We start from the raw sequence: 101,900 nt of genomic DNA on the forward strand, positions 1-101,900 counted from the left end.
ACTTGGTAACCCTGGGTTAATGCACGTGCACAGCAGGTACATAAAGACATTCTCAATGGATCGCTGATTTCCAGAGTCACCATGGAAACGCGTGGTGAAAAAAAGAGAGCGCTATACTTCAGCGAGACGGAGTCTGAGATTTTAATGACGGCGTATGAAGATTATACGCCCATCAAAAAAGTAATACAGCTGTATCAGCTAAAGAAAGAGTTTCTGCTTGGAGAAAAAGAACGGACAAAGTTTCTGATCTTATTTCTATTGGAAGTTAGTAGTTGAGTTATATTTATTCAACCTAGTTTCTTACGTCTATTTAACTTAATCATTGTTTTTACAACTCAAATTTACATATTTATCAAACTAAATGTCATATTTCTCTGATTCAATTAAACGTTTTTCCATCTTAATTTGTTGTACTTCTTGAAGTTTGAGGAGGCTGCAGATATTCTCATTTTTGTAAAATTAAAAGGAATCATGGAGTGTGGATTATTACAGTTTTTCTCAAATGCTAAAACACAAAAGCCAATCCCCTAAACCAAATGACCAGTAGTCTAAACACATTTACTAAATCTAGTGACTTTTTTTAATATCATAAACATTTCACATGAAGATATACTTTGTAAAAACACAATCCTCCGTTCTCATAAATCTTAACACATTTGCCACAGTCAGCAATATTTGAACACAATGAACACACCTGGCGTCATTCATTACACACGACTCAAAATTGAAGACACTTGGTGCTAATGCTGTAACTACATGTATAAAAGCAAGTTCAGAGTGCACAGTTAGATCAAGAATTCAAACAAAAACAATGGTTGAAGGAAGAGTCAGGGGAAGAGGAATGGCCATGGAGGAAGAGGAGCAGGCCAACGAGAAAGTGGAATTCAAATCGAAGGAGGAGGCACACAAGGGAGAGGAGGAGGTCCAGGAGGGAGAGCAAGACAACCTCGCACCATCATTGTGATTGAGATGCGAGGAACGGTCTTTGATCATGTCATTGTCCATGGCATGACAATGGCTGAAGCGAACAAAGAGTCCGTCCAAACCTGAGTAGGTTCATCGTGGCCACCACTATCAGGGCATTCGACCTGAAGAAATGGAGGCAAAGAGGCCGTAACATCGTTGGCCAAAGAATCATCCCTGACCAATGGGGGAGGGGACAATATTCCTCTTTGTGCGGCCATGGGTTTGGAGGAGCTTGTCCACAACACCATCCTGGGCCATCACATCACATTTATGTGATCATTTGGGACAATGTGAGCTTCCATAGAACAAACCAAATCAGAATGGCTCACCACCGACAGTAACCACTTTGTAACCCTTGTGCTATCTTAGGCACTTTACCATTGGGAGTTGGGTCATCTAGACCCACTAGACAGTTCTCTGAACCTTTTTTCTTCAATGATATGTGATCTTCACTGGTGTCCATGGATTACATGAAATCTTTCCACCTTTATCCACCTTTGTCATGGTAGGGAGAACACGTCAATGTAAGGGTGGGGTCATCTAAGACAGCACAAGGGTTAAACGTCTGTCTGCCACCCTACTCCCCTTTCCTGAACCCTATAGAGGATTTCTTCTCATCTTGGAGATGGAGGGTTTATTTTTTTATTTTTGTACATTTTTTTTACTTGTCCTGTCCAACAGCTGAGCAAGCAGATCAGAGCTGAGTGCCTGTTGTATTGGACAGATTTTATTGTTAAAATTGGGGTTTATGAATCTTCAGACAGACTGAGTGTAAATTTGTGTAAACCCCTTTTGTATTTGAGGCTAAGGTTTATTTATAAAACTTATATTTGTATGCATTCCTTGTTGGACCGGATGGAAAAAAAGAAACAAAAGAGGAGAGAAAGAAACAGGGTGGGATGTCAGAGATAGGGGATAAGGGGTTAGAGTGGGGGGTAATCGATATTACATAGTTGAAGCATAAAAGTGGCGTGAGTATATTAAATTACATAACTTAGTTCACACAGCAACTTTAAGTTGACTGAACTCCAAAATATGATTTATCTTAACTGAAGCAAATAATTAAGTTAGATCAAAGTAAAAAGGTTTATTTTTCCAACATCCATACGTGGTCTTATCACCCTCTCACGGTGGAAAAAGTATTATCTGAGCTTCTTCATCCACTAAATCATCTTCAAATGGACACGTCATGCTGCTTCACCTCTCTGAAAACAACCTAACCTTCAACTAAACCTGCTCCAGACCAGGTTATGTGCAGAGCATGAGTTGCCGTGGCAACTTGACCTACCCTGAAACATACCTCCATTTCTGGAACCGAAACCTGAGGTTATCAACTTCCTTAGCCTGAAACTTACCGTAGTAACTAGCATAACCTGCTTTTTGGAATACCCCCCTAGTTATTTCCCATGATCCCTTTGTTTACACTCTCTTCCACTGGCTTACAGCCCCACACAACCCCAGGTTAACATTAGCGGTGCTACAAAAATGATGAGTAATGTTGGATCAGAAATGCAGTTTTAAGCTTCAAACCTTTATTTATGTCCTTCATCATGAAAAAAATGCTACAAGAACATGTTAAAAACACCAAAAACATCATTTTCATTGGAGTGGATCTTTAAAGTGTTTTTTAATTTACAAACTTTTAAATAGATATAACAAACAGTGAAAGACAAAAGAAAACAACAATATACAAACTAAGGTGCTCAAAAAATAGTTTGCTTTCCTCTGTTTATCACCTTTTGTGAACAGTCACGAACAACATAAAGCTTAAAATATAACACATTCGCATTAAGGCATTAAAATCTAAGGCATTAGCCTCTACATCTTGTGCTCTGTGTATTCATAGAAATGAATCATTCGGACTCTGATAATTAAATACTGATTTTTTCTGGTCTTTGTTGATCAGGTAGAAGCATGTAGTTTTCATAATGACAATTATTGCACTTTAATGCGTCATTCTTTTGAACACGTTTTTTTTCTTCTACATATTAAGGAAGAACCTCTGAGAAAAACAATTCCTTTTTTTTTCAGCTTGCCATACCCTCTCCACCAACAACCTTCATCCATCATATTTCCTCAACCAACTGTTCCAAAAACAACAAAAACATGTTCCTGCATTACAAATGCAGTCTTAAGAGAAGCTGAGACAAAAATCTGCTGCCTGCAGGGAGAAAGAGATCATTGCAGCATTTAGCAGAGTTCTTTCAGGGCTATGATGTGCTCTAAATTCTGACAGAAACCCCTTAAATATCAATTTTATTCAAGCGGTCCCAGAATCTTTTACCTTACAATTATTTTTGATTTGGATTCTACAGCAACGTAGTTTCTCCCAAGTGTTCTGAAGATGCACTTTGGACAGGAGGACATGGGGTATGAGTAAACTTGATAAGATGACTCAGTATGTTAATTTTTCTTTCTTAAATGAGCTTTATCTGACTCATTTCATCTTAAAATGCAGATGTGTTGAATCAAGACGTTCTACTCTTTCTGTTGATGCTTTCTATTTGGAGAGGTCTTCTCCTATCTAGAGATAAGCAAGGGGAGGAAGAGCCCTGCCCCTCATCCATCTGTTGACACTCTGCTATCTTACAGCCCCTTACACCGTGAATCTAACATTAGCGGTGCAACAAAAATAGCGATTTATATTACAATCCAGCTGTACAGTTTTGATCCAGCTCAGATGAGAAAAAACAAAGACATACATGGATCTTTTTGTCTACAAATGGATGCATCAGAATGGACCAGAGCAAGGACGTTGTGGCCCACCCAGCATATTTTCTATGTCACAAATATGATTTTTTCCAACACCAATTTTACCACTGCTCCTGACTGGAATCCTAATTTTAATTTTTTTCATATATGTCCACCAACATCAGAAAAAGGCCATAAATACATGTTAAAAATTCCAAAAACGCAATTTTCAACGGAGTAGGTCTTTAAATCAATATAACAAATATTTCATTGACCAAAAGTTGATATTTTAAAATAATATTTTTGGGCCTTTAAATATTTTGTAATGGGACTGTATCAAAGACGCCCAGGTGTTTTTATCTGATTAGTCTGGTTTAATGTTGTGTAAAGAACTGAACTAACTCTTTTTATGGCTTCGTTACCCAGGTTATTACTGCAACTGTTTAAATCAAACTCAAACTGTCTTTGCTAAAAAAAAAAAAAGATTATGTCCAATCCATGACTTTGTGTGGCTCAGATGTTATGAACATAACTGGATAGATGGTCAATAACTGCAGTGAGTGTTTGAAGTCTATTAAAATGGAATGCATCTCAGTTTTGGCAGCTGAATAATTTTCTGATACAACACGTGTTTTCAACTCAGAGGGGAGAAAATTATTTTAAAATCCCAACACGTGGACCTGTGTGAAGGTCATGGTGTTTACATTTGTCATTGTACATCTTAAATAATCGACACCCACTTGCCTGTCACCTTCATGCTCCAGTTTAGTGACGGACTGAGATTACGTCATTCACAGTAGCAAAGGTGGATGCCAAAGCCAACAGTTTCATACTGAGTGGCTTGGCTTACCTCGAAGTCTTTCCAGCACAGGCCTATTTGGGAAAAACACGCTCCAGCTGCCACTGAAGTCCATCAGCCTAGGCTATAGACAGGAGAAGGCGAGGCTTGAGCTGAGAGACTCAACCGACCCTTTCGTAAGATACACCAAGGCACCTGTCTGAACTGGACGCAAATGGAAGTCAGAAGAGGCTGTTAGCCAGGCCATCAGCTAGCTTAAGCGCAACGAAGTTGTGGGAAGGACGCAGTCAGGAAGAGTCGGCTTAGGCTGGGGAACAGGCCCCAAGTTCTGGTCCAAAGCCACAATAAGGGAGAGGAAAGAGCTGGTGATTGAAGAGGTGAGCAGGAGCGAGGAAAAGCAATACAAGATCAAAGCACTCAGCCAGCCACAACAAGGCCGATGGACAACATTGTAAGGCGTAGTCAATAGGACCATCAGGTTGTCCGAACATAAGGGAAGATGCCTCAAGCAAGGCTGAGCTTCCTCATGCGGGCCATCTATGACACCCTACCCAGCCCCAGCAATCTGACCCAGGGGTTTGGCTCGGAGGAAAACTGCATCTCTGTAACACTGCAAACCCTATGTGACATCCTGTCCAGCTGCAAGGTAGCTCTGGCCCAGGGTAGGTACAGATGGCAGCATGACCAGGTCTTGAGGAAACTGGCTAAGGATCTTGAAGTACGGAGGATGGAGGCAGACAAAGATCATCCCACAAAGACACCTACCGACATTGATTCACTTTGTTGGAGAAGGGCTGGAGCACAGAACATCATGCAGAGAGGGACACCGTCAGTACTAACACCAGGATGGGACTGGAATTCAAGCTCCCACCAGAGATAACTACCACCTCTCTGTGACCAGATATCATCCTGTGGTCCTTTGCAGCCAAAGCAATAATCCTGGCAGAGCTAACAATCCCTTGGGAGGGAGGAATGGAGGCTGCGTACGAAAGGAAGAAGGACAAATACACTAAGCTGGTAGCTGAGTGTTGAGATGCTGGGTGGTAAACCATCATCTGAGCGGTTGAGGTTGGCTGCAGGGGCTTTGTTGGAACATCCACCCAGCTCCTACTTAGAAAGATGGGAGTGACCGGGTCAAAGTTGGAGAAGGCAGCCAAGGCGGAAGAGGCTGAAAAAGCTAGTTTCTGGTTATGGTTACGGAGGAAGGACAGTTCGTGGGGAAAACATGGGTCCTAGGGGCAGCTGCAGGGGGCGGCAGGGAGACGCCTCTGCTGCTGCTCCACCACCGTGAGATGATCCGGGATTAATGGAGCGAACTGTCCTTTCTCCTCAACGGTGGCTCCCAGCTGATGACCCTGCAGCTGCCGTACTGGCACCGCCGGAGGTGCGTCAGACAGAAACGGCATGCAGGTATCTTTTACCTGTGCTTTTACCTACCAAATAAAACAACAGTGATACAATGTATAGTTAACAATTTCCTAGACATGGTCACAAATGGCAGGTCTTCAGCCTTTGCCCAAAAATGCATTTTCCCTACAAATTTTTCATTCTGCAGATTTGTTCCACATTCTAGAGCTGATCGGAAAGGAGAATTCTGATCTGCAGGCTGGACCCTAGGTGGCACAAATGAACAGCGCACCATAAAAGATAGAAGTACTCTTGATCCACTCACAGCATCTGATGTAAATCTAAGCGAATGTATGAAGATGCTGCTGCTTGGAGCCCTTTCAACTCACTCTTATTTTGAAAAATGTGTTTCAGACAGACACATGGTATGCGTTGAAACTTAATTGTGTGTGGATTCTTCTATATGAGTCTTATATTTACATTCATCTGTACAATAACAATGATGTCTGATGTCTTTCAGTCATATTAATCTAAGAGCTGCAGTGTTTAGAACAAAGACATTTTAACACTGGACAGGTAATTCCTGATGTCATCTATTGGATTCTGCACAGCAAATGTCAAGCGGAAGTGGAATGGATGCCAAAGGTTCTTCCAACAAAACCAAAGATTATGCAAAATAAAGCTAAGTTGGAAGCCCTGTTGGGTTTACTCATCTAGCAACCACTAATAATAATAATAATAATAATAATAATAATAACAATACAAAAATCCTAGTAATCCACAAATTTGAGCTCTGATAACATCAACATGGTATATTTAAGAATGTTTTTGCCTATCCCTTCAAGGGTTGCTACAGTGAATTAGTTTTAACTGATTCACACAGGCGGTTTGGCAGAAGATTTTTACTTGCCTTTCCTGACACGACCATGTATTTTCAAGGCACAGTGAGACCCAGATAAACTGGAGTGTGATGGGTCTTGACTCACTGGATTTTTTTGTTTTTGCTCATTACCTGGCAGTCCTACACCCAGCCGCTGGGATCTTAAAAATAATATAAAAGGTTATTGAAACAGGATTGTACAGACATTTATTTTTGGTGCAAAATCCTAATTTTGACATTGAAAGTAGGAATTTGCCTTTCTACCTCCTGTTGTCTTAAGGCACTGTAACATTTAGTTTGCATCAAACTGAAGGTCCAGGCTTGGTTGGAATTAGAAAGCATATATTTCAAAAGTATTTGATTATAAAACTCAAGATTTGCAATTATATGACCTTAAAAAAGCTTCCACATTAAGTTGCAATAGCAATTGGTAGCATATGGATGAAGTGATCACTTTTTTCCAAGTTTGCCTTTTGCTGTTTGTGAGTAGCAGCATCTGTAAAGTCTGGAAAAACAGGGAAACAATTGAATAATCAAACCAATCAGCTTCAAACATTTTTGTCTTATCAAAATTAGGAGTCAGGTCATAATATTTCACTTCACTTTTGGATTGTTACATTTTAACATTATGAATGAGAACTTTTTGAACATCTGTCACATACCTTTACAGAAAAGAGTATGGCAATGTTAAATCCCAGGTCCTCTGTCGGAACGTCTACGGATCAGCCCCACCCAACTGCTTTCCTACGCTTTCTTCACGTTAAACATAGTTTCTGTCTCGGTTCCCCTTATTTTGTTTTATTTTATTATTTTTTCAAGGTTAATTTGACAGGTATATCGGACCTCACATGTAGGCGCGGTTCTTCCGCGTTAACAGGTGAGGCTGCAGTGCAACGGCTCTTATTGTGAAGGAGCACCGGATGCAGTGCGCTCGCGGCCGCGAATTTGTCGCGTGTCTGGCAGAGACTGCGGGTGCAGCGGTTCGGTCCACATGCTGGACGGTTCCAGACAGATCCGGAGCGGACTATAGAAGCCGCGCGGAACATGGCTGAGAGGTAAGTCCAACCGGAACCGGCCGAGTCCACCAGCGGAGAGGCGCGTGCCCTGCACAAGCCCCATCGCTGCGCTCGCGCTTCAGCTAGCTCCTCTGTCCACTAATTGTCGCGCGGCGAAAAAATTTTGCCCTCAGGATGCGAGCCATCGTTGTCCTCGGGGCTGCTGCACGTGAAGGTTTTTCGGTTCTCTGCGGCCGCGCGTGCGAGGTGGTGATGATGATGATGATGATGATGATGATGATGATGATGATGATGGTGGTAGTGATGATGATGCTGCTGCTGCCTCTGCTGATGCACCTGTCGACTCGGTCTGCGGGGATGACGGCCTCTGCTCTCACGTCACGCCGTCAGCAGATCGACGCCCTCGTCTTGGTTCGGTCCAGTAGCACCTCCAGCAAAACCGCAGAACCGCTCGAGCTGACATTGCACACGAAGCTAGCCGCGCGTGCCCGTTAAGAGGAACAGAAGCCTGATACATCCACACAACGAGACGCGGTTCGGCGCAGAAATGTGCGGGTCCTGATGATGATGATGATGATGATGATGATGATGATCGGGATCTTGGGCTGCATCACTCGGATGCTGAGTTCAGGGACGATCTCTGGATCAGAAAAATACATCTATTCCGGAAGATTCCGGATCGTTGGTCCAACTGTCCTTAAGTTCTGCCGGTTCTGTCCGCTCCTGACCTGTCTGTGTGCCGAACAGTCGTGATGTGTTCATGTGTAGCAGGGAAGTTTGGTTGTGCTAAAATGGTTTAAAAACTAGGTAATTGATCAATCTTAGCAGGACACCCTGCAGGTAAGACCTGTGCAGGTGAGTCCTGAGCTGGTGAGGTGGACTCTTGTCATTTGGGACCGAACCAAAGTTGAAGCTGGGGGGTTTTACCTGAAGAAGGTGTGCCCCTGTCATACTCCCCCAGAAACTGTCAGATAGATGTGGTTGAAGAGGTGCTGCAGGAAAGCAATGAGGATAAAGCAGGAGGTGTGTTCTGGATTCCATCTTTCTGCAGTTCCAGCAGGAAGTGTCATGTGGATCTGAGGGACGTTTCTGAAGCAAATGCTGAACGTCCTGAAGATGTCAGACTCCGGACACATGCATAACGGGCTGGAAGTGCTTTTAATGTGCGGGGAGCTCATGTTTCGTCCTCTTCATCTTCTGCAATATTTATTGTGATGAGGATTTTAATGAGTTCGCTCTTCATCCTCTTCATCGCTCAAGTTTGCTGCTCAGCTTCTCTGAGACTCATAGGAAACAAGGAACAGAGGTTCTTGTTTTGCTTTCCGTCCCCATGAAGATCCAGCATGTTTGATCTTTGAAGAGGCTCAAAGCTGGTTCCTCAGCGTGTGTGTGTGTGTGTGTGTGTGTGGGGGGGGGTCTGGGTCACGTGACCAGATGGAAATCAGGGCTGCGTCTTTATTCAAATGTGTGGCTCACACGATTGCAGAAACTAAAGTATGGAGTGCACCCTGATCTTTGGATCATCTTGGAACATGGTTCTGCTCTGAGCTCCCTCTGCAGCGGATGGGAGGACAGTACTCTGACTACAGGGAAGCTCACTCTTCAGGTTCGGAACCTGAAGAGTAGCAGTTGTAATGCTCCTTCTTTATCCATGCGACAGCGGATCCTCCTCGTCCTGCATCCTCACCCAGGTTTGTGCTAATGCGGTGACCTAACCTGGGCAGAATACACCTGTGACAGGGGGGTTTCCATGGCAACAAGCCTGAAGGAGAACACAAAGACGAGTTGGCAGAGCGGAGACGCAAAATGGGTCTGATCAGGATGAAATAGAAAATCTAACAAAATGAATGAAAGCAGTCCATGATCCTCGCCCACCCCCGAGCAAACAGAGGAGAGGCCTGCAATGATGAAGAGGAGGAGTCGCGGCTCAAACCATCAGCTTCATCGAAAAGGAAAGTTTGAGGTCAAACACTGAAGAAAAAATTATCTTCCACGTTCATCAGAAATCTGGGTTCAAGATTTTGGATTATGTGAAGGATTTTTAGAGAAGATCCGGAGAAGTCGGATCATCAGGACTTACAGCAGAGCAAACATGGAGTAACAAATGCATGTTGGGTAGTTTGTGTTCCTGATTTGCTTCATCTGTGAGGTCTTCATCAAAAAACAAAATTTTTGAAACAAAATACCTGTTTTTATGGCCAACATCAGTTTTTCCACCTCCACCAGCATTTTCACACGTGCAGGAAATAGTAACCATGGTAACCATAGAAACACGTAGGGGTTTCATCCTAAGAGGGACTGATGCTGAACTGTGCATCCGTTAAGAGAACAAATCCAGAGGATCCGAGTTATCAGAAGAGTTCTGCCGCCCCCCACCCCCTACCCTCACTTGTAACCAGGCTGAGTGCACGTGATCGCTATTGAGCCGCCTGCAGCCGACAGCAGTCGATCAGAAACATTCGATTTGATGTTGAAAAAGTCACGGATCTGCGGGGATGGAGATGACCTGATCTGCTCACAGCAGACCTCCAGGCCTCCTGGGGGTCGGAGTTTGAAACTCCATGCCCCGCCCAGCACCACAAACTTCCCCCAGCAGCTTCTTTCTCAGCTGAGAAAGTCCTGAGCTTCAGACTAATATCTGGGTCGATTCAAGAGCAGCAGGCTGTTGTCTAACCCCCCCCCCACCACCACCACCATGGAGGAAGAGTTCATCCAAACCCAGAGTTCAGGTTAGTGAGCAGGAAGAGGCTAAGTTAACGAGTTTAACGACTTCCTGTTCATCTCTTTCACCTCACACACATATTCATTCATTTAGAAAGACACGCACACAGACACTGACAGTGCACTGACACACACAAAAGACGAGCACACACGTGCACACACGCACAGATGACGCAGTGTTATCTTGAATACAGCGGATAGGAGGGAAGGAGGACAAGGGCAGAGGAGATAAAACTCTGTGAGAGAGGAGAAGTCTCTTCCATCACAAAACTGTTGTGCACACCTTTAAGAAATGCTTACACCTTTCGTCTGAGAATCAGAGTGTGCACGTATCCCGTGCACGAGTGTGATGCTCCATCAGGGCCATGATTCGCGTCAACTCTCTGGTTCTGGAGCTAACGGCCCTGAAAAAAGTATTTGGAGCTGAAGTGCAGCAGCTGTCTGTGCAGCACTGAGCGGAGTGGGGGCAGTGATCCACAGGAAAACTCCCACGCCTCTGTCTGGGTGTAGGAGTTTTGAGGAGGCAAAGATCCGGATCGCTCCTGCTTACCTGGATGCAAATTTGCAGGTTAGGTGAGGTTTCTCCTCCTGTAGGCGGTGACCTTGAAGTGACTGTGATTTGGGGGGAGGGGTGGTGGACTGGTTTTGGTTGGGGGGGACTCAAACTGGGTCATCTGGAACAGAAACACATGAACCAATTATGGCCAATTAATCCTGCTATCCTCCCTTGGCTTGGCCCTCCTGTTCTGCTTCTTGTGACGAGCATTCACCCTGACAGCCGCGGCGCCACGTCTTTCTCTGCCCACACACATGGCGGTGCCGCTACCAGGCTTCGGGTCAGCACCCCGCTCACTCATAGAGCTGAAGGAGTTGTGGGACCTGAAGGCAGTGTGCTGAGCTGACCTCATGATCTAACAAACATACAAACTCGCAGAGGTCCACAGCCATCAACTGAAGTGATGGGACTGTTTTATGGTTGGTGCTGGCTCTGCCGCTCTTCATCTGTCAGGACTTCAGAGGAAGAGAAGAACTTAATCTGTCTGACATCACCTCCATCCTCTGTGAGAAATATTTGTCAGAATTCCCATGGATTCTGACAGATGGAACATTAACACGTTCCTCCTTTTTAAAGGTCATTTTTCTTTATTCCAAGTTTTTCTAGTAATAAACTGATCAATCAGATGCCTCAATAATGGTAGGTGGTCTAGCGCTTGAAACGTTTCCATCGACAGATGTTGGCTATGTCCGAATTCCCACCTTAACCCTTAACTACAAAAAACTAGATAGTGTGGGACTATGTAGTGCCCTGAATTTTAAAAGCAATTCGGACTCCATGCTCACTACTTTTTTTTTTCAAATGGTGGAGATGACTTCATCAATTTCACAAAGTTAAAATCTAGCTGATATGAGCGTTTTGCGATGATTATTTAGGAGTCCTCTGTCTACTAAAGATAAAAACGTTAATGATTTGTAAAAAAAACCCATCTAAATAAATTTGTTTGGCATAATTGTTCCGACGCAATGCATTGTGGTCTATATTCGCCAATTTAGTGAGCATTGATGCACACTGGTTTTTTGCAGAGACTTCTGGGAAATTTCTAGGGCACTCAATTTTTGAATTGTAGATTCGGACGGCACTAAACAATGGCGAACACACTATATAGTGGACTATGTAGCGAGTAGTAAAGGAATTCGGATACAACCGTTGTGTGGCATACTCTGAAGTGGTAGGGGTGTGGCCATCCAACAAGCTCACTCCTGATTGGAGAGAGTTGTTGTCATAAAAAAAATGATGACTCAAACCAATTCAGACCAATCGCTGCTTACTGAAATCGTCTGACGGCATCGGTAAGCAAAAATAATTGGCAACTGAATGGACTTCATTTGGTTAGAGCTGGAGGATATTTTCTATGGATGACGTCACCCTCACTCAGTCCAGGTCTCTTATACAGTCAGTGAATGACATTTACAAAGATTACACCACAAAATGTTGCCATACTTTGAATTGTTGACAGCGATTTAAGTTTTTAATTTGAATTTCTACCATTATTCTGCACCTTTTCAGCTGTTCTTCTCCTGTTTGGTAAATAAACTAATTTAGCTTTAAATTGAGCATCGTTTGCAGTATTTTATCATCAATAAACCATTTTCCGCTGTTTTAGAAATTATTCTGTAAAAGTCAAAAGATTGTATTTCAATTTTATTTCAGTTTTGTTCGTGCATCATTTCTCTTATTTTGAAGCATCCTTTGTGGTGTTTCTACATCTCTTCTCACCCCCACCTCTCTGATGCTATTTGTTTCTGCAGGCTGGAGTGGGTGGAGATCATCGAGCCGCGCACACGGGAGCGCATGTACGCCAACCTGCTGACGGGGGAGTGCGTGTGGGACCCCCCTCAGGGAGTGTGCATCAAGCGGACCGGTGAAAACCAGTGGTGGGAACTGTTTGACCCCAACACCTCCCGCTTCTACTACTACAACGCCTCGAGCCAGCGGACGGTGTGGCACCGCCCCCAGGGCTGCGACATCATCCCGCTGGCTAAGCTGCAGACTCTAAAGCAGCACACGGATGGTGGCAACCCCCGCCCCCCAGGAGGGGGCAAGGCGTCTGCGGACAACAGCCCAGGACGGAACAGCCGGGAGGGAAGCACCTCCTCTTCTGTAGACCAAGATGCCTCTGAGAAGCAGGCCAGCAGGGAGGAGGCAGACAGGTGAGTTTACCTGCTAAACACCTGAGATAAAGCTCCAGTCACATCAGCTGTTGCACTCCTGGGTTTTTCTCCTGCAACCTCCCCTTAAAGACTCACTCCGAGGTTTTCAACATGTTCTTGTGGCATTTTTTTCATGATGGAGGACATATATTTAAAGAAAGTTATGCTTAAAATAGCATTTTCTGATTCACAAATCCTTGTGCATCAGGAGCAGATGAAAAAATGCTGTTTGAAAAAGCTTGTAGGTATTACGTGCAAATTACAATTGGTAGACCACAAATTTCCTGCTCTGCTCTACTCTGATGCATCCACTGTCAGATAAAAAGATCTGTGTACGTCTTTGTTTTCCTCATCTGAGCTGAGATCTGGATCAGAACTGTACGGCTGGATAACTCCAATACTGCTCCGCTAATCTTAGGTAGGGGTTGCGAGGGGCTGTAAGCTAGTGGGAGAGCGTGTAAACAGATAGATCACGGGAAGTAGGGGCGGGCTTACTCCACGGCAACAGTACCGCCCACAAACTCAGGTGAATTTTTAATGAGCTACTGCTGCTTTGTTCTAGAAATCAACAATTTTTTATTTTTATTTTGGTATCAAAACAGCATAATCATAATCAAACGACCTTTGGGAACGCTTTTACACCGGATAAAAAGATGATCTGAGTGGGAATTTAAGCGAACAACGGAGGTTGAAGCAAATAGTCTTTTTCTTCTGGCTCCTTATGCTGAAAACTGTCTTCTTCCTGATGTCCTAAAAGTGTTCCCAGACTGATGAAATGTTTCCCAGTTTTTGCTGCAACAGTGCTCAGTTTGGAGAAGCAGTTATGGAACCATCAGAGCGGTGAGGGGGCAGAGCTGCAGACACCAGAGGACACATTAGAGTTCATCTTACTGAATGAGGAAGTGGAGGAGCATCAGGGAGAGCCGAGAAGTTCCAACAGCGAGGATCAAGAACGGATAGAAAAATACTCTTTATTTTCTCATATCTTAACCATAACTGTAACCACTAAACTATGATCTGACCCTCACAAACTGCCTTATGCAGAGTAAACCAGAATGCTGTTCTCACATACAAACATTCACGACGTTGTCAGTAAGAAATATTCTAGCATCCATTTGAAAAACAGGAGGACTAATTGATTTAATACTAACTCCACAGCCAGCTCCTCTCTTGTTCTCCGTCCCTCTTGACCCCCCTCCTGTCTGCACAGCATAAAAGAGGTGCTGAAGGTTTCTTATTGGTGGACTATGGCCTACACCCCTCCCCTTAAAACATCTATTCAACAGGACTGAGAACCAGAACAAACATCGTCTTTCAATGAGCTCAGAGGAGAAGTGATGAACCCACATCCAGATAGGAGAGTCCAGCCAAGTTCTGAGGGGTCCTTGGGTTTGTGGCCCCACTCTCACTCAGAACGGGTGGAGAGGGTGGGGATGTGTATATATTTTTATAGCACCTGTGAGGGGGTTCGCTCTCACCTGCAGTTAGCAGGACGTCTCAGTCCTGCTGGACACTTGACAGAAACACATGATAAGACCAGGTGCCATTGTGACTCTAAGGGGCGGAGTCACAGAACTTACAATAAGCTGCGCAGATCGACTGGTTAGTTTTTTGCTCCGATGTCACCTCAGTCATCATAAAATTATCGCGAGAAAGGGGCGGTTGCAAGGCTCTTACCTAGGCGAGAGCAGCTTGAAATGTAATACTGCGCTGACTGAGCTGCCTGGATGAGGATAAAACAATGCATTGTGGGAAACGGTGTCCTTTTGTCCAGTTCCTGTAGTTCAAGTGATGCTGAACAGAAACGGCTGGAGCTATATGAAGGAAATGTGTGTAACTCTTTCTGCAAACAGTGAATCACTGATGAAAGAATGAAAATGGTTCCTTTCCATATAAATGGTTGTGGTAATTGAAATCAACATCAGGCAGATTACTTTATTATTAGAAATTATTTTAATTAAAACATTTCATTGTTTTTTTTCTACTGATAATCATTTTGCTTTTTAATGCTAAACATCAGACAGACATTTGTGCAACTAAAGGAACTTATAAGTACAGCATCACAAATCCTCTGTGGTTCTGTGTTTTACTGTTGCCTTTAGAAGTTACCTGTTTATTTCTCAGAGACAGTTAACATTAAAAGCAATGAGCCAGAATCTCCTGCAACCTCCCCTTAAAGACTCACTCCGAGGTTTTCAACATGTTCTTGTGGCATTTTTTTCATGATGGAGGACATATATTTAAAGAAAGTTATGCTTAAAATAGCATTTTCTGATTCACAAATCCTTGTGCATCAGGAGCAGATGAAAAAATGCTGTTTGAAAAAGCTTGTAGGTATTACGTGCAAATTACAATTGGTAGACCACAAATTTCCTGCTCTGCTCTACTCTGATGCATCCACTGTCAGATAAAAAGATCTGTGTACGTCTTTGTTTTCCTCATCTGAGCTGGGATCTGGATCAGAACTGTACGGCTGGATAACTCCAATACTGCTCCGCTAATCTTAGGTAGGGGTTGCGAGGGGCTGTAAGCTAGTGGGAGAGCGTGTATTTGAATTGATCCAAGCTTATTGGATTAGTGATAGATCCATAAAAGTAGGCATCAATCTTTTATACCTTTCCTTTTCCTGTGACCTAAAGTTGCTCTTGTGAGGTTTGGCGAGATAACTATGGCGTTTCATCTCTGCCATAGAGTGGAAGAGCGTAAAGACAACTGAGCGGGCGTATTCAGGAACCGAGTGAGGAACCTTACAACCGCGCAGGCGCAATTCTAACCGAGCAACCCCGCATTTTTTTTTTTTGAACAGTATTTTATTATATTTTTACATAACAAAACAATGAACAAGTCAGCACAGGGTAAACTCAGTCAGTTACACAAGTTGTAGTAATGAGAAAGATAGGGAGTACACATGGACATTACTTAATACTATATGTTTTATCTGATCAAAACTGCTTCACCTCTCCTCACCAGTTTCTTCAGAAGACAAAGGAGGAGCATCCCTTTTGTAGTAGACCAATAAGGTCATCAGGAAGATAGTTAAGAAGTGGTTGCCAGATCCGATAAAAATCATCATCATTCCCCCTTAAGATGCTCCATTGGAAAAATCTGAAACATTTCTTTGTACCATTGGGTAACTGTGGGAGGCTTCTCCCTGATCCACTGCAAAAGAACACATCGTCTCGCCAGGAGCAGGAGTTTTTTCAACAATATCAACTCTGCAGCAGTTACAGGAAGTTTCTTTGAAGATATATTCAAAAGGAAAAGGGCTGGATCTAGTTTTATTGTTTTGAGTAGTATTGAGGTGAGTTCTTTTGCAACGTTTCTCCAGAATTTGGATATTAATGGACATAGCCAAAAACAATGATAGTAGGTTCCTGTCTGTTTTTTACATTTGATGCATATTTTGGGGACCGGGGGGTTGATTTTATGTTAAAAGTAAGGGGTGCATTGTAATCTGTGTAATATTCTGTACTGGTTTTCTCTCAGCCTGTTGCACAACGATAATTTATTTACAGATTCAAAGGCCTTGTACCACCTTCCGTCATCTAAGTCAATCCCAAGATCGTTTTCCCACAGCCCTTTAGATCTAGAGTCTTCAAAGTTATCGCATAAAATAACTTTTCTATAAAAGAGGGAGATGAACTTCTTGTTAATAGCTGAGGAAGTAAGGTTCAACAAGAAGCTTTCTATTGGATTTTTGATAGGTTGATTTAGTGGGAGAGAGCATAACGATTCCGCAAAATGCCTGGCTTGAAGAAAACCAAAAAATTGGTAGCGTGGGATCCCGTATTTGATTTGAATTTGTGAGAACGAGGCGATGTTTCCTCCATCAAATAAATCACCCACAAATTTTAACCCTTTTGAGTGCCAATCATTGAAGATGCTTACCCCCCAGCCAGGGGGGAATGCTTTTTTATGTTTCAAAGGCCGTAATGCCAGTGAGGAGCCTTGTTGGCTGGCCTGCTTGGTGATGTCTCGCCAGATTTTGAGTGTGTTTTTAAGGATGAGATTGTTTGCAACCTCTCCTGGGAGCTCATTTAGATTTATTGAAAGCAAACTTAATAGAGAGTGGGGGGCACAGCTCCAAGCATCCACATGAGGTTCTTCCGGGTTGAGGAAATGTTTGAGCCAGCCATACACTATTCTGGCATGACAGGCCCAGTTGTAGTATAAGAAGTTGGGGAGTACTTGGCCTCCCTTGTTTACCGGCAACTGTAGAGTCCTCATTTTTAATCGTGGTCTTTTACCATGCCATACAAACCGGGATATAGATCTTTGGATATTTAATATAGCCAATCTGTTAATCCTAAGTGGTAGCATTTGCATCGGGTATAGGAGTCTGGGAAGAGCGTTCATTTTAATTAAGCTGATCCTACCCATGCATGACAAAGGAAGATTGAACCATCTATTTAAGTCATTTTTGACTGATTTTACAGTAGTTGTAAAATTTAGTTTATACAGATCCTTAATTGAAGTCGATACTCTAATCCCCAGGTAAATAAAACCGGAGAGTGACCATTTGAATGGGAAGTCAACTAGTGTGGTGTGGTCTCCAAAGTTGCCTAGAGGCAGCGCTTCCGACTTCTCAAAATTTATTTTATAGCCAGATATCTCACCAAATTGATTAATAATTGAGATTAGGTTAGGTATGTAATCCTCCGGGTTCGTAATAAACAAAAGGACGTCATCAGCATAGAGTGAGATTTTATGCTCAGTGTTTCTAAGGTGACACCAGACAGATTTTTGTGATGTCTGATGGTTTCTGCCAGTGGCTCCAATGCAAGGGCGAATAGTAACGGAGATAGGGGACATCCCTGGCGAGTACCTCTAGATAGGGGAATGATATCAGATGTTGACCCGTTAACGCGAATGCTGGCAGTTGGAGATCTATATAAAAGATGAATCCAATGTATAAAATCTGGACCCAGTCCAAACTTGTCTAGCGTATCAAATAGATACTCCACTCAACACGGTCGAATGCTTTTTCAGCGTCTAACGATAGTATCAGGGCTCTAGTTCTGGAATATTGGGAAAAGTGGATAATATTAAGTAACCTGCGAACATTAGAGTGAGAATATCTATTCTTAATAAAGCCAGTCTGATGCGGATTTATTAGAGTAGGCAGTACTAACTCCAGCCTTCTGGCGAGTAGTTTTGCAAGTATTTTAATGTCAGTACCAAGTAAACTGATTGGTCTGTAAGAAGCACAATTATCTGCAGGTTTGTCTTTTTTCATAATTAAAGAGATGTGGGCCAGATTCAAGATAGGTGGAAGACATCCCCTCATACCCGATTCGGCAAACATCTTCGTTAGAGGTCCTACAACCAATTTAGCCATTTTTTTATAATATTCAGGACCGAATCCATCGGGGCCTGGAGCTTTTCCATTGGGCAGGGAATTGATGGTCTCCATGACCTCATTCTCTGTAATTGGTCTACCCAGATTACGACACTTTTCCTCTGACAGAGAGGGAGGGACAACTCCATTCAGGAAATGCTTCCTTTTAGTTGATGTCACATGAACGTCACAGTGAGCTGTGGAGGGAGCATGTTTTTTCTACAAGAGAAGCTTTTTTGTGCTGTAAGTTTTTTCTCATGTGAAAGTCACTGCATTTGTTACCGTTTTAATCCACGTTACAGCCGCCGTTTCTATTCAAGCCTCTACAAGAAAGAACCGCCTCGCTGCCTCGCCGGATTTGACATGCGAATTTCGGCTAATCAGTTAAAACAGAAAGGTTACCACCCCCAAGTGACAAAAACGCCCCCTTAACACTGCAGGCACACCCAGCCTGAGCACGCAAAGGGGAAGTGAGCGTGCAGGATCACCGCTCAGTTAGGATAGAACCAGTTCATCGATGGATCACAGGAGACACAGATGGTTGGGATACAACCTGAACTGAGCCTCTCAGCTTAAACATGTCTTCAGTTTGTTAAAAAGCATTCTTCTCATCATGCATGAGGTCATTTGTCTGGTTTTGGTCTCTTAGGACATCTCCCTTTAGGTGGAACACTGGGACGAAGGAGCGCATGCTGATCAAAGTGACGGACAGAGAGCCCAGCTTCCTGGCTCATCAGGGAAATGGTTACTCTCCTTGTGAATCCCCAACCCCAGGGGTCCCATTCGGAGGGGGCACCGCCTCACGGACACGTCGTTCCTCAGGAGGGGTCCAGTCCTCAGACCCTGAGGGCTCGCCTGTTCTTTATGCCGACCGCCGTCAGTCGCCATTTTTGAAGCGAGCGGAGATGGCCTGCACCTCCTCTCACCGACATCCCTCAACTGACTCCCAGCCGCCTTCGCCCCGCTACGCCTTTGAGCCTCCACTGTACGAAGAGCCCCCCTCTGAGTACCAGCCCCCTCCCATCTATGAAGAGCCTCCCACGGACATGCACCTTCCCGACTCTGGCTCCTTTTACTGCTCTGGAAAGTCACCCGCACGCAAGTCCTCTGCCCCCCTATACCATTCCCCTAAACAGAACCAGTCCCCTTACGGGCAGCTGGTTCTGACCCGGCAGAAGTGTCCAGAGAAGACTCAGAGTCTGGAGTACAGTCCTGTAGGGAAGGAGTATGTGAAGCAGCTGGTATACGTGGAGCAGTCGTCCTCCAGCCCCCGCTTCAAGACCACAGACCGCTTGATGCGATATGGCACTACAGGGGGCTTTGGCGCCTCTTACGGGGGGTCCTATACACTGCAGCACAGCCAGTCTCTGATCCGAGACCCTCGTCTTCTTTTAGACTACACTGGGGAGGGAGGAGAAGGGGGCCAGAGGTTGCTGTACGAGGACTCTCTCTCCTGGACGTCAAACCAGACGCACTCTCTGTCATCAGCCGGCACCTTCTCCCCCAGCAGCAACCGCAAACGCAAAAGTCGCAAGCCGTCCCTTCCCCAAGAGCTGGGCCGCTGCGGGGAGGGGGAGCTCGCGGGCACGGCCTCAGAGGCCATGCTCACTCAGGCCAGGCTCGCCTGGGAGGCCCAGCAAGTGATGAAGCAGAGGTGCAGCTGGGACTCCGGTCACGGAGACAGCGGGAACCAAGGTGGGGGCTCCAAGGACGGCTATGAGAGCGACGGGGCGGTGCCACTGCCATTACCCGGCCCCGTGGTCAGGGCTTTCAGTGAGGATGAGGCACTGGCGCAGAGCGACGTCCATCACTGGAAACGCAGCACCTTTGACCGGCTGGGCTTTCCTCAGGCCCTGCTGGAGAAGAGCCTGTCTGTCCAGACCAGCCTGGCTTCACCTGAGCCATATCTCCATCCCTCACAGGTACCTGCACTCTCACTCATGCTGCTGCCTCACTTGTCATAGAACTGTTCACGTCAGTCCTGGTCCAGGTATATATATGACTGTGATGAGCTGTTGTTCTAAATCACTGACTTGCACCAGAACCCACACGAATCTGTAAACAGACATGAAACAGAACAGTTCTGTTTGGCAATGACTCGGTCTGTAGTAGAACCAGTATTAAGAGTCACTGACCCAAGAGTCCTGCTGAGTCTGGAGTTAAATCAGACCTGGTTTCTACTGTAGTTCTAGTGTAATGTTCATTTGCTCCACTGCAGCAACTGTCTCCTGTCTTTGTCCCCCCGCCAGTCTGAGGACCTTGGGGCCTGTGCTCAGTTTGAAGCCAGTCGCAACGCCAGGAACATGATGCCGAGCGCCAGCTGTGGCATTTTCCCAGAGTTCAGCCTGAGGAAGCCCTCCTCCGAGACGGACATCGAGAACTGGGCGTCTAAACACTTCAACAAACACACGCAGGTACGTTTCTGGATCAGAGGGATGGGTCAAAATATTGTCTACCTAACTCCTGCCCTGCACTGGTGTAACACCCCCCACCCCGCTTGCTGTCACAGGGTCTGTTCAGAAGGAAGGTTTCCATCGCCAACATGCTGGCGTGGAGCAGTGAACCTATCAAGAAGCCCATGATCGTGACGTCGGATCGCACCGTGAAGAAAGAGGCGGTGGAGATCTTCAAGCTCGTCCAGACTTTCATGGGGGACCGCCGCTCCAAGGCTGACCCCCTTGCTGTGGCGCTGGAGGTGTGTGATGGGGCCACAGTCATGGAGAAACACCCCCCTGCCCCCAGAACACTCAAACAAGCACAGCCCCCACAGAGGAGTACGGTGGTGGGAGCATCATGCTGCAGCTCTGTGCTGCTGCTTCTGCTTCATAAACTCTGTTTCAGTCCATCTATTCATATTTCAGAAACTACACAGTGACCAAGTCTGTCTTTGGCTCACCTCTGGGTCTTCAAGCATTACACTGAGCCGAAACACATCTGGAGCGGTTCAGGATGATGGTCCTGGACCGCTCCAGATCTCCACTGCTAGTGTTCATGCTGTTAAACCCCAATGTGGAAGATCTAACATGATTCATCACATAGGACATCAAAGGAACCAAGTTGCTTTGAAGATTCTGGGGATCCAAAACCTTTAGGAAACTTTGGTTTTGAAGTGTATTATAATGTTAATTCCTCACATAAAACAACCCCAGAGGGGTATTTTGATCCATTAACGCATCTTTGAGCATTCCTCTCCAACCATGTGCTCTAAGCGTCCCGACCCATGAAAATGAGCAGGTTCTCACACCGGGACGATGATAAGTAAGAAACAGCCGCTTCCAGGAAGAGTCTGCACTGCCAGCTCCGCCCCCAGAATAACACACCCACTTTCTCTGTGGAGCTAGAGGTGATCGGCAATAACGCTTCCTTTTCTATGCACAACATTCACATCCATCTTTGCAAAAAATGTGGATGTTTGTTTTCATGAGCAAACGCAGAGGGTGATGTCATTAAATGGGCGACACCAACAAGGAGTGAAAGCCGGTGCTTCAGAGATTGATTCACTTTAAAAATCGTTCTTCAGTGTGTAATATATAATATATAGTTTTCTCTGAAAGGCTTAAGAAAATCATGATATGGGCCCTTTAATGTTCTAAGGGGAGATGGTTCTGACCTTCATTGTCAGAGTTGGATCTGTAGAGCCTTCAGCCGTCCCTGCTCCTGATAATCGCGGTTCTCTTAGAGCTGCTGCTCCTTCATCAAGTCCATGTTTTCCAGGTGGTTGTCCGGGGGTGGAGCAACCAGGGTCTGCGTGATGAGCTCTACATCCAACTGTGCCGTCAGACCACGGAGAACTTCAGGTACGACAGCCTCGAGCGCGGCTGGGAGCTGATGGCCATCTGCTTGGCCTTCTTTCCACCAACACCCCGCTTCCACGCCTACCTGGAGGGCTACATCTGCAGACACATGGACCCCCTGAACGACACAAAAGGTGAGGCAGGAGCACATGGATAAAAAACCCCAACCTCAGTGGGAATCCCCCAAGTCCCCCTCTATTAACCCTTCAGGTGAAGTTTTTAGTTTGTAAATAAAAACCTCCAGAGGTGTTTTACCTCCATTGAGGTTTAACGGAAACATTTTTTTAATGAATATGTTTTACATATAACCTAACAACATGGTGGTGCAGTGGTTAGCGCTCTTGCGTCAAGAAGGCCCCTGGTTCAAGTCCCGGATGGGGGACCTGAACCAGAACACCAATGGGGGACCTTTCTGTGTGGAGTTTGCATGTTCTCCCCGTGCATCCGTGGGTTTTCTCCAGGGACTCTGGCTTCCTCCCACTGTCCAAAAACATGCTTCATAGGTCAATTGGTTAATCTAAATTGTCCCTAGGAGTGAATGTGAGTGTATCGGTGGGTGGGTGATTGTGGACACTCTACCCTGCGACAGACTGGTGACCTGTGGCCAAGGCTCCGGCAGCCCCGTGACCCCGAAAGAGAACAAATGGAAGAGGATGAATGAATTTTTTTTTCATTGTCCAAATGAGAAACTGTCATGAAGACCCAGATCCCCACAATTAGGTTTTAAGTTTTTTTGTCAGCTCATTAACATAAAAACACAATAATCTCTGCGTCCCTGCTTGACACTCAGTGTAAAGGCGGTTTAGAAAAAAAGCACTTCTCATGCACTGTGCAGCTCAAAGCGCCTTACATTTAAAAAACAAAACATACACAAATCATACAATAGAAACCCAACCCACCCTTTGATGGCAGAACAAAGCCTCATCATAGGTTTTGGTCCTCAATTTAAGGACAACTAGTAGTCCAGTACCAGTGGACATCAAGGTCTGCGAAGGCTTATACTTTAAAAGAAGATGGCCCAAGACCATTGAAGCATTTTTAAACCATTAAAAGACCTTTTAAATCAATCCTGAAATGAGTGACAGCTAATGGGACTTTAATTTTAACTCTCATGAAACCTGGTGAGGATTAGCTGATTTAGTCAGAGCAGTCCCTGAAGGCACCATCCACCATCCACTCCCAAAAATCATCAGGTTTTTCATTTCATCCATGCTCATAAGTGACATGAGGGGCGAGGGCCCCCCGCCACCACCTCCCAGAGGACTGGGGGTGGGAACAGTTATGAGGAAGCATTTACTTGACCCTTGTGCTATCTTAGATGACCCCACCCTTACATTGACCTGTTCTCCCTACCATGACAAAGGTGGATAAAGGTGGAAAGATTTCATGTAATCCATGGACACCAGTGAAGATCACAAATCATTGAAGGAAAAAGGTTCAGAGCACTGTCTAGTGGGTCTAGATGACCCAACTCCCAATGTCAAAGTGCCTAGGATAGCACAAGGGTTACAAGCTTCACTGATTCTAGTATCTATTTGACGACTTCAACCAGGTACTCTAACTGTCCAACTGGTGATTCTGATCTAATGGGCCTGACGGTCCTTCAGGTTGTCAGTGTGGTTCTGATGACCTGATCTACTTTGTTGTTTTAGGAGTGGCCATTAGCAGCTATGCCAAACACTGCTACAGGAAGCTGATGAAGGCGGCTCTGACTGGAGCCAAGAAGGTAAGCAGAACTGGTGTCAGAAAACCATTAAACCGATTATTCTTCCCTTCCAAGATTATCTGAATCCATGGATCTGTTTTTCAAAGTGGATTCAGAGTTTCTTTTATTTCTGAGTGGAAAATGTAATCCTTTCCCAAGGAAAGTTTCTTTTATAAGATAATGAGCTTAAGCTACATTTTTATGGAAGCTCAAAAATAAAATAATAAACACAGTTGTGAGCAAGTTTCTTCCAGCACATCAATCCCACTGCACCCATGAACTGGGTGCAGTGGGGGGAAAACCTCTGTGTGTAACATCTGTGGGGGTCTGCTCCATCATGCGATGGAAGGTCAAAGTGGGTCACAGATCTGAGTCACTCAGGATGGGTTTGGGTCAGAGAACTTCAGTAGGGCGGTTAGGGCTCTGCTACAGGAGAACACCTTTGAAGTTCTGACTCGTTTAAGGTTGAGGTGATTCTGCTCGGCTCATGGCTTGTGTCTCTGCTCAGGGTCTGCAGAAACCCAGTCTGGAGGAGATCAGGCATGCCAGGAACGCCATTTTCCACCCCTCCATGTTTGGCTCTTCTCTGGAAGAGGTGATGGCGTTGCAGAAAGATCGGTACCCAGACCACCAGCTGCCATGGGTGCAAACCCGGCTCTCTGAGGAGGTTCTAGGTCTCAATGGGGATCAAACAGAGGGCATCTTCAGGTGGGTGAAAGAGATTTGGAGCCGCTGGAGCAGGGGTCACCAACCCTGTGCCCGCGGGCGCCAGTGCGCCCGCGAGCACCCCTTGTGGCGCCCGCAGGGAATGCACCCAAAAAAAAAAATCTTTTTTTTTTTTTCTATTGAAGCAAATATTCAACAACCACGGCATGTCTGTCAATGACAACAATATCAATTCTGAGATAAAGGTAGACAAAGAAAACCCAAATATGTAAACAAATATAACTTAAAAAATAATCACTAAAAGTAAGGGTCTATTACAAAAGTTTAAATAGATCAAATAAATTACACAATTTCTGGACATTCTTATGATTCATGTAATGTAAAGATTTTGAGAATAGGTTGAGGTGGTTGAGTAATCCATTAATGTGAGGATTAATATTCCTGTCTGTTTTTATTTACATTTATGTTTAAAAAGTTAAAATTAAGTTAAAGTTCTAAAGGTTTAAAAGTTTAGCTTTAGTGTGTTCAATAAATATTTATCTTGTTCGGCTGCAACCTAAAGTCTGTTTTGAAATTAGGCTCCCTCTGCAACTGAGTTTGACCCCCCCCTGTAATACGAGTCTAGAAAATTCATGCATGTTTTTGTGTGTAAAATGAGCAAATAAAAATAGGGCACACAAAAGGAAGTCCTCAAATTGTGTTGTTTTTTGGGGGGGGGGGGGGGGGGGGGGGGGGGCTAGGAGGTTTTTAGTGGCGCCCTTCATACCACTTGGTGCCCATGAAATAGCCCTCGGTCTCAAAAAGGTTGGTGAACCCTGCGCTGGAGGGTGCCCAGAGTGTCTCTAACTTTTGTCCTTTGATCTACAGGGTTCCAGGAGACATAGATGAGGTCAATGCCCTTAAGCTGCAGGTGGACCAGTGGAAGATCCCCACTGGGCTGGAGGACCCCCACATTCCAGGTAAACAAATGAGGTGTGGTAAGGAGCTGCAGGCATCCCCTTCATATACAAGGCACGAGTCAGAGGGTTAGCAGGACTAGCTGCTTTTCTCTTTCCTGCTTCTTTTCGTCCTGGTTAGAACTCTTCCCCTAAAAAAGGCAGTTTGGCAGTTTTTCTTCCTGAGAGACTCAATTATGAAATAAAAGAAGGCTCTCATCGTCCGAGTCCATGGGACTGTCATAAAAGGAGGGGCCATTCATATTCTCTTGCTCATCTGGAGCTGGGTTGGAGGAGCAGTTGTCAAAGCAGAGACGCCCCAAGCCCCTCTGTTTTTACAGTTTCTTACTTTTTATTGTTTTCGGTTGCTGGTGTGCCGTGGGGTTTCTGTCAGGTGTAATGCCCTGTCTGTCCTCTGCATGTCCTCAGCATCTTTGCTCAAGCTGTGGTACCGTGAACTGGAGGAGCCGCTGATCCCACACGAGTTCTACAATGAGTGTATCCGCCACTACGACAACCCAGAGGCGGCCGTCAACGTGGTGCTGGGTTTGCCTCACATCAACAAGCTGGTGCTCTGCTACCTCATCCGCTTCCTGCAGGTAACTCGCCTGTCCTGCGACCCTTTGCTAATGGATGCCGCCTTCTACTCACCTGCGTTCTTCTTTGTCCAGGTGTTTGCACAGCCTGCCAATGTGGCCATCACCAAGATGGACGTGAATAACCTGGCCATGGTCATGGCCCCCAACTGCTTGCGCTGCCAGTCCGACGACCCCCGGGTCATCTTTGAGAACACCCGCAAGGAGATGTCCTTCATCCGGGTGCTGATCCAGCGGCTGGACACCAGTTTCATGGACGGGATCCTATAGCCCGGATCCAACTGACCCCCTGCTGGAGGGATCGAAAACTGCCTCCACCTGTTTCCTGCCAGTTTAACTTAACTGTGTTTGTCTTGTGTGGGTGTGGTCACCGTTAGTGTGGGCGTGGTCATCAGCCGTGTGCCTTTAGGAACTGACGCAGCGCACGCGCTCAGTTGATCAGCAGACCTCCTTTATCTCCACGATACGTTTTTTAAGACATTCTGCCATGTGCACTCCCGCCGTGCACGGCGCCTCATGTACAGCATCACGATTGAATGAACACAGCGCATGTTTAGTCTGAGTCACGTGTGCACCCTGTGGCCCCTAGGAGCCCCGTTGGGCTCCCACGAAGGAGTATTCATTGATGTGCACATCTGGGGGGGGGGGGGGGGGGGGGGGGGGGGGGGGGGCAGATGAAGATGTGTGTGTTGTTGTTCGAGTAAACATGTACAGACACGGGGGTGGGGGGTGAAAACTGCCTTGGTCTCCCTAAGACCTGTTTTAGTCCAAACCCACCGACTCCTCTGCTGCTGTTCCTCTTCACGAGTCAGCATGTCAGCTCTGAGCTGCTCTCTCTGAGTGAATCCAGCATGACCTTTGACCTGGAGGTGAAGATGGAGGCGGGGCTTAAGTGGTCAGCGATGTCACAGACACATTATGCATTTGAGGACCTGTGTGGAAGTTATGTGCCCAAACCTCCCTTGCATCTTCCACGGTGTCTGTGCCACTATCAGCTGAAGCCTAAACATCACGGTTGGACTCATTCCAACGCGCCTGATGAAACTCACCACTTCAAGATCAGGCCTGCCTTGATTCTGCTCGTCTTCGGTTCCTGCTCAGATGAAGAGTTCGTCTGATTCAGGCTCAGTTCATGTGAGGTTCTTAAGCTTTGTCCTTTCACCGCCTGTTCTGCCGCAGTTGAAAACCAACCACTCATGACTTTGTGTTTCAAATCTTCCCTGCCTTTTCAGATCAATGAAACATGACTGCCTCTCACCTGATGATAGCTGGGATAGGCTCTGCCCCTACAGGTGATCGAGGAAACTGCAGAAAATTATTCCAAGGTGCTTTTTCTTAGGAAGCTGTTCACCACCCAGAACCAACCTTGCCGTTGACCCATCTCGAATCAGGACTGGAACCGTCCTGCTGCAGCGTCACTCTGGACCCAGAAAAAACATGATGCTACCTCTGCCATGCTTCAGAGTAAATGACCTTCATGGGGAACCAGAACTTCACCTGTTTCCGGAATATCTTTAGATCTGTAAAGTAATGGCTCTGTTAGAAACCTAATTATTAGTGAGTGTTCTCTTTGTGCACAACTCCCACCTGAATATTCTACACAAATGCCACAAGAAAATGTTTTTATTGGCATTTTTTAAGACATTAAAAAATCTCAAACGTCCAACACAGTTGGGAAAATAGAGGTCCAGGAAGAACACTTTTATGAGTGACCAGGCGTGGAAATTTTCATTTCCTCTCAGGTGTGCTGAGCTCCTTACAGAACTCTGTTTAATGTTAATCATTACTGTCGTTTTTGAATATTTCACAATAACAGAGGCAGATGGTCTGAATCAGATTGAGGTAAAAGGCTTCCAGTAGGGGAAAGAGTTCATGTTCGACAGTAAGAACTGTAACGGTCTAATGAACCCGTTTCTTCTCATCTTCAGACTTGTACTTTCACACTGCAGCCAGTGGGGGGAGCAGCACGTGCGTGTGAACTCGCTCCATGTTCAGTTTCTGCTGGACAGCCTTCACTGAAGGGGGTCACACTTGTTCACATCCCTTTCATGTTCTCGTGTCTTCATGCAGCTGCAGAAGGAGGAGTCTCAGCGGCCGGACCGTTGTGAGTCTGAGCGCGCTCATGTCTGCGCACGCTCTGGTGTGTGCGCTAACGTCTGTGTTCACGTGTGTCACGTGAAGGTTATGGAGCAGACCGTGAAGCTGGCAGCTCCTTCACAGCTTCAAGCTAAACTAACAAAACTGTAAATGAATGCAAGTCCTGCCTGTGATGGAAGCACGTTTTCAGCTTTAGGTCAGTTTCAGCTCGTTTCTGGTTGTTTTTGCACAGGACTGTGCTGAGAGAAACGGAGAACATCCTCAGGTGAGGGGAGTCTGCTTTAATAAAAGATTCAAACATCTGACTGGTGTTGGCTCTTTGATTTTTGATCGGCTGATCTTCTGTGATCAGCTGAAGATTCTAACTGTGAATCCACAAACTTTATAAGTCTCCCTTTGATTACATGTTGCCCACATGGTCCGCCATCATAAGCCAGGAGCTCCAGGCTATATCCTGCAGGAGTGTGAGTGGGCGGAGCTTCAGTATAGCTGCCTTCCAGGTGTCTGGGTCACGGTCTGCTGGGTTTTTCCTGAGATCCAGGATGAGTCCAGGCAGAGAATGACAGGCCTTCAGTCGGTCTGCAAACTGCAGCAGCTCAGCAGGCTGAATAAAGTTAAAGCTAAAGACAGAAGCAATGTTTCAGGAAGCATATTAATTCCAGAAGCTGGGATAATGGAGGGAAAAGTTCACTCACCTGATGTCAAGTAGCTTCAGAGAGCTCAGCGTGGGTCCAGAGAACAGTTCTGCCAGGACGCGCACCGATCCAGCTGTGAACAGAAAGTGATGTGAGCACTTCCTGCGCTGAAATCTAAGTTTGCTAGAAGCTGAAACTTTGAGTTAAGATAAGAGGCTAAAACAGATCTGAGAAGCCAAAAAACAAACTCAACTGCTGAGACACAAAAGAGAAAACTGAAAATAATCCTACAGGCCAAATTGAGTGAAAAGCCTAGAACTTATATGAGATCCTGAAACCAAACCGATGATCTGAAATCAAACCCTGTGACTGAAACCAAACTGAAAGAGCTAAAACCTGTTTTGCTTTTAAGTAGTTCCCTTTAGATGTCACCATCTAAATTCTATCTAACCCTCTCCTCTGAATCTCCCTCCCTTAAACCAACCATCCTCAAGTCCTCCTCTACATCCATGAACCTCCTCTTTGGTCTTCCTCTAGACCAGTGTTTTTCAACCTTTTTTGAGCCACGGCACACTTTAACCTTGCCAAAAATCCCGCGGCACACCGTGCCCCCCCCCCCCCAAAAAAAGCAGAAACTCATAGTCTGTTTTGATCTACAGCCCCCCCCCCACACACACACACAATCTGACGTGCATTTTTGTGATAATTGTGGCAGAAAAAGCAGGAAGTTGCAGATGTTTTTTCTAAAAGATGTAATAAAAGTTAAGTTACATACAAACTGTATGTTCGTTGTGGTTTCAATCCGTGTAACAAGGACGACTCATTGTACGCTAAGGCGCTGTCCCTTTAAGCCAATGCATCATGGGAGATGTAGTGTGAATACGGCGAGAAAACGGCAGAAACACTTGCGTCTCTGAGTTTCATGGTTTTGTTCACTTGTTCCACGGTCTGATACCGGATTCTGTGGAAAGCTACACCGCTAAAGACGAGCTTTAGCTGGTGTTTTTGTTGGAAATGAGTGAGTTATGAGCTAAATTGGAACAAGGAAGTTTAGACTTTAAACACTTCTGATTGGTCAGGCTGATGACATGTGATTAAGCCTTCAAGAATGATTGGTGGAGTCGTGGAGACAGTAAAAGCTGCGGGACTTTTCAGAAAACAGTTATAGCTGCAGGTAAATCACGGTGCCGTCATTCTTATCAAAATGTCTTTAATAGAATCAAATAAACACAAAGAAATAAGTATTTTATGATCTTTCATATTCCTAACTACTCAGTGTTTTATCAGGACCTGTTTGGATGAACAAAGAGCTGATTTCCTGGAGATGGTTAATGTTTTTAGATCAGTTAATGAGGGCAATTTTCCACGGCACACTTGACCATCTCAAGATTCAAGATTCAAGATTCAAGAGGTTTTTATTGCCATATTCTGTGTAGCTACACAGAGTAGGAATTTGTTTCGGTGCAAATGTGCAACATAAAACAGAAGAACAGTAAGCAACAAAATTTTTACACAATGGACATAACAAAAAATATAAATAGAGTCAGTAGTGCAAGGAGTGTCAAAACAGTGCAACTGAGAATGTTCAAGGTGCAGGTAGTGGGCTGGTGACTGGTTGGACATTGACGTGAAATTTAGGGGGGGGGGTTACAGGGCGTTTAAGAGTCTGACTGCAGAGGGAAAGAAACTGTTCTTGTGTCTGGAGGTTCTGGTCCTGATGGACCTTAGCCTCCTGCCTGAAGGGAGTAGTTTCAGTAGGGAATGTCCAGGGTGGGAAGGGTCGGCAGCTATCCGGCCTGCACGTCCCCGGGTTCTGGAGACATATAGTTCCTGGACAGATGGGAGGCTGCAGCCGATCACCTTCTCTGCTGAGCGCACAATACGCTGTAGCCTGTTAATGTCTCTGGTTGTGGCACTAGTGTACCACACGGTGATGGAGGAGGTGAGGATGGACTCAATGATGGCCGTGTAGAACTGCACCATCATCTGGGCCGGCAGCCGGGCTTTCTTCAATTGCCGCAGGAAATACATCCTCTGCTGGGCCTTTTTGAGGAGAGAGCAAATGGACGGCTCCCACTTGAGGTCCTGCGTGATGGTGGTGCCGAGGAAACAGACAGAGTCCACAATGGTGATGGGAGAGTCTGTCAGGATGAGAGGGGGTGAGGGGGCTGTGACTCTCCTGAAGTCCACCATCATCTCCACTGTCTTCTGAGTGTTCAGCTCCAGGTTGTTGATGCTGCACCACGACACCAGCCGGTCCACCTCCCTCCTATAGGCAGACTCATCATCATTAGAGATGAGTCCGATGAGGGTGGTGTCATCTGCAAACTTGATCAGTTTGACAGAGTCATGGCTGGAGGTGCAGCAGTTAGTGTACAGGGAGAAGAGTAGAGGGGAAAGTACACAGCCCTGTGGAGTTCCTGTGCTGATAGATTGGGTGGTGGAGACATTCTTCCCCAGCCGCACACACTGCCTCCGGTCCATGAGGAAGTCAGTAATCCACCTACAGGTTGAGTCAGGCACGTTGAGCTGGAGGAGCTTTTCCTGGAGCAGAGAGGGGAGGATGGTATTGAACGCAGAGCTGAAGTCCACAAACAGGATCCTAGCATAGGTTCCCGGGGAGTCCAGATGCTGCAGGATGAAGTGGAGGGCCAGGTTGATAGCGTCGTCTACAGACCTGTTGGCTCTGTAGGCGAACTGCAGAGGGTCCAGGAGGGGGGAGGTGAAGGATTTGAGGTGGGGGAGGACCAGACGCTCGAATGACTTCATGACTACAGACGTAAGTGCCACAGGCCTGTAGTCATTGAGGCCAGTTATGCGGGGCTTCTTGGGGACAGGGATGATGGTGGACAGTTTGAAGCAGGCTGGGACGTGGCAGGCCTCCAGGGAGGTGTTGAAAATGTCTGTGAAGACCGCTGCCAGTTCGCCTGCGCAGTGTTTCAGGGTGGCAGGCGAGATGCCGTCCGGACACGGAGCCTTCCGTGGGTTTTGCTTCCGGAAAAGCTTAAGCACCTCCTCTTCTGTCACTGAGAGGACAGTGGTGGGGGAGAGGTGGTCTGGGGGGGTCATACTGTCCTCAGTGATAGTGGTGGGGGAGGAAAGTGGCACCAGAGTTGTTGAGGAAACCTGTTCAGTGAGGGGGGAGGAGGAGGGTTGTGGGACCTCAAACCTGGCATAAAAGGTGTTAAGCCTCTCAGCCAGTTGTAGGTCGTCAGCAGCATGTTGGGCTCTGGGCTTGTAGTTCGTGATTTGCCTAAGCCCTCTCCAAACAGAGGTGACGTCGTTGACAGAGAATTGGTCTTCCAGGCGTTTATTGTACCGAGCTCTCGCCTGTTCCACCTCCTTTGAGAACTGGTACTTAGCAGCCTTATAGCTCTCTTTATCTTTTGCTATGTAGGCTGCTTCTTTCTCCTTCCTCAGCTGTCTCAGTCTGGGTGTGAACCAGGGTTTATCATTGTTATAAGTAACCCTGGTTTTTGTTGGGATGATGCTGTCCTCACAAAACTGGATGTATGACGTCACAGTGTCTGTGTAATCATCCAAACTGTCTGTGGCAGCTCTAAACACATCCCAGTCCGTTGTGTCCAGACACGTGCGAAGCTCCTCCACAGCCTCGCTGGTCCACATCTTGGAAGTCCTCACTGTTGGTTTGGAGAGCTTCAGCTTTTGTCTGTATGCGGGGATGAGGTGAATCAGGCCGTGGTCCGAGAAGCCCAGAGCCGCGCGGGCCACGGCTCTGTAAGCCCCGCTGACTGTTGTGTAGCAGTGATCCAGCGTGTTCTGCTCTCTTGTTGGGCATTTGACAAACTGTTTGTATCTAGGGAGCTCCTTGCTCAGATTCCCTTTATTAAAATCCCCGAGGATAATGATTAAAGAGTCCGGAAAAGTTCGTTCCACACAGAGAATCTGCTCCGCGAGCGCGCGCTGGGCCTCATGCACGTCCGCGCTCGGCGGGATGTAAACAGCGGCCAGAATGAATGAAGCAAACTCGCGTGGGGAGTAGAATGGTTTGCAGTTAGTGAAGATGTATTCCACCGAAGGAGAACAGTGCGTGGAGATTACAGTCACATCCGAACACCAGGCGTTGTTGATGTAAAAGCAGACACCTCCACCTCTGGACTTTCCTCCCGAGAAGCCCCGATGTCTGTCCGCGCGGAGAAGCTGGAATCCCTCCAAATGAAGCGCGCAGTCCGGGATCTGCTCATTGAGCCACGTCTCCGTGAAGCACAGGGCACAAGAGGAAGAAAAGTCCCTGTTCCGACGCATCAGCAGTGCCAGTTCATCCATTTTGTTGCTGAGTGAGCGAACGTTGGAGAGGAAGATTCCAGGTAAGGGCGAACGTGCGCCCCTTCTCCGGAGACGCACGAGCACTCCCGCGCGCTTCCCTCTCCTCCGGCGTCTCACTTTTGCTCTTAAAAAGTGGACTAAATCTGCCGCAGCTGCCAAAAAAACCGGTAGTAAATCTGACGGAGTTGAAGTTCTGATGGTAAGAAGCTCTTCACGGGTGTAAGAGCACGCTGACACACGATTTACGAACAATAACAATAACGCAGAGCACACTAGCACCAGGGCGACCATCCTCGGCGCCATCTTGGTGAGGATAACCATATCTCCCACGGCACACTAGTGTGCCGCGGCACACTGGTTGAAAAACACTGCTCTAGACCTCTTTTCTGGTAGCTCCAACCTCAGCATCCGTTTATCAACATCACCACTGTTCCTCCTCTGAATGTGTCCAAACCATCTCCACCCGCTTTCCTGCATTTATCTCCAGAACATCTACCATGATCTGTTCCTCTGATGGATTCATTCCTGATCCATCCTGGTCTCTCCCAAAGATAATCTCATCATCTTCATCTCTGCTACCTCCAGCTCTGCCTCCTGTCTCTGAATCAGTCTCCAAACCAACAACATGGCTTCTCTCACTGCAGTCTTCTACACCTTTCATTTCATTCTTGATGACACTCTTTAGTCACACATCACACCTGAAACCTTCCTCCACCTGTTCCATCCTGCTTGCACATGGCTCTTCACCTCTTTCCCTCACTCTGTTGTTCTGGACTATTGACCAGAACAACAGCCCCCCCCCTCTTCCCCTCTGCTCCTGTAACTTCACTGTTCCACTTGAGTTCCTCTCATTTACACACAGATAACACAGAGTCTTGCTGCAGCTGATGTTTATTCTTCCAGAGCAAACCTCCACCTAGATGTTCCTCCACCTGCTCCCTGCTTCTCACTATACATCCCAATGTCATCTGCAAACATCATGATCCACAGAGATTCCTGATAAACTCACCTGTCACTCTGTCCATCACCACAGAAACAAGAAGCTGATCCTTGGTGTAGTCAAACCTCCATCTTGAACTCCTCTGTCACACCAACAGTACATCTCACCACTGTCTTCCAGCTCTCATTAATGTCCAACATATCCAACGTTTTTCTCTGTCTCTAGACTTTCTTATCCAAACCACAGCTCCTCTCTCTGGATCATGTCAAAGACTTTCTGTAGATCTACAAAGACATGGTGCAGCTCCTTCTGACCTTCTACAGGAACATTAAAACATTTTTTGCATGCACATTGACTTATTAGCTTAATTCCTCTGAAGTTTCCACAACTCTGCACGTCTCCCTTCTTCTAAAAAAGGGACATCAGAACATTTCTCCTCCATTCCTCAGACATCCTCTAACTATGTACAAGGTCTTGTTAAACCGTTCAGTCAGAAATTCTTCTGTCGGCCCTCCTAAACTCTTCCATTTAGAGTCAAGGTTAGAGAGGTTAAAACTGAACAGAGAAGCTGAAACTCAGCTGGAGGCTTACCCAGCCGGTTCCGAGCCAGTCTGAGCGTGTGCAGTGACGGCAGCGTTTTCAGAGTGTCCACTAGCATCTGCAGAGTCTGATCCTTGTTGGCGCTTCTCTCCAAAAGTCTGCAGTCGATTAGGCCGAGTTCTGACAGAAAGGATACCAGGTGAGAGTTTAAAAAAGATCCATCAAAATGCTGCTGGGAGGATCAGTACAATTAAAAGCTGTCATGGCAATAAAAGATTCAAGAAATCTGACTAAATTTGTGTTTTTAATCAATAAACCTCCTCTAAAGTCTGTGGGGGTCACACAGACTGAATGGGGCCCTCTTTGCTCAGAACCACTCCTACCTTCCAGCCTGCAGCCTCTCAGCAGCTCCAGGACTTCAGGCAGACAGTCGAACAGCTTCAGGTCTTTCAGGTGGAGCTTCCTCAGGCGGCTGTTGCACTCTGAAAGATCAGCAGGATCACGGCCAGAACGACCCGTCTGTGTTCTCCTCACCAGTTGATCTTACCTGTCAAGGTGGAGAGCAGCTGGTCCATACGGAGGGGCAGGGGCAGCCTGATCCCAGCCACACACAATGAGGTGAGATGTGGCAAGCGCCTCAGCACCGACATCAAAACGCTTATGTCTGAGCTCAGCTCGCTCACCTGGACCGTCAGCTCTTCCAGAGGAAGCTCCGCTAGAGACATGTGAGACAGAGGTCACCCCAAACTTCATTGTCAGCTGGAGACCCCCCCATCTGACTCGAAGCTTTCCTGCAGGTGAACATCTATCAGAAGAACCTTGATAATGTTCTTCACCATCAAACTAAAGGCCTTGATGCTTCTGCAAATCTGAAAATAAAAGTCCAGAAGGACCGGTGGAGTTGTGTACCTGGCAGCTGTGGCTCAGGAGTCTTGGGAGGAACCAGAGAGCCGGGAGGTCCCCGGACCGCAGCTTGGATGTCCACGTGCAGTGACCTCAGAGACGGGCTGGAGTCCAGCAGGACGGCTATGAGTTTAGCATCAGGGAGGGCACCCACGTTCAGCTGAGTAATGGGCGCGGCAGAAGAACGCTGGCGCAGTGCTGAGGCCAAGTCCAACATGTCCTCCTTCCTGAACGATGCTGCACAGCACATAGAATGGTTAGAACACTGCCTGTCCCCCCACCCCCCACCCCATCGCATTAGCAGCAGACGCACAGACGCTGTGGAGGGTCAGGGAACGAAGGCTGGAGAAGGTGGGGATGACCGACGTCAGGATCCTGAGAGATTCAGGTTTACATTGTTGGACCTCCAGATGATGGATCCTACCACGAGGACAGGCCTCCAACTGAGAACTACACAGAAACTTAGGCTCCAAAGGAAGGGTTGGGTCTCCGCAGCACCCCCCTTCCATGCTCACAGTCTCCATTTTTGACTGTTTGCAAGGTGGAGCATCTCCACACCGACTCTCTGAACGTCTGCCTTGAAGACATGGACCCGGCAGCCCCCCCCCTTGCTCAGGGTCCACTAGTTGGGACCCCCTCCCTTGGAGGAGCCTGGCCAGTATCGTGGGACAGTGGGAATAAACGACCAGCTCTGTTGCGACGCCGTGGTCCAGCAGGCGGTGAATGACGAACCACGTGGCCCAGGTCTTTGTCTCTGAGCGCCATGTGGGTTCAGAGACGCCCACCCTTTTGACACGCTCCTCAAGCATCTTCAGGAGGGGGCGCCACTCAGAAACCAGCCGCTCAATGTCTTTGCAGCCTTTTCCAACGATCAAATGGTCTGCAGACTTTGCTGAGGTATGAAGGAGCAGCGAGGGGTCCACGTTTGAGGCTGCGCGGGGGATGCTGCGGCCCGCAGAATAAAAAACAATCTGGAAAAGTAACCTCATGACCTCACGCTTGGCTGTCTCCTCTGAGGGGAAGTCCACGGCCTGAAACATCACAGCAGACACACGTCACATCGGTACACGCCCAACAAGACCCTACCGTGGAGGAAGCTGCAACACCTACATGGTTGAAGCCGCTCATTTCTCTCAGAATTGCAAGCCACGCAGAGTAAGTGGAGAGACCTGATGGAGGACAGAAGGAGACGTCAGCGTGTGCACGTCCAACAAACTTTAGCATTTACACTGAAGGCAAGCACAAACCTTTGTGGTTGAGGGAGGCCTGGATATCATCCAGCTGGCAGATGTTCAGGTGAGGAAGAAGATCTTGAAGAAGACCTGTGGGAAGATCTGTTAAAGAGACACGTTAGGAGGCTTGAGCATAGGAGTGGAAGTTGGAGTGGAACTTTTAGCAGTTGCATTATTGACACCAGCCTAAGACAATTAAATAATAATAATAATAATAATATCAATATTAATCTAGTTTTAACGATGGATTCAAATTCAGCAGCTTTTAACTCAGTTCTTTAGTAACTACAAACATCCTTTTTTTAGAACTGTCAATTAAAGAACAAAATTGATTGGTGTCAATAGTTGCAACATGATTATTTGGAAATTCACTCATACTGTGACATGAGTTTAAGAGAAAAGTATCAAGAGATTGATTCTGTGGTCCACTTGGTTTGTGGTGAAATACACATTTTTTGAAGAAGAAATTGTAAACGGTAAATAGTATGTACTTGTAGAGCGCTTTTCTACCTACAAGGCCCAAACTGCTTCGCAGTCACACACACACATTCACACACTGGTGGCGGCTACGCTGCCGAACACTGGCGCCAACCTTCCACCAGAGTCAAGGTGGGGTTCAGTGTCTTGCCCAAGGACACTTCGACACATTGGTGTGCAAGGCGGGAATCGAACCTGCAATCTAACGATCATGGCTCGACTGCCCTACCGCTGCATCACACCTGCCCAAAAATGGGTTGTTACTGTTCTTACTAATATTGTAAAAGCCCACTTGTAAGCTTAAATTTTATATTAAAACAAATTTGTAATCTTGAATTAAAATTAATTGTTAAATTAACAATGAGACGATTGAGGGTAAAAACAACAACAAATGTTTCGTTTTGTGGTTAAAGTGGTTTTATTTCATTTTATTTAAAGTTTTATTTACTCAGTACTGCCGTTAACCTGAATGTAAAAAATGACTTAGATGGTGTAAGATTCAATAGCAACTCCCCTTAATCACAACAACTAAACAGAGTTTAGCAGTATAAGATAATATGTGATTCAAACTTTTTACAGTTGTAAACAAAGCTTAAAAGGTCCAACATTTTACTAAAGTTATGCTCAGAATTTAAAATCTACTCCTGATGTTGAGGAGCACCATCTCTACTCTAAACTTTCCCTGGGTGACCTTAATGAGTCATTCGATTGCAATACTGTGGGTATCCCACCTGAAGGACCAAAACCAGATTACAGATCTTCTTTGTGTAATCCCCTAGCCCCATTGGGAGCTGACCCTCCTCTGAGCTGCTTCACATTCTGCCGCAAACCGCCCCAATGCATGCTGGAGGTCCTGGCTTGATGAAGCCAACAAGACATCATCATCTGCAAAGAGCAGAGGAAACCCTGTGGTCCGTAAACCAGACCCCCTCTGGCTCCTTGCTGTGCCTAGAAAATCTGTTTTTTCACTTTATTTTCTCCATCTTTTTCTTTCTTCATGCTTTTCTTAATTTTAGGATGAAAGCTTTTTCAACCCCATTTAGACTTCAGATTATGAACAGAACCGGTGATAAAGGACATCCCAGCTGCAGTCCAACATGCACTGGGAACAGGTCTGACTTACAGCTGGCTATGCAAAACCAAGCTCCCGCTAGAGTTCTACAGAGACCGGACAGCCTTCAGTAAGGCTCCCCGGACCCCATACTCACAGAGCATCCTCCACAGGACGTCACGGGGGACGCGGTCGACTGCCTTCTCCAAATTCATGAAACACATATGGACTGGATGAGCAGCTCCCACAAAACCTCCTCAATGCATTTCTTCCACCTCCCAACAATGTCCCCAGGGGAAGTCAACGCTCCCCACCTGCAGAAAACTGCTCCCCTCCTTGCAGCCAGAGGTTCCCAGCAGACCCTCACAATGTTTGGGCCTGCCAAGTCTGTCTGGCCTCCTGCCCCACCAGTGAATGCAATTCATCACCAGGTAGTGATCAGATGGCTGAAATGTAAATATACATCTTTTTTTAATCAATAATTGTATTTCTATTCATCCAGATAGTTACAGAGAGAGAGGTAAAATAACCAGATGTGGCTCTGGAGTCTCAGGTTGCAGAGTTCTGGTTTAGACTGACTTGTAAATGCAAAACAAACAACAAAGTTCTTAGTATCCATCCGTGATAAATACTTAAAATAAATAATTGACTTATTTTGTAACCCACTGTACATAAACGTTTTAAGTAGATCAATCATGGTGAGAGACAGGAAAATGTCTCAGAAAAAGGTAGTTGACGTTACAGAGCACACACTGTCTACGCATGCGCGAAGTCTTACCGAGAACAGCTGTGTTTGTTATCGCAGGAAAATGAAGCGCCACGGCCCGCAGACAGCACTCCTTGAGGCTCCACCGCTCCGGGTTTTCCGGCTTCCGAGCACACCTGAACATGGTTAGTTCACGTGCCACAGGTCCGCATCAACCGCGTGCTCTTGTCCGGGGATCACATGACACAAGCGCGCCCACTCGTGAACCTTCTTCGTAGAGGAGACCCATGAGGTGCTGGAGTTCTCCTATAACATGTTGTCGATGGTCGACACCTCGGTGAACATCACGAGTTCCTGCGGAGACTGCAGGAGCAGCAGGAGAGATTCAAACAAAAAAAGGAGACTCCGCCTTCCCTGCAACAATTTAAACGGCGGATGTGACGTCATCTTGAAGTTATAAACATTTATCGACTACAAACAATTAGATACATTAAAGTCCAACTGTTCAATTAACTATCTTTTTTGCAAACTGTACTGAAAGCAGAATTCTTTGGAAAAAGTGTTTAGAATTTATCAAAGAACATTTTTACCCCAACCTCTCTGACATTGGAACATATAATTTTTGGCTTTCATGGTAAAAATGTGGACTGAAAAAAAACAAAACATTATTAATCTTATTATATTTGGTTTATATTTGCTAAATTGTATATCCATATATGCAAATGCTCATCATCTTCTATTTCCTTCCCCATATTAATCAAACAAACTGAAATGCATCTCCATCTCCAAAAGCCTTAACCAGAAAGCTACATGAATGAAAGTTGTAGAGTCTTGAATGTTTCTGCGTAAAATGCATGTTATATGTATGCTCCCCTGGCGTATTTGAATTTTATTTTGTAAAATTGTGTTTTGTACTGTATTTACTTCCATTTTGTGTAATAAAGTTGTTTAAAAACAAACAAATAAGCGCTCTGTGTGCAGCCTAGAGCAGTTTAGTCAAAATGTGAACTAGAAAGACAGGTGGAGCACATATGTCTGCATCTTCACTCCCATCGACCTGCCAGAGGAACATTATGGCTAAAATCTGGCATTTTTTACATTTGTTCGTTTATGCTCATCAATATGCAATGTCTCATGTTTATTAAATAAACGTTTAAATGTCTTCAACCTTTTTGCTGCTATTATCACAAATCGCAAGTTATCCCTCAATCTAGTGACCGCGAAGGATTGTGGGGAAAATGGTCCTCTCAGAAAAGATGCTGGAGTGTTTCCCTCAGGTGAAGGTGTCGACCATGTTCCAGGTCACTCTGGACCGAGCCCAGGTGTGTCTGCTGTTACTTGTAGACCCCAACCGGTCAACACACAGTCAAGTGGCGAGGCGTTTTGACCATTCTAAACAAAAAACACGTTAAATTTACACCCAAAATCTGTTTTATCTACCAACAAAATACGTTAAAGCACTACATATATAAACAAATCCATTTGATTAAAAATGATCAATCACAAATCTTTAAACAATTTATAAATGGGCAAACTAGGTTCCACATCTTTCTCTGCCACTGGTGGCTGGATCCATCAAGAGCTTCAGCATAAAAGCCAGAGGCTCTTTGGATCAGGAAGTATCTAAGTAGGTTTGACCTTCAGTTTTGTGTCTTTTCTAAAACACAGTGATTACATTTATTTTTACACAAGTTTGTTTCTCAGAAAGATGAAAAAAATTCTATTAACCGGTAATATTTTCATATTTTTTAACCTAGTGCTATAATCATTCTAACTAGAACCACAAGGGGGCAGAATTCAGTGGTTTTGTGAGGAGAAGTATCTGATTACTTGCATCAAAAAGCTAGACAATCACGTGATTGTTGTTTGTGGACATTTCTCAAATCCTGTACTGGTAACATTTCTCATTTCACCTGATTTTGTTAAAATCAGATTGTAACATCTACCTGTCCAAGGAGTGCAGGTGGAAACCAGCCACTCCTCTATAATGTGACATTTCCCTCTAGAGGTTATGATGGTGTGGTTTTCTTCAAAAGCATTTCACGTAAAAAGAAAACATCCCAGACACACGACATTTTTGAATCCTGATGTCTTCATTTTTGAGTGACAATGAAGCAGAATAGAGCAAACAAAAAACAAAAGAAACCAAGCAGCTACACAATCTCATGTTTTAATATATTACAGCAAAAATACACAGCAATTATTTTGTAAAATCACACTAAACAGAATCTGTGCCTGAAAACGCACAGATCCTCCTGCAGCAGCTGCAGCTGCAGCTGCAGCAGCAGCAGCGCTGAATAAAGATAATTCAATTTTTTTCCTGTAAATTATTGTCCAATAAAGCAAAGAAAAGAGTGAATAATATTTAATGGAGGGATTCCAGATATTTCTCTGACGTGGATGCATTCCTCATCTGTCCATAGAAGAACCCCCCCTGCAGGTCTGGCTTAACATGGCAGCACCATCAGTCCCAGCACCACCTTTTTTTGAAAAGAAACAGATCTCTGCAGCTTCCTGGGAAACTGAACGGCCCCCTGGGTCTCACTGTTCTTTCGTCCATCTGTGTGGATTCCTTTTTCTCAGCTCATCATCTGGACTTGGTTGTCCAGATGATAATTTTTAAACCTGCTCTGCGATTTCTCATTTTTGGAATTATGATTGTTTTTGTGTTCTCCCCAAAAATGAGATCATTCAAGAACTCGGATACTAACGCGAGGTTTGGTTTCTGTTACAGCGGACTTGGCCCTTTGCAATAACTAGATTTAATCCCAGCATGCACAAGTGCTGGTTCACCATCACACAACAGAACCGGGTCGAACACAGCAACTGCCTGAGCTCCTAGGGACTGAAAGAACTTGGTTCTGTTTAGCAAGGCAGAGTGGACCTCTGCACAGAACCCGGACCACAGACTTTTGTGCACAGCAGTCCCAGGTTCCTGCTACGCGGCCCCCCTCTGTTCCTCGTGAGAGCGCTGGTGAAAGACAAAAGACACGGCGGCGTCCCAGGAAGCCTTCAGAACCGGGTCCAGCAGGCCCCTCTTGTCGAAGCAGTGGTTCCACTGGGACAGGTCGCTGGTGCAGTCCGCCCCCTCCGCAGGGGGCCGGACCTGCCTGCCATTCACACAGCGCCGACAGCGGAACCTGCAGAATGTCAGAGGGAGCAGAGAGTGAGGGAAATGGGCCCCCCCTGCAGCTGCAAAACATCTGGAAAATGACAGATTAAGCCGTAGCTTTAGCTCCAGTGTTTCTATTCTTTCACTACAAAAACCCTTCAACTGTTTACGTAACTCCAGCGGATTCTGAAGCAGAGAGAAGCAGCTGCGCCCGGCGGGACTGATGGGCGGAGCCTCTTTTCCACGTCAGAATCAGATGATTTATGGTGATTGCGTAAACAAAGAGTGTAGCGGGACCATAAGCCCACTACTCTCCTCTCCCGCTAGTTTACAGCCCCTCACACCCCCAAGCCTAACATTAGCGGGGCAAAAAATGGCGAGCAACATCAGAGCTGTCCAGCAGTACGTTTTAGATCCAGATTCCAGCTCAGATGAATAAAAACAAAGGCGTAGATGGATCTAGTCGTCTGTCAGTGGATGGATCAGAATGGAGCTTCTACTCTAGTTGTACGTAGGAATGACATGCTTTTCAAGCATTTTTTCATCTGCTCCTGATTCACCATGATTTTGGTAAAAAAAACTTCTGAATTTTCTTAATATTATGACCTCCATCATCAAAAAAATGCTATAAGATCAAGTTAAAAAAAAAACTACAACAGCATTCAGATTAGAGTGCAGCTTTAAAGAGCACAGAAAAAGGAAAATGTGGATGTTCTGAACATCATTATTATTAATATTAGACAGAGGATGATCGTATCTGGACCACACAGCCTCAGCAGAACCTCAGAACACAGAGTTCTGGTAGCAGCGTCATCTCTTCAGAAAAAGTTTGTTTTAAGGTCTAAACCAGCTGCAGAAAACCACGTCTACTCAACAGGCAGAAAGGATTTGGGCTGAGAAACTCCAGGACATTAAAACCCATGAAAGTCGGAGCCTTGGTTTGATGCAAGCTCTCTGAGATTCATTCCTAGAGCAACTTCCACAAATGAAAGCTCTTCTAGAAATAAAATAAAGATGCAGAGTTGGATAAAACATCAATTGGCATTAGTAAGTAGGACGTACTTGTCATGCGTGTCACTAGCAGTTTCCTCGTTAAGCGTGAAGAGCTCTCGTAGCTCGCCCAGTGAGAAGTGGCGCTCCACGTCCTGCTCCTCGTCCACCACGCAGCTGCTCAGAGCTTTCTTGTGAGCCTGCCTCTGCAGGATCTTCTCCTCAATGGTTCCCGTCTGTCAGAGAAAAGCAGGAGAAATTCACTGCTGAGCTGCAGCAAAGGGCCGTCCTTAGAAACCGAAAAACTAAACGCTGAGATCAGCTTAAGTGAGAAGAACAGAGATGCAAAGAGATAATCCTGAGATCTGTTAGTCACATTTCCATTAAGCCACATTGCTCTAGTTCTTCTGGAATTTCATTTCTTTCACAGCGTAATGTGTTCTGGATTGGCTGCTGAAATGCTTAATCGATCTCCTCCGTGCCGTGTCTCCTGTACAGAATGTGTTCAGTTTGTCAAATCTACAGAAATCTCTGATCGTGATCAGATCTTTGGTTTCATTCTATAGTACTGGACCTAATTTTCTATGAAGGTTTGAGAGTTTAGAGGAAAAACGTGTGAAAATGTTCATGTGTGTGAGGCGTTTTACAGCCTATAAACATTCATCCTACTCGGCAGATCTCAACGATGGCAGGTTATTTTTAGAATGTAGACAACAGAACATTGTTGTCTGAGGAATTTAAAAATAGAGGAACTTTGAATTAATGTCTTGATGCAAACAAGAAAAATATCAAAGTTCAGAAGGACAACGATCAGATTCTCCTCCATGTTGGTCTTGGACTCCACCCACTGATCACGACATCGACATGTAACAGGCCAAAGCGGAGTCCCTGATTGGTTGACGCACTGCACGTTTTTTTTGCACAAGTTCAGATATTTGAATTCTGTGTCTTATGCATAAAGAGTCTCTGCGCGGACCGTCAGTAGCCTGTAAACATAGCAGGTCTTCTTCTGGCCGTCCCTCCACACCCGGGCCATGGCCTGCTCGTCGTTAGCCGGGTTCCAGTCTGGATCGAACATCACCAGGCGGTTGGCGCCAATCAGGTTGAGGCCACACCCTCCAGCTTTACTGCTCAACATGAAGATGAAGTCTGGGCTCTGCAACAGAGTCGCGTGCTAATGAGAACCACGTCTCAGCGTCAGTACAGCTCAAAGGGAAGCTCCACTCACAGACGGACTGTTGAACCGCTCTACCATCTTGGCCCTCTTCTTGATGGACATGGAGCCGTCCAGTCGCACGTAGAGGTACCTGGGGGAGGGGGCATTGGGACTTTACTGACTCATCACCTGCGGCGCACTCAGCTGTGCGTAAACAACAGAGCACCTTCTGGATCTGCACAGCTTCTCAAACAGGTCCAGAGTTTGAGTGTAGTTGGAGACCAGCACCACCTTGTCGCTGGTGGTTGTTCTCGTCATGGCCAGGATGTAGTCAAGAACCAGCATCTTCCCTGAAATGAGAACAAAATGAACTACAAAACATGTCCTTCTGCAGCGAGAGTTCACTTCTTCAAAAGCAAAAAGAAACACGTCTGCTCCAGCTGCACTTTAGAGCACAAACTCAGAAGACACCAAGCAGCTACACAGGGGGGTGCCAGAGTGTGGGCAACAGTCGGAATCAGCTCAGCTGCAGGTTGGGGTTTCTGTGATCTATAGTCAAGCATTTGTAAGACCGACTCGTTGATGTTTTCTCACCAGAGAGCTGAGGCTCCACCTCCTTGCTGCTGTATCCAGGAGGAAACAGATCCAGAGCGCCATCGAAGCCCTCCTCCCCACTCACACACTTGTCATGGATCAGGGTTGGATCTGCCATCAAAGAGAAAGGTTGTGTCCGAATTCCTTCACAACACACTCCATAGTGCACTAGTGTGTTCGCCATTTTGTAGTGCTGTCTGGATCTACAATTCCAAAATCAAGCGCTCTAGAAATTTCCCAGAAGTCTCCGCTGTGCATCATTGCTCACTAGATTGGTGAATCTAGACCACAATGCTCTGCATCTGAACAATTTTTGCCAAAGTAATGCATTTACATTTCCCCAACTGTGGGATAGAGCTTTTAAAAATTATTTTTAGAAACGTTTCATAGAATCTGGACTTGTTTTCAAAAGCAACTTGTTTAAACTCAGCTTTACATTTAAGTGCTGCCCTGATGTTGGGCGTTGGCATCTATAGCAGTGCTGCAGCTTTGATTTACTTATCAAATTGATTTGGTTTGATCAAACCGTTTTCATATTTTGATCTTAGTTTCTGAGTTTGAGTTGTGCTGCTCGCTGATCCAGAACTCACGGTTGCAGAGCTTCTTGAGGGACGTGATGGAGGACAGAGAGGAGACGTTCATGCTGCCCTGCTGCAGCGTCTGCAGAGGTTTGGCCTGCCGCAGGAACAGCCTGTAGAGCTCCGCCTGCAGAGGAGTCAGCCTGCATGGGGCAGCACAGACACACCAACACCAATCATTCAGGTGAGAGAAATTCATCCCATCCTCTCTGGACAAACTCATTAGGACAAAACCAGTTCTATCTGCTAAAGAGCTGTCTGAATGGGCGGAAGGTTTTTAGTTTCAATCACTCAAACTTTAAAATCCTCTTAGAAGAAAATCAGACTGAAGCAAACTAAGTCACCTGAAAGAAGAAAAGACTCAGTTCTCACAGTATTTGTTCAATAACAAAAGTTCAACCCCAGATTTTGTAATTTATCCTGGTTTCGATGACCGATCAAAGGTTGTCTATCGTTTTCTCTAGGTTTGCACTGTAGCTGCTATTTTGGTCTATTCTTCCATGCAGATCTTCTCAAGAGCTGTGATGTTTTGGGACGGTTATCCACAAATTCTCATTGATCTCCAGAGACTGGCTAGACCAATCCAGACCTGGAAACCATTTTTACATAACCACTCCTTCATTGCCCTCTGGTGTGTTTTGGATCATTGTCATTGTGGAAGATCCAGACACGTTTCTTCCTCAAAACTTTCACTGATGGAAGGAGGTTTTTGCCCAAATTCTCTCCATATACGGTCCTATTCGTCCTTCCATTTTTACAGATCAGTCGTCCAGGCCGCTTTGCAGAAAAGCAGAACCAAAGTATGATGTTTCCACCCCCATGCTTCACAGTTGGGTATGGTGTTCTTGAGATGCAACTCAGCCGGGTTCCCCGTCCAAACACGGTGAGAAGCATTTACACCAAAGACTTTCATTCAGGATCATGTGATCAAGTTAAGTGTGCTGGCTTCACATGTACTGGCTTTAGCAGGAGGACTGTTGGAGGACTAAGGAATCTAGAAACCATTGTTACCGTGGTTCCAGCTTTCCTCAGGTCATTGACCAATTCCTCCATGTACGTCTGGACCATTTCCACACAGTTCTCCAGATTTGATCTTGCATGGAGCACCGGGCAGAGGGACATTGTCAGTGATCTTGTATTTCTTCCATTTTCTCATAATTGCTTCTACAGTTGATCTCTTCTCTGTTCCCAGTCTTGTTCAGGTCTACAATCTTGACCCTGGTGACCTTTGACAGCTCTCTGGTCTTGGTCATGGTGGAGAGGTAGCAGTCTGACTGTTTAAGGGTGTGGACAGGCGTCTTCCTACAGATACCCAGTTCAAACAGGTGACATCGATACATTTAACCAGAGGAGGATTGAAGAACCTCTTGAAGAAGAAGAAAGAGGTTTGTGAGGAACAGAATCATCCAGGTTTCCTGGATGATTTTTCTGCATTCCATCTCTCACAGTTGAAGTGCAACAATGATAAACATTACAGATTTTTAAACTGGGACAACTTGTGACTGACACACTTTTTTTTTATCTCACTGTAGGAATAAGTGACTGTAGTTCCTTAATACACATATACCTGCCACTTTTATAAGTTTGGTTGTTTTAATTGTTCTTTAAAAAAGGTTTTCTGTTTTTAGCTGCAGGCTACTCAACTCACTAGTTTACAAATTATGAGTTATATTGTAACTCATAAGTGTTGCATCGTATTTATTTATTTGGGCGGCCTGCATCAGAGTTTGTCTGGCATAGACGCCCCCCCCCTTCTCCGTGACCTGGGGCTGTAGCTGTCGTTTCTTCATGGCTGCAGCTTCGAGGTGTATGGCTGCCTCCTGTTGGGAGGAGCATGAACCGTACCTGCTGTCAGACAGTAGCTCACCTGCAGCACACCACCTGCTCCACTTTCACAGGCAGGTATTTGGACAGGATATCCGACGTCCTCCGGATTAAACACCTGTGAACAGTTGAATGGACAGGTCAGTCGCTCCTGGGGTGGGGTTCGCCAAGACGCAGGCCGTCCTCACCTGTTGACGATCCCGATGAGCTCTTTCAGCTTCTCCTCCCCCGCCCGCCGGTCTGCGTCGCTGGCGTCAGCGTCCCGGCCCTTTAAGATGGGCAGCTCGAAGCGCTTCTTGAAATCCTGCGCCGAGCCTGCAGAGAAACGTCAGCAGAGGGAATCAGAGAGAAGGGCTAACCGGACCCTGATGCTTCCCGACGCGATGCCGTTTACCCAGAATCCCAGCGTTGACGAAGTGGACGAGGCTGAAGTACTCCAGCAGGTCGTTTTGGATGGGGGTGCCGGAGATCAAGACCCTTCTCTGGGCCTTCATGGCGTTCAGGGCTTGGTATGTCTGGTTGTCAGCGTTCTTAAGTCTGTGTCCCTGCAGCACAAACCACAGCGATGCATGGAGGCAATCCATGAAGCGTCAAGTAGTAAGATGTGTAAGACAGTAAATAAGAAAACAACGGCATCATGGTTCAAACATTTGAGAGGCAACATGATTTGATAAAAGTCTACAAAAACTTGACTTCTTTGTAAATGGCGTGGAGCTTAAGAGAAAACAGAGGAATGTTTTTTGTCTTTCATTTACAAGCCTGGATCTCTTTAAAACACCGCTGGGATTGGGGTTTTCAGTGGCTCCAGTACCTCGTCACATATCACAAGCCCCACCCTGCCGCGGTGCAGAACGGCAGCATGCAACCGGAACGTCTCGTAGGAGATGATGAGGATCGGCGTGGGAACCCTCAAGCCGTTCTGGGAGACAAAGTTCACTGAAACATACAGACCCCCCCTTTCCCTTTAATACAGTTCTTAAAACTTTTTGTGAACTCTTCAGCTACTCATTTTCTTCAGATTCACTTACAAATCACTAACAAAGTGTTGCATATCAGTGCTAGCTGCTTTTCTCTGCTTCAGATTCAGTTAGTTAACTGCGTTAACGGTTGACGAGTTATGATCCGTCAACACGGGAGCCAACCCTCCTCTGGTAAAAGGGTTATAACATGTTCAGGATCTTCAAACTGTGAGAAGATATGAGATTCAGGTGACAAAGAAAACTACCGTCTTACCCAGCTGCCTGTCAATCTCCTCCTTGGAGCCCCCGTCAATGGCCACTGGCGAGACTCGCCCCCCCAGCCACTTCCCCACCTCGTTGTACCAGTTCCGAACCAGACTGGAGGGCGACACCACGATGGCCTTATCGATCTCTGGCTTGCCGTCGGGGCTCTGGCGCAGCAGCGTCCACACGAGGGCGATGCACTGCAGCGTCTTCCCCAGACCCATCTCATCCGCCATGATGCAGCCATGCGAGCCTGGGATGCGTCTGCCCGTCACACACTCCCACAGGAACCGCACCCCCTCAAAGGAGAAGACAAACGCTGAGTCTGAAGCAGCCGAGCAGTCAGCAGCACCAGCCTCTCTCTGGGTACCTCTCTCTGATGGGGTCGCAGCACTTTTCCCAAAACAGGATCCACCACAACATGAACAGGAAGTTTGTCTCTGTAAACAAACAAACAAGGAAAGGTTTTCTTTGTTTCAGGGACACAATGTGTGGCAAACACAACACCAGAAATCAGTCTGCTGGAGAGGCCGGACAAGGTGAGACTGTGGGAAAAACTAAGTTCCAGACCACAACTGAGGTCTTGCTAAAGCATCAAATAAAGCTTGAAGAGCTTCAGCACAGACTGTCCAGGTTTGGATCAGCAAAGACTGCAGAAGAAAACAGAGGAAGCTGAAACATCCACGAGAAAACAGAAAATTTAACTTTAAGAGAACAACTTACTGGATCACAAGGACCAACAGAAAACTTTGATAGGACCGTAGGAACAGATCTACCGATAGAGGCTCTGTAGTTTGACCCTTTTCAGATCAATGCAAAAAAGCATCTGGGAAACAATCCATAGACACTTGAAGGAATGTGGCTCTAAATTTCAGCACGCTGAGCTCAGCAACTGTATATTAGGACAAACTGACCGCCCAATGGGAAGTGGGCCACAGGAAGTGCCTGCTGAATCTAAGAAGCCTAAATCCCATAGACTGCTACATAGAAATCAGACCCTCCAGGATTTTGCGGCAGTCATTTATTGCAGCCTAAAATGCCAGATTTTGTGGCAGCTTTGATGAAAAGTTGCAATATTTTCTTCTTTGTTTTTGAAAGCACCTCAAACATTTAAAGTATGAAATAAACTTTACATTCCTATTTACCAACTCTTTTTTATTTGTCATATGTGCACTAGAAAAATACTGCACCATCCCCCATTTACAACATTGTAATGTCATTTAACACAAATAGAACTGTGAAAACCAAATGAACTTTTGGTCTTCCCAGCCCACAATAACCCAAATATTTGTTTATAGATTAAAACAAACTTTTGAGAAAAATGACATTCTGTAGGAAAAAATTATAAACTTATATAAACAGATCAAGCCTCAGATCTACATGTCCTCCACAGAATCTTCCTCTTCCATTTGATGGTGAGTCGCTGGCAGAGGAAGAGTAAGGCTTTAAGGGGCTGATCCATGTCTCTCAGTGTCTTTACATTTTTGTGTTGCTGTGTTCTGTGTTGACGCAGCTGTCAGGAAGGAGCCACACCGGAAACGAAGCAACATCTCCCCCATGACTGTTGTCACGGGTGATTGGTCAAGTAGTGGTGAAAATGTAAAGCTGCAGGAGTGCAACAATTCACGGGGTTTGCTTCAATTTGCAATAATAGTTGCGATCGCAACATCACCAATTCCAGGAGGGACTGAGAAATAAACAGCTGTTAGTCATATTGTCAGAATAACCATTCCTATTTTTTTGAAATGATGTTGACGATTCTCTTTTTTTTCTTGGCATTTTTTGCTGTAGTGCAAGTTATTCAAGTTATAAACTGACCAATCAGATGACTCAATAAAAGTAGGTGCTCCCCTGTAGCTCGCTTTCACGGGGTGGGGGGTGTGGCCTTCAACAACCTCAATCATGATTGGCGAGAGTGGTTGCCATAGAAATACTGACTCAGACGAATCACTGCTTAATGACAACATCTGGCTCCAACATCACAACAAAAAGGCGACTGAACTGTCTTCATTTGATTGAAGCCAGAAGTAAGTTATTATCTGTGACATCACACCTTCTCAGTCCAGTTCTCTCACACATTCAATGACTGAGCTGAAAACTGGGCTCCTTTGGGGACGTTGTGACTCCTGGAAAGTTATTTGTGATCTTTGAGAGTGGGTAACCTTTACATGACCCCAGACGACAGCGTGCATGTTTTTCAGGGCTCCCTGAGCTTCGTCAGACTTACTTAACATCTCTACATGCTCTCAGACCAAACTTTATTTTGAAGATTTTTGTTCTTCCGCCTTTAAAGAACTGTTGAAAGTGATCCTTTTTGTCAGAATGCCAAGAGCACAGCAGCACCAGAATGTGCTCAGAGGAGGTTTATTCCTGCCAAATCAATCTCACAGGATCTGGAAAACCGCAATGAACATACTTGTCTGCTCGGATCAGGTCGTGGGCGCTGAGATTCGGGGGCTCGTAAAGCACCAAAGCATCTTCGGCGAACGGGTCATGAAGGGCTTTCCTCACCCCGGATCGTTTCAGACCCAGAGCCCTGATTCCCAGCGAGCCTGAAGTGGTTCAGAGAGATGACAATTAGGAAAGGTTTCGATGTGACGAGATCCAGGCGAGGCAGAAAACCTACCGCAGTAGTTGGGAATGGGAACTTTGAAGGGCTTTGAGAGAATGCTTCTGATGAAAGCCTCCTGCAGAAAGGCAGAGCAGCAGGTGAGCCCAGTCAGGACCCGACCCTGAATTCACGCCAAAAATCACCAAACTCACATGCTTGTCGGCATCCGTGCACGTAGGCCGGTTCAGCTGACATAGAGGTTCTCTGGGAGGCGGCTCCTCCTCTTTTCTTTTCCTCTTGTCCTTCTGTGGTTTCAAAACAACAAGCATCTGTCAGTGACGACCGTCAAAGCTGGAGGCGCCAGACTAGTGAATCATTGGCTACGTTCACACTGCAGGCTGAAACGACCCAATTCCGAATTTTTTGCCCCTAAGCGGCCCAATTCCGATCTTTTCATGACAGTCTGAATGACACAGATCCGATCTTTTCAATTGCGACCCAGGCCCCGTGGGTTTGCCGGCCTGATTCCGAATTGTAGCCGTTCTTTTCAATTGCGACCGCCGTCTGACCGGCCAGGCGACTTGATTCCGAACTGTACGTCATCGACTCGCAACAAACGTCATCATTTTGCGTTGAAGTAGGCGGGAACGAGAACGTAAACATCAACCATGGTGGACGATGCTGCTGAGACCAGTCAGTGGAAGGGAAGGGAGGTCACTGATTGGATTAATATTTGGGCTGAATGCTCTTTTCAAGCCAAACTCCAGGGCTCTTATTGCAACTGGGCGGTTTTTGAAAAAGATTCCAGCTAAATGGCAGAGCGTGGTGTTGAACCTTTCCCGCGATAACTTTTTTTTTCCTTTCTCCCCTTCCCGAACGTGGTCAGAAGCGCGGGGGACCCGAGGCGATCCTCCTCCTCCTCCCTGTTCTGATCCTTAGATTCTCCAGAACGGGTTAATAAAGAGTCCATAGCATTTATTCTGGGGGAAACCTTTTATTACCGTCCTCCGTAACACACAACATGAATGCGCGCCCACACTGCCCCCCCACCTATTCTCTATCGCGGCACGCGCTTGCACACACACGGGGGCGCGGCCCCAACACAAACACATTCCTCTTCCACTACAGTGGGTACAGACGATCCCGACTCCAATGCCTTCTTAAAATGAGAAGATTGTAATTGTGCTGCTCCTTCGTGAAAATAAATTTAATATTACAAAAAGAGCTCCGCTTTTGACAACACTGTTGTTGACATCCATTGTTAACGTTTGCTCCGCAAACAACAAGTGACGTCGTTCACCGTTGAGTATTCTTCTGGCTTCTGCGCATGCGGGTCTCGTTTGGGTCGTGTCACGGTCACACTGGAGATCACAAAAGTTCGGATTTACTTGGAAATGTGAACGGTCTAGCAAACAATACGGATTTTTTGAAAAAATCCGAATTGAGCATTAAGCCCTGCAGTGTGAACGTAGATAGCTAATGACAAACAGATGGAGGCCCACCGACCCTATTGCTCAGATGTTTAGTTGGTCAGACCTACTAACCTGCTGAAGCACCAACTTTCAGATCAGGTGACACCACTGCACTCATTGAAAGATGCCCCATTTCATGTTAGATTAGGGAAACCTTCATAACTAACAGAGACCACGGTGTTGCATCACAAAGTGATGGAGAAGAGAGGAATGTGTCACACTAAGAGGAAAGACTAGATCTATCAGATTAATTATGAAAACAAAAATATTCACAACATGAAGGCCACTAAACAACCAAACATCACGGTGAAACGATTGTTTATGGAAACACGTCAGACGCACTTCTTCTGCAGGTAAAAAAAATCCCACATCTGCTTTTCTCAGAAACAGATTTGCCGGAACTAAAAGGAGAAGTAAAAGCTTCTTCTGTTTTGACTTGAACAGAAGATAAACCAAGCTTAAAGCATCAACACCTTTAACAATCCTCAACTACTGCTAAGGGTTTCCATAGCAACCAGCTTCACACCACCATCTGTACCAATGTCACAATAATAAACAGAATGGCGTCTCCTCTCCCAACTTTCAGCTACACGTCGTCAAAATGCCAAAAACATCTGAAACGTGTCTTAGAATGTGATCCCTGTATTCATGTGGACAGCTGCTGTGAAGATCAGTGTTGGTGGATGTACGGTAATCACATCAGTGGTAAAGACGTGATTTAAATAAAATGCAAACTATAAAGTGGTGCTGCTGCAACTCTTCTTCTATTCCACAAAATCAAGTCCCACTCCGATCACCTTGTGATCTATTTTTTCAAGCGTTTCCAGTGGCCTTTTAATTATGATTATGTCGCTTTTTTGCCAAAATCCAAAAACCTGCATCGTTTTCTAGAACCAAGGTTCTGCAGAGCAGCAGTAGTTCATTAGAAATTCACTTCTGATTGTTGGCACAGAGAAACGTTGCCCCCCTTCCCTTCCCTGTTCTGAGAGCTCTCTGTTTACACTCTCTCCTGCCAGCTTACAGCCCCTCACACCCCCCAACTTAACACTACCATTGCAACAGAAATGTTGAGTTATAACAGAGCTATCCAGCCGTACAGTTTTGAGTCAGATGTCAGCTCAGAAGAGGGAAACAAAGACGTACATAGATCCGTTTGTATAGATCAGATGCATCAGAATGGAGCGGAGCAGCCCAGTGTATAATTCTCTACGTCACAAATAAGCTCTTTTACAATCGGCATTCATTCATCTAGTCCTGATTCACAACAATTTGAATTAAAAAAAATACTCAGAAATGCAATGTTGAGTTTAATTTTCTTCAGATGTCCTCCATTATGAGAAAAATGCCACAAGAAGTGAAGAACATGTAGAAACACAATTTTGATTGGAGCTTTTAAGATTTCACACAAACCTTTAATTGACCAATGGATTTATATATGAATTGACTGTTTCCATCATATTCCTAACCTCAGCTGGAATGTGAAGTGCTACTACTACAAATCCGTATTCTGGCGTTGGAATGTGTGTTTCTGTTGGGAGTCGTGATGTCATCTTGATCTGTTTATGACGTTTCTTTTTCAGTTTCAGAAAGTGCTGCGTCAACGGTAAAGCTAAAGTATAAACTGCAGAACACTCGTCTGGCTCAAACTCGACCTATTTCTGTGAGGGAGAAAAACTCCAGCAGATTTTAACCCCACCCTAGACCGGCTCTTACACTCGGACTCCAGGTGACATCCTCGCGGGAATCGTCCGCGTGCTTCCGTTTGGCCACTTGGCTGGGAGCGAGGCTCCTCCTCTGTGGAGAAACGGCGGTTAGTTACCTGGGCTCACCCGAGGAATTATCACGCACCTTACTCACCATGACCTCCGGTCCTCCTCCTCAGCGCCGCGAGACGCGAGGCTGTAAATGGCTACGGACTCGATAAACACGCATAGTAACAGAATACACGGACAGCAGATACCGGCTCTAAAATACCCCAAAGCCCGCCAACTTTTTACATAGCACTACAGCAAGCGCTAAGGCCAAATTTCCTCCCGTTGAAAAGCTTTGCGATTCGATGGGATAGTTACAGTACTGCCACCTGCTGGTTTGGATGATCCTTTACGTTTTATTTTTACCGTCAACAAAAATAATCAGAAAAAATCTAAATAAACACATCAGCTTTCATGACATCACATTAATACCCTGCACATATTTTTTAAAACTTGTTCTGTAGATGTTATGATGATTTTTCAATCAATATCTATTTACCTAATTATAGGTTAGCCTAAATATTATGATTATTGATACTTGTAGATTTTTTAATGACCTGAATCTGTATTGGTAAAGTATGAATAACTGATCAGAAAGTAAGAACTGGACAATGATAATTTAGGTAAAGGAAATTAAACAAACAAACAAACAAACAAGTTAAAACCTAAAGCAAAGCAGGGGTTGGGTTATAAAAGAGCTATGTGCATGTTTAAAAATAAACCCATGCCATGGAAGCCTGAACCGGCCGACGGGAAATGGATGTTGGTTGCTTCTGGAAGGTGCCTTGATTTCTGATAATGGACACATCCTCTGCCATAATTTTACTAGTGCATGAGGACGTATGTGTTCTTTCCAATCAGTTTCATGATCAATTATCCTATGTTTGATATTTCCTTTAGATATAAATTTCTGTTATTTGTCTGGTTTCTGTACTATTTTACTTTGCTTTAAATAAACCATTTACATTTTCAAAGCGAAATTTAAAAGTGTTCCCTCAAATGAATTATTGTGGCCATGGATTAATATTTTGTGCGCTAAAATTTGTGTTTTTTAGGCCACAATTTAACATTTTGCAGGGAAAAACTTAGCCTTTTCTTAGCATTTTGTTGAAACAAATAAGCATTGTGCCACAAATGAGTAATAGGAATTGAAGATACTAAAATACCCATTTGTGCACCAGACATTTTTGTCCAAAAAATACTAATATGTGCAAATGAAACACTTCTTTCTGTCCACAAAACATTAATTTGTGCCAACAAAATACTAATAAGTGTGCACAAAATACAAAATTGTTCATAAATTTTGTACATGCAAAATGCTCGTCTGTGCCCACAAAAGCCTGATTTAGTAATTTAGTAATTTGAGTTTAGTAATTTAGTTTTTTTTATCTTTATGAATGTCATGCTCTTGCAGGGCTCCATAGTATAAGGCGGTTTGTTTGCATTTATTTATGTATTTGATTTTTTATTTATTTCATAGGAAAAAATAAAAATTATCCGGCCTGACCTATGAGCCTGACTTAGTTTAAAATGTTTTTTAGCAGGTTCCTGCTCTGCAGAAGATAAAACTCAGACATAGATCACTAAAAACAAGACAGGACAGAAAAAAAAAACCAATCACACAGTCATGACAGTTCAAATAAAGCAGTATGAGAGGGACTTGAAATGTCAGCTCAGTGGTTACTACACCTAGGGCCTGTTAAGAAAGACATGTATGTCCAATCTAACCGAACTGAGAAACTCCAGTTCAGAAATGCACATAAGCTCCACCTACTTTAACCAGAATAATTCATTTGTATGGCACAGATTTAAGGTGTATATCTACATCTCCCTCCTTTGTGTCCGATTTGTCAAACAAGTCCTCATACGACTGTTGTTTGGCCTTTGCCACCTGGAGGTGGCTTCACCTTGTGCTGCATCTCCCGGTTCTTCTGTCTGCTGTCCTCTCAGTGACCCACTTTTTCTTGGCCAACCTTTTCCTCTTAACACACTCCTGAACTTCTTTATACCGCCACCAAGTCTCCCTATGGGTTTTTTCATTCCAGATTAGGTACCAAGTCCTTTCCTCTGAGTCCCCCTGATCACTTTAGCTGTAGATGTCAAGTCACCTGCAAGAACTCCTGATCTCCCAAAGTCTGTTTCAACTCCTTGCTAAAAGCCATTCAGCATTGTTCTCTTTCAGAAATCCAGAAATGTTTCCTCTAAGAAAATTCACAGGTTCCTAAAAGAACAGTTAAGGAGCAACAAACCTATTGCTTTCTGATTGATGCTCAACCGACCTTCTTCCCATGGTTCCTTAAGTATTTTTACTCTCACAGAATGAAAACATTCAGACCAAAGTTTCAATGAAGCAGCAGGTTTCTCACCAATATACTTCCTCAGTTCATATCCTCTGTCTGAATAACACTCGGACACTGAAAGAATTCTCATTCATTAGGTTTTGTATCAAAGCAAATAACAACACTCTTGACAGATTTTTGGTTTAGCATGAAGCATTTTATTTCAAATACTGCAGGTGGAGAAAAGACGGCATCCAAACACACTGAATCAATTACTGGTGAAAAATGCAGAAGTGAAGAGGAAACAGCACCATCCCATCAAAAAAGGAGAATTATTCCCAATCCAGAACTGTAATCCAAACCCAAACACCCCATCAGTTGATACTAGCTCTATATTGTCCCATTGCTTTAACGTTTTCTCTTTACTCAGTTTGGTTGGGTTGGGTTCAACACTGGTCCATGAGAAACACAACAAACCAGTATTTGAAATTTCTGATGACAGTTAAGTTCAGGGACTCCATAAACCTGAGAAACCCAAAGTCCAAAGGAGAACTCCAAAAGTCCTTAAACCCGTCTGCATCTTTGGAGGAGAAAAGAAGAGTCAGAACAGGCTGGAATGGGCTAAGACCACCGAGTCAATTACAGTTGAACATTTACTTACACTCACATGTCATGCAGAAATGTAAACATTTCAGTAGTATAAAAAAGTATAGCTGTGATACAGAATTTTTACACAAACTCTAACTTTCCCAAAGTTGTAACAAACCCAGAGTATCACATGTTCCAGTCCCTTAAATGAACATGGAGGCTGGTTTTAGAGGCTTTTTTTTTTAGAATCAGCTGTTGTTGATTTTTTTCAGAGCTCAAATTTGAGAAAATCCTTATAATGTTGTCTTAATAAGTTTGGTTTGAAACCATTATCTGGAAATGTTTTGGGTCTTTTTCTTCAACCTCTAATGGACCACCAGAGAGTAACATGTATTTGTCACTAGAATTTTGTGGCATTATTCTCCAGCTGTCCATAGAGACAGATCCTGGGGACATAAGGACTTCTCCAGAAGCTGGGGAGCCAGGCAGCAGTACCGTGGCGCTAAATGGACTTATTGGACTGGCAGGACTTTGAAAGTTTACACAGCCCTCTGTGTTTGAGGTGACCAACCCTGTGAGAGAAACTGGAGCGCCACTAACAAAAGCTTCAGATAGACCCTGGGAGCCATTGACCATAACCATGCCTGAAAGGTTGGTTGCACTGGACCAGTCCTCAAGCATGATGCTGTTCTGTAGATTGGGTGCCACCATGTACTGCATAGGTTGCAGTAAATTGTTGACGTTGTAGCAAAATGGCTCCTGCAGCGTGACTCTCTGAGTGGGATAATGCAGCAAAGAAGAATACCCCACATCAGAGGAATGGCCGATGTTTGTCATCTGAGAGTGGGGAAGACTCATGGATGAATGGGAGCTGCTAACTTCATTTGAAGCCGAAGTAAAGACATTTGTAGACACTGCAGCTTTCTCTGTGGTTCCATTAGACCGCTTTGTTTTAATAAGAGGCTTTGTTTCAATAAGAGGCTTTGTTTCAATAAGAGGCTTTGTTTCAATAAGAGGCTTTGTTTCGATAACAGACTTTGTTTCAATAAGAGGCTTTGTTTCGATAACAGACTTTGTTTCAATAAGAGGCTTTGTTTCAATAATAGACTTTGTTTCGATGAGGGACTTTGTTTCAATTACAGGCTTAAAAACTGGTTCAATCAAATCAGATGTCCTTCTGGGAGCAGCCATTGCTGTCTGTGTCACAGATGATCTGACAGGTGATGAAGGAGGGGAACAAATCTCAGCCAAAGTCTTGAACTTTGTTCCAAGGTCAGCAAGGAAGTTCAGGTTATCGGTGGAGTCCTGACGACTGCAGCAGCTCAAAGAGCCACTGGTTGACCCCTGGCCCTCATACTCCCATACTTTGACAGGGTATATATCATTCAATTCAAGCCTGCATTTCTGTTGGAGGCAAAGAAACAGAACCAGCATTAAAGTAATTACCCTCATGTAGAAAATCTGATGGTGAAAACCACAAAACCAGCATGTCACCTGTGAAAAGTAGTTCTTCCAATAAGCTGCAGATAAAGTCATGTCCTCAGCCAGAGCTGCTCTGCTCTGCATTTGGTTCTCAAACATGGTGTGGTTATAACTCCCCCCAAAGTATTTGTGAGATCCTTCTCTGTGAACAAGTTCTGGTTGGGCGTAATGCGACTGCATCATGGATTTTGTGCGGCCTGCCACGTAATGAGTCTCTCTGACCGTTGTGGAGACATTGACGACATTTGCTGCTGTAAGCCCTCCTTTAGCAGTCGGCCGATGTAGAGGACTCTGGGGAGGAGTCTGAAAGCAAAAACAAAACGAAAATATCTCAGATGCATACTTTCCTACACACGCGTTTCCACATCGTCCATTAATTTCTGATAATGGACACCTCATCGGGCATTTTCTCTAACATGCATCAGATCTCATTACCAAAAAGAAAATACTCTTCTTTAGAAACAAACTCATGGCATCAGTTATTGGATTTTTAGAGGAAGAACCAAAGAGATGGTAGACATTTGTGGGCCTTGAACTGTGAGCTACTCGTACACACAGAGTGTTGATTATCCAATTTCCAAGCAACCTTTAGGAATTTGAAACCCAGAAAAGCTGCTCTTTCAGACAGTGATGAACATTGAGGCTTGAGAACAGCACACAAGGGTTTTTAGAGAACAAGCAGCACCCTGGACCTGCAGGACTGGACTTTGATACATCTGCTTTAGTGGTTGAGTTAGACCATTCTTAAAAAGTGTCAGAAAAACTCTAATCAAAACTACTAAGTACTTCAAATAACTCTTGTCAAATTCTCTTTTAGAATTAATTGTAAACTTTAGGAACATATGTCTTGGAACTTATAATTCATCAAGGTCTCTTTTTTCTCTTGGACAGTCGGATGGACTTGGTTGGAATGGGCAGAATGCTAAAGAATGCTTTAAATGCCCCCTTCCACATAGAAAGGACTCAACCAGGATTCAAACCAGTCTTCTAGTGGTTACCATTCTAGGCTAGAGTGAAGCAGACCAGGCTGTTTAAATCAGCAGTTCCAACGGCTGCTCAGTTGGAACTGTTGTTTAAAACTAGCTCTCACCCAGGTAGGAAAAAAGCAAAAAGTCTCACTAGTCCCATAATTTCTCAAATTATCATTTAAGAAAAGGTAACTGAAGCTCCTCACTCACATTTACCCTGCAGACATTTTCAAACTTGATACATCTGCTGCTTCTTTAGATTTAAGTCCCACTCCAATCATCTTTTCATCAGTATCAAAAGAGTTCCCAGTGGTCTTTTAATTTTAAACAGTTTTATGCCAAAGGAAAAAAAAAGTTGTTTTCTTGGACTTAAGTTCTGCAGAGCGACAGCAGTTCATAGGGATTACAGGTGGAACTTTTAGTGTGGAGTAAAACCCGTCACCATTTACCGTCATCCATTTCTCTCCTGCTAGCTTACAGCCCCTCAAACCCCAACCTAACATTAGCGGGGCAACAAAAATGGCGAGCAATATCAGAGCTATCCAGCTGTAGAGTTTTGATCCATTTTCCAGCTCAGACGAGGAAGACAAAGACGTACAAGGACCTATTTGAATCGGTTAGTTCAAAAGGGGCCCAAGTCCAAGAGGTTTGTTTTTCCAAGGAATTAATTTAATTGCATAGCTTAAAGGGAGGCTACACCAAATGATTAATACTTTACCCAGATTTAGCACCAGTTCATAGCTTACAATTGCTATAATATGAAGCACCTCACTTTTATAATTTCAGAGGACTAGCAAACTAAAGTCTCTGGACTTGGGCCCTTCTTGAATTAAACAGGGAGGCTGCCATATTGGATAACTAGTGCTGCCATCTATGGGATAAAGCAAAACCCATGCAAGAGAGGCCCAAGTCCAGGAATTTTGCACTTAATGCATTATAAATGTCAAGCAAAGTCAATACATTATAACAGACTTGGGACTTTTTTGCTCATAATCAGATAGCTTTTCTCTTGAAGACCACAGAACACATAATATCTCTATTTTGAAAAATTGTGGACTTGGGCCCCCCCTTGAACTAACCGATTCATTTGTCTGCAAGTGAATGATCAGACTGAAGAGAACCTCAGCAAATTTCACCTCCCAGAGAAACAAAGGTCCTTGCTCTTAAAAGGACCGGAAAATTTCTTGTTTGGTCCAAACCACAGTTCAGGTGGGCTCTCACACCAGCTATATGAAGAGGACCATCAGAGGAAAATGGATCAGACCAAGACCAAACCTGCCAGAGGGAATACCCACATTCCCAAACATTTTTAAATTAACTTATTTTAATGAGAACTTTCTGATTGGTTAGATGTACCATACTTATTTGAAGAAATGAAGCTCAGCCCTTCCTGAGAAAACGTCCCACTTTCACACAGTATAGGAGTGCATCTGTTCTCAAGGGTATAACAGACATCCCTAAAAAAATGATCTGCCTTTATAGACAGTCTTCCAATGTTTTTGTGTAACGGGATGAGATTTTTCTTTTTTTTTTAATTACACAAAATGTTGGTTGTCCCTAAGTTTCTTTCCTCCCTGTTGTCAGGTTGGGTTTTTGCTCCTCCTTAAGTTGTTCTTCTTCGCTGGTTTTCCCTTTATATGCTTTCCCTCCCCCCTTTCTGTTTCATTGTCCGATGGGAGACGTGTGTCCTGTAACCTTAGCAATATGAATCCTCATTTTATCTCATCTATTCCCAATATCCTGTTGTTTTTTTAGTTAGTTTACGGAAACATACAAAATCCATGAAGATAATGATGTTTTATTTTAATGTGAGGATTAGCTGATCTCCCTCTACCTGTCACCCCCATGTAGGAGCCAAGACGGGCAGCTAACACTTGACTTTCTGTTTCTGTTCTTGTCAGAAAGTTTTCAAATCTGCATAAATGGAGGTGGTCTCCAAGGGAGCTGCTGTGTCTCAACATCTTTTACTATATTTTACACTTACAGAAAAATCAAAGAACAAAATAACTCTGTGCTCCATAGCTGTTTGGGTAAAATATCAGAAAGAATTAGAGAACTTCTCACTTTTCTAGTAAACTGGTTGGATAAACCTGTCCTGGTGCCTCTGGCAGCTCTCCTCCCCCTCCCCTCTCTCCTCCGCTCCTGACCCGACCAGCTATGGCCACTTACCTCATTACCCTCCAGACCTTCATTAGGAGATCCAGATCCAGTATTCATCACCAGTTTGTTACCCCTGATGGTGCATAGTCTGGTCACTGCTCATGTCTAACCTCGTCTTACGCCTCGTCTTCAGGACTTCTAAACCACGAGTGGTCATCTGAGTCCCCCGACTTCCTGAGCCGAAGTGCCTTACAGAATTCCAGGATTCATCCCGTCATGCCACGAGCCGTTGCTGAACCTCCAGCCACGCCACGACCCACTATCCAGCTTCCTGCCTCGCCACAACTCCAAGCCACGCCGGATCAAAATAAACGTTATTACTTACCTCATAACTCACCTATGTTTTCCTTCCGGGTTCCAGCGTCTGGGTCTGCCTCGCCTAGCAAGTCATGACAAAACAAAAGTTAAAACATTATAGTAAACTGAGGAGAAGAGCCTCCCACCTTGTCATCGCCGCGGCCTTCAGTGCTATAAGACATCAGCCCCTCTGTTTTTTCTGTATCCAGATCAATGAACTGCTCAGGGAAAACCTTATCTTTTCCTCCAAACTGACAAGTGATCAGGATAAGAGGGATGACTGTGGGAGAAGAAGAATGTTTGATAAATGCTGTAATACAATGAAAAAAAATCTCACGAGTCATCAGTGAAAGTGTCATCCCTATGAACCTTTGAGGCATCGATTTACACTGACTGGAGAAACTGATCAGAACTGACTGGTGTTCATCTGTATTGAATGAAAACAGGATGTTCTAGTTGTGCTGGTCAGAGGTCAAAGTTATCTGGGACTCACAAAGCAGCAAGCACAGCGCCATCAACAGCAGGCCAATGGCTCCTGCTGACATCCCAACAGATGTGGATTTCAGGAGATTCATCCTCGGCGTGCATTCCTCTGTTTCCTCACAGATGCAGACATCAACAATGAAAACCTCGGCAGTTGGACAGGACAGACCCTGAGCGTCCTTCACCTCCACTTGCAGCTCATACACCCCAGGCCACAGAGCTATCTGGGAATGGAGAGCAGCAGTAGTTCCTAGAAAGATGACAAAAGTTCATTACCTGGAAAACCCAGAGCTACTGTTCTGTTACTGCTACATCCTCTGTTGTGGAGCTGATCATGAAAAAAACAAACTTTCATCCTTGAATGACAGTTGTGTCAGATCTACCCCCCTACATCTTATCAGGAGTTCGGGTGTAGTCATAGTCATTGTCCTGACAGTCCGGTTGCTGGTGTCACTTAATTAAAGATTCAGGTAACCCTCCTAGCAACTAAACTCTCATGCCTTGAATACTCATGCACAGATAATTGATCATTAAGAGTAATGATAATGACGTGTGTACATGGATCAATATGCTGTACAGTAGTTTCCAAACTACAAGTTGCACCAGATTAAAAGGCGCAACGTCAATAAACGGTCTATTTTCAAAAGTATTTAAAATAGACCATTTATATAACTAAGTTTACTGTAGAACATGTTTGTTACTGTGTTACTGTATTCACAACATCTGTAACTTCCGGCCTCATTTAAAAAACAGACTGATACCACTAAAACAAAAGTTTCAGTGACTATGCCAACTCCAACCTTGTTAGTAACACGTTAACCCACTCAACAGTCCAACACTGCTACACGTTAGCAGCCTGACGATGCTGAAGTTGGCTTCCAATTCACAGTTTCCGATTCGCAAGGGCACTAAAGGACCATTCCACTGCATTTTTCGCACTGAGCCCACATTAGACTGGGTCCTGTTTAAACCGCTGGACCTGGACTGCTCCAACCTGGATTAAATTATGATTTAGATAGTTAAGAATGCGTTAATCACAGTTTCTGATTTTATGCAATTTAAGGTTAATAGGGACAAGGGAAGGACAACTTAAAGCAAAATACCAAAACAGGGACTTTGAAGTAAATTAGGAAACAAACCAAGAAATATTGAACAAAAAAACAAAACTTAATTCAGGGGCACATGCTAACCCTATATGTCCATAACTATATGTCCAATCTGACATCTGCTTCCCAGTTTCTTTTGTATGTTGATGTCTGAGATTTTTATATCTCCTCGTCCAGCCTTCTTGGATTACTGTAGTCCATCATAAAAGTACCAGTCTGTGGAATGCAACAAAATGATTTTGCGCACCCAGGTGATATGTTATGGCTACCGGCCCGTACCTGTGTAAACAAATACAATAGTACAATCCAGTATAAAAATAAAAATAGAAAATGTAAAGGATTTAATAATTACATTTCCCTCAGTATGCAAAATGCATCCTATTTTACATTTTTACAAATCAGATAAAGATTACACAAATCAGAAACTGTGTTTAATGTATTCTTCAGTCTCTAAATCATAATTTAAACCAGGTTTGAGAAGTCCAGGTCCAGCGATTTTTTAACAGGACCCGTTCTAAGGTTGACTCAGTGTGCAAAATGCGACAAAAATCATACTTTTATACATTTTCACAAATCAGAGAAAGGTTTCACAAATCAGAAACTGTGTTTAATGTATTCTTCAGTATGTAAATCCTAAATTAATCCAGGTTTGAGCAGTCCAAGTCCAGCAGTTTTTGAGCAGGACCCGGTCTAAGGGGGACTCAGTGCGAAAAATGCAGTGGAATGTTCCTTTAGTGCCGTAGCAAATCGGAAGCTGTGAATCAGAAGCCAGCATCAGCGTCGTAGCAGACGACGCGTAATCACAATAGCACCCAAACGAACATTTTGATAGTGCTGTGAACTTCTCAAAATTGCTTCAACAAAAGTAAACACAACAAGATTTGTCTGTATGTAGGCTGAGTGCATTTTTATTTTAATTTAATTTAATTTTAATATATATTTATATATAATATATATTTCATCATTATTTTCAAGTTTCCAATCATTTCATGACTAATATGACTAATGACTAATTCTAACTTGGTTTGATATTTTCATTATGATTGCATTAAATAAACCAATGACAAAACAACAACCTGGAACAAAAACTCAGCATTATTTCACAACAGCCTTTGAAGGACTAGGACTTGGAAATGTGTAGCCATTGCCAAACAGGTGTGCATAATGATATGAGTAACACATGATTTGTAGAAGGGATGAACAACTACGTCTTAAATTCTTTAGGTAATTATGTCTTCCCAAACCACAAGGTGGAGTTAGTTGATGGAGGTAAACTGTCACAAATATGAGCCTTGCTCAAACATTTTCTAGTGAGTTTATGAACTGAAGTTTCTTTCATTCTGATGCCTGGAATTATATTCATTTATAACGTTCATTTTTCTGAGTCTTTCTGTTTTTTTTTCTCTTTTCAGGAGGCCTGTGATCATTGCAGGATCCTTGGTTTTCTTTTTGATCTCTTTAAAAAAAAAAAAAATCTTTTGTTTTTTCTGCAAAAGCGCCCCCGCTGGTTCTTGTGAATGTCACAACCATTAGTTGTGGGTGAACTGTCGCTTCCCCTTGGTGTGTTGTGCATGCCTTGCGTACTCAGAAACAACAATTTGGCAGAAACCTGAACCACGTGTGATCGTATGTTTGTGAAGCGCAAACAACTCAAACCACAAAAACCTTATGATCCGAACCCAAACAAACAACTGCAATGAGATTCAAACTGCTGAACTCATCAGAGTGAAGTGAAGCCCTTTAGATGTGAAATCTGTAAAGTCTGTCCATGTTGACCTGAAGGAAAACTTCATACCGTTGATGACTTCCAAATCCCAGCTGCCCTTTGTTCCTTCAGGAACGATGGCAAAGGAGAACGGAGCTGCATTAGGATAGGCGTCTTCGTCAAAGGCGGTGATGAACACGGTGTTTTTGTCAGAGCACAGAGTGCTGGCAGTGCTGCTGAGAGTGGGACAGTGGTCGTTGGAGTCAGCCACTTGGATGGCGATGGTTCCAGTGGCTGTTTTGGGGGGCATGTCTGAGGAGGAAACAGCTGTTAGTGAAGCTCCTTGGAAAGGAAAGGAACAAAGATTATGGAAGTTATGGAAGTTTTTTTGAGTCATAATTCAAAGTAATATGAAATTTGCAACTGACAATTCAATTTGCAGTTTGGTCAGGCAATTTGAAACTGCATTTTGCAATTGTCAATTAAATATCCAATTCAGGCTTGGAATATGAAAATACATGTCGCAATTTAGAATTCAATATTAAAATTTACAATTCAACACGAACATTTTTGGTAGACCAAAGGAAATGGAATTGGCTGCATTTAGCTAATTTCTGAAGGCTGTAGGTCCCGCCCTGATGAGAGCCTGACAGTTTGCATTTCAATTTAAATTTTGACAGAAAAAGCGCGAAGCCACACAAATGAAAAAACATTAAACCAGGGGTCGCTGTTTTGTAATTCCATTTGAATTTTGATACAAAAACAGCATGAAATTTTACAATGCAATAGATTTGAAGTAACTTTAAAATGAATTTAAAGCAAACCATATGTTAAAATGTGATTTTTAATATTGTAGAGTGAATTCCAAATTGCATTGTGATTTGAATTATGACATCAAAAACCCATGAATTTAAAATGCAATTAATTTTGTTTTTATTTAATATTTTATTTTTTGAATTGTCATATTGAATTGTACAATTTAATATTGAATTCTAAATTGCAAAATGTGTTTTCATCTTTCAAGCCTGAATTGCATATTAAATTGTCAATTGAGAATTGCTTTACTTTAAATATGACTCGAAAAAACCCTTTAAAAGATGAATGCCAATTTCTAACTAAACTTTCCATAAAGCACATTAAGATGTTAAGATAAGTAAATAAACCAAATATGCAAATTCTTTTTTTTTCTGTGTCAACGCTGTTACAATAAACAAGGAAATATTCCCCGATCATTTATGGTGCTCTGTTCAAACAGGCAGTGGGTGTGAACACAATTATCTCTGTGGCTTCAGGGGCAGGGAGCAGTCAGGAGGAAGAAACATTTCTGCTAAAGAATTTTGGCTAAGGAAAAACATAAGCAAGCTCCAGAAAGAAATCCAATAAAGTTGCTGAAGATAACGACTGAACACTGTGGGGCAAAATAAAAACACCTGTTTTGAGGTTTGGGAAAGATTCCCAAGCATTGTCCTCCAGGTGTCTTTTAAGATGAGTTTTTAAGACTGAGAATGAACTTTTGCCTCAGGTGGAAAAGTAGAATTCTTGGAGTTGTATGTACAAATGCAGGCAGGTGGTAAGGAGACGGCTCAGCTGAAAATAAAGTTCTCAACCTCCTGGCTTTTCACCCCCAGTCTTTACAAACAAAGACTGGGGGTGAACAAAAGTTACTGAAGGAGCAGAAAATAACTTCAGGAACTAGACCAACGAACTGAGGATCAATGGACTGATTGATGGATGAAAGATCAAGGATCACTCAATGACTATACTTCCGCTAGTGCTTGTTTCGTTTTACACTTGGCTTTGAAACTTTACTGGAGTTTCTGGACTGACTGGAAATATAGTTATTATTCGGAACTTTGTAAATAATTCCTGACAGAGGTGTGGACTGAGAGAATCTGGAGTAACTGGGTCAATGAGTCATGTGGTTGGAAAGAACTATATGTCTGTGAACACAAAGATCATTGTCTAAGAATTATAGATCATCTATGGTAAATGGCATATACTTTATATAGCACTTTACCACCTTCTTAGAAGGCCCAAAGAACTTCACAGTCACAGTCTCATTCACCAACGCACACACATTCACACACTGCTCTTTATTTACATGATCCATCTTTCTACACAATTTTTTTCCTGTCTGTGGCCCGGTGGATGCGGCCCAGGGGTTGGGGACCACTGGTCTACATGACCTGTCTATCTACACAATCTATCTACGTGATCTATCCACCCACAGGATCGAGCTATCAACAACCTTAACCCTTGTGCTATCTTAGATGACCGAACCCTTACATTGACATGGTCTCCCTACCATGACAAAGGTGGATAAAAGTGGAAAGATTTCATGTAATCCATGGACACCAGTGAAGATCACAAATCATTGAAAAAAAGATGTTCAGCGTACTGTATAGTGGGTCTAGATGACCCAACCCCCATATTAAAGTGCCTAGGATAGCACAAGGGTTACTATGTCTACATCAGTGGTCACCAAACCTGTTCCTTGTGGGGATTAAGAAATCCAATGTTCTCAATTTTTTAATTTTATTTTTTAACACAAAATAAGATGAACAAGAACCTCGGTGGAAATAAGTTGTATAAAACTTCCTGGGGTACATCCCTTCTTTGGTAGTAAATTTGTATGGAGTGTGTACTGTAATATGAACTGTACTGTATCATTGACTGTTTTCTGTAAAATTTAGAAATAAAACTCTCAATCAACAAATACATAAACAAATTAAAAACGAATAAGTCAATAAATCAGTCATACATTTCAGTTTTCTGTTTATTCTGTCTTCTAGATCTGCTGAATTCAAATTTAAACGTCCTTTGCAACACAGTTCAGTTAACGCTGTTAAACTTTAACTGTTAAACACAAAATGATACTTAAATTTGACAGTTCTTAAACCTCAATCAATGGGTTTTTCTGAACAGGATCCTTTTGTCTACTGCTTACTGCTGGACACTTGTAGAATCCCTGATCTCTCTACATGACCAATCAATCAATCCACCCATCTATCTATTCATTTATCTATCTATTCATTTATGATGTTGGTTTTTACCTTTACTTATTGCAAGAAGTTTGCCAATATAGGTCCCATTCACCAAGAAAGGAGACTCTCTGTCTGGTTTCTTGTTGAGTTTAATCTCAGCAGTTTCTTCATCTATTGTAAACCAGTTGTCTGGATCATATGCTTTCGCATAGCTGGAGTTAAGAGACAAAATGAGAGAAAATATGAAAAACACAAAAAGAAATAGCATACTGGTCTGAGAGTTGTTTATTATGTGTGTAATTTAAAAGGAAATTTCCTGTTGGCCTGCAGTTGCTTTCAAACATGCTGGCCAAAGTGTAAAGATTTGACCTCCACTACGTCGTCATGACTTACCTGACATCTTCAGCTATCTCTCCAGTGTCTGGATCAACTGCTAGGAAAACACCAATGATGCCATCTTTGGGTATTTTGCTTGGGTCTTCTGACAGAGGAATCTCCTTGGTGGAGGGTGCAAATGCCGGTCCTTCTGGAACATTTTTCACTAATATCTTGATGGGATAGCTTTTGGCACTACCTGGCATTTGGCTGGGTCCTGACCCGGAATTCACTGGTTTTACAGGTTTAGTTCCAGCACCTCCACCAAGCCCGGCGCCAGGTCCAGCAGCAGGCCCAGCCACAGGCTTGGCCCCACCCCCTGTCCCAAGTCCTCCTCCTACTCCTGTACCCATCCCTATGCCCACATTCAGTCCTGCACCCAGCTCTCCTTCCAGACCAGTATCAACATTTGAATCTACTTCTGCATCCACATCCAGGCCTACCCCTACACCTACGCCAGCTCCAGTGCCAGCTCCACCTCCTGTGCCGCCGGATTGTCCACCTCCAAAGCTTACACCAAGTTCTAACGCAGTGCCATTGACAAAAGGAGCCACATTCTCAATTTGCAGGCCAAGATCCAGGCTCTGGACCTTTTCAAAATCCACCGGCTTTTTAGTTCAGAAGAAGAAAAGGAGCAAAAAAGTTGGATTAACACATAAAACCAAGTAAATCAGAAAAACCCAGTTTATGTCATCCATCAGCCTTTTTTACCTTGATCAGCTTCAGAATGCCTTCATTGGTTTCTTTGTCTGTCTCAATGGAAAAGAGATTATCTTCATTCCCTTTGACAATTTTAAAGACAGTCAGCCAGTTGTCCGTAAATATTTCGTCCTTGTCCTGAGCTTTGATTCTCATGACAACCACGTCAACAACATTTTCATCCACTGAGCCCGTATACTGAAAAAAAGGGGATTAAAAAAAATTGTTTTAAACACATAATTAGATAAAATCTTACTAAAAGCTCTTATTTGCAGTTTTCTCAGTAATAGACGTTTCAAAAAGCTTTAAATGGAAAAATCCATCCTATCTTAACGAGCTTTAGTTTCACATGTTCCAAAATGAACACTGTTCTCCGTTTTGCAGGATTGCTGTGTTCCTAGAATTTCCATAATTGGAAGTGGGGACAGAGCCTTCTGTTATTGTTTGCCTCTTGTGTTTTGTTTCTGGGTTTTTGTTGTTTTGTTGTTGTGCAGGTCAGTTGTGCCATCTCCCGTAAGCCTTGTCCTCCTGAGCTCTCTTGGAGATAGTCATAGCTGCATGCAATGATCGTATTTGTTCTAATTATTTAAAAGGGATTTCTTTTCTGTGTCAGTATGTCTTTTGTGTTTGGTTTATGTGTTCTGGATCTTTCATTAAATCCTTTGAATACTCCGGATTTTTTTGAGTCTCCCTACTCCTGGGTTTATCTCCACTGGACATCTGTATCACCTTTCAGCTATCAGGCCTTAACGGAATCCACTCCTTATGTCAATTTGGGCGGCACACACAATCTCTATCTTTAAGGCAAAGTTTAAAACCTTCTTTTTTGACAAGTCTTATTCACCTTCACCCATGCAGGGGGTTGACTCATACGGGTGTTGCAGGTGTTTGGGTTGTATAGAGGAGCAGCTGCACCTTAAGTAGAGCGCAGTTGTGTCTTGCAGTTCCCTTGTGGTTCATGCAGTGTGTGTGAGATAAGTGTATTGTGAACTATTTGTAAGGATATTATAAGTTGCATACAATTCTATCACCTGGGTGATGCTGTCATAAGGTGCCTTTACGCCACACTCCAGTCTTTAGTAAGGTGTGAGTACTGGCCAGGGTTTGGGGGAGTTGAAAAACAGAAACATCTGTACAACATGTCTTTGTCTCACCTACTTCAACCTTATGTGAATCTACTGTAATTATGTAAATTGCCTCAACATCTGAATAGTATTTGAAAGAATGTCAACACTGGAGCTAAAGCTCTGCTGTTAAAATGTCAGGTATTCACTACAACCTGTCACCTGCACCATTCCAGTGTAAAAAAATGTCCACAAACCTTATTTTCCCCAAACGGTCCGTGACCTTGACATTACTTGCAAGTCAGCTGTGTGCTCTACACAGGTTTGCCCATTTTTTGCCAGCAGACACCTGTTAGGGCAGTTGTGACTATATTAAGGGATGACATGGGTGTCTTTAAATCATGCCATCACAATTTTAGCCAACTGCTAAGAATCCATTTAGGACATATAGGCCACTCCCACCACCTCTCAAATTCATGGATCACAGGAAAAGTTATGCCAAGGCTGTGGTTAGTAAAGTTTTGAACACATTTCCCTCATTTCCTACTAGTAGTAGCTGTCACTAATGTATCTTTTAACAGATGTTCCAGTGGTTTTTTTTGTCAGTCTGTTTCCTTCCAGCTCTTTTAGCTTTGCAATTACTTACAAATCTTTTGTCTTAATAGATATTATAGTGATTTCTATTTTGTCAGTCTTAATCATGTATTATTGTTGTTGCAGTCACCCCACTCTTTTGTCTAAAAATTGATGTTCCTGTGATTTTATTTTTGTGATTTCTTTTCCCCTCACTGCTACAGTGGTCTTTAAATTATAATTATGCTGTTTTTAGCTAAAATCAATAAATCTGTGTCGTTTTATGAGACATACTTTCTGCAGAGCGTCAGGAGTTAATTTAAAATTCACCTCTGAGTTGTGGGTGGAATCGTTGGGGCAGAGTAAGCCTACCCCTACTTTCCGTGAATTCTTAATTTTACACGCCTTCACACTAGCTTACATCCCCGTACACCCCCAACCTAACAATAATAGGGCAGTTTTTTGTCTGCTCCTGATTCGGGATTTGAATAAAGACATTCTCAGAAATGCAATTTTAAGCTAAAATTTCTTTATATATGTCCTCCATGATAAGAAAATTCTATGAGAACATGTTGAGAACACAAAAAACACTATTTTTCAAAAGAGTGGGTCTTTAGGGGGTTTTGTGTTTGTCACTGTCACCTGTTCCAGTTTGTAACATATTTGTTTTGTCAACAGGCCTAACTGATGTTTCAGGGATTTTGTTTTTGTCCATCTACCTCCCATTTTTCACTTCCAAGATGTTTTTTTTTCCAACATACAGTCAGGACCATAAATGTTTGGACAGAGACACATTCTTTCTAATTTAGTTTCTGTACATTACCACAGTGAATTTTAAATAGAACAACTCAGATACCATTGAAGTGCAGACTTTCAGCTTTTATTCTATGGGTTGAACAAAATGATTGCATAAAAATGTGAAAAACTAAAACATTTTTTAAACACAATCCCTTCATTTCATGGGCTCGTAAGGAATTGGACAATTGACTTCCATGCTATTTCATGGGCAGGTGTGGGCAATTCCCTTGTTATATCATTATGAGTGAAGCAGATAAAAGGCCTTGAGTTGTTTAGAGGACTCGTGCTTGCATTTTGAAGATTTTGCTGTGAACAGACAACATGCGGTCAAAGGAGCTCTCCATGCAGGTGAGAGGAGCCATCATTAAGCTGAGAAAACAGAAAAAAAGAAGCCAGAAATTGCTACAATATTAGGAGTGGCAAAATCAACAGTGTGGTACATCCTAAGAAAGAAAGAAAGCACTGGTGAACTCAGCAACGCAAAAAGACCTGTATGTCCACTTAAGACAACAGTGGCAGATGATCACAGAATCATTTCCATGTGTGGAAGGCACTTGTTTAAGATCACCTTGCACACCAGCTGTTTCATCAGCAGAAGGCTCATAAAAGCTTCAGTCAGTAGAGGTTCAGACAGAGACCTGCTGCTTCCAGAGGGAAGGTGTAGCAGGTGTGCAGCCTTTGGCTGTGTGTGGGGCCCTAGTCGGATCGCAGGCAGTGTTTGGCCGCTCATGCGACTCCTGTGGAGAGTCCTCCTGAGCTGCGGGAGCAGGTGCCGCTGTTTCTTTTGTTTCCCATTGTTTGTTTGCATACCTGCTCTTCCCAAACCGGTGACCCCTTGGTGCACCGTTGTCGAAGAGCGGAGCCACGGGCGGGATTTCCGGGGATCGTGTGTGCTCCGTACACAGTTTCAGTGACTGCCGTCCATCCACGCACAGGGGAGCGGCATGACGGAGCTGGATCGAGGGCTATTGGAGCAGGTCCCCCCCCTTCCGGCCTTTTATCGCCCCTGGCACATTCAGAGCCCAGTGTCCCACCACCTTGGACTGGCGTCTGTTACTACCACTGGACGCAAGGGGCGTGGCATTGAGCCTGTTGTGCTGCAACAGAGAGCGCACGGCTGGGTGCAGCTGACTGTGTGGGCTGGGCATGATCGCCCTTGTGGTTTGGTTAACTCTTTTGGGGTGTCTATTAGAATAGGAATTTTAATCATAATTGTAATAAAGGTTGTCTATTTTCTTAAAAGCACCGTCTTGGTTTCCTATGTCGGAGAGTCCTTTGCTTTTGATTTTAGTTTTCTGATGGCGGCATCCAAGGGGAAACCATAATGCCACAGAAATCTTGGCGCTGTGAGCAGGACCTCCGACTTTAACAGGAAACTGAGACGTGTATTGAGTTTTGTTTTGTGTAAACTGTTTTTTTTCTTGTCAAAACAGCGGCACCTGTGTTCTTGCAGCCATGGAAGATGAAATACAGGAGTTGCGAGAGCTGGTGGCTCAGCTTCGTGCTGACAATGAGGACCTCCACAAACGGCAGGATCCCGGTCCTAGCTCCTCGACAGTTTTTTGGTAAGGGGGGCCTGGTCCTTTAACGGAGACGCTGGTTTTGGTCCCACGAGACTGGAAATGCCCTATGTTTAGTGGTAGGTCTGGAATGGTGTTGGAAGAGTGGCTGGAGGAGGTCCAAGCATGCATGAGAGCCCCTCATTTAGTGGTAGCTGACCAGGCTTTCTTTCTGTACGATCACCTGGAGGGCGAGGCGCTAGAGGAAGTTAAATATCTGTCAAGCGCAGAGCGTTCTGACCCCTCTAGAATTATTGCTGTGCTTACGGAGTTCTATGGCTGTTAGGAGTCATACGTGGCAGCACAAGAAGCGTTTTTCTCCCAGAAGCAGCGTGAGGATGAGTCTCTCCAACAGTTTTCTTTTGCTCTTCTTAGTTTAATGGACAGAGAGCAACAAAGTGCCCCTTCTGGAGTGGTGGATGCTGATGCGCTTCTCCGAGCTCAGTTTATCGAGCATGGCACTGATGGTGCCTTGAGGCGACATTTAAAACAATTTATTTGCCACGATCCAGATGCCAACAGCCAACCAAGGGAACAACACTCTCCAGGAGGTAGGCGTATCAATAACCAAGTCTCCCATCAAAAGAAGACTGCATCAAAGTAGATACAGAGGGTACACTGCAAGATGCAAGCCACTCATAAGCCCTCAAGAATAGGAAGGCTAGATTGGACTTTGCTAAAAAGCATCTAAAAAAGCCAGAACAGTTCTGGAAAAACATTCTTTGGACAGATGAAACCAAAATCAATCTCTACCAGAATGATGGCAAGAGAAAAGTATCGAGAAGGCGTGGAGAAGCTCATGATCCAAAGCACACTACATCATCAGTAAAACACTGTGGAGGCAGTGTGATGGTCTGGGTGTGCATGGCTGTTAGTGGCACTGGGACACTAATGTTTATTGATGACGTGACACAGGACAGAAGCAGCCCAATGAATTCTGAGGTGTTCAGAGACATACTGTCTGCGCAGATCCAGGTGAATGCAGCCAAACTGATTGGGCGGCGTTTCATAATACAGATGGACAACGACCCAAAACATACAGCCAAAGCAACTCAGGAGTTTATCAAAGCAAAGAAGTAGAATATTCTTGAATGGCCAAGTCAGTCACCTGATCTTAACCCAACTGAGCAGCATTTCACTTGTTGAAGACTAAACTTCAGACAGGCCCACAAACAAACAGCAACTGAAAGCCGCTGCAGTAAAGGCCTGGCAGAGCATTCAGAAGGAGAAAACCCAGCATCTGGTGATGTCCATGAGTTCAAGACTTTAGGCTGTCATTGCCAACAAAGGGTTTTCAACCAAATATTAGTAATGACCATTTTGTTTTCAGTTATTTCATTTGTCCAATTACTCACGAGCTCATGAAATGAAGGCATTGTGTTTACAAAATGCTTTAGTTTATCACATTTTTATGCAATCTTTTTGTTCAACCCATGGAATAAAAGCTGAAAGTCTGCACTTCAATGGCATCTGAGTTGTTTTATTTAAAATTCACTGTGGTAATATACATAAACTAAATTAGAAAGGATGTGTCTTTGTCCAAATATTTATGGTCCTGACTGTATGTTCCAGTGTTTCTCCATGTTTGGTTGTCTCTTTTTTTGTCCTCTCACCCTTAGCAGATGCTTTCTCTTAATGAGTTTGTTTCTGATAGAAATTCCAACGTTTACATTTAAAAGTAGTTTTCTTTTGCGTTTCTGTTGTCTTTAACTTGGTCAGTACAAGGATTTTACTAAAAAATGTTCAATCTGTTGATCACTTTTGGAGGCTGTTATTAATCAATTAAGACAATCTAACATTATTTAAATGATCTAGACTTAACTGAATTATAACAATTGTAACCAATTAAGCGTGGTGTTAAGGTTTTTTGCTTTATGTGTGACGCTTCAAGGCAACCTCAATTGTAATCTGCCATGTAGGCGCCATTATCATGTTTGTATATAATTCCCTTTTTTGGTCACGTGACTAGTTAAGATCTCATTTAGGCGCACCTGTCACCTGTGTTAGTTTGGTTTGTTGGTTTGACACAGAGAGGGTGCACAGGGCCCAGTATTTTTTGTTGACCGCTTTTACACTTGATTATGTACAATACTTCAAAAGGATCGTACCACATGTGTCATCTGATGCAATAATGAAGTGGAATAAATCACGACACACAAGAAAAGTGGATTTCATGGTCATAGTTTTTGTGGAGCGCGTCGCAAACAGGACCTGTCGCAGCCTCTCTAGCGGCTCATAAGCCCGCAGCCGCTACAACTTTGTCAACAAAAAATAAAAAGACAACGACAGAAAGAAAAGGACACTCCACACAGCGCAAGAATTCCGGACGCCACAAAGACAGCGCGACAGCGGGATGGACTGCAATCAAAGCGCCTCTGTCAGTGTCATCCAAGCCGAGGTAAGCACCCGGAAGCGACGGGCGCTCGGTCAGGAATCCAGCTTAGTGAAACTCTGAACCGCTATCTGGTGAAAATGAAGAATCAAACGGTGTATGTTTAACTAAGTCAAGATTGTATGGCAATCCCCGCACCAATGTTGCGCTGAGCAAGTCATTGCAGGATTTGTAAAGCTGCACAAACAACGGAGTCGAATGAATGAAAGTATTGCGCAACACCACGCAAGTGACGAAGGGAGAATGAGTGAACCAGAGAATGAGTGCTCTGCGATGGAAACGAATGAAAAAAGACAAATTAAACTGACTGTGAAAGCTCTCAGTAATAAAATTGAAAGGCTTCAAAAGGAACGCAAAGTTGCTGTGAATAAAATAAAAGGCCTTATTCCAGAAATAAAGAGACTTATGACAAACGAAAAGAATGCTGAACATGTTCAGTCTCTCATGGTGGACTTGACAGAACTGTGCGCAAACGCTGGTGAATCACATGCAACGTTACTCCCTCTTTTGCCACAGGATGAACAGAATAGTCAAGATGAGTAGTTTTCTAATATTCGGGATCACAGCAATGCTTTCATAGGAGGTGTGACACAATGGCTTGGTGACGTTAAGGAACAAAAGGATGTTTCTGCTGCAACATATAATTTGCTCTCAAACATAAACATACATCAAGTCACGAATCAAGAAATGGAGGAAAATGATGACATAAAACCCAGTGACAGTGTGTCAAATGTGGAGCAAAAATCAACAAGATCACATTCTGGAAAGTCAATAACGTCCTCTACAACTTCATCATGCATTAAAACAGAAGCAGATCTGGCTGCTTTAATGGCAAAACAAGAGGTTTTAAAACAAAGACATCAACTGGAAGAGGAGGAAGAACGACTTCGTCAAAGAAAAGAACAACTTATCTTGGAAGAGGAAATCTGTGCACACAAGGCCAAACTGAAAGTGCTGAAATCTCAAAGTATTGCAAGTCAAAGGCTTTCTAAAGCATCAGATGGAATGAACTCCTATTTGGACAGACAAACAACAAGACAAAAAACTCTGGATTGGAAAGCTGACCCATTTGTACCATTTTCACATCAAACAGCTCAACAGGATCACCAGGCTACAGGGACAAAGCCTAAAGAGAAAGCTGTGGGGGCTGAAACTACAATGATTAAAGACCAAAGACACGGAAAAGAAACAGTTCCCTCAGTCCATCCAAGTTTCCACATCCAAGACACCAGAAACACAAACACTGTGATGGACAATCAACAATCAATGTTGGACATAATGAGAAATCAAAATGAAATAACAATGCTTCTGATGGATCAGCAATGTGTTTCATCTTTGCCGAAGCGAGATGTACCTGTGTTTGACGGAGATCCATTACAGTACCACATGTTCATGAGAGCATTTGAGAACAACGTAGAGAAAAAAACTGATAATAACAGCGATCGACTTTATTTCTTGGAACAGTATACCAAAGGTCTGTCTAAGGAACTGGTTCGGAGCTGTCAATACATAAGTCCAGACAGAGGTTATTTCAAAGCTAAAGCCTTACTCAAAGAACACTTTGGAAATGAACACAAGGTGGCAGCAGCTTACATGGACAAGGTTCTTTCATGGCCTTCAATTAAAACAGAAGATGCTAAGGCTCTTCAAGATTAGTCTTTTTCTCAGAAGCTGTTGCAATGTTATGGAGGATTTGCATTACCTGCATGATCTTAATGTGCCTGCTAACATGCTCAGTGTTATCAAAAAACTTCCCTACAAGTTTAGAGACAAATGGAGGACAGTAGCTTGTGAACTACAGGAAAGAACTGGACAAAGATGCTAGATATCTGACATCACAGAGTTAATAGAAAAACAAGTAAGAGTCTTAACGGATCCAGTGTTTGGAAACATACAGGATGTTCCACCTGCAACTAGGAGTTTGACCAAACCAGAGTCACACATCCGTTTTGGAAGGAAAGAAAGCAGTTTTGCTACAACAGTTACACCAGTGAATAAAATATTAAAAGCTGAAACCCAGGAAAAGAAATTTACCCAAACGTTGAGAAAGAAATGTCTCTTTTGTGGAAAAGAACATACTTTGGATTCATGTGAACAGTTGGAAAAGAAATCCAGAAAGGAGAAGATTGGCTTCTTGAGAGAAAAGGGTGTTTGCTTTGGCTGTCTGTGTATTGGACACATCAGTAAAGACTGCAAAAGGCGCGTCTCTTGTGCTAAATGTGGCTTTAAACATCCAACTCTGCTTCACATTACTTCACATAGGAAAGAGGAGACTCAAGACGTTACAGAAACTGAAAAGAAACCAGAGGTTCAGCAAATGAGAACTTTGGTGTCCAATGGTCTTACTGGGGCTGGTGATCAAGACTGCAAATTACCAATAGTTCCAGTTCAAGTGAAACTCAGCAAAGGAAGCAAGATTGTCACGACCTATGCTTTTTTGGATCAAGGAAGTACTGCGGTGTTCTGTACCGACAGTTTAATGCACAGACTCAATGTGGAAGGACGGAAAACACACATTCTTCTCAGGACAATGGGTCAAGAGAAAATTGTGGACAGTTATGTTGTCAATGGACTTGAGGCAGCAGCCATTCAAGGAAATGATTTTGTTGCTATTCCTAAAACATACACACAACCAAGGATCGCAGTGCAAAAATGTAACATACCGCTGCAAAAGGATCTGCAAAATTGGCCTTATCTAAAGGACATCTACTTACCACAAATAAATGAAGAGATTGAACTTCTAATAGGCGTCAATGTTCCCAATGCTTTGGAACCACTGCAAGTGATCCAAAGTGAACATGATGGACCTTTTGCTATAAGAACAATGCTCGGTTGGACAATAAATGGACCGCTGGGAATTAACTGTGGAAATACAATGGATCAACGACAACCAGAACTGTCAGTAAACAGAGTGTCTGTTGTACAGATGGATGAACTTTGGCAAAAGCAATTCCAAATTGATTTTCCTGAATGCAGTATGGATGAACAGTCTGGATTGTCACAAGAAGACCAACAATTTATGGAGACAGTTTTAAATTCAGTAAACATCATAAATGGACACTATCAGATTGGTTTACCACTGCGAAACAAAAACATCTGCATGCCTAACAACAAGGATTTAGCTCTGCAGCGTGTTGTTCATTTAAAGAAAAGACTCCAAAGAGACACTGTTTTCTACACAGATTATATGGCCTTTATGAATGACATGTTCACCAAGGGTTACGCTGAACAGGTACCGGAGGAAGACCTGGAGCGTTCTGATGGGAAAGTATGGTATATCCCACATCATGGGGTTTACCACCCAGTTAAGAAAAAGTTGAGGGTTGTTTTTGACTGTGCCGCAACTTTTCAAGGCACGTCTCTTAACACCCAGTTGCTACAAGGGCCAGACCTCACTAGTTCTTTGATAGGAGCTGTCACTAGATTCCGCAAAGAGCAGGTGGTGATCATGGCAGACATTGAATCAATGTTTCATCAGGTGAAAGTACCCTCTGAGGATGCAGACTTACTAAGATTCCTTTGGTGGCCAAACGGAAATTTGAACTCACAGCTGTCTGACTACAGAATGACTGTACATTTGTTTGGGGCAACATCATCTCCCAGTTGTGCTAACTTTGCCCTCAGGAAATGTGCCGAAGACCACAAGGATCAGTTTAATCAAAACACAGTGGACACAATCAGACATTGTCTCTATGTGGATGACTGCCTTGTTTCAGTGGCTACTGAAGATGAAGCAACAGTTTTACAACAAGAACTTGTCTCCATCTGTGCTAAAGGTGGATTCAAACTTACAAAGTGGATGAGCAACAGGGAAAATCTTCTCAAAACTATACCAGAAGATCTTCAAGCCAAAGACACAATGGCTCTCCATTTCAACCAAGATCAAGATAATCTTTGGGTGGAAAGAGTGCTTGGGATGCATTGGAGTGTGCAATCCGACACCTTTGGGTTCAAAATCACTATTAAAAACAGACCTCTGACCCGAAGAGGAATCCTCTCAATTGTAGGCTCCATATATGATCCACTGGGTGTTTTGAGTCCTGTGGTGTTATCAGCAAAATTATTGCTAAGAGACCTATGCAGAAGAGGAGTTGGTTGGGATGACACCATACCAGAAGATGTTGCCAAAAAATGGATGAAATGGTTACAAGAACTACATCTTCTGAAGGACTTTAACACTAAAAGATGCCTAAAACCACAGAACTTTGGATAGGTAACACAAGCACAACTCCACCTCTTCTGTGATGCAAGTCAACTTGGTTATGGATCTGTTGCCTACTTGCTGTCACGCAACACAGAGTCACAAGTACACTGTGCTTTTCTCATCGGAAAGGCGAGAGTAGCTCCCTTAAAGACAGTCAGCATACCACGAATGGAGCTCACAGCTGCCACAATGGCAAGTCAAATTGAAGGCTTCCTGCACAGAGAACTAAACATGGATCTGCAAGAGTCTATTTTTTGGACTGACAGCGCCTCTGTTCTCAAATACATCAAGAATGAGACATCCAGATTTAAAGTTTTTGTTGCTAACAGAGTCTCTGAGATACTTAAGAATTCCCAGTCATCTCAGTGGAGGTTCGTCAACACCACAAACAATCCAGCTGATCTGGCCTCTCGTGGTTCAAAAGTGGATGTCTTTCTTAAAGACATGATGTGGACCTCTGGACCTTCTTTCCTCATGCAACATGAAAGAGAATGGCCAGTGAATCCTGAAGATATCGACCAACTTCCTTTACATGACCCTGAGGTCAAGAAAATGGTTGCAAATCCACTTCAAGCCAGCGAAGAGGTTGATCCAGTTATGACCATTATTCATCATTTCTCCTCTTGGACCAGGTTAAAGACTGCTGTTGCTTGGCTTCTGAAGTTCAAGAGGTGGATTATGGTGTCCCACCGAGAAAAAGCTCTTTCAATCTTAAAAACTACAAAGATAAATGGAAAGCAACAACCAATCTCTAAGAAAAATGGAAAGGCCCTAAGTAAACAAGAATATGTTGAAAGATGTTTAACTGTGGAGGATGTAGAAGAAGCTGAAGAGGAGATAATCAAGTACTGCCAAAAAATAAGATTTAAAGAAGAATTCTCCTGTTTACAAAGTGGAGCCGCAGTGAAAAGATCCAGCCATGTCTACAAACTCTGTCCAATCATAAAAAATGGTGTACTACGAGTAGGTGGACGGCTTAGCCGATCTTCAATGCCACTGGAGACTAAACATCCAGTTATACTGGCTAAGGACTTGCATATTTCCAACCTTATACTACAACACGTCCATCATCAAGTGGGGCATAGTGGTCGTAATCACATGCTCTCTAAGCTTCGAGAAAAGTACTGGATTACAGGGGCCTGCTCTGCTATACGAAGTATTCTAAAGAAATGTGTTCTCTGTCGTCGACTAAATGCACAACCCATGTCTCAACACATGGCTGATCTGCCAAAAGAAAGAATCACACCTGATGAACCACCGTTTACATATGTTGGCATTGATTGTTTTGGGCCTTTCGAAGTAAGGAGTCGAAGAAGTGTTGTGAAAAGATATGGAGTTATTTTTACTTGTATGACCATACGTGCAATCCATATTGAAGTAGCATCTTCGCTGGATACAGACTCTTTCATAAATGCCTTAAGACGTTTCATTGCAGGACGTGGTCAAATCAAAGAGATCCGGTCAGATAATGGCACAAATTTTGTTGGAGCAGAACGTGAGCTTAGGACAGCAATGGAAGGGTGGAACCAAGCAAGGATCAACAGCATGCTTCTCCAGGAGGGAATTAAGTGGAAGTTCAATCCACCCACTGCTTCCCATCATGGTGGATCCTGGGAACGACTAATCAGATCCATACGCAAGGTTCTTAATTCCATAATGACTGAACAAACAATGGATGAAGAAAATCTTCATACTCTGTTCTGTGAGGTTGAAGCAATCATTAACAGTCGTCCATTGACTACAACGTCTTTGGATCCTCATGATCTAGAAGCCTTGACTCCAAATCATCTTCTACTACTGAAGACTTCACCATTACTGCCACCAGGACTCTTCGATGCAGCAGATATCTATGCACGCAGACGTTGGAAACAAGTTCAATATATGTCAGACTTGTTCTGGAAAAGATGGACAAAAGAATATTTGCCACAACTGCAGGAGCGACAAAGAGCACTTGGGATGAAAAGGAACCTAATGCCTGGAGACATAGTGCTCATCGTGGATAGCACAGCACCCAGAAATTCATGGGTTCTAGGAAAAGTACTACAGACTTTCCCAGACAGAAGAGGATTAGTACGTCAAGTTCGAGTCAAGACAAAGACCAGCTGCTTGGAACGACCAATTACAAAGATGGTTTTACTGCTGGAGGCTGAAAACAAAAAGGAATAGCTTCATGAAGAAGTGAAGATTTCATGGATTTAAGGACTTGTGATCTTTTGAAAGACAGATACGGCTCTTGGAGGCCAATTGACTAACAAACAAAAAAAAAATGTGAAAAAAATAACTGAATGAATTTGTATTGTTTATGCTGATTTAATGTTTCTTTTGTGTGTGTAATTATTTGTCTATTTGCCAAATAATTAGGGGCTGGTGTGTAGGCGCCATTATCATGTTTGTATATAATTCCCTTTTTTGGTCACGTGACTAGTTAAGATCTCATTTAGGCGCACCTGTCACCTGTGTTAGTTTGGTTTGTTGGTTTGACACAGAGAGGGTGCACAGGGCCCAGTATTTTTTGTTGACCGCTTTTACACTTGATTATGTACAATACTTCAAAAGGATCGTACCACATGTGTCATCTGATGCAATAATGAAGTGGAATAAATCACGACACACAAGAAAAGTGGATTTCATGGTCATAGTTTTTGTGGAGCGCGTCGCAAACAGGACCTGTCGCAGCCTCTCTAGCGGCTCATAAGCCCGCAGCCGCTACAGCCACTTTTTAAACAAACAGAATTAAGCTGAGATTTATTGAAATGGGTAAATCTGAGTGGTACATAGGTGTGGTACATAGGTCACGTTTAAAGGGGGATGCTTTGATTGGGGCAAACATATTTATTTGTCTGTCACTAACTCATTTACCTCAGACTTTTCCAGATCAGGCATGTTGTCATTGATGTCCTCCACCTTAATCTCCACAGTTCCTGTCCCAGTCAGCCCTCCTGGCGCCCCTCCCATGTCGGTTGCTTTAATCACCAGCTTGTAGAGACTCTGTATCTATCGGAAAAAAGAGAAACATCAAAGTCATCAAAACTTTTCTGCTGTTTTGATTTTTTTCTGGTTTCTCTTTGTCTCAAAGTGAATCACCGGTAAAATTAAAATTGTGCATCATGATTAGTCATTGGTGTTAGACTTTGAATGGGTTCAGTCCTCAGAAAAACTGCAGTTTGAATCCAGTGAAAGTATTGTTATTGACCAAATATTAACTTCTGAACCCATATACAAAAGTAAAAGTTTAAAAATCAAACATTCCGTCTGTCATAGTCAACTGCTATTGAACATCAAATATCTCAACATTTCACGTGGAACAACCTGCACAATTGGTGAATGATATGCTTTTTAACCTGTAAGTGTGTTTCCTATTGGGAACACATACTAGTTAATGGTTTCCTGCAAATGAATCTGGAATTTTGGCCAGATCACACCAGAGCATTGAAGTTTGACAAGATGGCAGCCTTGTTTGTTGACTTCAAAGTCAAAGTCAGCTTTATTGTCAAATATGCTGCATCCATAAGACATACAGCACAGATGAAATTGCTTTTCTCTCACCCCACGGTGCAAGAAGCATATAAAATAATAAATAAACAACATAAAAAAATAGATAAAAAGACAGTAATAATAAGAATAATAACAGTAATCTAAACAGTGCAAAAGAGCAATGACATGGATAAAGTGGCAGTTTAAAGTGACAACAGTGCTGAAAACAGTAAGTGGATGAGTCAGTGATGGCAGTCTTTGGTGATGATGGTGTTCTAAACTGTTGTGAAAGTTTTCAATGTGAGCTCGTAGGATGGAGTGGAGGGGGCAGAGGGGGGAGGGCAGGGAGGGAGTTGAGAGTCCTTATCGCCTGGTGGAGGAAACTGTCCTTGAGTCTGCTGGTTCTGGCCTGCAGACTTTGCAGCCTCCTCCCTGATGGCAGCAGGTTGAAGTGTCTCTGGGAGGGGTCCCCTGCAATTCTGATGGCTTTGCGGGTGAGGCGTGAGCGGTAAATGTCCAAGAGGCCTGTAAGAGGGACACCAACTATCTTCTCAGCTGTCTTCACAATGTGCTGCAGAGTCTTCCGGCAGGACGCGTTGCAGGCTCCGTACCACACGGTGATACAGCTGGTCAGGATGCTCTCGATGGTGCCCCTGTAGAAGGTCTGCATGATGGGGGGAGGAGCTCTGGCCCTCTTCAGTTTGCGGAGGAAGTACAGGCGTTGTTGGGATTTCTTGGCCAGTGATGCAGTGTTTTGGTTCCAAGACAGGTCGTCGGAGATGTGCAGCCCCAGGAACTTGGTGCAGCTCACCCTTTCCACAGCAGCACCATTGATGATCAGTGGAGCGTGCTGGGTGGGAGTTCTCCTGAAGTCCACAACCATCTCCTTTGTCTTCTCCACATTCAGGTGTGGAGATTGTTGTCTTTGCACCACAGAGCCAGCCTGCTCACCTCACTCCTGTAGGTGGTCTCATCGTTGTTGTTGATGAGACCCACCACTGTTGTGTCATCCGCAGATTTGATGAAGAGGCTGGAGCTTGATGTTGGGGTGCAGTCGTGAGTCAGCAGAGTGAAGAGAAGGGGGCTCAGCACACATCCTTGAGGGACCCCTGTGTTAATTGTGATGGTGCTGGAGGTGTTGTTGCACATGAATTGCCTGTGGTCTCCCTGTCAGAAAGTCCGGCAGCCAGTTACGCAGGGAGGTGTTGAGTCCTAGCTGGTCTAGCTTGTGGATGAGCTGCTGGGGGATGACGGTGTTGAAGGCGGAGCTGAAGTCAATGAATAGCATTCTGACATGTGAGTCTTTTGTTTCCAGGTGAGGGAGGGCTGAGTGGAGGGCTGTTGAGATGGCATCATCGGTTGAACGGTTAGACCGGTATGCAAACTGGTAGGGGTCCAGAGTGGGGGGGAGGGTAGACTTGATGTGCTGCATGACCAGCCGCTCAAAGCACTTCATGAGAATGGGGGTGAGAGCGATCCGGCGGTAGTCATTGTAGCAGGAGGGAGATGACTTCTTTGGGGCCGGGATGATGGTGGTGGCTTTGAAGCATGCGGGGGCAACAGCCTGGCTCAGTGAGAGGTTGAAGATGTCGGTGATGACATCTGTGAGCTCATCAGCACAGTTCCTCAGGACACAGCCAGGAATGTTGTCAGGTCCTGGGGCTCTCTGTGGTTTTATCCTTCCCAGTGAGCGCCTCACGCTGTCACGTGATAGCATCAGCACCAGGTCACTGGGAGGGAGAGGAGTCTTCTGTGCCGGGATGCTGTTGTCTGCCTCGAAGCGGGCAAAGAAGGTGTTTAGCTGGTCCAGCAGAGGGGTTGAGTAGTCGCAGGCCTGTGGGATGGGCTTGTAATCCGTGATGGTCTGAATGCCCCGCCACAGGTTCCTGGTGTCACTGCTGTCTCTGAAGTGGGCAGCCATCCTCCTGGAGTGCTCCCTCTTGGCCACCCTGATGCCTCGTGACAGGTTGGCCCTGGCTGTTCTTAGACCAGCTTCATTCCCAGCTCTGAAGGCAGCGTTCCGTTCCCTCCAGAGTCTGTGGACGTCTCCTGTCAGCCATGGCTTTTGGTTAGCTCGAAGGGTGATGGTTCGCTGCACTAATGATTTAGCTGCTGAACATGTGCTTCTTTATTTTATATCAAACCTGATATTTCCTATAAAGCTACGTATACGTATACACCAGGCATGTTTTGTGCATTTCAAATGCGCATTTGTGAATGCACATTTAGCCCATGGTGTTCCCACTGGACAGTTGCTACCCAAAAGAAGGGCATGTCCACCACTTACAGCTGGAAGAGGCTTGGTGCGAAATCTCAAAGCGTGATACACGAAAGACTTGGTGTCATAGAATTTTAGCCGGGTACAAACAGCAATAATTAATTTCTCCTCCATGATATATTTTTGAAACTGTTAGCACTTAATTGTATATTAAAGGGTGATGCCATTCATTCATCGCTGCCAATCAGAGTCCGTGAATGGACTATAAATGGGCACGGGATGGGAACATGGTACAAAAGTAGGTTCTTAAAAATATCCGTAGCTATGTGTAAACGTGAGAGTCTGGAACGCGGAAGCCCAAACTGTGCATGTACGTGCATTTACATAGACTTTTCATTGGAAGTGGTCACATGAATGCGTGTTGCTGAGGGGTGGTGCAAAAGTAATAGAAACCAAAATATTGGAATGACAAGCGACAGCTGGAGCCAAAATCTGAACTGTAGTGAACAAAGGGAGGAATTAAAAAAAATAAACTTACTCTTTTACATAAAGCAGAAACAAATGAATTACATTAATTAAAACAGCAAATTTTCTACACAGAAAAGGCCACAGATGCTGACTGCTCCATCCTTTCGGCATTTACCTCTCTGTCCGGTTCTGTCCTCACATACAGGTCTCCTGTGTATTTATTGATCATGAACATGGGGTCTTTGCCTGGTGGTTCCTGACTGACGATGCTGTAGGTTAGGTTTGCGTTGATGGTTCCATTCTGGTCAGCATCTTCACCTTTGATCCTCATAACCAAAGTACCTTCAAGAGATCAGAGCAGAACGTTGTAATCTCCATACAACTGAATCTCAATGTTCTCCTTGTTATAAGCAAGGAGAGGTTGGATGGAAGCTCTGGACAACCTTGCCTCCTACGATCCCAACCTTCACTTTATTAGATAAATTGATAGATGGAAAGAAACACACAGATGAATAATAGTAGACTGTGGACAATGGACAATGGATACCATTTGGATTGAGACATGGTAGGATTATTTTACCATAGCTTAAAAATGACCAAGTGTCCTCACAGCAAACAACACATGTGATGTCAGCAAAAACTGATCAGTCCATCATTCCAGTCCAATGTGTGGAAACACTTTGAATTTAGAAAAGACATGTGACCATGCAGTGTTCTAGAATGTTCTAAGAATGTTTTAAGTTTTTGTTGGATTATTTGCCTGTGGATAAACAACAGTGGGCTGAATTTTAGGAAACTAAAATGTGAAGGGATTTAACATTGATTTTTGTTTACTTTTTTGTTTGGACACATATTTAATTTACACTTGATTATCTTGCAAGAAATCCAAGGAATCTGGAAAACTTCACTGTTCAGTAGCAGGAATTTCTCTCTGAGTCACACTGGTGGAAGTTTTGGCTAAAAATGTCCTGAATCCATTTTAGGTCAGTTATTTAGATTGTTCAAAATAAACCAAAATTAACGGTGAATCGTGTCATCAACAGCAAATTATGATATGAATCTAATTGTTGTTAGAACAAATCATTACACCCCTATAAAGAAACCATCAGCTGTCTCTCTGCCAATAACACTGTAAGCACAGAAATCTGTGAAGTTCTGCTTGATGCAGTAAACTGGTGCGGATTTACCCTTTTTGCTCGCCTCTTTGACAGTTCCTCTTTGTCGTTTAATAGTAGGAGCATTATCGTTCTTGTCCAGGACAATGATGTTTAGAGGAATATCTTCTTCCGCCAACGTCCCATTGGGGTGTTGGGCGATGCCTTTTAGCTGCAGAAACACAAAAACACAGGACAAGTTAGACCAGAGATGGGCAAGATTTTTGACTGACCACAAAGGGTACTAAAATTTGACAGAAGGGCCAGACCAGGAGCAAATGTGTAAGTGTTCTGGTAATCCACCTCATAAAAGAAAAAAATACCATGGAACCCTGTAGTCCTACATTTATTCTACATTTGTATTGTGCGATGCCTCCAACACAGCAGTTGGAGCTGTCTTACTTATCTCAACTCCACCAAGGAACAGAATAGCTGGTGGCTTTTGCTTCACTGGCCCCTCACTATGACAGAGCAAAAATACTCTGTAGGAGAGAGAGAGGCACCGGCCTGTGTCTGGGCATGTGAGACGTGGAACATGTACCTTAATGGCTGCCCCTTTACATTATGAACTGATCACCATGCTGATATGTTGCTGCTAAACACATCAAGCTCGGACCATAGACCACTGCCTCTGTACAGATGGACAGAGAGGTTACAGGCATGCAACCTTACAATTCAGTTCACTCCTGGGAGTGACAATGTGTTGGCTGATTTGCCATCACGTGCCACACCCAACCCACCACCTGAGACCAGTCAGGGTTCCCTAGAGCCCCAACTGATCCTCATGCACTCCTCTCTAGTTAGCAGTTACTCTCACAGAGCTCCAGGCTGCATCGGGACAGGATTCCACGTTCTCCCAACTCTGCACTTTTATTCGCAAAGGCTGGCCGGCAAAGGTGTTACATGAATTGATTGCTTTTCACAAGGTTGGGGCATGCTGGAACAATGTGTGTATAGCTGGGGGACTCTGCACAGTGGTTCCCACAGCTTTGAGAGCTCACATTTTAGACATGGTGCATTAAAGTCATCTGGGTGTCATAAAAGTGAAACAGCGTTGCAGAGGTGTTGTCTGGTGGCCAGGTATTAACAGGGATATAGACTATGGTCAAAGATTGCACTGCCTGTCTAACTAGTGGCAAGGCAGGTCTTCCCCTACCCCCAGCACTGCACCCTCTTCTACACCATGGAGCCACATACAGCAGCACATCTGTGGTGATCTCCATGGTGTTCCCCATCACCAGCGCTTTCTCTTGGTCGCTTATCGCTCACTCAAACTGGCCTAAACTTCAGCCTGCCGGGTCTGTAATCACTAAAGTTGTAATTAACTTCCTCTTTTCTCTTTTAACTTTCTCTTTCTCACAGGTCTCACTACTTAAAAGACTATGCTACGGACAGGTAAAAAAAAAGAGACTAAAAATTGGTGCATGTCTTTTGATAGAGTAACAGAATAGTCCACCAGCCATGCGGGTGTAATTGGCAGCCTGGACCACCCAGCTAACCAGTTTTGTTCACTGTTTTAAATCGTTCTCTGTGTTTGTGTTTATATCTGATTTAAAGAGGGGGGAAGGTGAGTGGAATGACATCACTAAACATCTGGTTGTTGTCACACAGTTGATTTTTCAGTTATCAAAACAGTTGGTCAGAAAACACAGACCAACCGCATTGGCATTGGATGGAGGACATCCAAGATGGCACCTGTGTTCAGCAATGCCCCTGCTCCTCCTCTTCTATGTAGATTAATAGTGACTGTTTTACTACATATGTCATTTTATCAGCCCGATTAATAAATGGATATGTTTCTGCTATGCAGATTTATGGCTGTGACTTTCAACTTGTTATGTCTTGCTGCTGCATCCCCTGTCATTCTGCTCACCTGGCATGTGTGGCTAATGTTTTTGATCAGCACCTGCCAGGTATTTAAGTCAAAGGAAGTCTCAACCAGGGTGCATGCAGAGAGAGAGCAGAGCAGGAGGCGGAGGATTAGTTGAGTTAGAGTTGGAGCTGTGCTGGTTGGTTTGCTTCTCTTTTCCCTTCTTGGTCCTCAGCAGTTTTGTACTGCTGGGTTTTGTCATTTTAGTTTGGGGTTGGACCTTGCTAGATTTTTATTTGCGGGCTTTGTTTCTTTTCATTAGTTAGACTTTGTAAGGGAGCCTTAGCAGGGAGATGTGGACTCCGATGGTCAAAGTGGCTGGGTCAGGTGTCTCCCTGACTTATTTTGTGTTTGGTCAAGGTTCCAATCTGTTCATTTTGTCTTTTGCCAAACGGTTTCCCCAGTCTGAGTACACCCTAAACATGCCACAGTGGAGTCTTTGCTGAAAAAGTCTACTTTGGACCCATCAGTTTTCCAGAATTATCGGGCCATTTGCCATTTTCTTTAAACATCTGGAGAAAGTGGTCTCCAGTGGTGCGTGGTGAACAGTTGTCAGAGTTCTTGGATAAGAGGAGTGTCTACAACACTTTTCAGTCATGTTTCTGTAAACAGCACTCTAAAGAAACAACCCTGCCGAAAATGTCCAGTGATATTTTAATGTCTGCTGTTTCTGGCAAATACACTGTTCTAGTTTTACTAGATCTTTCTTTCATCAGCCTTTGACACGGTTGATCATCAGATCTTATTGAAAAGGGGACCTGTTTGATTTGTCAGGGTCTGTTCTCCATTGGTTTACTCTTACTTATCTGGTCGGAGTTTTAGTGTCATGGCTAACCTAATGTCGTAACCCTTGTGCTATCCTAGGCGCTATAACATTGGGAGTGGAGTTATCTAGACCCACTAGACAGTGCGCTGAACCTTTTTTCTTCAATGATTCGTGATCTTCACTGGTGTCCATGGATTACATGAAATCTTTCCACCTTTATCCACCTTTGTCATGGTAGGGAGAACACGTCAATGTAAGGGTGGGGTCATAGGAAAGCTCAAGGGTTAAGTGAGCAAAATTCCTTTGTGGTGCTCCTCTGTGTGTCTCTGTTCTGTGTCCTGTCCTGTTTATGTTATACATGATCCCCCTGGGAAACTTCAGCAACGTCTCCTACCACTTCTTTGCTGATGATATCCTGCTACATTGCTCTTTTAAGCCCACTGAGACACAGAAGCTGGACTCTCTGATGGACTCCAAACAGCTGATGAAGACTAGTTTCCTCCAGTTGAAGAATATTTCTTAGCTCAGGAAAATGATGTCATATGAAGATCCACACTGTAACAGTCTGTGTTCTTCTTTGAATAAAAAGGAGCTGTCTCATTTGCTGTTGAACCAAAACTCTGCTGTAAGGATCTTGATCCGCACTGTGAGAAGAGATCACATTTCCCCTATCCTCAAAGGTCTTCATTGGCTCACGGTTGCTTACAACTTTCAATATAAAATGTTAGTGCTGACTTTTTGGGCCCTCTATGGTCAAACTCCTTCATATGTTTGTGATTTCATTGCCCCCTACAGACCATCTCGTGCACTTCCAGGCTGTTTCTCCAAAACTCTGGGATCAGTTCCAGTTCTCCCTGCATTCCCTGGACTCTGACAGTTTTAAAAGCCAACTCAAAACTTCTTATTTTGCAAAGCATTTTAACTGAAATTTTTTTTATGTGGGCTTCAGATGATTGTTTTTTTTGGTGCATGTTGCTGTCTTTTTTCTTTTTTAACATGTGAAGCACCATGTGACTTTGGTCTGTGAAAGGTGCTATATTTATAAAACTTACTTACAATCCAGGAGTGTTTTCTGATAAACAACACAGGGAACGTGTGAACATCAACTTTTCATTGAAAGTGGTTGCTTGAACGTGCGTTGCAGAGGGCGGTGTGACCGTAGCATCAGAGTAATGCGGTTCATATTTTTACCTTTCCTTAAAAGGGTTTGGAAGTGACTTTCTGTTTTTGGATCACTACCACACACTGACACAGCCACATGTGGAGCCTCACAACACACAGTCCTCTGTAAGTTTGTTTAAATTTTGATCTTACTGATCACAACGACTTACGTTGTACTCTTGGCACTTCTCGCGGTCCAGAACATCTGTGATCTGGACATACCCATTGCCGTGATTCACCACAAAGAGGTTGAAGGGCGGTTTGTCAGCTCCTGGTCCACGGAGGTAGTACTCCACAGTTGCTTTCTGGCTTTTATCAGAACGGATCTGGAAGCAAAGAGTTTGGTTTTTGGGTTGTTGGTGTCATACGTGTGCTGTGACAAATATTCAGAGATCAGGAACTGACAGTGAACTTAATGTGTGACAGCACATCCTGAAAAGTTTTACATGTCAGTGAGGATCATGGTGTTTTCACTGTATAATTTCACAAAACAGGTTTTCTGCTTTACACACAGAACCTGAGTTTTTTTTCTTTGGGTCCCTTCACGTCGATTAAAAACCACATGTTCTGAAGTCTGTGGAAACCTGCAGCTCAGGGCCAAATTCTCGGCACAACAGCCAGCGCTGACAGATTGAGAAAGCTGAGTCGTCCGCAGGGCACACAGGAACGCCGCCAGATTGTTTAAGACTCTCATTAAAGGTTCTGCTTTGCTGACTGTCTGCTGCAGGCAATAAACCAACCTTTGCGATGAACTCCTTCTTGGTGTAGTCTGTGTTTTCCCACAGCTTGGTTGGGGGGAGGACCCAATCTCTCTTGGACCTTTTCAACGCCTTTGTTCTTTTCAGCCTTGCCTCCGCACCTATCACCTGAATCATTAAAGAGGGCCGGTAAGTCAGCAGGAAAAAATATTGACATCCTGCTGCAGTCAGAGTCTGTGGTTCTGTTTCTGTTCACACCATCCTACCCTGTTCACCCAAATCAAGAAGACCCGAAAAGTCAGCACAAGGTTGAGTAATGAGTTGGAATAAGGTTCTTGAAATGTATATGAAAACTATAGACTCATATTGTTGTTACATAATGAAAAAAAAGTTTTTTTAAATCTTTTTCTACGATTTTCTAGAAATCTCTTTACTCAAGACATGATGTACCTAAAATAAAAAATGTGTTTATATAATAAGTATGAACATTTTTATACAGTTTCCATAATGCATTATTTTATTTTGTCCCCAGCAGTCCTGCACTGCAACCATCATGTTGTTTTCACATTTCTTCTTTCTTACTGCGAATCTGAGCAAAGATTTTGCCCCACCCTACTTAAAAACTCCCAAAAGATTTGCATGTTCTTAGTACCCAGTGAAATTTGACTTTGGGCATAGTGAATAACATGCGTACTGTCTATTTGGGCCAGAATGAGTGCTGACTTATCGTGAAAACTGATCAAAACATTTTTATGACAGTTGCCTCAGGGTTAACAACAATTATAATTTCAGGTTGTAAAATACTAAAGAGCAGGTTTGCTTGTACATTTTAATTTGTTCAGTTAATATTAAATGATAACATTCTTTTGAAAAAAAAATTGAATAAAGATTTATTATTTGGAATTGTTTGCCCAATTTTCCACAACATAACATCTACATAGTTACCAGAGAGGAACTTCACTCCAGTGCTTTGACGTCTTTGAAATTACAGATCTTCACTTTAAAAAGATCTTTGTTTTTTTGGTTTTGCTCAAAATAAAAAAGCTGGTGAGCTTCACAAATGTTGGAATCAAATCAAAAGATGTTTCCCGTGTTTTTGAGCAGTTGCTTACCAGTAACCAGAACTTTTTATATTCAAATCATTTGATTTATTTAATCTTTTTCAAATGTTTAAAACTGAGCAGAAATAAAAATATCACATTACTTTGCTGCAAAACCAAAAGTACAAAGCAAACTTTTACTCTCTGTCCCATTCCCCTAATAGTTAGACATGATTAAATCTGAAATACAATTTAATTAACATTGACAAAATAATAACTGACATGAGAATGAACATTTGCTAGCACATTATGTACTTATGCACTTCCATAAATAAATGGGAAATTATCTATATTATCTTCTTTTTATAACAATACATTTATATTTCAAAAACTTGCTTATTTTTATTGTATTCATTTACACACACGCCTTGCCATGGAACAGCTGAAAAGCCATTTGGCCCATTACTTTTGGTTCCTTAACAAGTGGGAGGCACATGTGCAAACTGTTGTAATTCCTACACCACTCACCTGATCTGGATGTAAAGACCCTCAAATTAAAGCTGACAGTCTGCAGTTGCATAAATGAGCCCAGTTTTCTTTTAAATTTGAGTCAAAATGTTTGCTAAATGGCTACAACAAGTTCTGAACAGGATGGGAGGAAAAGGGAGACAAGCGGCCAGTCCTGCTCTGACTTTTAGATTTGAATGTGCTTGCAGCTCCTGACATGTTTACCCCGCAGAGGTTTTACATTTTTTTAACAACTGCTGCTTTTTCAGATTCATGATGGGAGTTTTTTTTTCTCCCTCAAACAAATAAACCTTTTCCCCATTTCCTCTCTTTGATTCTCCTCTCTTTGGTCCATAAACCGTCCGCTTACTGTAGTGAATGAACTCAGAACTCAGCTAGCTGTAAGTGAACTGAGTCCCTCGGTTTATTTTTTGGGGTCCAAACCAAAGTTCAGGTGAGAAGCTGAGGGAAAACTCCCTGAGGTTTGTTTTTCATTTTCTCATCAACTTCATTTTAAAGAAAAGTGTGTCACAGAGGAGAAACTACACTTTCCAGTTCCAGAAAGAACATAAAGCTTCTCCCCTTCAAGCCACCACTCCTGTGTCTGAACTGCTGTCTGGTATGTAACGATTGCTCTAAAGTTTTTGTACGTCTAACTATTTGGTGACAGATTCATTTTTTGCACAGGTGTTGCGGCGTTTAAAAATATTCTGAGCAGGGGATGGGATGTGTGGGAGATTAAAGACTGTTGTACTTTGAAAAAAAAAGTTATTTTTGTGTGTGTTCCAGCCGCATGCCTATGCCGGCAGTTGAAACGGCGTTGGAAGAAGCCATGGAGGGAGCAGCTAGCATAAAACCCTGCAGATCAGATCCAGCAGCTGTGAATGTACTGTACATGTGTTTTCCTCATTCCCCCTTTTTTTGTTAAAGTTCTCCACTGTAAATGAACCGCTTCTTTCTTCCTCATGCATCAATTATTGACCGTCGTAACAATTTGTAGGTCCCACCGAGATGTTTGTTTTGTTTTGGAAAGAACCATCTGACGGAGATACTGAAGTTGAGTAAATTGAGGAAATTGTTGAATTGAGGAAAAACTGTTCCAGCTGACTGTTGAAGAGCTGTGCCTGGTGTGCAGGTTTTTCAAGATCTAAATGAGCGAGGGGAAAGACGCGACACACTCTCGTTAAACTCATCATCAAGTTCTGTGAGCGAGAAGAACTGTTGGAGGAAGAGGACGAAGACACGTCGGTGCTTCAGGAGCTGAACGACCAGTTGGAGAACCTGCCAAAGGGTTCTGAACGTGCACCGTCTGGCCTCATATACAACAAAGTACTTGTCCAGAGTCAATGTTTTCAGTCCATTATGACCGATCTGCTCAATGACAACATCAGAGCTGAAATGCGGACGTACCTGCAGATGAAAACAGTAGTGATGAAGTGTTACTCCAAAATATGCAAATTGCTCAGTACAATGAAACCGAAAGAGTTCAGAAAGTAAAAGCTGCAAACAAACACCTTTTCAAGGGCAGATTTAACTCGATAAAGCCAAGTAAAGCTGAAAATTCTGCTCAAATCGCTCAAAGCTCGGAAAATCAAAGTAAGAAAGTTTAAAGAAAGCCCTCTATTCTCAAAAATAAAATAAAATAACACAAGCGTTTAAGCAGTTTCTCCCCAGTAGAGCCCGTGCAAACTTTGTTCGTCGACCAAAAAGATAATGTGCAGCCGGTCAAAGATACAATATTGATTGCCAACATTTTTTAAGCGTGGTAGTGAAACCCAAAGGGTGCAGATTGGGAACAGAGAAAGTGCCGGGAAACGGGCAAAGGTTGTTGCTAAGGGATGAGCCACAGACAGAGACGCCCAGTCCCGAAATCTAAACCCCAAGTCCAGTTCACCAGCAAAACCCTTCAACCCAAATATGAACCAACCAGTCAAAAGTAAAAGTCCTGTCTATCTCACTCCAGCACAGCCAAATAAAAAATACAAAATACCCCATAGGCCCCTCTTTCTAAAGATCAAAGAGTTGCACATTTAATTGGAAATAAGATGCTGTGTGGTGCAAGATGAATAACTTAAAGACTTAAGCTCTGTGGGACACAGAACCACAGGTCACAATGATAAGCGAAGCATGGATATCCCAATACTTGCTTGACGTAGAGCCGACCCATCTGTGACCTACTAAATCAAAATGGGTTGCAAATGGTTCTGAAATCCCATTTCTGGTTTGGGTTGAGGTTAGCCGGAGTTTGTATGGTCCAAAAAACCAATCCACAAGGTCAGATGAGGTTTTGTTCCAGTGCTGGTGAGCAGGGACGTTATCCAACGACCTATAGCATAATTCAAGAAACTCCACATGAGAAATTAACATAACACAGCTGTCCTCCCACAGCGCCTGCTGCCAGCTACGCAGTTCCTGACCAATGGATTCGAGCTCACTAAGGCAGCAATGTTTTCCTGTAGCATGTGCCTCTTGATCGCTGCCCACAGAGCCAGCAGCGCTTTAGAAATGCCATGCTCCCCCCCATTGCACAGCTGACTGCAGAGCATGAAATGCAATAGTCACTTCTTTACAGTAAAATATTCTTGGAACATGTTGAAAACGTCAGATCGGTCCCACAACGCTAGAATGCCTCGGGAATTAAACTTAGAGAAGACAAATTAGACCTGTTCAAAATGAGGTGTAAGGATAGGGTAAGGTTATGTAAGTAGCAGTGAGGGAAGTAAAAATAACAGCCCCCACCAATATCAAAGAGCTGCGTAAACTTTTAGTTTTTTGGGGGGTACCATAGAAGCTATGTGCAAGATTTCCCCTGACATGCAAAACGTTTATATGATCTTTTGTCCACGAAAGCCCCATATTTTTCATCACTCTGCAAAGGGAGGACAGCTCCCCCCACATCAGAAAATAGTTTGGACTGAAACCCATCAGAGTGCCCCGAATCATTTGGTAGATGTCCTAATAAATCCGCCGGTGATGGCTTACTCAAGGTTTGAGGAAACATTTATCCTCAACACAGATGCCTCAGAAGAGGGACTTGGAGCTGTTTTGTACCAGAGACAGGTGGGAAAACTCAGAGTCATTGCACATGGCTCACAAACATTGACACCAGGAGAAAAGAACTACAGTCTGCATTCAGGTAAACTAGAATTTTTGGTACTCAAGTGGGCTGTTACTGACCGGTTCACAGACTATTTGTTTTATACTCCTTCTGTAACAATGTACAGTGATAATGACCTATATGTTATGTTTTGAGTCGAGTAAAACTGAATGCAAGGCGTCATCGCTGAGTGTCCCAATTAGCTAATTTCAACATAACACTCAAGTTTAAAAGCAACAGCGACGCTGATTTCCTGTCATGCACACCTTTGCGTGACAGGATAGTGCTAACTGCAGTATTTAGTGCCACTGAAAAACAAGATCACAACTTAGATCTGGATCTCTGCCATCACTTGTAGCCCACATGTCTAGAAACTAACTGCAGATAGTCATCCAGATATTACAGTTGCTGAGCGAGACTTATTGCAAGCACAGCTGTATGATTCAGCCATAGGCCAAATACGGAAAATGAAGAAATTAGGAAAAAAACCTAACAAAAGAGAAAGCAATATGACAACAAAGGTCAAACAGTCTATGCTTCATGAATTGAAAAGACAGTAAATTTCTCAAGAAGGGTTGTTGAAGTGCAAATACTTTCACGCTGAAATGGGTCACCTGGGCAGAGACAGTTTTACACCTCACCTGACAACAATTTTGTTAGCTTAGAACGCAAACTGACATCAAGTTTTTCATAACACAAGTTTGCAAATGTAACATTCATAAAGAAACCGGTGGTACAAAGCAAAGCCCCCATGTGTCACATGCCAGCAAATGCACCATTTAAAATGATATCGATAGATTACCTGCATCTGGAAAAAAGTAGGGGAGGGTATGAGTACATTTTTGTTATTTTGGTCAATTTGACCAATCGATTTAATCTTTGGATTGAAAGGCGAAGAAGAACATGTCTCACCACAAGAATATGCTCGGAAATGGCAACAACAAATGCAAAAAGCATATTATATTGCATCAAAAATTATTCAAAGAACTACAAGCAGGGGAAAATCATATTACGACCAAAAGAGACAGAGTGCAGTCCTTTCATGCACAGGGTTCTTGTGAGAAACATGTCGTGAGCACAGAGGACCAGGAAAATCACGTTCATACTGGAAAAAAACGAAAACATTAAGTTGTGTCCCGAAAAGAAGAAAACAGCCCAGTGTATGACGTAAAACCCGACTGTGGCAAAGGAAGAGGCAGAATTCTTCACAGAAACATGCTAATGCCATGTAATGCCTTACCTCTGCAAGAACAAAGACAAAACTTTTTGAGAAAAGAACCACAGACAAAGCCTAGGAAAAGGCATCCAACTATTGAAAAAAGAGAAGAGGCAACAAGCTCAGATGAGGATAAGCTTCAAAAACAGCGTTTTGCTGATAGGCGGAAAATCTATGTCGCAAGATCTGGGAAGCAGAGTGGGCCCAATCCCAGCGGTCCAGCAGTGGAGCAGTAGCCATGCAGCAGCCATGCAGCAGCCATGCAGCAGCCATGCAGCAGCCATGCAGCAGCCATGCAGCAGCCATGCAGCAGCCATGCTGCAGCCATGCTGCAGCCATGCTGCAGCCATGCTGCAGCCATGCTGCAGCCATGCTGCAGCCATGCTGCCGTATGGACACGACTACGTGCCATGGTTACTACAACTCACACTTGGACGCTGTGTTGTGTATCCTGGCCTAGTTCATAGCGGGTACAACTGAAAAAATGGACTGTTGTATAGTTGTACATCACAAAATGAGAAATGAACTGTAACATGGACTGTTATTCTATGAAGACCATTATATTGGAGTACCAATAATGTATGACATGTGTGAACATGTATCAGGGGAACATATGGTTATTTATGTACTGTCATGGTTTTATTTGTGTGTCGTTGTTCGAATGTTGTGGACAACATTTAATTAGCAAAAAAGTTGCAGTGTAAAACGGGCAGAACACTAGCACAAAGCCTCTCCCAGAGGGCCCCACTCCTGGATTCTGGTCTCCATAGTACTCTCCCCATCCTGAGGGGGTTTCTTCTCTGTGGCCTGCTGGGTCCTGCCTGCTGCCACTGGCAGGCACATCGTCAGCCAACCCCATTCAAAAAGTGGGTCGATGGCCTGCAGATGAGGCTGAAAATGCATCTAATCATGTTCATGCAGGAATCTTTAAGAACAATTTGATGCTGGCGGGGAATGAAACAGATTATTAAATGCTGGGGATGAAAAAAAATGGAAACACAAGAACAGAAGTGCTTAATGTTAAAGTTTAGCAAATAAAAATGAGTTAAAAATGATTTCAAAAGGGTTTGATAAAAATAAAAGTCTAAATACAAATGTAAATCTCCTTGTTTAACCTTATTGTTTAATCAAAATGTGGAAAATAAATGTAAAAACAAGTTGTTATTTAAACAATAAAAGCAAATGTTAAATAATTTTATGGATTTAAGATAGATTCTTTTAGCTCTGGAACTGGAAAAGTTGTTTATATTCATCTTGTCATGGTTTGAGTTCTTTTGTATTTGGTTTTTGCTTTCTGTCTTGTTCTGTCATGGTTAAGTTCTGTTTCCTGTTTTATTTTGAAATGTTTCCTGTCTTGTCATGTTCTTGAGTTTTACTTCCTTTGGTCCCCATCTGCCCTGATCGTGTTCACCTGTGTCTTGTCTGCCCTGTCTGTATTTAAGTTGTGTCTCCGCCTTCCTCTTGTGCTGGTCCATTAACGTCTCATGTAACGTCTGTAACGTCTTCATGTGTCCTCGTCCCTGTCCCTTCATGCCTTGTTCCATGTCCCTCGCCAAGCCACAGTGAGTTTTTGTTTGCTTTGTCATCCTGCTCTGCAGCGCTTTTTGTTATTAAACCCCCTTGCCCTTGAATCGTGTGCCTCCGCCTCTGCATTTAGGTCCTTACCTGCTCTCGAGCCCCCCCCCCCCCCCACATGACACATCTGTCACATTTCTCTGTGAAAAGATGAGTTTTAATGGTTTTATTTATTTAAGAAGTCATGCACTAATGTGCCCAGCCCGCATGGGTTTATATGACACTGGAAGACAAAATACAAAAAAATGGCCATCACAAAAATACAATAATCCACCCAATCAGAGTCTAACAGCATACAAAGTGTCCATTCTTATTGTCAATGCCTTTGCCACAAAAGTGGCCAAACAAAGTAATTCATTTTTGAAAAGCTAACTTAAAATTTTAACTTCAGAAACCCAAAACAAATCAGGACATTTTTTTCTATTACCTCATACAAACAAAGTCTGTGTTTAAGAATTAATAATAAATAAACATTCTTGATGTCAAAGAGCTCAGTTATTGACTGGCTGGTTTTCTATTTTGGTCTTTATTGACATGTTTTCAGTTTTCGGTTTTTGTAAAAACTGATCCGCTGACAGGTGTCTGTCGTATTGTTGGTCCCCTGAATACTTTTAACGCTAATTTTTTATTAGGAATCTTGGTGTAAACCTTGACAGGCATTTTAAATTCGACAAACGGGTCAGTGCTGTGGTCGAATCTAGGTTTTATCATTTGAGGCTAATCAGCAAAGTTAAGCCATATCTTCCTTTTGTGCTCTGGAACAAGTGATCCATGCTTTGATCTACCCCAGACTGGACTACTGACTCTCTGCTCCGCCGTCTCCAGCTGGTCCAAAACTCAGCTGCCTGCCTCTTAACGGGGACCAGACAGTGTGAGCACATCCCTCCCTTACTGTATTCTCTTCACTGCCTGTGACTTTTAGAATCATTTTTAAGATTTTATTTCTGGTTTTTAAATGTTTGAAGGGTCTGTCACCTCAGTATCTTTATGATCTTTTACATCTTTATCGTCCACGTCAAGCCCTAAGATCTGAAGATCAAAAGCTTTTAGTGGTTCCCAGGACTCGGCTTGTGACTCGGGGAGACAGAGCTTTTTCATTTGCAGTTCCTAAACTCTGAAATGAAGTGAGGTCTGCCAGAACCGTCTGTGATTTTAACACACTTTCAATTCAGCTTTTTACTCTTTTAACTCCAGCAAGCAGATATTTTATTAATTTTAATACTTTCATTGTTTATTGTTTAATTGGTTTTATTGTTTCTTCATTGTATCATATTGTTTAGTTATTTTATTTATATTTGATTTTATATTCATCACTTTGATTGTCTCTGCTTTTATAAGTGCTCAACAAATAATAGATTGATAGATTGTTATTGTAAAGTAACACTTTGTTTGCTCTAAAATGCATGTTAAATGAAATAAAAGAATAAAAACGTTCGTAAAGACATTTTTGTTTCTGTTTTGACTGAAGATGGACAGCATTTAATTTCATCTTTCTTTGGTTTTGCTCAGAGAAGGATGGTGAAGTAATTTTTGAAAACAGATTAATTTCTGTTTTTATTATTTTTACTCAGGTATGTTTGCAGTTAAAGCAACCCTCTTCATTTCCTACACTGGACTCCCATAGAATAATTATTCTTGTTAATTTTTTCTTACACACGTTATTGATTGTAAATGTTTTTATTCAGTTTACTTTAAATGTTATCATAAAGTTTGGAAACACAAGTTTCCTTTTTCTATAGTATAAATCCAGGAGTTCTGGACAAAAAAAAGAAGAGCTTCAGTTGCAATTGTTTTGAAGGATAGAGCAAAATCCTTTTGCTGAAACAGCACTCAGTCTGTGGTTGTGCAGTGGGTCAAGAGTTAGGAAATGAGAAAAATCGAGAAGTAGGACTCACCAGCAGGAGAAGAAGGACACCAAACTTTGAGGAGTGCAGCGCCATGAGAGCAGAGGAGCCTGCGAATGTATGGACTCGATGTTCTGAACAGGAATTTTTGAAGATTTCTGTCCTTTGACTTCCTACCTCTACACCTGACACCTCCGCTCCTCCCATTTACCTTCGTCAAACGTCATGTAAAAAGTATGTAAAAAGCTGATGGCCTCGGGACTACAAACAGGTGAGGGTTTTCTGCTGAAATGATATTCCTGGTAATGAGCACAAACAATTTTTTCCTGCTGCAGAGGTCAACCTTCTCATCACTTTCATCTCACTTGAGGTCGTCATCTGCAACTTTGAGAAAGTGATCAAAAAACTGTATCTACAGTGTCATGGTTTGCATTCACAAACTACATGTTCCGACAGGCAGCTGCAGACTGAGATATATGCAAATCTACCCCTTCCATAAACCATCAGGCATTCACAAATTCAAATGTCAGTTGTTCCCAGACATCTGCCACCGATGACTGTTTGTCATTCCGGAGCCCTAAGGCTGTAGCATTGGAGGGCGTGAGGTGGAGCTTCAACTGTTTGATTGTGGTTCAGAAGAATGTGCATCATTGCAGGTCTGCACGCTATGCACGTATGTGTGTGATGTGTGTGCGTGTGTGTATGTCAGTTATGGTCTTGTTTTGCACTGAGTCCTGGTTCTGTTCAGATTAGACTGTCGCATTTCAGTTGTAAATTGCAAATGAAAATATTAAATATTTGCTTTTCAAATTAT

The 101,900-nt window shown here is 43.7% G+C and overlaps 4 protein-coding genes and 1 long non-coding RNA gene across 5 annotated transcripts; 2 read left to right on the forward strand and 3 right to left on the reverse strand.

Annotated features, from left to right (window-relative positions):
* Window positions 1-6,663: 6,663 nt before the first annotated feature.
* arhgap39 (Rho GTPase activating protein 39) lies at window positions 6,664-26,800 on the forward strand. The gene is made up of 11 exons (XM_023954042.1): window positions 6,664-7,738; window positions 12,728-13,129; window positions 19,117-20,389; window positions 20,717-20,881; window positions 20,977-21,162; window positions 22,182-22,395; window positions 23,914-23,987; window positions 24,475-24,674; window positions 25,500-25,591; window positions 25,997-26,166; window positions 26,239-26,800. Exons 1-11 carry the CDS (start codon window positions 7,728-7,730, stop codon window positions 26,431-26,433), a joined length of 2,982 nt encoding a protein of 993 aa, XP_023809810.1. The 5' UTR covers window positions 6,664-7,727; the 3' UTR covers window positions 26,434-26,800.
* A 32-nt stretch (window positions 26,801-26,832) lies between these two features.
* Window positions 26,833-27,847, forward strand: LOC105353883. The gene is made up of 2 exons (XR_908596.2): window positions 26,833-27,297; window positions 27,396-27,847. It is a non-coding gene; the product is annotated as an uncharacterized LOC105353883 (long non-coding RNA).
* A 674-nt stretch (window positions 27,848-28,521) lies between these two features.
* LOC101156156 lies at window positions 28,522-39,493 on the reverse strand. The gene is made up of 10 exons (XM_011473796.3): window positions 39,104-39,493; window positions 36,813-36,899; window positions 36,676-36,734; window positions 35,879-36,596; window positions 35,572-35,802; window positions 35,210-35,377; window positions 35,046-35,144; window positions 34,714-34,842; window positions 28,956-29,028; window positions 28,522-28,880 (listed from the first exon to the last, which is right to left on the reverse strand). Exons 1-10 carry the CDS (start codon window positions 39,213-39,215, stop codon window positions 28,661-28,663), a joined length of 1,896 nt encoding a protein of 631 aa, XP_011472098.1. The 5' UTR covers window positions 39,216-39,493; the 3' UTR covers window positions 28,522-28,660.
* Window positions 39,494-41,185: 1,692 nt separating this feature from the next.
* Window positions 41,186-54,560, reverse strand: rad54l (RAD54 like). Its single transcript, XM_004067651.4, has 18 exons — window positions 54,389-54,560; window positions 54,245-54,325; window positions 51,272-51,364; window positions 51,135-51,195; window positions 50,925-51,060; window positions 48,879-48,948; window positions 48,519-48,807; window positions 48,097-48,221; window positions 47,680-47,830; window positions 47,474-47,600; window positions 47,329-47,403; window positions 45,474-45,604; window positions 44,884-44,994; window positions 44,516-44,639; window positions 44,362-44,440; window positions 44,110-44,289; window positions 43,206-43,369; window positions 41,186-42,171 (listed from the first exon to the last, which is right to left on the reverse strand). Exons 1-18 carry the CDS (start codon window positions 54,389-54,391, stop codon window positions 41,970-41,972), a joined length of 2,202 nt encoding a protein of 733 aa, XP_004067699.1. The 5' UTR covers window positions 54,392-54,560; the 3' UTR covers window positions 41,186-41,969.
* A 2,196-nt stretch (window positions 54,561-56,756) lies between these two features.
* LOC101156397 (desmoglein-2-like) lies at window positions 56,757-101,322 on the reverse strand. Its single transcript, XM_023954044.1, has 14 exons — window positions 101,138-101,322; window positions 91,850-91,975; window positions 91,280-91,435; window positions 87,346-87,484; window positions 86,334-86,500; window positions 82,858-82,992; window positions 69,421-69,606; window positions 68,728-69,317; window positions 68,404-68,546; window positions 65,441-65,662; window positions 62,550-62,789; window positions 62,203-62,336; window positions 58,644-58,934; window positions 56,757-58,553 (listed from the first exon to the last, which is right to left on the reverse strand). The coding sequence occupies exons 1-14, from the start codon at window positions 101,291-101,293 to the stop codon at window positions 57,456-57,458; spliced, it is 3,783 nt and encodes a 1,260-aa protein (XP_023809812.1). The 5' UTR covers window positions 101,294-101,322; the 3' UTR covers window positions 56,757-57,455.
* Between the last annotated feature and the right edge of the window lie 578 nt (window positions 101,323-101,900).

The sequence above is a fragment of the Oryzias latipes genome, chromosome 4, assembly GCF_002234675.1.
Source record: "Oryzias latipes chromosome 4, ASM223467v1".
Lineage (NCBI taxonomy): Eukaryota > Metazoa > Chordata > Actinopteri > Beloniformes > Adrianichthyidae > Oryzias > Oryzias latipes.

What these genes read in the sequence shown, in the direction of transcription:
- LOC101156397 (XM_023954044.1), bottom strand. Translation starts at nt 101,293, where the DNA reads ATGGGAGGAGCGGAGGTGTCAGGTGTAGAGGTAGGAAGTCAAAGGACA. An exon ending in GTGTCCTTCTTCTCCTGCTG is followed by an intron (nt 91,976 to 101,137) that starts GTGAGTCCTACT and finishes TTAATGATTCAG; the next exon opens with GTGATAGGTGCGGAGGCAAG. An exon ending in AAGGCCGCGGCGATGACAAG is followed by an intron (nt 58,935 to 62,202) that starts GTGGGAGGCTCT and finishes TTTTGCTTTCAG; the next exon opens with ACTCCTCCCCAGAGTCCTCT.
- arhgap39 (XM_023954042.1), top strand. An exon ending in AGCAGGGAGGAGGCAGACAG is followed by an intron (nt 13,130 to 19,116) that starts GTGAGTTTACCT and finishes TTGGTCTCTTAG; the next exon opens with GACATCTCCCTTTAGGTGGA. An exon ending in CAAACAGAGGGCATCTTCAG is followed by an intron (nt 24,675 to 25,499) that starts GTGGGTGAAAGA and finishes TTTGATCTACAG; the next exon opens with GGTTCCAGGAGACATAGATG.
- LOC101156156 (XM_011473796.3), bottom strand. Translation starts at nt 39,215, where the DNA reads ATGTTCAGGTGTGCTCGGAAGCCGGAAAACCCGGAGCGGTGGAGCCTC. An exon ending in GAGAGGCTGCAGGCTGGAAG is followed by an intron (nt 34,843 to 35,045) that starts GTAGGAGTGGTT and finishes CCTTTCTGTCAG; the next exon opens with AACTCGGCCTAATCGACTGC. An exon ending in ACTGGCTCGGAACCGGCTGG is followed by an intron (nt 29,029 to 34,713) that starts GTAAGCCTCCAG and finishes TTCTGTTCACAG; the next exon opens with CTGGATCGGTGCGCGTCCTG.
- rad54l (XM_004067651.4), bottom strand. An exon ending in GGCTTGTGATATGTGACGAG is followed by an intron (nt 47,831 to 48,096) that starts GTACTGGAGCCA and finishes TTTGTGCTGCAG; the next exon opens with GGACACAGACTTAAGAACGC. An exon ending in AGCGGTTCAACAGTCCGTCT is followed by an intron (nt 44,290 to 44,361) that starts GTGAGTGGAGCT and finishes ACTCTGTTGCAG; the next exon opens with AGCCCAGACTTCATCTTCAT.